At 42.4% G+C, this 144,179-nt stretch overlaps 3 protein-coding genes across 4 annotated transcripts in view; 2 read left to right on the top strand and 1 right to left on the bottom strand.

Moving 5' to 3' along the window:
• RBBP5 (RB binding protein 5, histone lysine methyltransferase complex subunit) overlaps positions 1-47,112 on the top strand; it is a 58,867-nt gene extending 11,755 nt beyond the window's left edge. The window contains exons 3-14 of one of the 2 annotated variants that reach the window (XM_073587194.1): positions 10,990-11,162; positions 13,947-14,087; positions 19,587-19,749; positions 19,833-19,942; positions 20,025-20,144; positions 20,411-20,564; positions 20,681-20,752; positions 22,434-22,551; positions 26,338-26,407; positions 39,086-39,315; positions 40,230-40,421; positions 46,332-47,112. In XM_073587194.1, the coding sequence (XP_073443295.1) occupies positions 10,990-11,162; positions 13,947-14,087; positions 19,587-19,749; positions 19,833-19,942; positions 20,025-20,144; positions 20,411-20,564; positions 20,681-20,752; positions 22,434-22,551; positions 26,338-26,407; positions 39,086-39,315; positions 40,230-40,421; positions 46,332-46,360 (1,572 nt within the window). In that variant the 3' untranslated portion in view covers positions 46,361-47,112. The remainder of the gene's footprint in view (positions 1-10,989; positions 11,163-13,946; positions 14,088-19,586; positions 19,750-19,832; positions 19,943-20,024; positions 20,145-20,410; positions 20,565-20,680; positions 20,753-22,433; positions 22,552-26,337; positions 26,408-39,085; positions 39,316-40,229; positions 40,422-46,331) is intronic. The other variant, XM_073587195.1, reaches the window with a different exon arrangement.
• Positions 47,113-64,653: 17,541 nt separating this feature from the next.
• TMEM81 (transmembrane protein 81) lies at positions 64,654-65,439 on the top strand. Its single transcript, XM_073587301.1, has one exon. The coding sequence runs from the start codon at positions 64,654-64,656 to the stop codon at positions 65,437-65,439; it is 786 nt and encodes a 261-aa protein (XP_073443402.1).
• A 1,834-nt stretch (positions 65,440-67,273) lies between these two features.
• On the bottom strand, positions 67,274-140,713 carry CNTN2 (contactin 2). The gene is made up of 23 exons (XM_073587193.1): positions 140,539-140,713; positions 112,018-112,079; positions 108,592-108,733; positions 108,291-108,466; positions 107,688-107,783; positions 103,584-103,793; positions 101,508-101,610; positions 98,805-98,980; positions 92,808-92,944; positions 86,857-86,986; positions 84,602-84,752; positions 84,347-84,474; positions 82,716-82,891; positions 82,391-82,511; positions 81,470-81,628; positions 80,296-80,445; positions 79,070-79,140; positions 77,226-77,460; positions 76,857-76,966; positions 70,906-71,092; positions 70,663-70,775; positions 70,418-70,586; positions 67,274-67,686 (listed from the first exon to the last, which is right to left on the bottom strand). The coding sequence occupies exons 2-23, from the start codon at positions 112,070-112,072 to the stop codon at positions 67,595-67,597; spliced, it is 3,087 nt and encodes a 1,028-aa protein (XP_073443294.1). The 5' UTR covers positions 112,073-112,079; positions 140,539-140,713; the 3' UTR covers positions 67,274-67,594.
• Positions 140,714-144,179: the final 3,466 nt, after the last annotated feature.

Below are 144,179 nucleotides of genomic sequence, written 5' to 3'. Positions count from 1 at the left end.
CGAGGAAGTCCGTGTTACTGTTCAGGTTCAGCCCCCTTGAGCACTGGGTCTTTGTCGCCTGTCACTGCGTCTGATCGGCGGTAAAATGAACTGCTGCGAGCATAGTGTCAGTGACTAGCGGTGACGTCATCGAGGTTACTGCCGGTCACTGAGGCTGCGTTCCCAGCTGCGTCAAACTGCGATGACCTCGGTGAGATCCCCACCATCACCATAAGAAAGTTTTACAGTGCAGAGGAGAGTTCACCACAGTTCCAATTCACTGCAGTGAAATTCTCCCTGTGAACTGTCCTCTGCACAGTTATACTTTCTAACGGTGCAAGCAGGGATCTCACCAAGATCACCGCAGTTCAGCCCGGCTGGAAACGCAGCGTCAGCAACCGGCAGTAACCTCGATGATGTCTCCGAAGTGCATTGAGCAGCAGGGTCGTGTGCTGGTAAAAGGGGGGAAAAAAAAATGTCTTTTAAATCATCTGCCTGAGCAAGTGTGAACGAGCTGATTGTGACCTGAGCGTAAGTGCGAACTGTGGTAAGTGTGTGACTTGTGATTCAGTGACTTTGGATTCAGGGAGTTTCCAAGGAAGGTATTACTGAATTGCTGTTATATTTTATTAATTTTTTATTTTTTTTTTGCTTATCTTTTCTGTCTGGTGCAATCCCCATTAGGATGTGCTCCACTATTGCCAATCCCATCCAGTGCACATCTTGCCACATGTATGAAATCCTTGAACAGCCGGTCGAGGGTGCATACTGCTGTGCGAGATGTGAGCACGTTGTGCATTTGGAAGCCCAGATGCTGGATCTAAATGTGCAGCTGGCAACACTGAGATCCATAGACAATATAGAAAGGAGTCTTCTGCTCACTGAGCAGATGCTCAATGGGATAGATGGGGGGGGGGGGGGGGAATGCTAGGTTGGAGCTGCAGGACAGTGAAGCAGCTAGCTGGGTGACAGAAGGCGGGGTAGAGGGAAGAGCACCAGGGAGGCTAGTCCTGATATGGCACACCCCAATAAGTTTGCTAGGTTGGCAGATGCGGGGAGTGTTAGTGCAGGAGTAGCACTGCTGCAGCAAGGCATGTCCTTTGAAAGCCGGAGGAGTGTCTGCTCCAGTAAGGGGGAAAATAGGAGAGTAGGGCAGGCCAGACAGGTGTTGGTAGTGGGGGACTCAATTATTAGCGGAATAGATAGGGCAATCTGTCACAAAGACAAGGATCGTCGAACGGTGTGCTGCCTACCTGGCGCTCGAGTCCGACACATCGCTGATCGAGTTGACAGATTGCTGGGAGGGGCTGGTGAGGATCCAGCGGTCATGGTGCACATTGGCACAAATGACAAAGATAGAGGTAGGTGGAAGGTCCTTAAAGATGATTTCAGGGAATTAGGCTGCAAGCTTAAAGCAAGGACCTCCAAGGTGGTATTTTCGGAAATACTTCCTGTGCCACGCCAGAGAGGCAACGGGAGGTTAGGGAGGTTAATAAGTGGCTCAGGAATTGGTGTAGGAAGGAGGGGCTTGGGTTCCTGCAGAACTGGGCCGACTTGTCAGTTGGCTACAGGTTCTACGCTAGGGACGGGCTGCACCTCAATGGGGAGGGTGCAGCTGTGCTGGGGGAGAAAATGGCTAGAAGGTTGGAGGAGTGTTTACACTAGGGACGGGGGGAAGGTATTCCTTTTATAGGAGGGGAAGACAGTGCAGATAGAGACCTGGGCACAAATAATGAAATTGGGGGTGGCATGGGGGGTGGGGTTAGAACAGTTAATAATTTAAGAAAGAATAGAGGTAAAGAGAGATACACAAAGTGCATGTATACTAATGCCAGAAGCCTCGCCAACAAAATGGAGGAATTGGAGTTAATGTTGTTGGAACATAATTATGACATGGTGGGGATATCTGAGACATGGCTGGACGAGAGCCATGACTGTGCTGTTAATTTACAGGGCTATAGTCTGTTCAGAAATGACCTAACAAATAAGCGAGGGGGAGGCGTGTGTTTATATGTAAAATCATCCTTAAAACCCATCCTGCGTGATAATATATGAATCTAATGAAAATGTAGAGTCCCTGTGGGTGGAGATAAAGGGGAGGGGGGAAAATAATAAATTACTGATAGGGGTTTGTTATTAGTCCCCAAAAATAATGGAAGCAACAGAGAATATCCTCATAAAGAAAATAAATGAAGCTGCGACTCGAGGAGAAGTCATTATTATGGGGGACTTCAACTACCCTGAAATACATTGGGGAACCGAAACCTGCAGTTCCAGCAAAGGTAATAGGTTTCTGACAACTATGAGAGACAATTACCTTTCACAACTGGTTCAGGACCCAACAAGAGGGGGGGCACTGCTAGACCTAATATTAACCAACAGGCCAGACCGCATATCAAATATAAGGGTTGGGGGTCACTTGGGTAACAGTGATCACAAAATAATAATTTTTCATGTGTCCTTTAATAAGATGTGTAGTAGAGGGGTTACAAGGACACTACAGGAATTTCCAACGGATGAGAGATGATCTTGGTGCAATTAACTGGGACGATATCCTGAGACCTAAAAATACACAAAGAAAATGGGAGACGTTTATTAGCATCCTGAATAGGACCTGTGCACAATATATACCGTATGGGAATAAGTGCACAATATATACCGTATGGGAATAAACATGCTAGAAATAGGAGGAGACCACTATGGTTAAATAGAGCTGTAAGGAGCTCAATAAATAGTAAGAAGCTAAAAAATGATAGTGTTGGTCCCCTTAAAAATAGTCTGGGTGAAATGGTGGATGAGGAAAAAGCCAATATGCTAAATGACTTTTTTTAAACAGTATTTACACAAGAAAATCCCATGATGGATAACATGATCAGGGATAAAAAATTCTCCATTAAATGTCACCTGCTTAACCCAGCAGGAAGTATGACAGCGTCTAAAAATCACTAAAATTGACATGCCCAGGCCCGGATGGGATACACCCCCGAGTACTGCAGGAATTAAGCACAGTCATAGACTATTATTTTTAATCTTTAAAGATTCCATAATAACAGGGTCTGTACCACAGGACTGGCGTATAGCAAATGTGGTGCCAATATTCATAAAGGGGACAAAAACTGAACTTGGAAATTATAGGCCAGTAAGTTTAACCTCAACTGTGGGTAAAATCCTGGAGGGTTTTCTAAGAGATACTATACTGGAGTATCTGAAGAATAACTTCATGACCCAATATCAACATGGGTTTACGAGGGACAGTTCCTGTCAGATTAATCTGATAAGCTTTTATGAAGAGGTAAGTTCCGAACTGGACCAAGGGAATGCAGTGGACGTGGTGTACATGGACTTTTCAAAAGCTTTTGATACGGTGCCACACAAAAGGTTGATACATAAAATGAGAACAATGGGGATAGGGGAAAATATGTATTATTAATCTAGCACACTCGGACTGGGTCACGGTTAGCAGTGGGGTACCACAGGGGTCAGTATTGGGCCCGATTCTTTTTAACATATTTATTAATAACCTTGTAGGGGGCATACAGAGTAGAATTTCAATATTTGCAGATGACACTAAACTCTGCCGGCTAATCAATACAGAGGAGGACAATTTTATATTACAGGAGGATTTATGTAAACTAGAAGCTTGGGCTGATAAATGGCAAATGAGCTTTAATGGGGATAAATGTAAGGTCATGCACTTGGGTAGAACGAACAAGATGTATAATTTTGTGCTTAATTGTAAAACACTGGGCAAAACTGTCACTGAAAAAGACCTGGGTGTATGGGTGGATGACAAACTCGCATTTAGTGGCCAGTGTCAGTCAGTTGCTAAGGCAAATAAAATAATGGGATGCATTAAAAGAGGCATAGATGCTCATGAGGAGAACATAATTTTACCTCTATATAAGTCACTAGTGCGACCACACTTAGAATACTGCGTACAGTTCTGGTCTCCAGTGTATAAGAAAGACATAGCTGAACTGAAGCGGGTGCAGAGAAGCGCGACCAAGGTTATTAGAGAACTGGAGGGTCTGCAATACCAAGACAGGTTATTACATTTGGGGTTATTTAGTTTGGAAAAACAAAGGCTTAAGGGTGATCTTATTACAATGTATAAATATATGCGGGAACAGTAGAAAGGCCTTTCTAATCTTTTTCCTCTTAGACCTGTGACGGGGACAAGGGGGCATCCTCTACGTCTGGAGGAAAGAAGGTTTAAGCATAATCAGAGACGCGGATTCTTTACTGCAAGAGCAGTGAGACTATGGAACTCTCTGCCATATTATATTGTAATGAATCCCTACTAAAATTTAAGAAGGGACTGGATGCCTTTCTTGAAAAGTATAATGTTACAGGGTATATACACTAGTTTCCTTAACCCCTTCACGACCCATGACGCCTACGTAGGCGTCATGCTATAAATCGCCCTCCTGCGGGTCGGGTGACCGGGGACACTGAAAGAGGTCACCCGACCCACACACAGAGGACACTCTATGGTTAATCCCAGGGGGCGTGGCTTAGCCCCCACGTGCCTACGATAGCTCTGATTGGCTGTTAAAAGTGAAACAGCCAATCAGAGCGATTTGTAATATTTCACCAATGAAATTTGGTGAAATATTACAATCCAGCCATGGCCGATGGCTGGACACCGACACACGACCACCCCCCCAACACCGATGGACGGCAGCGATCGGTCGCCGCCGTCATCATCTGCTCCCCCTTCCTATCGCTCCCCCCCCCCCGGTACCTCCAATGGCTCCCGGTGTCCCGACGTCCAGATGATGGGCACCGCCATCTTGCAAAATGCCGGGCGTATGCGCAGTGCACCTGCCATTGTCCAAGATGGCGGCGCCCATGAATTTGCCGGCTGCCCGTTCATTTCTCATTTTGATCACTGAGATACACTCTCACAGTGATCAAAATGAAAAAAAAAAAGTAAATACACCCCCCGTTTATCACCCCCATAGACAGGCACAAGTAATAAAATTAAAAAAAATATTTTTTTTCTTCCATTTAGGGTTAGGATTGAAGTTAGGGTTAGAATTAGGGTTGGGATTGAAGTTGGGGGTTGGGATTGAAGTTGGGGGTTGGGATTGAAGTTGGGGGTTGGGATTGAAGTTGGGGGTTGGGATTGAAGTTGGGGGTTGGGATTGAAGTTGGGGGTTGGGATTGAAGTTGGGGGTTGGGATTGAAGTTGGGGGTTGGGATTGAAGTTGGGGGTTGGGATTGAAGTTGGGGGTTGGGCTTGTGGTTAGGGTTATGATTAGGGTTGGGTTAGAGTTAGGGATGTATTGGGGTTAGAGTTAGGGATGTATTGGGGTTAGAGTTGGAATTGAGGGGTTTCGACTGTTTAGGCACATCACAGGGTCTCCGAACGCGACATGGCGCCACGATTTGTTCCAGCCAATTTTGCGTTCAAAATGTCAAACAGCACTCCCTCCATTCCGAGCCCCGATGTATGCCCAAACAGTGGTTTACCCCCACATATGGGGTATCAGCGTACTCAGGAAAAATTGCACAACAACTTTGGGGGTCTAATTTCTCCTGTTACCCTTGGGAAAATAAAAAATTGGGAGCTAAAAAATCATTTTTTGATTTTCATGGCTCTGCGTTATAAACTTCTGTGAAGCACTTGGGGTTTCAAAGTGCTCACCACACATCTAGATAAGTTCTTTGGGTGGTCTAATTTCCAAAATGGGGTCACTTGTGGGGGGTTTCCACTGTTTAGGCACATCAGAGGCTCTGCAAACGTAACATGACGCCCGCAGACCATTCCATCAAGTCAGTATTTCAAAACGTCACTACTTCCCTTCCGAGCCCTGGCGTGTGCCCAAACAGTGGTTTCCCCCCCCCCCCACATATGGGGTACCAGCGTACTCAGGACAAACTGGACAACAACTTTTGGGGTACAATTTCTCCTGTTACCATTGTGAAAATAAAAAATAGCGGGCTAAAAAATCATTTTTTGAGGAAAAAAAGATTATTTTTATTTTCACGGCTCTGTGTTATACACTTCTGTAAAGCACCTGGGGGTTCAAAGTGCTCACTATGCATATAGAGAAGTTTCTTAGGGGGTCTAGTTTCTAAAATGGGGTCACTTGTGGAGGAGCTCCAAAGTGTATGCAGACAGGGCCTCTCCAAACATGACATGGTGTCCGCTAACGATTGGAGCTAATTTTCCATTCAAAGAGTCAAATGGCGCTCCTCCCCTTCTGAGCCCTGCCGTGCGCCCAAACAGTGGTCCCCCCCCCCCCCCCCCCCATACGGGGTACCAGCGTACTCAGGATAAACTGAACAACAACTTTAGGGGTCCAATTTATCCTGTTACTCTTGTGAAAATAAAAAATAGCGGGCTAAAAAATCATTTTTGAGGAAAAAAAATTATTTTTTTATTTTCATGGCTCTGGGTTTATAAATTTCTGTGAAGCACTTGGCGGTTCAAAGTGCTCACTACACATCTAGATAAGCTCCTTGGCAGGTCTAGTTTCCAAAAATGGGGTCACTTGTGGGGGGTTTCTACTGTTTAGGCACATCAGGGACTCTGCAAACGCAACATGATGCCCGCAGAACATTCCATCAGTCTGCATTTCTAAATCGCGCTCATTCCCTTCTGAGCTCTCCCATGCGCCCAAACAGTGATTCCCCCCCACATATGGGGTACCAGTGTACTCAGGACAAATTGCATAGCAACTTTTGTGGTCCAATTTCTCCTGTTAGCCTTGTGAAAATAAAAAATAGCGGGCTAAAATATCATTTTTGAGGAAAAAAAATGATTTTTTATTTTCACTGCTCTGCGTTATAAACTTCTGTGAAGCACTTGTGGGTTCAAAGTGGTCACCACACATCTAGATAAGTTCCTTGTGGGGTCTAGTTTCCAAAATGGGGTCACTTGTGGGGGAGCTCCAATGTTTAGGCACTCAGGGACTCTCCAAGCTCATCTAGAGAATGCTAAGAGTGTGCAAAGCAGTAATCAAGCAAAAGGTGGCTACTTTGAAGAACCTAGAATATAAGACATATTTTCAGTTTTCACACTTTTTTGTTAATTATATAATTCCACATGTGCTAATTCATAGTTTTGATGACTTCAGACTGAATCTACAATTTTCATAGAAATTAAAATAAAGAAAACTCTTTGAATGAGGTGTGTCCAAACTTTTGGTCTGTACTGTGTGTGTGTGTGTGTATATGTATGTGTATATAAAATATATATAACACTATGACTTATCTCAGCTAAGACGAATCCTAGATCCTCAGGCTACATTCACACCATGGGCGTAGCCAGGATCAAACCTGGGGGGGGGGGCAGAACCTCATACTGTTCCGCAGAATCTCATATTGCACACCTCAGCTGCTACAGAACCTCATACTGCACACCCGTACACTTGAAAATCAAGCCTGCACCTTAAGAAGATGTGGTGGTGATGAATGCAGTCTATTTATTCCAACTATCAATTGATGTTGATGTGTTAACTGAAAATGAGCAATGCCTGTCCTGGGCGTCCTTTTGGGCAGCTATGAGGTGTACTTGACTGGTGCTAAAAAAAAGGAGTGTTAGTCTGTGTACTACCCGGTTTTCATTCTTTTTCGTACAGATACGATATGGATAGAGAGATATGGATAAATGGATATATAGATAGAGCAGATTTCCAATCTGCTTTTGCTATTGAAAACATTATCTATGAGCTCAAAAACCTTTCAGGTGATGCGGTTTTTTAAAAAGCTGATCTGTTTTTGCAACTGAAAAACGTATCCTCAAAAAACGCAGGAAAAACGCTGTGTGTGAATGTAGCCTTAGATCAGGAATATAACAGCCATTTATAGGACATTTCATAACTTTCCCAAATTCCTATGAAAAAATATTCAGCACATTCTGCATTGAACTACTGTACCCAATTTATTATGTATTTTCGGTGTCGGTCCATTTTATACTGACTCCGACTCCACAGCCCTTGTTTTTAGAATGGTGTCACTTTTGGGTATTTTCTGCCATATAGACCCCTCAAAGTGACTTCAAATGTGAGGTGGTCCCTAAAAAAAAAAAAAAAAAAAAAAAAAAAATGGATTTGTAAATTTTGTTGTAAAAATGAGAAATCGCTGGTCAACAAAATTGTGCTGATGTAAAGTAGACATGTGGGAATTGTTATTTATTAACTATTTTGTGTCCCATAACTCTGGTTTAACGGAATAAAAATTCAAAATGTGAAAATTGCGAAATTTTCGCCAAATTTCTGTTTTTTTCACATAAATGCAAACATCGACCTAAATTTACCACTAACATGAAGCCCAATATGTCACAAGAAAAAATCAAGAATCGCTAGGATACATTGAAGCGTTCCTGAGTTATTACCTCATAAAGGGACACTGGTCAGAATTGCCAAAATGGCCAGGTCATTAAGGTCAAAGTAGGCTGGGTCATGAAGGGGTTAATATTGCGTTGATCCAGGGAACTAGTTTGATGTCACCTGACAATACAAAGGTGACATCAACCCCACAAATATGAACCCCACTTGTCACCGCTACAGGGCAAGTGGGAAGAGCTGGGCAAAGCGCCAGAATTGATGCATCTAATGGTTGTCTTTTCTGGGCAGCTGCAGGCTGCTCTTTTTAGGCTGGGAACCCAGTATCCATGGCCCCTTACCAGCCCCCATCTGACTGCTTTAGCTTGGCTGGTTGTTCAAAATGGGGTGGCACCCCACACCATTTTTTTAACCCCTTAACTCCCGGGCGCTCATCGTTTTTCGCTGCCCTTTTTTCTAAAGCCATAACTTTTTTATTTTTCAGTCAATATGGCCATGTCAGGGGTTATTTTTTTTTGCGGGGCGAGTTGTACTTTTAAACGACATCATTGGTGTTAGCATGTCATGTTCTTAAAAACGGGAAAAAAATTCCAAGTGTGGTGAAATTGCAAAAAAAAGTTCTATCCCGCACTTTTGTTTGGCTTTTTTTGCTAGGTTCACTAAATGCTAAAACTTACCTGCCATTATGATTCTCCAGGTCATTACGAGTTCATAAACACCAAACATGTCTAGGTGCTTTTTTTTTTATCTAAGTGATGAAAAAAAAATTCCAAAGTTTGCATTAAAAAAAATAAATAAATTTTGCAATTTTCCGAGTCCCATGGCGTCTCCATTTTTCGTGATCCTGGGTTGGGTGAAGGATTATTTTTTTGTGCTTCCAGCGAACATTTTTAATGATACCACTTTTGTGCAGATACAATCTTTTGATCGTCTGTTATTGCATTTTAATGCAATGTCGCGGTGACCAAAAAAGCGTAATTCGGGCATTTTTATTTATTTATTTTTTCTCACTATGCCCTTTAGCGATCAAGTTAAACCATTTTTTTTTATTGATCGGCTGATTCTGAACACGGCGATACCAAATATGTGTATGTTTTTGATTTTTATTTATTTCTTTTAATTTTGAATGGGGCGAAAGGGAGGTGATTTTATATTTTTATAATTTTATTTATTTTTTTTAAATATTTTTTTAAAACTTTTTTTTCTTTCACTTTTGGCATGCTTCAATAGCCTCCATGAGAGGCTAGACGTTTCCATAGCTTGAACAGCTCTGCTACATAGAGGCGATGCTCAGATCGCCTCTAAGTAGCAAAATTACTGCATTGCTATGAGCGCCGACCACAGGGTGGCGCTCAGAGCAATCTGACAAGGAGACCTCTAGTTGTTATGCAGACGAACCGATCACGTGACTGGGTCAGCGGTGCGCGTATTTCCAGCCCGATGTCAGTTTGACAACGGCATTTAACTAAATAGGTGTGGGTGGATCGCGATTCCACCCGCGCCTATTGCGGGCACATGTCAGCTGTTCAAAACAGCTGACATGTCCCGGCTTCGATGCAGGCTCACCGCCGGAGCCCACATCAAAGCGGGGGTACTGCCATTGGACATACTATTCCGTCCAATGGCAGTAGGGGGTTAAATTAGTTATTTAAATATTTAAAAAATACGACGGCGTGGGACCCCTCTGTTCTTGATAATCAGCATTGCTGATGTTGACAGCTGAGTGTTGCAGGCTCCAGCTGTGAGTTTTTTGCCTGGTTATCAAAAATACATGCGAACCCACGCTGTCGTTTTTTTTTTTTTTAATTATTTGCAGCGCAGGTGCTGGCTGATGAATACTCCCATCCGCCGCTCATGCTCTCACTGCTACTAACGGCAGCAGGTGTCGGCTCATGGGAGCAGTAGTCCCATCAGCTGACACCGTGCGCGCACACATGCTGGCTTTTAAGTGTGGAAACCGCGGCTCTCTCACTGATGGCGGTGATTTTACCGCCGATCAGAAGCAGTGTTTGCCGCGCTGTCATGCACATGACAGCGTGGCAAACACTGGATGTTCGGGCTCCCCATTCAAGTGAATGGGGTCCGGATTCAGGTACTGTTCTGGTACCTGAACCTAAACTTTTTGTAACTGTTCAGTCGAACCCGAACATCTAGGTGTCCGCCCATCTCCAGTGATAACAGATGATTGGGTGTTGGCGGGGGGTAGTGGCTTTTGGTGACCCCCTACTGATGACCTTTCCTGAAGACATCAAATATTACATGTCCAGACAGCCTCTTTGCTTTGTTTGCTTTGTGTCAAACTTTACTATTCTGCACAATCTTCTAGTCCATGTTCTTAAAGGGGTGTCCACCGCTGAGATTTTTTTTGCTGAAATCCTCCCAACAGTAAAAAATAAAACTTTGAACGTATACTCCCCTTCTCATTTCCCTTGCTTACCTTTACCGATGATGCCCACGCTCCCCACTGGTTTTGCTTGTTCTGCCTACCTTACTGCTGCAGTCAGTCACTGCTGTGATTGGCTACAGTGGTCACATCTGTAATGTTGAAACAGGATTTATTCCAGTCGTATGTTCCTGGATGAAACAAAATTCAGGGGTAGACCACCCTGTTTAAACAAGTTTGAGGGGTTTAACCAGTGCTTTTGGACATCTTCTGGTACTTAGAATGACTTTGCCTTGCATGTATACATGTAGTGATTGTGCTTTTGTGTTGTAGGAAGCAGATGGCACGTTGGATTGCATCAGTATGGCCCTCACCTGTACGTTTAACAGGTGGGGAACGCTGCTTGCTGTGGGCTGCAATGATGGCCGTATTGTCATCTGGGACTTTCTAACAAGGGGCATTGCTAAGATTTTAAGTGCACATATTCATCCAGTGTGCTCTCTTTGGTGAGTGTGTTTTTTTTTGTTTTTTTTTGTTTTTGTTTTTTTATGAAAGGGCAGAAAATATGATGGTGTAAATCATGTAAATTATCTCATGTAATTTTTTTTTTTTTTTTTTTCCCTGTCTGTGCTGACAGGGTGGGCAGTAGTGAAGTACTGTCTACTGTTATAACAGGATGTTAGCATCTATTGCATGCATTGAAATAAGAGCCAAAATATATACTAACAGTTAGTCATATGTTAAAGTTTGGGCACCCCTATTAATGTTAACCTTTTTTCTTTATAACAATTTTGTTTTTTGCAACAGCTATTTCAGTTTCATATATCTAATAACTGATGAACTCAGTTATATTTCTGGATTCAAATGAGGTTTATTGTACTAACAGAAAATGTGCAATCTGCATATAAACAAAATTTGACCGGTGCAAAAGTATGGGCACAACATAAGTGACATTAATATTTCGTAGATCCTACTTTCGTAAAAATAACAGCCTCTAGTCGCTTCCTGTAGCTATTAATGAGTTCCTGGATCCTGGATGAAGGTATTTGTGACCATTCCTGTTTAGGCCGGTTTCACATTTGCGCTTCAGGGCGCAGAGACGGCCTGCGCACAGCCGCCGCTAAGCCCCGCCCCCTGCCGCGCCTCCGGCGGTAGCTCCGCCTCCGGGCGCATGACGCTGCATGCACAACCAAATTGCAACAGGTTGCGTTTGGCGCTGGTCGGCGCACCATCAAAAGGACGCAGGCTCCGCCAAACGCATACTGCGCACGGCCTGCGTCCTCAGTGATAAAGATAGGGGACACATGCAGCGTCATGCGCCCGGAGGCGGAGCTACCGCCAGAGGCGGGGCTTAGCGGCGGCCGTGCGCAGGCCGTCGCTGCGCCCTGAAGCGCAAATGTGAAACCGGCCTTACAAAACAAGTCCAGTTCAGTTAAGTTTGATGGTCGCCGAGCATGGACAGCCCGCTTCAAATCATCATTCCAGAACATTGTAATTGTTCCTCTGCATGAATGCCTGAGTAGATTTGGAGCGGTGTTTTGGATCATTGTCTTGCTGAAATATCCATCCCCTGCGTAACTTCAACTTCCTCACTGATTCTTGCACATTATTGTCAAGAATCTGCTGATACTGAGTTGAATCCATGCGACCCTCAGCTTTAACAAGATTCCCGATGCCGGCATTGGCCACACAGCCCCAAAGCATGATGGAACCTCCACCAAATTTTACTGTGGGTAGCAAGTGTTTTTCTTGGAATGCTGTGTTTTTTAGCCTCCATGCATAACGCTTTTTTGTATGACCAAACAACTCAATCTTTGTTTCATCAGTCCACAGGACCTTCTTCCAAAATGTAACTGGCTTGTCCAAATGTGCTTTTGCATACCTCAGGCGACTCTGTTTGTGGCGTGCTTGCAGAAACGGCTTCTTTCGCATCACTCTCCCATACAGCTTCTCCTTGTGCAAAGTGCGCTGTATTGTTGACTGATGCACAGTGACACCATCTGCAGCAAGATGATGCTGCAGGTCTTTGGAGGTGGTCTGTGGATTGTCCTTGACTGTTCTCACCATTCTTCTCCTCTGCCTTTCTGATATTTTTCTTGGCCTGCCACTTCTGAGCTTAACAAGAACTGTACCTGTGTTCTTCCATTTCCTTACTATGTTCCTCACAGTGGAAACTGACAGGTTAAATCTCTGAGACAACTTTTTGTATCCTTCCCCCGAAAAGCTATGTTGAATAATCTTTTTTTTCAGATCATTTGAGAGTTGTTTTGAGGAGCCCATGATGCCACTCTTCATAGGAGAATCAAATAGGAGAACTACTTGCAAGTGGCCACCTTAAATACCTTTTCTCATGATTTGATACACCTGGCTATGAGGTTACAAAACCAATTTAGTGCTTCAGGAAGTCAGTAAAAAGTAGTTAGGAGTGTTCAAATCAAGAAAATGCTAAGGGTGCCCATACTTTTGCACCGGTCAAATTTTGTTTAAATGCAGATTGCACGTTTTCTGTTAGTACAATAAACCTCATTTGAATCCAGAAATATAACTGAGTCCATCAGTTATTAGATATATGAAACTGAAATAGCTGTTGCAAAAACCAAACTTGTTATAAAGAAAAAAGGTTAACATTAATAGGGGTGCCCAAACTTAAACATATGACTGTATATTAAAGGGAATTCCCACTACTTGTCAACCGCTTGTCATATACTAGCAGTTATATAAAGGGGATTCCCACTACTGTTCATCTCCTTATCAATGTCCCTTATGTGCCTAGAAAATGGGGAAGAAAAGAAAAAAAAGGCATACTTGCCTCGCAGACCGGCTCTGCTCCTCCGTTACGAGCACTTTGTCCACCGGCAATGTAATGGGCTGCAGCCTTCCGGTCAATATAAGTACTAGAAAACCTCTTAAAATACACATCCATTGCAATGATTTTTCATATGCTAGCCTTGCACATGAAGCAAGGATTTGTTTGAATGCGCAGTGATGAGTAATTGCCTGTAATCTTAAAAGCAGTAAGATTCTTATTTTATTTTTTTTATTTTTTTATTTTTTTTTTTTTTTTTTATACACAAACTGAGATTTTCTCTAATCCCAGGAAACCTCTTTAAGTATCAGCAACAAAGTTTGTAGTGCAAAGTAAGCTGAAAATATAGAAGTCCTACCATGGGGCCGGGCAGCTGGGATCCTGAACAGTTCATAAGGCTTGTGTCCACCATTCTTCTCTATAATAGAGGATGGGCGTTTGAGAAACCTATGTAAGTGCATCCATGTCTGCTTTCTCCTTTCAGCTGGAGTAGAGATGGCCATAAGCTTGTGAGTGCTTCCACTGATAACATCGTATCCTTGTGGGATGTCCTCTCTGGAGACTGTGACCAGCGGTTTAGATTCCCTTCCCCTATTCTCAAAGTTCAGTTTCACCCACGGGATCAGTAAGTAACATGCTTTTCTTAAAAGGAATCTATCACCAGGTTTTTGCTATGTGATCTAGGGGTGATCTCATTTCCAGGAAAGTCACTTAACTTAAGCCCCCATTACACACTGCGATATCGCTAGCAATATCGCTGTAAAGTCACCGATTTTGTGACGTAGCAGCGATATTGCTAGCGATATCGCTACGTGTGATACTTACCTCCGACCGGCTCCCCCGCTGGTTATCGCTGGTCTCGCGAGAAGGTCCTGGACCATTTCTCGTCGTCAGCTTCCTGCGGCGCTTCCTGCTGTGACGACGAGCGACGCGTGGACGCGGGCGGGAGGACGTTAGGATCGCCGCGTCTGACAGGTAAGTAGCGACCCCTGCGATGTCGCTGGTGAGATCTGCCTGTGTGGCAGCTCACTAGCGACCACTTAGCGATGCACCAGCGATCCATATCGTTGTCGGGATCGCTGGTGCATCGCTATGTGTAACGGTACCCTTACTCTGCTGCTTGTTGTAATTTCACTTAAATCAACACTTTATCAGCAGGAGATTGTCACTAGAGGACTAGTTGTCACATGTCATGTAGTAGTCTTGCTCGGTGTAACACCTTCCCCAGCGCTGATTGGGAACTTTCTGTGCATTTACAGAAAGCTGCTAATCAGTGATGTGAGAGGGGGGCGGGGTTATACAGAGCTCAGCATTCTGAGCACAGCTAGATCTGCAGCAGACAAAGCAATGATTTTATCAAAATAACAGCATATAGTGATACATTGCTGGAATCAGGGTCTCACCCCCTACATCATGCTACTCTCAGGTTACAAAGCAAAAGTCTGGTGACCGATTCCCTTTGAAAGACATACATTTTTTTTCCCTTTTATGGTTATGAATGGGTAATGGGGTTGGTTTGGAAAGCACCTAATTAGCATGGGTTTGTCATATTTGTTAACTGATTAACTCAGATCTCCTTTAGATACAATTTTGTTACGGATGTCGCTGCAAAATCTAAGAGATTCCTCCTCAAAATCCGCATGTTACACATGGTTTTTGCTATGGGTTCTCCAGAGATTCTAATAAAGTAGGGAAATGTTAGTAAAATCTCATCTAATTGCCTTGTAATGTACTTTATGTTGGATTGTACCTGTCCAAAAAACACAGAAAATTCTTTACATGTGAGCCCAGCATTCTGCTTAGTGTCGTGATTGCACAATTTAACACACATTCCATTTTGTTTGTAGTGTTTTATACTTTGAACCAGTCAGTCATGTTTGCAACATGTTTATTCAATCTACAGCTGACACACACTTCTAATGGAGCAGGTTCAGCTTCCGATCCCCTCTGCCATCTTTGTTCTCCAGTGCATTTTGGCCTCAGTGCTGTAAGTGTATGCCACAGGGCAGTAAGGGGTTAAGGCCACGGTAACCATTGGATTTGATCTAGCAAACCATACAATTATAGGATGTTAAGGTTGGAAGAAACTTCTGGGGTCATCGTGTCCATTAGGGTGACCGGATCTCATATGGGGGGGAAAAAATGTCAGAATCTTGTTCGTCTGGACCCCACAAAACGATTCCCCTTTCCAGATATTGAGAGAGACAAAATTTGAGCTCGATCAAACGACGTTAACCCGTGCCGCTCGTCGCTCAAAGTTTGAAAAAATCCAAATTGAGGTATTTTAAGATTTAGGTATTTTGCATAGTCTGTTAGACTATAAAGAATGTGACAACAACATTGCAGAAATAGCCCTGACCAAATTTTCGAACTATTTGTTGTATTTGAATGCAGAGTTGGTGGGATTATCGTTTTTTGATCCCACCATTACAGACAATGAAAAGTTGTTAATGGCTAATAAATTGCTCAGTAGCACAGATGAACCATCAGAGCACGCTAACCTACATGAGTTGATAATTTTACAAAGTTATCTAATCTATTCTAGAGCTTTTGTTAAAGTAGTTTTTGAAACGTCAGAATATAATGCTCGGCATTTGCTTACAACTTGCAGGACATATTGCTTTTGTTCTTCATCTTTTGTCAGAAGGTCGTTAAAGTCTGTTACTTCCTACCTCTTTTAATTTTTCTTTCCTAACTTTTGGATTTACAACCCTAGCGTGCTCTGATGGTTCATTTGTTAACAACTTTTCATTGTCTGTAATGGTGGGATCAAAAAACGATAATCCCACCAACTCTGCATTCAAATACCACAAATGGTTCGAAAATTTGGTCAGGGCTATTTCTGCAATGTTGTTGTCACATTCTTTATAGTCTAACAGACTATGCAAAATACCTAAATCTTAAAATACCTCAATTTGGATTTTTTCAAACTTTGAGCGACGAGCGGCACGGGTTAACGTCGTTTGATCGAGCTCAAATTTTGGCTCTCTCAATATCTGGAAAGGGGAATCGTTTTGTGGGGTCCAGACGGACAAAATTCCGACATCGATTTTTTGCGGTCACCCTAGTGTCCATCCCCCTGCTCCATGCAGGATTCACTATACCATCTCAAACAGATGTCTGTCCAGCCTCTGTTTGAAGAAGACTTCCATTGAAGGAGAAACCACCTCTCGTTGCAGCCTGTTCCAATAATTGATCATTCTCGCTGTCAAAAAGTTTTTTTCTAACATCTAAGGCTGGTTTCACATTTGCGTTTTTTAGCGCTGGAAAAAAACGCATATGTGCGCATGCGTTTTTCCCCTATATTTAACATGGGTGCGCATACCTGCGCGCTTGTAAGCGCATGTATGCGATTTTCATGCGCTGCGTTTTTTTGGGGTGTGCGTTGGTATTTTCCAGACGCAGCATGTTGCATTTTTTGGCCCTGCAAAAAAGCGCATGCGCACATATGCGCACGTTTTGCGCTAAAAATGGCCATTATAGCCTATGGATGCGCATATGTGCGCACTGGCATGCTCATGTATGCGTTTTTTTGCATATGCGTTTTTTTTTTTTAACCATGGAATTTAGGGGTTTGGGTTAGAGTTAGGGTTAGTTAAGGGGGTTTAGGGTTAGGGTCAGGGTCAGGGTTAGGGTTGGGGTTTGGGTCAGGGTTAGGGTTAAGTATGGTTTGGTTAAGGGTTAGGGTCAGGGTTAGGGTCAGGATTAGGGTTAAGTATGGTTTGGTTAAGGGTTAGGGTCAGGGTTAGGGTTAGGGTCAGGGTTAGGGTTAAGTATGGTTTTGTTAAGGGTTAGGGTCAGGGTTAGGGTCAGGATTAGGGTTAAGTATGGTTTGGTTAAGGGTCAGGGTTAGGGTCAGGGTTAGGGTCAGGGTTAGGGTTAAGTATGGTTTGGTTAAGGGTCAGGGTTAGGGTTGGTCAGGGTTAGGGTTAGGGTCAAGTATGGTTAGGGTCAGGGTCAGGGTTAGGGTTAGGGTCAGGGTCAAGTATGGTTTTGTTAAGGGTTAGGGTCAGGGTTAGGGTCAGGATTAGGGTTAAGTATGGTTTGGTTAAGGGTCAGGGTTAGGGTTAGGGTCAGGGTTAGGGTTAGTTAGGGTTTGGGTTAGGGTTAAGTATGATTTGGTTAAGGTTTAGGGTTAGGGTTAGGGTCAGGGTTAGGGTTAGTAAAGTCATGGTTTGGGTAAGTGTGAGGGGACATCCAATGTTGGAAAAAAACGCAAACGCGGTAAAAACGCACTAAAAACGCATACAAACGCATAAAAACGCTGCGTTTTTTTCATGCATGCTCATAAAAATGCTTGAAAAAAACGCAGCAGTTGTATGCTTTTGTATGCGTTTTTTCAATGCGTTTTTTTGCGGGAAAAACGCGCTGCAAAAAAAAGCAAGTGTGAAACTAGCCTAATCTGTATCTTCTCCCTTTCAGTTTCATTTCATTACTTCTCATTTTTCCATGTGCCAATGAGGATGATTCCTCTACACTGACCATCCCTTCAGATATTTGTAGACAGCTATTAAGTCTCGACTTGGCCTTCTTTTTTTTTTTTCAAGCTAAATATTCCAAGATCTTTTAACCGTTCCTCGCAGGACATACTTTGCAGTCCGCTCACCATCCTGGTAGCTCTTCTCTGAACTTGCTCCAGATTTTCAATGTCGTCTTTTTTTTTTTTTTTTTTTTTTTTTTAAATGTGCTGCCCAGAAATGGACACAGTATTCCAGATGAGGTCTGACCAAGGAGGAGTAGAGGGGGATGATTACTTCACATGATCTAGACTGTATGCTTCTCTTAATATATCCCAGAACTGTTTGTCTTTTTTACTGTTGCATCACAGTGTTGACTCATGTGCAGTCTGTGATCGGTTAGTATTTCCAAGTCTTTTTCACATGTGCTGTTGCTTAGTTATATTCCTCCCATTCTGTAGATGTCATTTTCATTTTTCTTGTCCAGTTGTAGAAACTTTTATTTCTCCCTGTTAAATACCATTCAATTAGTTGCTGCCCCTTGTTGAAGCTTATTCTAGATCCTTCTGAATCCTTTCTCTGTCTTCTCTAGTGTTAGCTATCCCTCCTAGCTATGCATTGTCTGCAAATTTGATTAGGTTACCTTCAGTTCTCTTATCTAGTTCAGTTATAAAAAATATTGAACATCACTGGTGCCAGGACAGAGCCTAGGGGTACCCCACTTGAAACATCTTCCAATTGAATGTGCAATCATTTATCACCTCTCTTTGAGTACAATCACAGAGCCAGTTATGAATCCAGCTAACCGTAGCCTTGTCAATCCCATACTTGGTAATTTTTTTTCAATAACGATAGTATAAGATACTATATCAAATGCTTTGCTGAGGTCGAGATACATTGTATCTGCAACATTTCCCTGATCCACCCAGTCAGTGATTACCATGATATAGGACTTGTCTTAAAATGTAGAACTTTATCCTGTGGAGGATGTGCTAGCCAACACACATTTTTGTTCTGTAGCATAAAAGCAAAAAAGTGAATATCTGATGTGAAGATGGATTTCTTGAACATCACCACCACACTAGATTTGTAATTACAAGGGATTAAACGATGTATGCTAATCCTATCAAAAGCACTACATGAATAGTTCTCTATGGCTATTGTATAGTCACAGTCCTTCAACCTACAGAATAAAACTATTAGTCTGTCACAGGAGGTCTGAGATGGCAGTGAGAGGGGCCTCCTTCTTCATGCTCCGGCTGCAATGGCAAGTCATCAGTCCCTTGCGATTGCATAGTGGCGAGGGGAGGTGACGATGGGAGCCAGTGCACACGAGAATTGGCAACTGTGCCATTTAAACTTTCATCAGAGAATGACAGCTGCATACAAATGCTTGACATCAGCGATTAGTGCTCAGCTGCTAACAGTCCGATGTCGGCTTTATAACCTAGCCGGCATCTACCACATGTGGCGAGAGAGCAGCTCTTGAGCCCCCTCCATACACAGTCACCTTTGCAATAATGCATATTCCTCTTACGACTTAAAGAGCATGTTTTTAGGATATGTTTTGCTACATCATAAATTATATCTGCAAATGGTGGATGAGTGTACAATGGATTTTTAGAAATGCTACTGCTTTCTTTATATACATGTGTGTTTCTCTCCAGAGACAAAGTCCTGGTGTGCCCCATGAAGTCTGCACCTGTCATGCTAACACTGTCAGACTCCAGTCACGTAGTGTTACCAGTGGATGATGACTCCGACCTTAATGTAGTTGCATCGTTTGATCGGCGAGGGGACTATATCTATACAGGCAATGCCAAGGGAAAAGTAAGAGCTAGTATATGTTTTATGCTAGGAGAAAAACAGAAGCAGCACAGCTCCCCAGACCTGTTTTGCTTTATTCTTCCCAGATCTTAGTGTTGAAAACAATCACTCAGGCGCTGGTAGCATCTTTCCGGGTTACAACTGGGACCAGTAATACAACTGCAATCAAATCCATAGAATTTGCTCGCAAGGGCAGGTGAGTGGAACTGCCTGAGTCCTTTATGAACTCATGTGTCATTTTGGGTGACAGTACATTAGTCTTTTTTTCTTTCTTTTAGCTGTTTTTTGATAAACACGGCCGACAGAATCATTAGGGTATATGATGGACGGGAGATATTGACATGTGGCAGGGATGGGGAGCCTGAACCCATGCAGAAACTTCAAGATTTAGTGAACAGGTATTTATCTGAAACATGCAAGGGCTGAAAACCCCTACTCTCTCTATATGTTTCACAGAAACTCCCTCTTCAACACTAGGACTCATTGGATGACCCATGAAAGGCTTTATCCACATCTGCTTATCATATCATTCTGTAGTTCTGCTCCGAAAAATACGACAGGCTCCAAACACAAATGTAGAATTCTGAAGAGACTTGTGGTGCTAATGACTTGGTGACTTAGTATCATTGTAGCTAAGTGATGTTTTTTGTTTGTTCTCTCTTAGGACTCCCTGGAAGAAGTGTTGCTTTTCTGGGGATGGCGAGTACATTGTGGCAGGTTCTGCAAGGCAACATGCGCTCTATATTTGGGAGAAGAGCATTGGAAACCTGGTGAAAATTCTGCATGGGACGCGTGGTGAACTGTTACTCGATGTTGCTGTAAGTTTCTATTTGTAGAATTGCCTGTGAATAAATGTCGTCACCTCAGATAATTTGTCACTACGTCTGGTCAATCTTCTTTCTTTTTTTTTTTTTTTTATTTCTCCCTCCCCCAGTGGCATCCGGTCCGACCAATCATTGCATCAATTTCAAGTGGTGTAGTTTCCATATGGGCACAAAACCAAGTGGTATGTGTTGTAATACCAGCTGAGAATTAATAGAAACATTAAGGTGCCTCTATTTTGCCGTCTGTTCAAATAATGACAAAATGTAATTGGTTAATGGGGTTGTCCACCTTTGGGGACACTATTTATTTTCTTTCTTAAATGCATGCAGTTGAGATTGAAAGTAATTTTTGCAATTGTCTTTCATTAAAAATTTTGTGCTGTTTGCCTCCTATAGTCTCTGTATTAACTGGTCTCTATGATTACAAAATGAGTTATGGACCATAAAATAAAGATTTGGCCGACCCCGTTAACCCATTCTGCAATAGACCGTGTAATACCGCGGCTGTAGGAGGCAAACTGTGCAAAGTGTTAATGAAAACCAATAGGAAAAAATGCTTTTGAGCCCCTATTGCATGCATTTAAAGAAGAAGAACAATTGTCCCAAAAGGTGGGCAACCCTTGAAAGTGGTGGTTGGTCCAGGTTTGTCACAAACTTATGGTCTATCTGAGTGACTGCAGACTTTTAAATCCTCTTATTGTGCGCGGCACGCACTGTGAGAGTTCTCTGGTGCAGACGCGAGACCGAGCAACTTGTGACTACAAGGATGTGATATGCATGCTACTAGCCACCTTCTGACTGGTTATATGTGGCCTCTCTCAGTACTAGTGAATTGAACTCGCATCTGGTCTTAATGTGGCCGGGAGTATGCACATCGCATTCTTGAGGTCACGTGACTGCTCAGTCTCATCAATAGAGTATTCACCAATCTGCAGTCACACAGAGTGGCTGCAGACATTCCTGGAAAACCGCATTAAATATACTGTATTACTTAAATTAGACCCTTCTGCCCAAAGTTTTTTCTGTAAGATTTCACTGTTTTGTGCTAAGATATTAATGTAACTGAGATAAAACGGTGTGGTGTGCAGGACAGAGGAGACTTCTTTGCTGTTGTGTTTTTCACAGATAACTACGGTACCTATAGTCATACAGTGTAACAAACCCTCAGCTCTGAGCATATATCAATGTAGATTTTCAGGTCCCTGGCTGTTTGTGGGGCCTGAGGCTGAACAAGGGTGTAGGCCTCATTATCCCGATGGCCTATGTTGTATTTTCAAATTTATTTATTCCCCCCCCCCCCCTAACTTTTGGTGCAGTGGATATTTTTTTTTTTTTTTTTTTATGGGCCACCGCAAAATGTAAATGGGCGATTTATGACATTGTTCGTAGTATTCATCAAGGGATTACTTTCATTGTGTACTTCCTTTGTAGGACTCTGACAAAATGTGAACAAAGCATTAGAAAATTGCACACATCATTTTATAGCATAATGATGTGGTTTTATTCATGGTTGAACCTTCCCATTAAGGAAAGTGACCGCATTAGTGGTGTGACTCTAATGGCGAAGCTTTAAGATCCTGAGCTCATGGTATGCAGTTATTAGACATGCAGACACAGGTGAGCTTCATCAGAAGAGAGTCAGGAGTCTCAGGACAAAGGCTATGGGAATAATGTCCTGCCATGCATTGTGTATAGACTGTCAGTCTGTTTCAATGTATCTGTCCAGTGGATTCCGCCTTTTTCTCACTAGCATCGGTTAGGGGATTGGTTCTCTGCATTTTCAGCTAGGCGATGATTGTGTAGGTAGATGTGCTCAGTATTTGTGTTTCTTGACCTTTATTTCCCTGCTGTTTTTTTCTGTAGGAGAACTGGAGCGCTTTTGCTCCAGACTTCAAGGAGTTAGATGAGAATGTGGAGTATGAGGAGCGGGAATCCGAGTTTGATATTGAAGACGAAGATAAGAGTGAACCTGAACAAACTGGTAATGGGTGACAATGACTAAAGGGGTTGTCCAGGTTTGGGAGAAAAGTCAGCAGCCACTCCATGTGACAGCGTGCTTACCACATGCTATCATGATTTCCAGGTATTCCTGGTGTGAGCAGCTTGTCACGTGACTGCATGTACGCCAACTAGACTCCTGGCTTTTGTCAAATGTCTCCCATTGAGAGAAGCTGGACACGTCTTGTCACCATAAGTATGCAAATCGCCTACATGTGATTACATGACCACACACTTACACTGGGGAGTCGCGTTCATGCTGTCACGATTCAGCGGTCTGATGAGCTAGGTGGTGCACGGAATGGAGGAGACGGCTGATCCCAAAGAAAGTAGAAAAGGATGTATCCAGTGCTCAACCCAGGGTTCAATTAAAAAAAAAAAAAAAAAATCGCCATTTAATAGATTAATTAAAGCTAATGGTACAGCAATATAAATGAATGCATGTGTGTAAACTGTTATGTTTAACAACCCATGGACCAGTGTTTGAAAAGGATAACTGACAAAACATCTGACCTGCTAAGCTAAAACAGGATTTCCTCCTGCCGTGAGGGTATGGTGATCCTGAGCTATATGCTCTCCTCCATCTGCAGTTTCATTTTAGCCCAGTGTTTGTAGGAGACATACACAGCCTGTATCGTGTCTGCTGCACATCTCCCACCTTAGCGTAACCCTCCCGGTAGGATGCACTGTGTACTTCCCAGTAGTGTAAATCTCCCCAGATGACATTTTGCTGCTGGTCACTCGTCTGCCACTACTGATGGCTGCAGTGATGTTTTGGTTTCCTCACGATCCATGCTAGGCGACAGAAGGGGTGAGTCTACTGGTGTCAGACTTTCACATGTGAGCATAATTCTGCAATTATATGGTCCCTGTTCTCCCTCTTACACTTTCATATAAGCTTGAGTTACGATTGTGCACAAGGGGTTTCCCTCCATTTTATTCCCCCTGGGCCATCTTTCTCCACCATGCTGTTGGTTCATAAGCTGCACTGTGTCACAGTTTACCACTGTCTCTAAAGGTTCTACTTTTGCTGTTGTGAACACAGGGACTTCCATCCCATTGCTTTCTCCATTTCTAGGATTCGTTCTTTCCTTTAGTCTGATCCAGATGTAGGCCTTAGCTTCACCTCCCAGAAGGTACAGATATCTGCCCCTTCCATAGTCATTTAGCTTATGCAGGCTTTCATGTCGCGTTATTACCTTCTTCAGGGCGTGGCTCATTAAGCTCTTCCTTAGTCATTCCATGGGTTCTTGAGACCTCCAATATTGTTTTGTCTGCTCTTCAGGGATCTTCTTTGAGCCTCTCCAGAGCATTTACCCATTGTTCCTTTCATGGAAGGTGACATTTCTGGTGGCTATCACTTGCATTTGCAGAGTGTCTGAGCCCTTTCTCGAAAGGCTTCCTTCTTTAATCCCTATCGGAACAATGATTTACGTCCCATTCCATCCTTCATTTCTGAGGTGGTCTGTGCCTTCTAAATCAATGATTACCTCATCATCCTCTCCTTTTGCCCATTTCCCCTTCATCGTCAGGAGTGTTCCCTCCATCATCTGGACCTGGTCAGAGCCATTAGATCCCATCTTCTGTTTCGGAAGTCTTCTGTCTTTCTATCTTTTTGTGATCCCTCATGGGCCACGTATCATGGATCAGGTTAGCTATTGTGGGAGCTTACAAGACCAAGGACAGAGCTCGGCCCTTTCAGTTAACCATGCATTCTGCAAGTGCCTAAGGGGCCTCCTGGAAGGCCAGGCAAGCAGGATTGTGATTCTCAGGTCTCCATGTCAGCTACACCTTGGTCGTATGTAATTCACTCTATGGCTTCTGCCGATGCCATCTTGGGGCGGAAAGGGGTTCAGGCCACTGTCAGTTAGGCAAGCCACATGGTTAGCCATTACTTTTTTTTCCTACCCATTGGGAATGCCCTGGAATGTCTTGTGGCCCTTTGTGCCTCATTGCTATTCAGAAGCAAAACAGATTTTTGTATTTGCCGTAGGATTCTTTTCTCGTTGAATGTACTGGAGTAGTCCGCTCCCACCCTATTCCTGTTTCTTCTTTCCCGTTATCAGTTCTGGCTGCTCGTACCTAATGTTTTCTTCCATACTCTGAGTTAAGGTCATGTTGATTCCTAGCTATGTTTTTGTTCTAAAATTTTTGCCTTTTTTTTTTTTTTTATTGCACTCCTAATGCTTTTGGCTTTAACCGAAGTTCCTTAGTGTCTGGGAAGAGAATATAGCCCATCAGGTGGATGCAACACTTCTTTTCACCTAGTATTGAGCCTCCGAGTGGAAAGGCGTATCCACAAATCCATGTCTTTTAATATATTCAATGAGAAAGGGATTTTGCTAAGTAATGCTTTTTTTTTATCTGAATGGAAAAGGAAGCCGCTAAAATGGAGCTGATCTCATTGTGTATACTGCATGTAGGGTTCTGGCAGGGCTTAAGTGGAGCATACTGAGCAAAGTCAGAGCCCATAATCCTACCTCCATTTTTGCGTTTGATCACTTGTAGTCTTCATAGTTCCCTGAATATGTTTGAGGTGCATGAGTTAACCACTTTGGTTTAAAGGATGTACCATTTTTCCCACAAACGATGTCACAGTATGCCTTAAAGATTGGACAGGAGCTGAGTCCATTGCAGAAGGTGGCAGTAATCAACAGCATAACCCTTGCTACAATGCCCAGGATCAAAGATTACTTTGATCCCAATTATTTATTTTCAAATCTAACTATTCCCAATGAAAATTGATCCCTCATATGGCTACAGACTGGTATAAGCGCGTGATTGAAAGAAAACTAATGCAACACCCAGTAACGAAGATGGCTTTGATCCTAGTCCTTTCTTTAATCTCGCATTTGTTCGTAACTGCTGCATCTAAATGAATGACAATGGAAGGGGTTTTTCTCCTTACTAAGCCCCTGAAATGTCATCACAAGTTGTAACAAGGCACCTATGCTTTGGAACTCTGAATGCTTGCCAGGTCTGCCATGTTAGTGGGCGACAGAGTCTAAGCCTAAGAGCTCATACTCACATTCGAGAAACTTGGACGAGTCTCACGCGTCCATACCCGGCACTGCCGCCGGCACTCGGGAGCCAAGCGTGTGGCTGCATGTATTTCTATGCAGCTGAAACCTCCGATCCGAGTGCCGGGTATTGACGTGCAAGACTCAAGCGAGTTTCTCAAATGTGAGTATAAGCCCTAATAGGATGTTTGTCAGCATCACTTACAGGCATAATCCAGCTTTTACATGTGTGTAAGCATGCAGTGCTGAAGTATTGCAGAGTGATGAAGTGATTGCATGTTACAGTACTTTAGTGGAACTAAGCTGGAAAAAAAAAGTGGGGAAAACATCAACCTGATTTTGACTTTATAAAATTATGTAAAAAAAGATACAGTATAAGAAAAGTATGTATAATTGGCATTTCCTAGCCCATAATGAACTGTATTCTAAAGTTGGAAACAATAATCTTCAAGAAAAAACAAACAAAAGTTCTTGCACTAAAAATATGGTGATTTTAAAGCAACACTTTTTTTTTTTTTTTTTTTTTTTTTTTTAAATTAAATGAAGGGATTAAAAAATACAACTATTCCCAAGCTACAGGGGGTATAACACAAAGTGATAGAAACAATATAAATAATTGCTGTGTCCCCAATAGCTTCATCTTTAAAGGTTACAGAAATAACTATCCTGGTATGAATGGTAAATGACACTGTAAATATGTGTACGAAGTCGATTCCAAATTGTGATAATATCCGCTTCCTAACATCCAGGTGGAGATGCAGCGGAAGATGAAGAAGTGGATGTGACTAGCGTGGACCGTATTGCAGCTTTCTGCAGCAGGTACATAACTTTTTGGAGAGAATCATGTGAATAAGCATATGTATTCATGTACGTGTGTGTATATATGCATATACAGTGGCATGTGGAAGTATTTACCCCCCCCCTGGCATGTCTAATGTTTTGCTACCTCACAACCTACAATTTTATTTTTATCTTTTTTTGAAGGTTTGCATCAGTTCATGTAAAGAATATGCCAACAACTGTGAACATTTGGATTATTTTTAATGTGACGCAAACAACAAATATGCAAACTGACTTACTCAGTTATTTTGTCTGAACTATTCACCCCCCTAAAGTCAGTACATTGGAGAGCCTCCTTTTGCAGCAATTGCAGCTGCCAAAGTCTCTTTGGAAAAGTTTCTTAGCTTTCCACATCTTGCCACTGGGATTTTTACCCAGTCCTCAAGGCAAAACAGCTCCAGCTCCTTTCCAAATTAGGCCCTCCGTTTTTGTGTCCATATGCGGTCCATTTTTTTAAGGACTGCAAATGCAGACAGGCACACCTGTTGTATTCAGTGGTGGTTGCCACATGTCAATTTTTTTTTTTCTAACACTGATCATGTGTCTGTGTGAAAAACCTGCAGACATGTCAGTTTTTATTTTTTTTGCCTAGCATGGACAAAATGCATACTGCACATGTGCACTCTGATGACACAAGGATGACATTGGTGTGTCATCAGAGTGACGGGTGCCAGCACCTGAGTAGGAGCAGTACAGTTCCCTCTGTTCCCACTCCTGGCCGGCTCCTGAACACAGCTCCCATCATTGCTTCCTGCTCGTGCTGAGGTCGGCGCAACCAGGAGATAATGATGGGAGTTGTATTCAGCAGTATCTGTGTAACTCATTTGTAAAATAAAACATAAAATAAATAACCAGCAAAAAGAAAGCCAATGGTTTGGGGCTCAAGTTAACCCCTATACCCCCCAAGGGTGGTTTGCACGTTAATGACCAGGCCAATTTTTACAATTCTGACCACTGTCCCTTTATGAGGTAATAACTCTGGAACGCTTCCATGGATCCCAGTGATTCTGACCTTGTCTTTTCGTGACATATTGTACTTCATGTTAGTGGTAATATTTCTTTGATATGACTTCTGTTTATTTGTGAAAAAAACAGAAATTTGGTGAAAATTTTTGCAGTTTTCCCAACTTTGAATTTTTATGCGCTTAAATCACAGAGATATTTCACACAAATTTCTTAAGTAACATTTCCCACATGTCTACTGTACATCAGCACAATTTTGGGGAAAAAAAATTTTTTTTGTTAGAAAGTTATAAGGGTTAAAATTTAAACAGCAATTTCTCATTTTTAGAACACTTTTTTTTATTTTTTTAGGGACCGCATCACATTTGAAGCCACTTTGACAGGGGTCTATATGATAGAAAATACCCAAAAGTTGCACCATTCTAAAAACTGCACCCCTGATGGTACTCAAAACCACATTCAAGAAGTTTCTTAACCTTTCAGGTGCTTCACAGGAATTTTTGGAATGAACATTTTAACTTTTTTTCCCAAAAAAATTATTTCCGATCCAATTTTTTTTTTTTTTTTTTTTTACCAAGGATAACAGGAGAAATTGCACCCCAAAAGTTGTTGTGCAATTTGTCCTGAGTACGCTGATAGCCCATATGTGCAGGTAAACCACTGTTTGGGCGCACGGCAGAGCTCGGAAGGGAAGAAGCGCCGTTTGAGTTTTTCAACACAAAATTGGCTGGAATTGAGATCGGACGCCATGTCATGCTTGGAGAGCCCCTGATGTGCCTAAACAGTGAAAACCCCCCACAAATGACCCCATTTTGGAAACTAGACTTCCCCAAGGAACTTATTTAGATGTTTGGTGAGCACTTTGAACCCCCCAAGTGCTTCACAGAAGTTTATAACGTAGAACCGTGAAAATAAAAAATCATATTTTTTTTCAACAAAAATTATCCTTTCGCCCCAAATTTATTTTTACCAAGAGTAAAAGAAGAAATTGGAACCCAGAAGTTGTTGTGTAATTTCTCTTGAGTACGTCGATACCCCATATGTAGGGGAAGAGGCGCCATATTGGAGTTCATATTTTGCTGGAATGGTTTGTAGGTGCCATGTCACATTGGTAGAGCCCCTGAGGTGCCAGAACAACAGAATCCCCCTATATTTGAACTAATTTAACAAACTACGCTCCCCAATGAATTCGTCTAGGGGGGTGCAGTGATTATATTAACAAAACATGTGCCTCAAAGAATTTTATACCACTGAGCGGTGAAGAAAGAATAAATTAAATTCTTACCATTAAAATGTTGTTTTAGCCCCATGTTTTTAATTTTTCTATGGGCTAATAGGAATTTTTTTTTACAACAAACTGAGGTCCATTTCTTCCTGAGTGTGCCAATACCCTACATGTAATCGGGAAATATTTTTCAGGCACAGTGTAAAGCTCAGAAGGCAAGGAACGGCAGATTTTACTCTTATGGTTTGCAGATGCTTTAACCCACTTGGAGAGCCCCTGAGGTGCCAGAAGAGCAGAACTACCCCCCTATAAGTGACCCCATTTAGGAACTACACCTCTCAATGAATTCATTTAGGGGTGCAGTGATCACATTGAAACCATGCGTGTCACAGAATTTTATAACTCATTACTTGGTCAGGGCTCCTTTTGCATCAATTACTGCATCAGTGTGGCGTGGCATGCTGAGGTGTTGATGGCAGCCTTCAGCTCGCCTGCATTGTTGGGACTGGTGTCTCTCAAGTGCATTTACTGAACATACATTTCAGCTGGCCAACATTTGATTTTAAAATCAATTTTTCAAGCTGGTGTTATAAAGTATTCTAATATACTGAGATAATGTCTTTTGGGTTTTCATTGGCTGTAAGCCATAATCATCAACATTAACAGAAATAAACACTTGAAATAGATCACTCTGTAATGACTCTGTATAATATGAGTTTCACTTTTTTTATTGAAGAACTGAAATTAACTTTTTTTTTTTTAATCAAAACCATTTTTATTGTGACAATCACAATTTGCCAGCAATACATATTACATTCTTGTATTACATAGCACTGTAAATCCATCCATTTTCAAGACATTGTTACAATCATACCTGTATTGTATCATGGTATAACCTTAAAATTGTATTGTAAACCAATCAACAAAACTTTCCCTCCCCCCCAATTAAACTCTTCCCCCAAAACACCCTAAATTAATATATATATATATATATATATATATATATATATATATATATATATATACACACATATACAGTGCCTACAAGTAGTATTCAACCCCCTGCAGATTTAGCAGGTTTACACATTCGGAATTAACTTGGCATTGTGACATTTGGACTGTAGATCAGCCTGGAAGTGTGAAATGCACTGCAGCAAAAAAGAATGTTATTTCTTTGTTTAATTATTTTTTAAATTGTGAAAAGTTTATTCAGAGGGTCATTTATTATTCAACCCCTCAAACCACCAGAATTCTGTTTGGTTCCCCTAAAGTATTAAGAAGTATTTCAGGCACAAAGAACAATGAGCTTCACATGTTTGGATTAATTATCTCTTTTTCCAGCCTTTTCTGACTATTTAAGACCCTCCCCAAACTTGTGAGCAGCACTCATACATGGTCAACATGGGAAAGACAAAGGAGCATTCCAAGGCCATCAGAGACAAGATCGTGGAGGGTCACAAGGCTGGCAAGGGGTACAAAACCCTTTCCAAGGAGTTGGGCCTACCTGTCTCCACTGTTGGGAGCATCATCCGGAAGTGGAAGGCTTATGGAACTACTGTTAGCCTTCCACGGCCTGGACAGCCTTTGAAAGTTTCCTCCCGTGCCGAGGCCAGGCTTGTCCGAAGAGTCAAGGCTAACCCAAGGACAACAAGGAAGGAGCTCCGGGAAGATCTCATGGCAGTGGGGACATTGGTTTCAGTCAATACCATAAGTAACGTACTCCACCGCAATGGTCTCCGTTCCAGACGAGCCCGTAAGGTACCTTTACTTTCAAAGCGTCATGTCAAGGCTCGTCTACAGTTTGCTCATGATCACTTGGAGGACTCTGAGACAGACTGGTTCAAGGTTCTCTGGTCTGATGAGACCAAGATCGAGATCTTTGGTGCCAACCACACACATGACGTTTGGAGACTGGATGGCACTGCATACGACCCCAAGAATACCATCCCTACAGTCAAGCATGGTGGTGGCAGCATCATGCTGTGGGGCTGTTTCTCAGCCAAGGGGCCTGGCCATCTGGTCCGCATCCATTGGAAGATGGATAGCACGGCCTACCTGGAGATTTTGGCCAAGAACCTCCGCTCCTCCATCAAGGATCTTAAGATGGGTCGTCATTTCATCTTCCAACAAGACAACGACCCAAAGCACACAGCCAACAAAACCAAGGCCTGGTTCAAGAGGCAAAAAATCAAGGTGTTGGAGTGGCCTAGTCAGTCTCCTGACCTTAACCCAATTGAAAACTTGTGGAAGGAGCTCAAGATTAAAGTCCACATGAGACACCCAAAGAACCTAGATAACTTGGAGAAGATCTGCATGGAGGAGTGGGCCAAGATAACTCCAGAGACCTGTGCCGGCCTGATCAGGTCTTATAAAAGACGATTATTAGCTGTAATTGCAAACAAGGGTTATTCCACAAAATATTAAACCTAGGGGTTGAATAATAATTGACCCACACTTGTATGTTTAAAATTTATTAAAATTTAACTGAGCAACATAACTTTTTGGTTTGTAAGATTTATGCATCTGTTAATAAATCCTGCTCTTGTGTGAAGTTTGAAGGCTCTAACTTATTTGCATCTTATCAAACCTGCTAAATCTGCAGGGGGTTGAATACTACTTGTAGGCACTGTATATACACTCACTGGCCACTTTATTAGGTACACCATGCTAGTAAGGGGTTGGACCCCCTTTTGCCTTCAGAACTGCCTCAATTCTTCGTGGCAGAGATTCAACAAGGTGCTGGAAGCATTCCTCAGAGATTTTGGACCATATTGACATGATGGCATCACACAGTTGGCGCAGATTTGTCGGCTGCACATCCCTGATGCGAATCTCCCGTTCCACCACATCCCAAAGATGCTCTATTGGATTGAGATCTGGTGACTGAGGAGGCCATTTGAGTACAGTGAACTCATTGTCATGTTCAAGAAACCAATCTGAGATGATTCGAGCTTTATGACATGGCGCATTATCCTGCTGAAAGTAGCCATCAGATGTTGGGTACATTGTGGTCATAAAGGGATGGACATGGTCAGCAACAATACTCAGGTAGGCTGTGGCGTTGCAACGATGCTCAATTGGTACCAAGGGGCCCAAAGAGTGCCCAGAAAAAATTCCCCACACCATGACACCACCACCACCAGCCTGAACCGTTGATACAAGGCAGGATGGATCCATGCTTTCATGTTGTTTACGCCAAATTCTGACCCTACCATCCGAATGTCGCAGCAGAAATCGAGACTCATCAGACCAGGCAACGTTTTTCCAATCTTCTACTGTCCAATTTCGATGAGCTTGTGCAAATTGTAGCCTCAGTTTCCTGTTCTTAGCTGAGAGGAGTGGTACCCAGTGTGGTCTTCTGCTGCTGTAGCCCATCTGCCTCAAAGTTCGACGCACTGTGCGTTCAGAGATGCTCTTCTGCCTACCTTGGTTGTAACGGGTGGCAATTTGAGTCACTGTTGCCTTTCTATCAGCTCGAACCAGTCTGCCCATTCTCCTCTGACCTCTGGCATCAACATGGCATTTCCGGCCACAGAACTGCCGCTCACTGGATTTTTTTTCTTTTTCGGACCATTCTCTGTAAACCCTAGAGATGGTTGTGCGTGAAAATCCCAGTAGATCAGCAGTTTCTGAAATTCTCAGACCAGCCCTTCTGGCACCAACAATCATGCCACGTTCAAAGGCACTCAAATCACCTTTCTTCCCCATACTGATGCTCGGTTTGAACTGCAGGAGATTGTCTTGACCATGTCTACATGCCTAAATGCACTGAGTTGCCGCCATGTGATTGGCTGATTAGAAATTAAGTCTTAACACACAGTTGGACAGGTGTACCTAATAAAGTGGCCAGTGAGTGTGTGTATATATATATATATATATATATATATATTTTGTAGGGATGTGACTCGCTCAGGTGCAGCGGGAGACAATCATGAGGCAGGTTCTTCCCAAAGTTCATAAGGTTTATTTGCTCCATAAACCATAGACAGCATAACACTGAAATGTAACCTTCACTTCAGGCAAAGGAACAGAAATGTCCGTGGCTTCAGACTCGGACTGAGAGTCTCAGCACATGCTGGGAGCTGTAGTCCTCCCCATATACACTCTCTGTAGTGTCCCACCTGGACACATGGAAGTCTGTCCACACTCAGACAGACTCCCTCCACACTCTCTCACATGTGCCAAACACCTCAATTACATAGCCCTGTAACCACACCCACAGGTGATCACATGGCTATGACATCACTAAAGGTTGTATAGACACACACAGGTTTCCCTGACACAGTGTAACAGAAAGATCAGCAGTACCTCTGCTGATCAATACACCCTGGAGCCTGCATCCCAAGGCCACCCACCTTGAGACCCATAATGGTCATTTAGGACCCTGCTCCTGTTACCACACTGAATGTGCCTGTACACCCGTCCTGGGACACCCACACAGCGCCCCCTAGCTGACATAGTGGTAACTACACCACATACCTCCCCCTCTGTTCAAACTTGTGGGGTTGAACACATGACATCACCCAGGGATCTTGAGACCGGGCACTCATGTCACCTTGCCCTACCAATCGAGAGGACCGTCTCCATCTGTTTCGGCAGTCATACTGCATCATATTTACGTTAGGCCTCCCCCGCCCCCAGCGGTCAGTATCTCGGCCTTGGGCTTTGGCCTTCCCGTCAAAGTCCGTCAGGGTGACCAGGCACTCTTTAGTCTCCATCTGTCTGCAGTGCGCTCCATCACCCGACCTTTCTCTCACTAGCTGACTCTCCCGGTTCATACGGTCATGAGTCCCACGTCCAGTTGGGCTAACTGGCTGGTATGAGTCTGACCCTCTGTCGCTACGTCCACCACCGGGTCTCGTGCCTATGCTACTAAGATTAGAACTGCCACTTGCGGACTCTCGACGTTCTTGTCTTCGACTACCTGTCCTTTCATTCTTTGGAGGATCCCTTCGGGTCTTTACAACTTGGGTTGGAGGTGGACGCCACCTGACGTTCTGTATCTGCTTATTCATCTGCAGCCGATCCTGTCTTAGCTGCTCAATCTCCTTCAGGTACGCTACCCGATATTCCAGGAGCAAGCGAAGCTTCCCAATGCTTTCCACCGAACCAACCACAATGACAGGAACCATGTCATCTTCAATAACGACTTGGATTTCACCAGCAGGTGGGATCCTCACTCTCTTCACACAGGATCGATTCACCATCTCCTGCATCACCTTTCCAAGTCTGCCAACGACTTTCCCCACCAGATTTCTGGGTACCGGAATTATGTCTTCCACAAAGCCCAGCCGACTTTGTGCTTCCCTTGCAAGCTCCAGACGTCGAGCGGCTTTCCTATTACGCTCCACGAGCATCTGTTTCGTGCGGAGACATTGTAGGTGCATCTCCTTCAGGACAGCCACCCTTCTCTCTGTGTCTTCCGTTTCTGCCAGTATCACCAACTGGTCTGTTTCTGGTGCCCAGCTCACACTATAGGCCTTTACTGCCTTTTTAAAGGTCTCATGCACACCTTCGCTGGTACACGCTTCTCGCACGTCTTCGGGTACCTCCATCACGCACTTGAAGGTCATGGACTTGCTCTCATCCTGGACAGATGGCTCTGGGTTCCCCACGGACACTTCCCTCAAGGTATCTGCCAAGACCGGGTGACTGTCTTGTGCAGCTCTTGGTTCACCATCTTCCTGAGATTTACAGTCTTCAGGACCCTTTTCCAAGATGGGCTTTGGCAGTTCTGCCTTGCTATCAGTCGGGCACGGCCGCTGTACGTCTTCACCCATCCACTTCTTCTGCAGAAGACCTTTTACTACTCCACTGAGTTCTTGCAGAACTTTATCTCGCTCCTCTGCCAGGTAGCGACGCTGATCCTCTCTCCTGAGAATCTCCTGTTGATGCTTCTCTTGGGCCTCTCTGAGCACCTCCATATCTTCCAACAGGGTCTTGTTCATGGTTTTACATGCTGACAGGTGACCTCTGAGCTCAGAGACTTCCTTCTCCAGCTCATCCACTCTGTGCTCAGCTGCTTGCCTTAGGACTCTTTCCCGTTCGACATGTTCTGTTACAGTCTCCTTTATCAGCTGTATCTCACGATCTTGTTCTCTTTTGTCCATCACGTGTCGCACCACTACCTCTTTAATTATATCGTTAAAGGGTACCACTGGGTCAGTCACCCCAGTCGAGTGAACCCTCCAGTTACCGTCCAGCACCAATGTGTCTAGTCCAGTAGTCTCATCTCCCAGCCCACCATCTGTCTTATCACGAGACGTCAGGTCCGTCAGTTGGGCAGATGTACTTCTTCCTCTGGTCAGTTCTACCTCTGACCTGTCCATGTCAGGAGCCGTCACTGTCTCAGTGTCCGCTGGCCCCACAGTCGAAGCATCTCCATCATCCGACCAAACGTCATCAAACAAAAGAAAGTCCCGGCCCCTCTCCCAGGCATAGACTAAGTCCCGTGGTATCCCGCTACCTTGGCACTCACCACCTTTGGTCCCCTCAAACACTACTGTGTCTACTGCGTAGTTCACCGTGACCCCGTGTTTACAGTGAACCCTGACGTTTTTCTCGGTCAGAGAGAAAACGAGAGGAGTTCCTGTCAGAGTCACCTGACTCTCTGAGTCCAGCCGACCAAAGGCTCCTTCCCGGTGCAGCATCACTGTACACATCTGTGGCCCGTCATTACTACCTGGAAAGGATATTCCACATTCTGAAAAAGACCTGCACATACACTGCGGTACTCCAGACGTACCTACTGAGTCACCTAGTGCTGTCACTTCTTCAAACTTGGCCCCTTTCTGGACCACCACCCCGCTTTGGGTTGCCACTCCAATTTGGGTCACCGCCCCCTTTCGGGACTCCACCCCCTTTTGGGTTACCACTCCAATTTGGGTCACCTCCCCCTTTTGTGACTCCACCCCTTTTTGGGTTACCACTCTAATTTGGGTCACCGCCCCCTTTTGGGACTCCACCCCTTTTTTGGTTACCACTCCCTTTTGGGTCACCGCCCCCTTTTGGGATTTCCCCATGTCCGTTCTGCAGAACTTCTTATGCCACAGTTCACACAGTACAGTTTGTCTCTCACGATACCACACAAGTCTTTGCTGGCACCACCACAGCTCCTGCTGTCACTGATCACCGGCACCTCCGGCTGCTGTTCACACACATACACAGCGGCTGGTGTCACTGCAGCTCCTGCTGCGCCATCTTCGTGGACCCGCCGATCCACCGGAAGCCGCTTGTCACCCTCAAAGATAAAAAAGCCACAAAAGTGCGCCCATAGGGCCTTACCAGTGCAGGTATAATGGGTTATGCAGCAATAATACAGGGTACTCACCCTTAATAGTTGTGTAAAGCCACAACTACTGTATCCGCTTAGTCACATGCAATAAAGCTGCAGCAGGATGGTGTAGACAGACAGCATCTGCTACCAATGCTCCCAGGGCAGATCCCTTAAAGAAAACACCAGGTCCCTGTGCTGCGAGACCTTCGTGACCCCACTGAGCCACAGCAAGCACCTTCAGGTTTTGCAGAGGAAAAGAAAAAAAAAAGAAAAAAAAACACATGCACAGTCTCTCACATGTCCTGTTCGTGTGCCACTCAGGACGTACCGTCTCCACCTGAGACCGTCCAACACACAGGGCACACCGGGTGCTATTCAGGGAGCCGACCCTCCTCCCAGGGTCTCCCAACACACCAGCCTCACCAGGTCCAAGGTCATAGCACGTGTTCCAGGGATCCGATTCCTCTCCCAGAACCTCCCAACACTGACCCTCCAGGACCTTGCTCACTGACCCCTCCAGGAACACAGTCTCTCACTGACCCCAGTGCAACACAGACTCCTGTCTGTTACCTGTGTCGGCCACACAGGTTCCTGGACGCCTCTTCTCCTCAGAGGTATCCCACAAATTTTAATACAGTCACTTTCTCTGACCTCAGTCAGTATTACTCACGGTTGTCAGACCGTCTGCTCTCCTGGCTCAGAATCGCCAGCGCTGCCACACGTGCTTCTGGGAGTCGCTGCCCGCAGTCTGTCACCAATTGTAGGGATGTGACTCGCTCAGGTGCAGCGGGAGACAATCATGAGGCAGGTTCTTCCCAAAGTTCATAAGGTTTATTTGCTCCATAAACCATAGACAGCATAACACTGAAATGTAACCTTCACTTCAGGCAAAGGAACAGAAATGTCCGTGGCTTCAGACTCGGACTGAGAGTCTCAGCACATGCTGGGAGCTGTAGTCCTCCCCATATACACTCTCTGTAGTGTCCCACCTGGACACATGGAAGTCTGTCCACACTCAGACAGACTCCCTCCACACTCTCTCACATGTGCCAAACACCTCAATTACATAGCCCTGTAACCACACCCACAGGTGATCACATGGCTATGACATCACTAAAGGTTGTATAGACACACACAGGGTTCCCTGACACAGTGTAACAGAAAGATCAGCAGTACCTCTGCTGATCAATACACCCTGGAGCCTGCATCCCAAGGCCACCCACCTTGAGACCCATAATGGTCATTTAGGACCCTGCTCCTGTTACCACACTGAATGTGCCTGTACACCCGTCCTGGGACACCCACACAGCGCCCCCTAGCTGACATAGTGGTAACTACACCACAATATATATATAATATATATATATATATATATATATATATTATAAAAATTTTCTTTTTGATTTTTATTTTTTAAGATTTACATTTTTTTTCTTTTTTTCCAACTGTTTTTGGACAATTTTTTGCAGGCTGATTGCTTCTATGGCATGGAGATCTAGCAGCATTGCCATGCCATACATAGATGCTGTCGGTGCTGCACTGACAGAGAGACTTGCTGATAATGCACTGTACATGATCAGCAAACTTCCTAGCTCTGGGGACTCTGATGTCGTCATGACGACATTGGGTCACCATGGCAACAATTGGGACCCCACGTCACTCCGCAGGGTCTCCGATGCAGAGGGGCTGTCAGCCCTCTGCAGGCCTCCGGAATGCTGTGATGATGTTGGATCGCAGCTTTTTGGGGATAAAGTGCTGGGGGGGTCTGTGACCGCTCCTGGCAACTAGTGCCGGGTGTCAGCTGTCAGAATCAGCTGACACCCGACGGCAATGTAATAATCCGCCCCTGGTCAAATAGGCCCAGGACACATGAGTGGAATATTATGTCCGATGTAAGAAAGTGGTTAATAATCTGGGACAAGAGTCAATGCCCATATGGTTCTCCTAAACTGTTCATAGCTGTTTGCTTAGCCTTTCCTGGTGAATTTTTGGGGGACCCCCAGAAAAAAGACGTATAAATTCAAACCCGCACAGGCTAAATAGACAGCTGTGGGTTAATATTAAAGCCTGGGAAGGGGTCAGAGATATTGCCCCAATCCCAAGCTACCAACATCAATCCTCAGCTGCCCCAGAAATGGCACATCCATAAGATACGCCAAATCTGGTGCTTAGCCTTGCTCTTCCCACTTGCCCTGTGGCGGTGGCAAGTGGGGTAATATTTGTGGGTTTGATGTCACCTGTTTATTGTCAGGTGACATCAAACTCAGGGATTAGTAATGTAGAGGCATTTGTGAGATGCCCCCATTATTAACCCCATAGTCATATTGTAAAAAATGACCCTGCCAGATTAAGTCCTTTATTTGAAATAAAAATCCACACTGTTTTACACATTTATTTGAAAATAAAAGTTATACTCACCGTACGCTTATTCCATTGAAGCCTTCTGTCTAAAGACAGAAAATAGTAAACAACCATTTCCCTCATTTGTCCGAAGTGCAGATAAGCCATACTGTCCCACGCTGTAATCCATCTCTGCGATATCCAGTTTTCATCCTGAACGGTGCCATGATGCGACCTTCCACACTGAAAACCAGAATGCGATGAACTGCTGTTATTAATGGCTGTTATTATTTTCCTCGGCCATGTTCCCCCAACGTGCGTTTTGCATCAATATCGCTACATCAGGGGCTTGATCTAGGCAGGATTGATATACAGAATGGGTAATTATTCTCCGGATTGATTGTACTTCCCAATATGTATAGTGCTCAGCATAAAAGCCACTGCTAACTTGGTAACAGACACTGGATAACTACTCCTCAATTGGATCATTTTCCTGTTACTAGTTTATACAGAGTAATGACTGAATATAGGGGTACCAGTTGACAAACATGTCTCTTAAGAATTTCCAGCACTGGATAAAACTTTCTTGTTGTTCACACTTTGCCGCTATGTCCTAACTTATTCACTGGCCTCTTTCTTCACCTATGGACCAAATCATATTGTACTCATACAAATTTAAGATTGTTCATGTATTTTTTTATTGTAATTCTTTTTGTATCAATAAACTTTTATAATTTTAGTATTTTTACTCTGTTCCTCCTTGTTCACCATGTACACAATTGTTTTGTATGTTCAGACACAATAAAGAAATGTAAAAATATTTTTCAACTTTTTTTTTTTTTTTTTTTTGCAGTGATGAAGAATTAGAAGATACAAAAGCACTTTTATACCTTCCCATTGCTCCAGAAGTAGAGGATCCTGAGGAAAATCCCTATGGACCCCCTCCAGATGCAGGTCAAATGCCACTGACCGAGGATGGGACAGGAACAGAGAAGAAGCGACAGGCCTCCTCAGATGGTGCACCGCCCCCAAAGAAGAAACCAAAGACCACAATGGTTGAGTTACAAGGAGTGCCCAGTGATGGTAAGTGCAAGGTCCAACCTCATTTCTAATATTGGATGGAAATAGACCGGTGATGCCGTGCAATACATGGAATATGGCCGGGATCACACATGCGAGGAATACGGCCGAGTCTCGCATGTTAATACCCGGCACTGCCGCCGGCACTCGTGAGTGGAGCGTGCGGCCGCATAGCTATACATGGAGCCACACGCTCCGCTCCCGAGTGCTGGGTGTTAACATGCGAGACTCAGCCGTATTCCTCGCATGTGTAATCCTGGTCTATGGCTTCTTTTCACCGGGACTTGTTACAGATTGATTAAACATAGTTTCTATTGTGACTTTAGTCTGTACCTTCCTTGACTTTGGTAAAAGTTTGTTTATTGGTATTAAGCAGTGGTGGGAAAGTGGGGACTTTCCTCCCATTTTTCATACAGCAAAGCCAAATAGATTTTTTTTTTTTTTTGTTTTTTCTAATGCCATGTAATATTACTATAATTAGAGTTTATATATATATATATATATATATATATATATATATATATATATATATATATATATATAATGTATTATATTGTGAATAATAACCCTGTCAATAATACACATTGACTTCCAGATATTTATCCTTGCTGACCTTGCAGTTTCAAGCATGTAGGTGTTAATGTTAAAGTGCCTGAGTGCTGCTTAAGTGTGTAAATTTATCTATTTCATTCCTTTGCTACTTGTTGCCTAGAACTGGCAGGTCCGCATCTGCATTCACTCTTGTAAGCCTTTGTTCTCAGTGAGCTGAACATGCCTGCTGATGGAGGGGCACGTGACGAGACACATCTACCAGGAACCTCCATTGACGAAAACGTATTTGTGGGTTGCTGATGGCCGTGTCTAGTTGTCTGTTTCACTTGCAAATCTCTAATTTCTTCACATTTATCTGATGACAGAAATTCACCCGCTGTTGGGAGTTAAAGGGGACAGTAAATCCAAGAAGAAGCAATCTGGACGACCAAAAGGAGCTAAAGGTAAAGAGAGAGATTCGCCATTTAAATCGAAAACCTTCATGGGTGACAGGGGCATGCCTCTGGATTCAGCAATGAAAGGCAAAGCTCCGAGTGAGCTGCCACAAGTGCTGACAGGTAAGCACTTTACAAATAGGTGCAGAACCCCAATACTGCTCCCTGTGGCTCTGGCTTCATGCAGCCGCCATCCTCTTGCAAACACTCGTCTTAAACCTTTCACACCAGGTGGGAACCATTTCCAACTTCAGATAGAGTACTCAAACTACAGGAGGGATGCTTGTAAGGGAAATCAAGAAGCTCAGATTTTATGTGCCAATTTTTTTTTATATATTTTCAGATATCCTCAACTAGTAACATTTTTCATTTTAGTAAGCGGCACACGTCTATAGCCAGTAAGTTTCAGCAATTCTCATCCAACACATGATCATACAGTTCCCCTGCTAATGATTGGTTTAAGACTGAAGTACCCTTGTTGTCTCCCTCTTTGTAGAAAGTAACTGAAATTACCCCCCTGTGTTCTGATAACGGTGTAGCAATATGTAATGCTTTAGGAGCAAGAATTCTGGAAAATATTAGAGATCCTACAATGACACAAAAGGGATAGTGGCCTTGTCTCAAGAGTTTACAACCTCGACAGTGTTAACACTAGCATATGCAAAATTGTCTTTTTTTTTTTTTTTTAAGAGAAAAAAAGTACACTTTTGCATACTTGTATGTGATCCGTGATTTTACTTCTTTGCCTTAAAAAAAAAAAAAAAAAAATACTCCTTGGTTGCTTTCTCAGTATGTTTTGGTTCATTGTCCATCTGCACTGTGAAGTGCCCTCCAATTAACCTTGCTGCATTCAGTTGAATCTAAGCAGAAGGTATTTACCTGTACTTTTCAGAATTCATCCGGCTGCTTCTGTCTTCAGTCACATCATCATCAATAAACACTAATGACCCAGTGCCATTGGAACCCTTGCATGTCTGTATCATCTGACTGCCTCCACCATGTTTTACAGAGGATGTGATGTTCTCTGGATCATGAGCCGTTCCCAACCTTCTCCATACTTTCTTCTTCCCATCAATCTGAAAAGAACCAAAAAGAGGAGGCCGAACATGTGGGCAAGAAGAAAATGGAACTATTATTGAAATAAAATACCTTTATTTTAACACATTTGGTAAGTGGTAACACCACAACACAAGGGTGTCCGCACACTAAAGATAAAATTGAATAATATACAATAAAAATATTAAACAGCAGAGCCACCAGGTGAGATAAATATTAATCACAACCAGGATATATAATAGTCCTGCTGCAGAGGCTGAGGATAAATGCTGTCACTAAGTAATTATTTTTCACATGCAAAAAATAGTAGTGTAAGGACCAGAACCCCCCCCCCGACGCGCGTTTAAGAGTGTGCCGCACTTGCATCCACCACCCACCTGGTAATCACATCTCCTTTCTCCCATCTTGCTGCAGTGATCATATTGCTCCCAACACAGTCTTGTTATATTGTTTCTCTTACAACACTGGTGTTTCCACCCTGCCTCCTATGCCTAACAGCCTTGTAAAAAATACCTGCATAAACATAATTTAATATTTGAATATCTCTCTTTTCTGCCTTTATAGGTTAGGTTCTGGTCCTTACACTACTATTTTTTGCACGTGAAAAATAATTACTTAGTGACAACATTTATCCTCAGCCTCTGCAGCAGAACTATTCTATATATCCTGGTTGTGATGAATATTTATCTCACCTGGTGGCTCTGCTGTTTTTAACTATTTTTATTGTTTATAATTCAATTTTATCTTTAGTGTGCGAACACCTTTTTGTTGTTACCACTTACCAATTGTTCTGTTAAAATAAAGGTATTTTATTACAATATAATTGTTCCATTTTCTTCTTGACCACTAGTTCAGCCTCCTCTTTGATTCTTATTTTTGAATTGTCTGCCATTCACCCTTTCTGCAGATATATATCAAGATTATCATATTCAATGCTATTCAGCTATTCACCAATTTGGTTCTGTGTGTATATCAATTGCAACATCCAGCACGTGTTCTATTCCCATCAATCTGGTACAGGTTCATCGTCGTTTCATCTGTCCAAAGAATTCTCCTCTAGAACTGTTTTGGCTACTTTATATGTTTTTTGGCAAAGTCTTACCTGGTCCTTCTATTTTTAAAGGAAATCTATCACCTATTTTTTTGACTAGCAGCTGCCGGCACCGCCATCAGGGGCTTATCTACAGCATTCTGTAATGCTGTAGATAAGCCCCCGATGTAACCTGAAAGAGAAGAAAAACGAGTTATATTATACTCACCCAGGGGCGGTCCGGGTCCGGTTTTGGTCCGATTGGTGTTGCTGTCCGGTCTGGCGTCTCCCATCTTCTAACAATGGCGTCCTCTTCTTTGCTTCCCGTTGTGGCTCCTGCGCAGGCGCACTGCTCTGCCCTGTTGAGGGCAGAGCAGAGTCTGCAGTGCGCAGGTGCCGGACCTCTCACCTTTCCCGGTGTCTGTTTTCTATGGGATTAAGGTCTGGAGACTGGCTATGCCACTCCATGACCTTAATGCGCTTCTTTTTCAGCCACTCTTTGTTGCCTTGGCTGTATGTTTTGGGTCATTGTCTTGCTGGAAGACGCAGCCACAACCCATTTTTAATGTCCTGGTGGAGGGAATGAGGTTGTCACTCAGGATTTCACTGTACATGGCTCCTTTCATACTCCCATTGATGTGGTGAAGTAATTCTGTGCCTTTAGCAGAGAAACACTCCCAAAACATGTTTCCACCTACATGCTTGACAGTGGGGATGATGTTCTTTGGGTCATAGGCAGCATTTCTCTTCCTCCAAACACGGTGAGTTCAGTTAATGCCAAGGAGCTCAATTTTTGTCTCATCTGGCCATTGGCAAGCTTCAGACAGGCCTGCATATGTGCCTTCTTCAGCAGGGGGACCTTGAGGGCACTGCAGGATTTTAAACCTTTACAGCGTAATGTGTTACAAATGGTTTTCTTGATGACACTGGTCTCAGCTGACTTGAGATCAATAACAAGTTCCCCTCGTGTAGTTTTAGGCTGATTTCTCACCTTCCTCATGATCAAGGATAACCCACAAGGTGAGATATTGCGTGGTGCCCCAGATCAATGTCGATTGACAGTCATTTTGTATTTCTTCCATTTTCTTACTATTGCACCAACAGTTGTCTCCTTCTCACCCAACGCCTTACCTATGGTTTTGTAGCCCATTCCAGCTTTGGGCAGGTCTATGATCTTGTCCCTGACATTTTTAGGAAGCTCCTTGGTCTTGCTCATGTTGTAGAGGTTAGAGTCTGACTGACTAATTGAGTCTGTGGACAGGAGTCTTTTATAAAGGTGACTATGTAAGACAGCTGTCTTTAATGCAGGTAATGAGTTGCTTAGGAGCTTCTAATTGTTTTATAGGCGCCAGACCTGTTAATGGTTGTAGGGGATCAAATACTTACCGTATTTTTTGGATTATAAGATGCACTTTTTTCCCCCAAAATTTGGGGGGAAATTGGGGGTGCATCTTATAATGCAGATATACCTTATCCGTGCTGCTGCTGTGAGTCTCCAGTGCTTGCCACCGCGCTCTGTCCAGGTGATTGCCGCTGCGCTCTGTCCGGTGCTGCGGAGGGGATCTGCCAACATTTTGTGAAAGACCAGAGCCCCCCGCAGTTCGGCCATGCTTTCCTTTGCAGTAGACTCTGGGAAAGTGGCCGCCGGGAGGCGGCGCATGTGCATATGGAGATCTCGGCACCGAGATGGGAAAAGTGACTTGTTCCCTGCGGAATTAATAATAAGGGAAGGGCAGTATGTAAATGGTCCACAGACTGATGCCCTTACCGTAATACAAATTTTGGAACTGTGAATGTCATCTACATGTAAAAATAAATCCTGAAAACTTTTTTTTTTTCACCCTGGCCACTATGCCTCGTAATAAGTAGACTTCTCCTGATTGGATCATGATCACTATATTACAATGAGGAGTATCGCCTGTGTATAGATGTATAGATAAGAAAGGATCCACTATTGCTCTCGCCATTCCCATTCTCTTCCTGCATTGTGACCTATGCACCGATCAGAGCATAGACCTAGAAAATTCTTCTATGGTAGTTGATTGCTATCTCCAGTGTATTGCTTCCTATGTGGCTACTGTGGAGCATCTCTGAGCTGCTGTCTGCAGAGAATGTTTTGGCAAGACCACTACCCCCATAATCACTTACTGGAAAAAAAAAAAAAGCTACAGCTAGAAAAAGAAGTATCCGTTTCGGTATCTTGTTGTGGATAGTAATTTAATGTAGGTTGATACATTCCTTTTTAGGAAATCTCTTTTGGTGTTTAGAAGACCTTATCGAACACTAGAAAATGGTTACATGTGGTGTCAAAATGAATTAAGACATAATCGGGCCTCCATTGTGGATTATCATGGAGAGGCGTAATGTAAGCTTTTTGAACGGGCACTGAGGAAATTAGTTAAAATAATTTTCAAAAGGAAAGAGACCGCACTCCATGAGCTGGTGTGAACAACGCTTGATTTATTGGCACATGCGTTACATGTCGGCTGGGGGGGTGATATCAGGAGAGGAAAAACAGCTGTCGGCTGTCGAAGCGCTTTGATAGCGCGAAACGGCCGTTGTCAGTTGTTTTTCCTCTCCTGATATCACTCCCCCGGCCGACATGTACCGCATGTGCCAATAAATCAAGCGTTGTTCACACCAGCTCATGGAGTGCGGTCTCTTTCCTTTTGGATATATTCGCATTGTGGATTTCCAGACCAGCACCCGAAGCATCAAGCTAGCATCAAGTGCTCCGGATACCGCACACCACCAGAACTTATATGGTAACAGCGGTGCCGTCTGCATTTTTCTCTTTCTTCACGTGGTAAACTAATTTTCAGTCTACTGTGTTAGGGCACCGTTACATTTAGCGATGCACCAGCGATCCCGACAACGATACGACCCAGTCAGGATCGCTGGTGCATCGCTAAATGGTCGCTAGTGAGCTGCCAAACAGGCAGATCTCACCAGCGACGTAGCAGCGGTCGTTACTTACCTGTCAGATGCGGCAATGATGACGTCCTCCCGCCCGCGTCCACGCGTCGCTCATCGGCGCCAGCAGGAAGCCGCCGCCGAGAAACGGCCCAGGGCGTTCTCGCGCGATCAGCGATGGCCAGCAGGGGGCCGGTCAGAGGTAAGTATCACATTTTACGATATCGCTAGCAATATCGCTGCTGCGTCACAAAATCGGTGACGCTTTAGCGATATCGCTATGTGTGAAGCCCCCTTTAGAGGCTTTGGCTAACAGCTCTTGACATTGGATCGAAACCTGATCGTTCAGTTTCTTACTCATACCCTGCAGTAATCCATAGAGATTGGTGCAGGGAAGTAATAGAATGGTGTGGCTGTGATTCTACCCTCTTATCATTGGGTCAGAGACTTGATAACTAATGGAAGAGTGTAGGAACTCTGCTACAACATGTCAAGCATAACACCATTCAAATCCACAGCCGTTTACTTAGAATTTGGGCAGTGACCAACAATATGTTTAGATATTCATATTAGTCCGTGATCGAAGAATCTGTCTATCAGAAGATCATGTAGAATGAAATTTGCTCAAAATAATCGATCATATTCATTTGGTAGGTCAACCGCCGGACGTACTGGATAATTGGTGAAAAGCCTTTATCAGTAGAACCATGTGCTTTGTAGCTGTGTTACCGGACTGTGTGTGAACTTAGTATTTGTGAGATCCAGAGGCTCCTGTGCTTTGCTGCTTCATCCCTCCTGCTCATGCCTTTGCTAGTATAAGCGATGCCCCACTTTTCATTTGTATTGGTTATAATAGTGTCAAGTGTAAAATCTAGCTTTTCTGGAAAAACAAACTCGAAGTATTTGAAAACAAAACTGCAATGAAAATAGAAGAAATCTAGATTTTCAATTTGATGACTTTATAGCCATTGCTATGCAAAGATGGAACATCTCCTTCAAGTGTCTCGTTTTACCTCTTTGTGGTTATCTTTTAGGTGGAGGTGCCATCTCTGAGCTGTTGTGAGAAGACGCTTTGGAGCTGGACCCTTTTCCAACTCACCATAATGGAGAATTCTACAGACTTTTCATTCATATGGTCCTGTCCAGTGAAGTCACGGGATATTTTTATTTGTACATATTGCGTCTATTTTTTTTTTGGTCCTCCGCTTATACGTTAATTTTAAATAGACGTATTTTTGTGAATCTTTCAGCAGTTTTTTTGGAATTGCCTGTACTAAATTTTTAAAAGACGGGTTCAGTATTGATGTGAAAAGTTGCTTCCTTTTTACTCTTTAGGAACAGACTACAAACTAGATGAAAGTGTTCGATTTGTAGTCTGTTACTTTGGAGATGGAAGAGAGCCAATCTCATAAGCGAGAACTTCCACTTCAGAATCCTATTTCTGCTATGTGTCACTGAGAAGAATTTGCCCTTCTCCATTTTTTACATGGCAGAGAATTTCCTATTGTACTTAACATAATTTTGGGCTGTATACGCAATTTGAGACGTTCCTGCCCTACCAACAATTGTATCACGGTTCATATTGGCCATCACTTTGTGTGAAGAATGAGAATACATGCCATTGTATCCGTTTTTAGAAAAGCCAGGATTATTGGTACTACACTGGAAAGGAAGATGTCATTTACCTTGTGCTTCTTATAGTAACATTTTTTCCAATGCTTTTTTTCATCTTTATTTTCCTATGTAGATACATTTTGATCCCATGGATTTCTGTTTTACCATAGCTGGGGAAATAAACATTTTTTTTTTTGTCTACATTTAGTATTTTGTTTTATTAACAAGTTGATCTTCAGTTTTTGTGAGTGCAGAATTTATTACTGATTTTGGTATCAAATATATAAACTTTTTAAAAAAGGGAATCGACAAGAGTTTCTCACATGTGGATCTAAATCTGTCTTTGCCTGCCAAGAGGCCTAGGTCTGGCAACCTTACGTATGTAAGGATTAGTGATGGGCTAGTAGCATTGTTGCTCGGGTTTTCCCCAAGCATGCTCGGGTGTCCTCCGAGTATTTTAGCGTGCTCGGAGATTTAGTTTTTGTTGTCTTATCTGCATGATTTGTGACTTGCTGACAGGCTGAATACATGTGGGAATTCCCTAACAAACAGGCATTCCACACATGTATTCAAGTTGTCTAGCAGTCGCAAATCGTGCAGATAAGACGAGGAAAACAATCTCCGACACCCCAGCATATTACACGGAGATGTGCTTATTGAAGTCTGCCAACTACTGTTGCTCATTGTTTGCAACCGATTTGCCACATGTGTAGTGAGAATGTACTATAAAAATAATCTTCCTATTTGGGCCATGTAAGACCATTTACAATGTGGGGAGGAATGATTAATGACACGGTACAACAAAGATAAAGATCCAACCCTCAAATGCGAGTAAATTGAGTATAATCCGTCTCATCTCTTGCTGACTGAAAGGGGGGGAAAAAAACCTGCATTAACCTGGATTCTTCTGCCGGTGGAGGATTAAACTGTAATTTGAAAAAGTGACAGTGACCAACATTTTCTATATTGGAAAATCCTGCAATCTGAGTCATTTCTGAGCTTTTTACCAGTCACAGCGTCCACTGCTAACACCAGAGAGAAGTGATTAGCAAACAAAAGGGGGTACTGGAGACAAAGAAGCCTGGAGCTGATATTAGAATGGATTAAACATCATAGGGCTAGCAAGTGTAGAGTGACGGGAGCCAATGGTTGTACCGCATTAGATACTAGTTTCTAAAAGGGATGTTTTTGCTATCCCACCTGAGAGCAGCATAATGTAGGGGCAGAAACCTTGTTTCCATTAATGAGTCACTTACTGGGCTACTTGCTGTCATTTTGATGAAATCTTTGTGTTATCTGCTGTAGATCTAGCAGTTCTCTAATGCTGAGCTCTATATCACCCCACCCACACCACTGATTGGCAGCTATCTGTGTACAGTGTATATGGACAGAAAGCTGCCATCGAGTGAGGGGGTGGAGTTTTACAGAACTCATGAATATGCTGGCAGCAATTTTACTAGTCTTCTAGTGATAATCTCCTGCTGATGATATATAAAAAAAGAAAGTGACTTTATCACAACTACACCAAGCAGATTGGTAAGTGATACATCCCTGGAATCAGGGTCTCTCTCTACATTATTCTGCTCTCAGGTGGCAAAAAGTTGGTGAAAGATACCCGTTAAGGTCCATTTACACTGTGTCATGTGCAGCATTAAACTCCTCCGATCAAAGTTTTTATCTTAACAAATTGCAATCATCATATAGCACTATGTACTTTACAATTGCTCATTTTGTACTTTTACTCCGCTAATTCTTCTCTTTGCTCTATGTAGAAACAGGAAGTATCTTGTCCCTGCTTTTATCATTCCCCTCTTCAACTCCTGACCCAGCTGCTCCCTCCTCTCCCTGCCAGGGACTTTTGCTCTGACTTATGACTCATACAGGGAAAATTGATCTCTTGTTTCTACATAGAGCTTAAGAAAGATTTGGCTAATACGTTTTTAATCACATTATGTCATAAACATATTGGAATAGATAAAATTGCTCATTTTGCCTTTTTACCCAGCTAATTAAGTACACGGTGCTATACAATATGGTGACTGCAATATATTAATAGGATAACACAATTAATGGGACTGCTTCTTTAAATGACCATTGAATGGCAACATATTTGCTGGTGGGGGCGCTGTTTAATGGCCTGTTACACAGACCGACCGGCTTTGGATGTAAACAGAACGATCAGTAACTGATAATGCGCAGTCTTCCATCGTTCTTGGTAGCACATGTCCCGTTTTAGGCTGGGATCACACTACCTTGTGGGATGTGAGAAACTCGCAGGAGTCTCTTGCATCAACACCCAGTGGCACTCGGGACCGGAGCTGCGGCTGCATAGAAATAGCCGCAGCTCCGGTGCTGAGTGCCGGCGGCAGCACCGGGTGTTGATGTGAGAGACTCCTGCGAGTTTCTGATCCTGGCCTTACACAGATAATTCGCTGCAGAGAACCAACATCTCATTTCACCTGACGAACAAGCATTTTGCCCACTTGTGTGATCGTCAGTCTGTGTAGAACGCACGCTTATCGTTAAATGAAAATGCATCTGTTATCCACATTAACGCAGATAAGGAATATTGAGAAACCAGGAGATTCTCAATTGGAACCATAAAAATGGGAGACTTGGGAAGTGTTAATAAGAGGTTCGCTATCTTACTTGCCCTAAAATATTTTATAAACTTAAGAATGGATAGACAATAACAAAATCATATTCAATTGCAAGAATACATCCTATCTAGGAAATATTTTATAAGTACCTTCTCTTAATGTCATCTTTCAAAGATTTAAACAGCCTGGGATAATTTTGAGCATGAAGACGAGCTAAGAGTTGATAGTAGAAACTCCCAGGTAAGGCCTCCTTCACATGTCCATGTTTGCAGTACGTTCAGCATCCGTTTTTTTACACGGACCATGTGCCCATGTAAACCACACGGAGACATGTCAGTTTTTTACTGGCAGCACAGATGACAAGGGGCCAATACAAGTCTATTTGTGTGTGAAAAACACGTACAGCTCACAAAGGGCGTCAGTGTGACATCTGCGTGTTGTACGTGTTTAACACTGCGAAGTATAGGAGAAGATTTGAAATTTCTTCTACTGGAAAATCTGATCCAAAACGCTGATGAGTGATACTGATTCCCCCCATACTGATTTTTATATGGACGTGTGAAGGGGGCCTAAGAGATATAAGACTTTGAACCTAAGTTTGGATTTAAAGGGCTCTTGTGTGTACAGGATTTTGACAGTACCTTACAACTTAGAAGGGTTCATTTTAAGCCCGGAAATCATTGTATGTGAATCTAGAGGCTTACGTAAGGCAAGGATATAATTACTCTTGATTTTTTACATTCTCCCAAGTACTAGTCATCTGTCCGGGATCATCACCTCGAGGGTGCATCCAGACCAGATGAACCATGGCGGCTAATTTGTGCCATCTTTTTCTAAGTATGCAGCTTATAGCAGAAAATAGCAGGTTTTGCCAAGGTCGGCTTGTTCTGTTCATCAGCATATGGAAGGAGCAAACCCACTTGTAAATATGCATCAAAATAGTTGTTCATTAAGGGGCATTGTTCACTCATCACTGTTTTAAAGTGGCAATTCGGAATAGCACCACCCGACGGGCACAGTTCCCACAGGAGTCACCTGTACATGACAGCTGACACCCTGCGGCATCGGCTCCAGTCGTTTAATTGTTTACAAGAGAGTTACAAGGCCCCCTTAGTAACCATCAGGCCCCTGCGATGAAAATCTGGGTGCCAATGGTACCCCAAGGTGACTTTCCTTTGTTTTGTTTTGTTTTTTTTATACTTTCACTTTTTTAATTGGTCCCACTGTTCGACATGTATCATTTTTATTTTGATCATTGGTCTCATACATATACTGCAGTGCTCGTGTACAGCAGTGCATGAGACTACTGATCGAAATAAAAATGATACATGTCCCACATTGGGACTAAATTAAAAAAAAAAGTGCACGCAAATCACAAAAAGCCGCTTTGCCACTCGAAACGTAGCATTTGTGACAAAGTAGAAAAGTACACAATTGATATTGCTGTGTCCGGAACAACCTGTTCATTAAAACGGCAATGTTATTTATTCCATATTGTGAACGCTGTAAAAAGAAAAATAATATGCCAAAAATGTTGCCTTTTTCATCATACTGACCCACAGAAAAGTGAATAAAAAGCGATCAAAAAGTCATATTTAAAAATAAAAACAAAAGTATGAAATGATAACGCCGAACCGTCCCACAAAAAAACAAGTCCTAATATGTTTCAGTAAAAAAATAAAGTTGCAACTCTCAGAATATGGTGATGCAAAAACATAAATTTTTATAAAATATTGTTTTTAGTCTGTGAAAGTAGCAAACATAACAAAGTATATAAATCTGGTATTGCTGTATTCGTACTAACCCGACAAACAAATCTCCTCACTTTTACTGCATGATGAACGGCGCAAAAAATAAAAACAATTTAATTCCTTGGTTTTGTTCATTGTGTCTGAATAATTTGAATAAAAAGCGATCAAACAATATTATACACCCCATAATGAAACCAAAATCATCTGCAACTCATCTCGCAAAAAATAAGCCCTCATGCAGCTCTGTTCGACAAAAAATAAAAAAGTTACAGCTCTCAAAATATGGCGATGAAAAAAAACACTTAATAAAAAAGCATCTGTGATGGCAGCAAAGCCTAAAAAAAAATATCTAGTATAGCTGTAACCGCACCAACCCGAAGAATAAATCCGCCTGATCACTTATACTGTACAGTGAACCCCACAAAAATAACAACTGTTCTTGTACTGCTGTCTTTGTTCATTCTACCTCCCAAAAATCGGAACAAGGCTCGGCTGACATTTATCCTGCGCTTTCCGCTGAGAGTTTACATCGGGGTTTCTGTTTAAATTCCCCAAAACCACAATTCAAACCCCTGATGCAACCACTCACTTATGAGGCAGATGCGGTCACTTTAGACTGGTCTGTGTTCCGACAGTATCCCATCATTTTAGGCGTCTTTTTAGAGAACAAGTGTGAGTGACCACAGATCTGTGTACGCCTAAAAACATGGATACAACTGGAGCAGACGCCAAATGGACTCCAAAGTGTCTCCATCCACCTCATTATGGTGGGTGGTTCCATTAGGGGTTTTGTCGGAATCGCATTTTTGTGGGATTTACTCGGAGACCCTGCCGTAAGTGCTCAGTGTAGAACACAAGAATGTGATCCAGCCTTAGACTGGAAGTGATCTAAAAATATTATGTACCCCAAAATGTGACCGATAAAAACCCTAATTTATCCCACACCAGCCCCCACTCAGGTCCGTCATTTGTCTCTGGAACTATAGGGGGTTCCCACGTTACTGGTAGAACAAAGACTCTGGAAAAGCGACATGCCTAAACCACGGTAAGAGGCCACATGTTTCTCATTATTGTAGTGGAGAGAGCACTTAACAATTTACAGTGCTTATTGCCATAAGCACAAGTTGAGCACAAAGTATGGGGGCTCTACACTGTATGGGGACACAACGTACGGTCACTAAACTGGCAGATTTGCAATTCTCCAGAAAAAAAGCCTGGCATGGATGTTACAAAGCAGTCATTGCAGCCGTAGATGAATTGAGAGGTGCAGTTTCTACAATAGGGTCACTTTTTTTTTTTTTTTTCTCTGCTGTGCTGGCACCTTCGGGGCTCCGCAAATGTCGCCCGCAAACTATTCTAGCAAAATCTGTGCTCCTAAAGCCAAATAGCGTTCCTTCCTTCTCAGCCCTGACGTGTGGCCTAACCGTTATTTCTGAGTCTGATAACATAAAGGACAGCACCGCATTGGGGAAAAATAAAATTTGCAGTAAACACAAAAATTACATTTTTACCACTAAAATGTCAGCTTCCACTTCTCAATGTTCTAAAATTCTGTGAGGCACCTATGCATTCAAAACACCCACTACTTTGTGCCACAAGCTGTAGATAGTGTGAAGTCAATGAGACACAGCTGAGCTCTGCTACATATGTCAAATACATCCTGATTTAGCTGTTGTGCATTATTTCTCAATATGACAAGGCTCTTCAAATGGTCGATATTGACATTTAGGATTGCGTCCAATAGGAGGCGCTAGAGTTCTGTTCCTATTCCTCTCTGAAGAGCCCATTTGCATATTTTATTTCTCAAGTCACATCAGTCATTTTGCATCAGTGAAATCGGTCCGAGTGTCATCAGTGGTTTTCATCAGAGTTTGGTCAGTGTGTCATTTTTAACACCAAAGTTTGGACAAAGTTCCATCAATTTTGCTCAGGTGACAAAAAGAAACTGATAGAGATCTCCCAATCTTCTCTTATCAAAAAGTCTGCAAAAAACGGACAGCACATGGATGGTAAAGGCCCCGTCACACTAAGCGATATCGCTAAAGCGTCACCGATTTTGTGACGCAGCAGCGATATCGCTATGTGTGATACTTCCCTCCGACCGTCTCCCCCGCTGATTATTGCTGATCATGCGAGAACGTCCTGGGCAGTTTCTCATCGGCCGCTTAATGCTGGCGCCGACGAGCGACGCGTGGACGCAGGCGGGAGGACGTCTTCATCGCCGCGTCTGACAGGTAAGTAACGACTGCTGCTGCGTCGCTGCATTGCTGGTGAGATCTGCCTGTTTGGCAGCTCACTAGCGACCATTTAGCGATGCACCAGCGATCCTGACCGGGTCATTTCGTTGTCGGGATCGCTGGTGCATTGCTTAGTGTGACGGGCCCTTAACTGAGTTTTTCGACGTGTGAACTACTGTACCTCATAGACTATCACAGGTATTGGTGCAATCTATGAAAAACAGAACTTGTACAAGAAAAACTGACACTCTATGGAGGAGCCTAAGATTACATGTCATATTATTTTAGATAAGGGGCCAGGGGAGGGAAGCATAGTGTTAGTACAAGGGAACATAATGTGGCAATTTGGTGGTTGCGAAAGGGTTCATATGGCAAGGGGTAATGGGGTGGGGGACTTGCAAAGGGACAGTTTTAGGGAGATATGGCAAGGGGCAAGTATGTGGAGGTGCATTATGGAGAAGGGTTGCTTGGGAAATATATAGAGGGGCAGTGTGTGGGGGATATTATACAAATGGGCAGAGGGGGTATTTTGGAGAAGGACCTTATGTGGGAGGTGTTTTATAGAGTGGCAGTGTGAATGGGATATTTTGGAAAGGGGCATTGTGAGGGTGAAAATTCAAAGTGTGGTGTATGTGTGGGGGGCATTTGATACAGGAGGCAATTTATTTGGGTGCAGAACTTGGGAGATATTTTTATTTATGGAGCAGTATTAATGATGCATACATGTCAGGATGCGCTGCTGAAGACAGAGAAAAGGCAAGTCTGGAGAGAGAAGCTCTGGGCATGAGATCTCATTGCGTCTGTGCTACAAAAGAGATGGGAATAACTCCAATCATAGAATGTCACTTATAAGGATGTAAATATTTTTTGTGATATTAACTATGTCTCATCAGTACTGTGGCTCTTGTATGGTCCGCAGTCTCATGAAAACAACTCCCAGCATCTCTTTACCATTGTTAAGGACTTACTGGGAATTGTAGGTTCATGCAATACAAAAGTATATGGGGCTTACCTAACATTACAGTTGATCACTGTACTAAGCTTGAGGCTGCATTCATGTACTGTTTGAGGTTCCATTCACATACTGACAGTATTTGTTTAGCTGAATTCCTGTATTAGTGGTGGTTCTGGTGCTGCATTCATGTACTGACGATGATTCTGGAGCTGAATTCATGTGTTGATGGTGTTTCTGATGCTGCGTGAATGTACTGACAATGTTTCTGGTGCTGCCTTCTTGTACTGATGGTGGTTCTGATTCTGCATTCAGGTACTGTTGGTAATTCTGATGCTGTGCTAATGTGCTGACAGTGGTTCTGTTCTGGTCTTGTATATATGTAGCATCCATACAGTGCCTTGCAAAAGTATTCCTTCATCTTCATGATGCTCTCTGTGCTTCAAACAGAACCCTGAGGCTATCACAGAGCAGGTGTATTTATACGGAGACTTGATTACACACAGGTGGATTATATTTATCATCATTAGTCATTTAGGACAACATTGGATCATTCAGAGATCCACAATGAACTTCTGGAGTGAGTTTTCTGCACTGAAAGTAAAGGGGACAAATAATATTGCACGCCCCACTTTTCAGTTTTTGAATTTCAACAAAAATTTAAAATAACCAATACATTTTGTTCAACTTCACAATTGTGTCCCACTTGTTGTTGATTCTTCACCAAAAATTTACATTTGGTATTTTTATGTTTGAAGCATGATATGTGGGAAAAGGTTGAAAAGTTCCAGGGAGCTGAATACCTTCGCAACGCACTGTAACATGTTTTCCCATCAATTGTACAATTTGTCACTAATTTAACTATAACCCACAATATTTAAACATAGGTTGTAATATAACAAAATAGCTAAAAAGACAAGGGGATGAATACTTTTGCAAGCCACTGTAGTGTATGTGTGCATCACAGAACCAGCAGTTGTGGCATCTTTTGAGGTCTGTAGAAGGGGAACACCACTCTACTATTTATAATGGATTCTGTGAACCTGTAGTGGTTTTACCTTTATAGATATTTTACCTGGAGTCATGGTTTAGCCTTCATCATTGGTTATATATAGGTTACACAAGGCGGCTGTGTGATGGTGAAATATCTTAGCACTTGGGGCCCTGCTTTTAATTTTATCCAAGACCCCACGTTGTCAAAAAAATAACCCCTGGGTGGGAGATGATGAGGGCATGCATTAACATTTTATTAGATTTTAGGTTGAGTAAAGGACGGATTCTGGAAATATTTTTGAGTTGGAGGTAGCAGGAGGTGGTAAGAGTCAAGAGTTGCTCCAAGGCAGAGAACTTCTTGTACAGGGGTGAGCATGATGTCATTTATTGTGATAGATCAGGTAGTGGAGTTAGGTGAGATGGAGGAAAGATGATTGATGAGTTCAGTTTTGTCCATATTGATCTTTATGAAGTGTGATGTGAAGGAGTATATGGCTGATAGACACTCGGATTATGGACAGCAGAGAGTTGACGTCTGGGCCATAGAGGTAGATCTGAGTGTCATCAGCCTATATGTGGTATTGAAAGCCATGGGACTCTGAGTTGTGCCAGACCATTCAGTATAGATGGAGAAGAGTAAGGGTGCCAGCACAGAGCCTTGAGGGACGACAACAGAGAGGGTAGGATGAGGAATTATAGAAGACGTTAAATGGGTGGTTAAAAAGGTATGAGGGAGATGTAAGAGGGCAAGGTTTTGATGCCAAGCAAAGAGAGAATCTGTGGTAAAACTGAGTGGTCGACTGTGTCAAAGGCAGTGGACAGGTCTAGAATGAGGAATATAGAGAATATCTGTTAGCTTTGGCAATGATTAGTAAATTTGGTTCCAATTTTCGGTCAAAGGGTGGGGACAGAAGTCAGATGGTAGGTTGTCAAAGAGTGAGTTAAAAGAGAGGTGGGAGAAATTGTCATGAGGGTGGCACGTCCCCCTGGGAGACCTGGAGTTAGACGGTCACGTCTGGTAATGAATCGCACTCTCCTTTAGAGATGGTGTGATTCATGTCATATTTTAAATGGATTGCCTTTCCTTCTCTGCTGAGCGGGTTAAAGGGAACCTGTCAGCAGGATTGTGCACTGTAACCTACAGCGCTTTTATACTGATTAAAATGATACCTTGGATGATGAAATCCGTCTTGTGGTTCTTAAATCTTTTTCAGTTTGCACGTTTCATATCGCAATAATACATAAAAATTCAATTATGCTGCAGAGCAGGTGCCACGGTTGGAACCTGTCCGCAGAAGGTTTTTTTTTTTTTTACTTTAAGTATGTACAGATATTCATTATGCAAACTATGAGGCAGGTCAGTGAGGGATCAGTGACCTGTCAGCAGTCTGCACTATGAATACCTAATCAGAACACCACATAAAGACCCCCCCCCCCCCCCACAGACCACCCTGGGGCACGGGCATATCATTATCTCAAAACTGCAAATAAAGATTAAAGAACAACCACAAGACGGGTTTCATCAACCAAGGTATCATTGTAATCAGTATAACGGCACCGACCTGACACTGTCTGTAGGTTACTGTGCACGATCCTGCTGACAGGTTTTGCTTTAAGGACTATGTACATGCTGGCTGAGACCATACTGTGGGTATGGAAAGTATTCAGACCCTTTACATTGTTCACTCTCTGTTTCATTGCAGCCATTTGGTAAATTCAAAAAAAGTTCCTTTTTTTCTCATTAATGTACACTCTGCACCCCATCTTGACTGGAAAAAATACAAATGTAGAGCTTTTTGCAAATTTATTAAAAAGAATAAAAAAATATCACATGGTCATAAGTATTCAGATCCTTTGCTCACACACTCATATTTAAGTCACATGTTGTCCATTTCCTTGTGATCCTCCTTGTGAAGGTTCTGCTCCTTCATTGGAGTCCAGCTGTGTTTTAATTAAACTGATAGGACTTGATTTGTAAAATAAAACCTGTGGCTACAAGAAAATTATTTTGAATATGCAATTTTTATTTCGTGATATTGTTGTTAGTCACACAGTGCCCCAACGTTTCGGCCTAAACAGCCTTTGTCAAGGGTATTTACCTAAATAAAACATAGTAATAATAACAACAAATTAGAGATTAATTCTGAGAACAAAGCAGGACTTAAGTAAAAGACACAAAATCACTGCCTGACATACTTTATAAATGAAAAAAATCAAAATAAAGGAAAGACATCAAATCGATATAAACAATGTATAGAAAAATATAATAGACTTAGGATTCCATCATTAGAATAAATCATCTGAATAAATCTTTCATAACGTGCTGTAAAAAGAGGAGACAACAAATTGCACAGCCCTCTTCAATAACTCACAGCCTAACGCAGCCTTAAGGTACTATAGAAAATAGTACAAAAGGTAAAACAAAGGCATAAGTACCTGAAACGGGACTGCGCCGCTGCCTGTGGAGGGTGTGTGTCTTCCTACAGGGTTGGCGTCTCATATGTGCTAATATTAATGAAAAATGCAGAACAGCTGTGAAACTAAAAGGTATCCAATGATATCGGTGCCGCACATGCGCTAACCGTCTCTCAGGACGGAAGTGGGGCAACGGCGCAGTCCCGTTTCACTGCGATTTTCCTCTTACGTTTTGGTAAATATTAAGTTTATTCTGTCTGGAATGTAATGTTTTCATATTTCTCTTTCTTGCTAGATCTTGGTGTTCATTTTACTTTTCTCTTTCCCTGGCTTTCCTCTAGAACTTTGAAATTTCAACATTTAGCCACACAGGTACTTATGCCTTTGTTTTAACTTTTGCACTATTTTCTATAGTACCTTAACCCCTTCATGACCAAGCCTATTTTAACCTTAATGCCCAGGCCATTTTTTTGCAATTCTGACCAGTGTTCCTTTATGAGGTAATAACTCAGGAACGCTTCAACGGATCCTAGCAATTCTGAGATTGTTTTTTTCCTGACATACTGGGCTTCATGTTAGTGGTAAATTTAGGTTGATAATTTTTGCGTTTATTTGTGAAAAAATCTGAAATTTGGCGAAAATTTTAGAAAATTTCGCAATTTTCAAATTTTGAATTTTTTTTTCTGTTTAAACCAGAGAGTTATGTGACACAAAATAGTTACTAAATAACATTTCACACATGTCTACTTTACATCAGCACAATTTTGGAAACAAAATATTTTTTTGTTAGGAAGTTATAAGGGTTAAAAGTTGACCAGCGATTTCTCATTTTTACAATAAAATTTACAAAGCCATTTTTTTAGGGACCACCTCACATTTGAAGTCACTTTGAGGGGTCTATATGGCAGAAAATACCCAAAAGTGACACCACTCTAAAAACTGCACCCCTCAAGCTACTCAAAACTACATTCAAGAAGATTATTAACCCTTCAGGTGTTTCACAGGAACTAAAGCAACGTGGAAAGAAAAAATGGACATTTTAATTTTTCCAACAAAACTTTTAGCATCAATTTTTTCATTTTCACATGGGCAACAGGATAAAATGGATCCTAAAAATTGTTGGGCAATTTCTCCTGAGTACAATGATACCTCATATGTGGTCATAAACCACTGTTTGGGCGCACAGCAGGGCTCAGAAGGGAAGGAGCACTATTTGACTTTTTGAATGGAAAATATGCTGGAATATTTAGCGGTTGCCATGTCACGTTTGGAGAGCCCCTGTGTGCATAAACATTGGAGCTCCTCCACAAGTGACCCCATTTTGGAAACTAGACCCCCCAAGGAACTTATCTAGATGCATAGTGATCACTTTGAACCCCCAGGTACTTCACAAATTGATCTGTAAAAAAAAAAAAAAAAATTTTTTTCACAATAATTTTAGCCTCAGTTTTTTCATTTTGACATGGGCAACAGGATAAAATGGATCCTAAAATTTGTTAAAAAATTTCTCCTGAGTACACCGATACCTCATATGTGGTCATAAACCACTGTTTGAGCGCACGGCAGGGTCCGGAAGGGAAGGAGCACCATTTGACTTTTTGAATGGAAAATTAGCTCCAATCGTTATCGGACACCATGTCGCGTTTGGAGAGCCCCTGTGTACCTAAACATTGGAGTTCCCCCACAAGTGACCCCATTTTGGAAACTAGACCCCCTAAGGAACTTACCTAGATGTGTAGTGAGCACTTTGAACCCCCAAGTGCTTCACAAAAGTTTATAACACAGAGCAGTGAAAATAAAAAATATATTTTTTTTTCCTCAAAAATGATTTTTAGCACACTATTTTTAATTTTCACAAGGCGAACAGGAGAAATTGGACCACAAAAGTTGTTGTCCAGTTTGTCCTGAGTACGCTGGTACCCCATATGTGGGGGGGAACCACTGTTTGGGCACACGGCAGGGCTCAGAATGGAAGGAGCGCCATTTGACTTATTGAAATGCAAATTACTTCTAATCGTTAGCGGACACCATATCGTGTTTGGAGAGCCCCTGTGTGCCTAAACATTGGAGCTCCCCCACAAATGACCCCATTTTGGAAACTAGACCCCCTAAGGAACTTATCTAGATGCATGGTGAGTACTTTGAACCCCCAAGTGCTTCACAAAAGTTTATAACGCAGAGCCATGAAAATAAAAAATATTTTTTTTTTCCTCATTATTTTTTAGTGCGCAATTTTTTATTTTCACAAGGTACGAGGATAAATTAGACCCCAAAAGTTGTTGTCCAGTTTGTCCTGAGTACACTGGTACCCCATATGTGGGTGGGGACCACTGTTTGGGTACACGTCAGGGCTCGGAAGGGAAGTAGTGACATTATGAAATGCTGACTTTGATGGAATGTCTGCGGGCACCATGTAACATTTGCAGAGCCCCTGATGTACCTAAACTGTGGAACCCCCCCACAAGTGACCCCATTTTGGAAACTAGACCCCCCCAAGGAACTTATCTAGATGTGTGGTGAGCACCTTGAACCCCCAAGCGCATCACAGAAGTTTATAACTCAGAGCCGTGAAAATAAAAAAAAAAATTTTCCTCAAAAAAAAGATTTTCAGCCAGCAATTTTTTATTTTCACAGGGGTAGCAGGATATATTGGACCCCAAAAGTTGTTGTACAGTTTGTCCTGAGTACGCTGGTGCCCCATATATGGGGGGAACCATTGTTTGGGCACACATAAGAGCTCGGACTGGAAGTAGTGACGTTTTGAAATGCAGACTTTGATGGAATGGTCTGCGGTCGTCGTTACGCTTGCAGAGCCCCTGATGTGCCTAAACAATAGAAACCCCCCACAAGTGACCCCATTTTGGAAACTAGACCTCCGAAGGAACCTATCTAGATGTCTGGTGAGCACTTTGAACCCCCTAGTGCTTCACAGAAGTTTATAACGCAGAGATGTGAAAATTAAAAAAAAAATTTTTCCTGAGTACACTGATACCCCATATGTTGGGGTAAACCACTGTTTGGGCACACGTCGGGGCTTGGAAGGGAGGGAGCACCGTTTAACTTCTTGAACGCAAAATTGGCTGGAATCAATGGTTGCACCATGTCGCGTTTGGAGACCCCCTGATGTGCCTAAACAGTGGAAACCCCTCAATTCTAACTTCAACCCTAACCCCAACACACCCCTAACCCTAATCCCAACCCTAATTCCAAGCCTAACCCTAATTCCAAGCCTAACCCTCTTTCCAACCCTAACCCTAATGGAAAAATAAAAATTTCTTTATTTTATCAGTTGATCCTGCCTATGGGGGTGATAAACGGGGGGTTTATTTACATTTCATTCTATTTTGATCACTGTGATAAATGAATGAATGGAAATTGGAGCCGGCGGGCGCACTGCGCATGCGCCCGCCATTTTCCAATATGGTGGCGCCCATGGTCCGGGACCGCGGGACACCGGGAGCCATAACGGCACTCGGTGAGTACCGGGAGATGGGAGGGGGGGCAATCGGAAGCTGGCGGGGGGAGCGGAGGGAAGGCGGGGGGGGAGATGATGACAGCGGCGGCACATCGCCGCTGTCATTCAGTGGCGGGGGGCAGATATCCCCCGTTAACGGGTGGGGGGGTCGGATCGCTGTCACCAGCCATGTCCGATGCTACAGCAACGTCGGACATGGCTGGATTGTAATATTTCATCAATTTTCATTGATGAAATATTACTATCGCTCTGATTGGCTGTTTCACTTTTAACAGCCAATCAGAGCGATCGTAGTCACGTGGGGGCGAAGCCACGCCCCCTATGCTGAAGAACAAAGCCCCCTGTATCTGCGGGTCGGGTGACCTTTCAGTGACCTAGGTCACCCGACCCGCAGGGGGGCTTTAAAGTCATGACGCCACATAGGCGTCACTGGTCAGATTTGTACCAGGTTTCATGATGCCTACGTGGCGTCATTGGTCGTGAAGGGGTTAAGGCTGCGTTAGGCTGTGAGTTATTGAAGAGGGCTGTGCAATTTGTCTCCTCTTTCTACAGCACGTTATGAAAGATTCATTCAGATGATTTATTCTAATGATGGAATCCCAAGTCTATTATATTTTTCAATACATTGTTTATATCGATTCAATGTCTTTTCTTTATTTTGATTTTTTTCATTTTTAAAGTATGTCAGGCAGTGATTTTGTGTCTTTTACTTAAGTCCTGCTTTTTTCTCAGAATTCATCTCTAATTTGTTATTATTACTATGTTTTAGTTAGGTAAATACCCTTGACAAAGGCTGTTTAGGCTGAAACATTGGGGCAATGTGTGACTAACAACAATATCATGAAAAAATTGCATATTCAAAATAATTTTCTTGTAGCCTTAGGTTTTATTATACTATTGACTATATTTCCTGACAGCTTGGTTGCATTTCCCCATTTTTCTATATATTTGATTTGTAAAGGCACACGTGTCTATATAAGACCTCACAGCTCACAGTGCATGTCAGACCAAATGAGAATAACGAGGCCAAAGGTACTGGCCAAGGAGCGCAGAGACAGAATTGTGGCAAGTCACAAATCTGGCCATGGTTACAAAATGATTTCTGCAGTACTCAAAGTTCCTAAGAGCACAGTGGCCTCCATAATCCTTAAATGGAAGAAGTTTGGGACCTCCAGAAGTCTTCCTAGACCTGGCTGTCCAGCCAAAATGAGAAAACTTGGGAGAAGAGCCTTGTTGAGAGAGGTAAAGAAGAACCCCAAGATCACTGTGGCTGAGCTCCACATATGCAGTATGGAGATGGGAGAAAGTTCCACAAAGTCAACTATCACGGCAGCCCTCCACCAGTCGGGCCTTTATGGCAGAGGATCCCCAAATTCAGATGTGAAAAACTTGTTGCATCATTCCCAAGAAGACTCATGACTGTAGTAGCTCAAAAGGGTGCTTCTACTCAATACTGAGCAAAGGGTCTGAATACTTATGACCATGTGATATTTCAGTTTTTCTTTTTTAATTTGCAAAAATTTCTACATTTCTGGGGTTTTTCAGTCAAGATGTGGTGCAGAGTGTACATTAATGAGAGAAAAAATGAACTTTTTTGAGTTTACCAAATGGCTGCAATTAAACAGAGTGAAAAATTTAAAAGGGTCTGAATACTTTCTGTATCCACTGTACATCCTGGTTGTTCTCAGCTGCAGCTGCTTATTATTTGCTCCCTCTATACATACTGGCTCTGTGCGTTTATTCTCTGCCAGTGAAAGATTTATATTCCTGTGCTAATGCTAGGTGGTTTGAGTGGAGTTGTTGTAGTAGTTATCTGTAGTACGTGTGTGTTTAACTTCTGGTCCCTAATTCTATTTAGCTTAATCTTCCCTGTCCCTATCCTCCTCTTTATTGCAGCTATCATTAGGGTAATAATGGTTGTCAGAGAAATGTTCTGCCTCCCTCCTTTTGCAATGGCCAACCAGTGACACCTCAGATGTGCTGGAAGAGAGACAAATCCGGAGATACTGCTGACGATGGCAGGACCTTTTAGGTTATGCTCACAGTAGCACGTGTAACATGCGGCCAGACTGTTGAAAAACGATTCCTGGGACACTTTGCAAAAATGGCTTTACAACTGGTTCTACGGTCAATTCAATGTAATTCTGAGCTGATAGAGTACCAGAAATGAAGACTAGAGGAGTCCAGCTACTGTATACAATACCACCCCACACCATTATCTCAGGAGTAGAACCAGTGTGACACTCTCTCATGGTCTCTTTTTTTTGTCTCAGCGATGACGCGGGCACAGGAGTTGTGCCTTTGCCATCCGCAACATGAGCCACTGCTGGGACCAGAATTAGCAGCATAGCTCTTGTAGTGCAAGAATGCATTTGAAGGGGAGGGGAGATGATTGCTTCAGTGGATTGTTATTGCATTATAGCTCACCATGCAAAAAAAAAGGCAGAAATTTTAAAAAGGTTATGAGTCTCGGAAAATAGGGAAGGAAACAAATTTTTAACCACTAAACTAATAAGCAAACTATACAGTTTTGTAATAATCAGAATCTTAATGACTTAATAAATCATATTGTCAGGTCATTTTTACCACATAATGAAAAATATAAATACTAAGCCCCCAAAAAATGGCAGAATTCCTTTTTTTTTTTCCAGCATTCCATCACACTTGTGGATGTAGCTGGGGAAGTAAAAAAATGTATAACTCTTGGAAGAAGCAGATTAAAAATGTTAATAACAATAGCCAGTCCTGAAGAGGTTAACGCTTCAGCATACAAAGACACTTAGACAATTGTATGCCACCAACTTTGTGGGAACAGTTTGGTGAAAGCCCTTTCTGTTGCAGCCTGACTGTGTCTCTGAGCACCAAGTAAGGTCCATGAAGACACGGTTGGGTGAAGATGGTGTAAAAAAATTTGACTCTCCAGTAAAAAGCCTAACCTCAACACCTTTAGGATAAACTACAAGAGATTGTGATCCAGGTCCTCTCATTTATCATCAGTGTCTGACATCACAAATGCTTTTCTTGATTAATACGTGAAGATTATCTTTAAAAAACAAACACTGTAAAGCTCCAGTTTAATCCACTGGAGCACATATGATAGGGTGATGTTTCTGTAGGTGACATGTTCTCTTTAAAAAGTTTATGTACGTAAAATCATATATATATATATTTTAAACTAGAAACTGTCATTCTTGTTCATGGACTGTGTGCAGTCACTATTCTCATACAACCCCTTTACGTTTTGTATGACTGCATCTTATTCTTATCGATTATGATGTCAGAATGTAGAATTCTTTAAGAACAACTGAGAAGACTCATCATGGAACGTTTAAGAAGACAAGACATGGTGATACTGTCCTCCTTGTTTCTGATCCTATTTGAGATCACAATTTCTGACACTACAGAGTTCTTTACTGTTGCGATACCACAGGAATGGGAAGGTGTCTCTATGAGGGCCGTTGTAGAAACCACAGAATGTAGCGTGACATGTGGAACAGGCACCAAGAGAGAAAAACGGTGCCTTGTGGACAGATCCGGCGTCCATACAAACTGTGAGGTGGTGATGGTGGAATGTCTGAGTAATTGGCTGTGTGGTACAGAAGTGTACACTTTGAGGGATGGTGAACGTCTCACTATGGACTGTCGGATTCCAACATCTTCCAACTTTGTGGGTGACCTCAAACTTTACTACTGGAAAAAAGCAGCCGCTATTGTGAGCGTTAATGATAACTACTTCCGAACACTGAAAGTGAGGAATTCCTCCATCACATTTCAATCCATAAAGGAAAAAGATGCTGGAACGTATCGCTGTGATGTGCAAAGAAACGGGGATATGAAAATAGTCAAACGCATTTACTTTGCAGTTAGGGTCATTACCCCTGGCATTATTGATATCAACTTCGACAAGAATGTCATCAGCAAAACCAAATTGGAAGCTTTGGCACAAGAGCATAATCCACTGGATGCAAAGAAATTAATTGAAAAGTATGGCGGAACATCCACCTATGTAGTAATTGGGAGTGCTATAGGAATACTAATAGGGGTTGTTGTTTTAGTGTTCTGCCGATGCTACTTTAGATCCAAAAAGGAGGACTCTAACTACTGAATTTTACGATCGGCAAAGAGTCATCATACATACAACATATGTACTTGGTGAGCAACTACTTGACCCATCCCATTCTCTAAATCATCACTCCTTACCGAGAAGACATGAATTTGCAACATTGGAGCAACTTTACCAGTGCCAGAGGATATTCTATAGTAGTACATCAATAAAATGCAGATATAAAATTAGTTTCCCTCATGAGTAATGGGTTTTAAATTAGTTTAATATTTGAGGATGTGGCGTGGAAGTTTTATCAGACATGGAAGCCTGTTCTTACACTTTCTAATAATACATACTTTTAATATCAGTCATATTTTTTTATATTGATAAAATTGGCGCAAACAAAATCTTGTGTATTATTTATGTTCTTAACTGTGCGCTTAAAATTTTGATAGCCATCTGTAAATTTGGGTTGCTCCATGGGTGTGCAATTAAATGGGGTCGAGAAATTTGCGCAGTGATTTTGACCCATCACATAGTGCTACATGAAAAGACAAGTTGTTCTCTTATGTCACACTCAGAAGCTATAGGTACCCAATGAATGTATTTGAAGTATGTTAGTTACAAGGCATAAAACACCACTCATGGCTGACCAATGAGTTAAAGAATTGCCAATTAGCTGATAAATAGTACAGTTGATAAAAACTCCCAAATGATTGATCGTGATGTGAATAGTTGCAGGAATACTGAGCCTTCAACTGTGCAATGGATTTACTTTGTCCTCAGTTCTGCAACATTCAGGAGGTCTCATGGCTAAATGGATGACTTTTGTAGCTCTGATGAAGGCCAGGTTCAAAATGTTAAGCCAGTTGCATGAGAAAAAGTCTTGGGGGTCTGTGCACACAATGTCTTTTTCAAATGGATTACGCCTGGCACCTGCCTGAAAAATCACAAAAAAAATGGCCAAATAAATACATATGCGTGGCAATTTCGAATCACTTGCTGCGCATATGTTCCGTCCTTTGTAACTTCTTTTATCCACTTCCAACTTCGAAATCTGTGAAGTGGTTAAAAGAAGTGACCGATTCATTCTTCTGGCGGCTTCTACTTGGAAGTCACGACTATCTTCTATATGAAATAAAATATTTAAAATAAAGTGGTGGAAATGCATTTGCAAAGGTGACAAAGGAAATGGTTCAGGATAAACAGTTTGGGCGTTTTCCGGAAGCATCTTCTACTTCAAAACCAATGCTGGTACGCCGAGTGTAAAATATGTTGTGTGCACATACCCTTAGGCCCCATTTCGATTAAGACTAACATTTTGCACGCCATGCTTGATAACAGGTGTGCTGGAGTAAGATACGCCAAAGTCATTAAGATGCGTGCACCGCTTAATGAATTAGGTGCATCTTTTAGCTGGTGTGCGCCATTTACTTTGAAATTTACTTTGACTAAAGTCATCTGTCTAAATGTATGCCACTTTTATGGGGTTCATTTTGATTAATTGGACACAGTCAGAATAATTTTGTCTATACTCGACCCAATTTTCATAAAAATGGCGTAAAAACCTGCAAAAGTCAAACATTTTTTTACCCAGCTACGACTTTTTGTAACACTTCTAGCAGTTTTACACCAGAAAACTGACAAACTGCTTGATGAATTGGGTCCCTAGTTTTTACCTTGAAACAGCTACTATAGTCCCTTGTCCACAGACCAGAAATATGGGGTTTTGGGACTTTTCACTAACAAACATTCCATTGTTTCTTTTTCCAAATTCAACACAACTTGACGCCATATCTTATAAACACATTTGGCTCAATTCTTCAAAGCTATCACACCAGAATTTCCCTTGTGATCATTTCAGCAAAAGATAAAAGAAAGAAAGCAAAGGCAATTGTAGAAAAAAAAATGCTATTTATAAAGCACGTACACATGGCTTCATAAGACAAAATCCCCAAATGTGTCCCATCAAAAAGTGCTTGCACCCGCCCCACCTTCTAAAAGTAAATCCCACTTCAGTGTTAGAACGCATCTGGCACTAAGCCCTTTTGCTTTTATAGGGCATGTACACTCTGCCAGCAAGTTTGTTTTTTTTTTCCCCTTAAACTGCTTTCTACAGAAAAATGCCGTCTTTTGCTGTTTGGGATAGCTGTTTTTCATCTTCCGGGAAGTGTGAGGCCAAATCTTCCATCTTCAGGGTAATAGTTGTGATGCCTCAAACTGCAAGATACCTTATCAGGACCAAGACTGCCACTGTTTTAGTCATGCAATGCTGAGGAGCAGAGTTTTCGACCATCATGCTGGTTCCTGTGGAAGAAAACAAACTAATATAACCAGGAACAAAAATAATTGATAATAAGCAAAGGCTATAGTATGTGAAGTTAAGGAGGTCGTCCACTTTTGGGAACAAATTATTTTTTTTACTTAAATACATATTATTACGGTTTAAAGTTTGCTGTTGGGTTTCATTATACATTTTGCACAGTTTGCCTTCTATGACCTGTGTGTTGCTATCTGCAGGATGAATTAATTTAAAATCTGTTAATCAGTCCGCTTTGATGGAATGGTGGGTTGTAACTCTTATATTTGTCTTTTCTGAGCGCCTCTCAACTGAAGTATGAGTTCTGACTACATCAACTTTGAATGTACAGACAAACAAAGATCCCAATTATTTTTAGCATTAAAGGAAAAAACGTGTTCATAAAGGTCGACAACCCCTTTACGGTGGATAGATTGATAATTTAGCCAATATGATAAAAGTAAACATCTGGAAATCTTCTTGAAATAACTGTCTGATTTTCCATTGTTTTTTCTGGTCCATGGTCTTACAGTGATGCACATTAGATGTCCGTCGGCCGAATGACACTTCGGGTGATCATTCGATCATTGGCCATCTTGGCCGACTCTCCTATATACAGGAGCGCACATTTAGCCAAGGGCTTCTGTGCTTTCTAAGAGAAAGCAGTGGACTGACATGTTGGCTGGTGGCTTATCTCAGGGAGAACAAAGTGATCGGCAGTTGGAAATTAGTCATGCCGATCGATCTCTCCTGACCATCAGTTGGCCGGTGCTCCCATACAAACTAGATCGTTGACAGAACCTGTCGATTTTGGCTGGTTCAGCCGAAATTAGTCTAATGTGTATGGGGGACCTTCATAATATCACGCCTGAAATTGCCATACTTAATGCTACCATAAAAACTTCTGACTCCCTATCAGAGCCCCACTAACAGGAGGCACAGATAGCTTATCAGTGAAGCTGAGAGGAGCAGCTGTCAGTAGGATGAGGGTGTGTTTACATGGACAGTTAGGCGGCATGATGTGACTGCCGATCGGTAAAATGTTACCGATTTAGCGGTCGTTTAAATGGGCCAAAGAAAGCTATGCATGCTGAATGACCTATAGTGGATTGTTAAGAGCGCATAGGGAGCCATAGCTTTCAGCAGTGTGAGTCCTGTTTACACAGGACAATTCACCGCCAAGAAATCTTTTGCCCTGCACAAATAACCATTTCACCCAATGAATGAGCATTTTGTTTGTTTATCGGATGATCGTCAGCCTGTTTACAAGTCGAGATAATCGTGAAACAAGCATTTTTAACAAAATTAATTCATGATTATATTACTGTGTAAATGCAGCTTAAATATTCAAAGAAGAAATATATGTACCGTAATAAGTATGGCCAGCCTGACAAAATGGCAATGATAGTCGCTTGCTCTGGAACAAGCAGAGCATCCATATTTCTGACCACAGTCATTATTCTCAAATATTTAATGTGTTTAGCCTTACACTAAACATTGTTTTTGCATAATACAGGGAAGACTGAGACCGTAATTATTTATTTTAATTACTTATGTAGCGCCATTAATTTCCACATTGCTTTACAGACATTATCATCACTGTGCACTTTGGGGCTCAAAATCTAAATGATGTTTTAGTATGATTTTGGAGTGTGGGAAGATACTGGAATACCAGGAGGAAATCCACGAAAATTCCTCACAGATGTTGTCCTTGGTGGGGTTTGAAACCAGGACCCCAGTGCTGCAAGGTTACAGTGCTAGCCACTTGGCCACCATGCTGCATGAATGCACATTCTTCAGTGACAAATCATATTTCTAAGCCTAACTAGAAAAATTGTGTAAGTCATCAATCTCATCCCTACATTAAATCCTTCCCTGTACCCATTAACTTCTCTCCTCTCCTTTTTACTTTCCCATATTCTTGTGTCTTTTCGCTACTATAGAAATTTCTACCTCTTAAAGGGATTGTCCACTACTCGGACAACCTCTGACTCACCATGTTCATGTTCCCTCCGTATAAAATAACAACACCTATCCTTACCTCTTATGCCATTCGAATACCGATTGAATGGCGCCAGCACTAGAGGTGAGTATAGGTGTTATTATTTTATAAGAGGTGATCATGGATTGAAAAGGGGTTGTCCTATAGTGGACCACCCCTTTAAGTAAATTGAAGGAGGGCCTGAAGCTTTTCTTGAAAAATACAGTGTTACAGGGTAGTTTTACTAGATTTCTGAACATGAGAATTTGATCCAGGGATTTTGGATTATGTTTGAAGCTGGGAAATAATTTTTCCTTCAATATTGAGCACTTAGCATCCACCAGTCAGCACAGTAGGATTATAGATTGGACCTCAAGGACCCTTGTTTTTTTTTTTTACTTTATCACTTATATAATTATGCCATCTGCCTCTTTCCAAACCTTTTTGACAGATCTCCGCCTAGCATAAGGGCACCATCACAACTCCTAACTCAATGCTTGATGGAGAAACAATACTGCATTCATAAGACACTGTGTAAAAATAATAACTATGTGACAGGTGATTAAAGTTGACAATGAAGTCACGCCAGGATTGCTAATCAAAAGAAGGGCTGCAGATGCCATCAGGTAAGGCGGTTATCAGATATCCGGGGTAGCAGCCACAGATTATTGACGTGGTTGATAAGACTGGGTCTTGCGAATCTGTTCCTGGTCCTGCTTTAATTTATTATGGCACTATTAATATAGAGAAACCGGTACCTGAGTTTGTGGGAATATGCACCTCTGCTGACGCCCCATCTCCTCCTAATCCAGTGGCACGTAGCTGAATAGTCACATGATCGGCACCTTCGGAGAGTGGCAGCTCTGCTTGTGTCTTGCTTGTTACATATAGGACAGGAGTTGAATGGGAATCAACTATATAAAGTATCTACACAGAGAAAGTGAATTGTAACTAAGGAGAAAATACAAAGTGAGAATTCTTAACTGCTCTTTACAATGGATACCTTGTATTCAGTTACAGAAGATTCATTCTTCATTGATGTCACCGGGTCCCACTTAATTTTGACACTGGAACGGGAAAGTTTCCACGAAATATTGCCGGGGGGTCTATTTGGAGCTGAAGAGTGACAATTGGTTAGTTTCTCCTAGGCACAGTCTAAATCCTGTATGATCTAATGATAACACTGGTCATAAGATTTACACAAAATGAATGATTATTTATATGACTCGATTGGTGATATACGTACGTGATTTGGGGGTAGTCACATTGGCAATAGGGCTCGGTGGTCCAGTGCCAGCTCTGTTGTAAGCACGAACTGTCACATGGTAAAGAGTATTTGGCTTCAGTCCACTCACTCTGGCACTTGTGTCCAGGCTCTCTGACCTCACCCGATCAGCAGCACCTTCTTTATCACCCACTTTCCAGTATCTGATCTGTTTGAAATGAAACAGTTAATGCACATCTCCCACCCATATACCTGATACTGACAATTGTTGCAGATTTGACCTGCAACAACTTTTTAAATATTTTTATTAATTTTATATTTAAACTAGGGTAGGGAGAACAATGGAGAGGGAGGGTACGAAAAATATACCTTAGTTAGGTAAAGGGAACAATAAAATTAGAGAACCCTTAGACAATCCCTGAGAATAAACAGAAATTAGAAACAATAAAAAAACAATAAAAACAAAACAGTAGTAATATCGTACTTGCTTATTAAAGGCTCTACTGAATGAGATACGACACGAAAAATCCAAGTCAGCCAGAACTGAAGATAACAAAATGACCAGTGTCAGCAGGCCTGCTGAGAATGAAACATACTATTCCAGAACTTCCATTTTTTTGTCATATCTGTGTATGTTATTGTTGGCAACCGCAAATCTCCTTTCCAAGTCGCTATGTTTACTTATCCTATCCAAAATATCAGGAAACTTGGGTACCTCACGTTTTCCCACCATTGCGCCAAAGTAACCTTTACCACTAGGAAGATATGTATAATGATAAATCTTCTCGAACAATCAAATTTGCTCCATGCCCAGAGACAAGAGCCCTCTCCTAGGTGAAATTTAAAAATCTTTAGAGAAAAGATTAAAGGGAACCTGTCATCCCCCCCCTGGGCGTTTTTAACTAAAAGAGCCACCTTCAGCAGCACTAAGGCTGCATTCTGTGAAGGTGGCTCTTCCATTTCTGACCCCCAGTAATCCCGAAATATTTTATAACTAGGTCCCCATACCTGTAATGCGTCCCATAGGTATGGTGTGTCCCCCTGAAGCAGCCACCTCCCCGCCGTCAATCATGTCTCTGTAGCGTCTGGGCCCCGCTTCCCATAGCCGTCCATCATGCCCCTGTGCTGTTGTCTGTGCCCTGCCTCCCATAGCCGTCTATCATGCCCCTGCTCTGCCGTCTGTGCCCCACCTTCCATAGCCATCCATCACGCCCCTGCTCTGCCGTCTGTGCCCCGCCTCCTTCTGTCTCCTATGCTGGCACCTGCTCTGTGAAAACAGTTCTCGGGCATGTGCAGTGCGCGCTGCCCATGAACTGACATCAGGCGATCACGCCTGCGTGTTGTGGAGGCCCCAGATCCTGCCCCGCAGTGTGAATACATCATAACACACACACTGCGGGGCTGGATCTGGGGCCTCCACAACACGCAGGCATGATCGGGAGCATAGAGGCGTATGCGCCGGCGAGTAGCTGTAAGCTACTCGGAGCATGATTGCTCCCGATTCTGTTCAGCTCCCCGTGTATTCCGGGCTTGGCTCAACAACCGTTCAGACAAAAGAAAGTGGGGAAGCTTAAGAAAGGAAAATGAAGGGGGCGAGATTGTTGAGGACGACAATGGTAACAGGAAGGGAGTATATAGGGAAGTGGACTGACCTATGGACCTGTATGAAGCAGGAAAGTGAATGTAAGATGTGCAGCAAATATACTTGACGTGAACGGGTATATACATGCGGGGAGACAGCTAGAAATACTGACAGATGGTGAGGTACTGGGTTTTGACCACTAGGGGGAGACCAAGAACAACAGGAAAAGGAGACGGTGCAGTACTAAGGTTTGGCCACAAGATGGAGGCAGAGAGCAGTAAGGCAGTAAGAAAAGGGCTTAACAGCAGCTTAAGGCTAGGAAACCGCATTATCATGGTGGGCGGAGTTACGGGGACTCGAGAGGGGAATTCCCAGGGAGGGGAATAAAAAGGCAGAGAGAGTTCCAGAAGGAAGCCAGTCCAGGAGGAGGAGTTCAGTGGAGGGGAAGACTGAAGGAGAAAGAGACTGAAAGAGGAAGAACTCCGGGAAGGACTGGAAGGAGAAACAGTCAGGGAGGTGGCCCTGACAGGAGAGCCACAGGACAGAGGAAGCCCCGGGGTACCAGATGGACGGACTCGGACAGGCGAAGTGCTGTGGTGGTAGGCCTTGGGCAGCCACAGCGATAGAACCGCGAGGGACATCAATTTAAGGAAAGAGAAAAAGGTGAAAGGTACCCGGGCCTGTGTGTACGGAAGCTGTCCTGCTGCTGTCATTGGGAGAACGGCCAATAAAGAGGACCTGTTGAACGTGCATTGGTTTCTGTTTCCAGTCTGTTCGAGGCGAAAAAGGGACCACCCCCCCAGTCAGCACACGTACCTACACTGCCCTGGTCCGGCATCCAGTCTTGTCCTCTGTGACAGGCTCTTGCAAGGCGGTAATACTGGGGGCACTCTGGCCTGATGCTCGAAATTCGAGGCTCCAGGAGGCCCATTGCTAGATTACCCTCTGTATATGTGGCATGCAGGGAGCGATCTGTGCAGCTCTGCCGCCCACAGGACAAAAATGGCAGCAGAGCTGCAGGAATCCATCCTCTGCTTTCAACCTGGCGCTTTCTCTCTGACACAGGCGCTCACTGTTTGAAGACATCAGCAAGCAGCGCACCTGTGTCAGAGAGAAAGTTGCGACGAAGAAAGAAGCAGTGATGTCTCAGGGGAACGGGTGGAGAGGTGAGTAGTTTTTTTTTTTAATCCACTTAGGAGAGGACAACGAGGGGTGTGGGAGAGGACAACTATGGGATGTGTGTAAGCGAACAATGATAGGATGTAGAGGAGAGGACAATGATGGATGTGTGGTAGAGAGTCATGATGAGATATGGAGGAAAAAACAATGATGGGATGTGGAGGACAGGACAATGATGGATGTGTGAGCAGGTTGCAAGATGCAGTAACGGGTTGGAGGCAGAGCAAGGGTTAACGTGGGGTTTAGTTTAACAGGTATACTCCTCGCAGGGAGAAAACAGGGAAAACAGTATAAAGGAATACAGGGTACGTAACTCAGGGGAAACGGGTGTGAAGAATATGGTAGGAAGTTCAAGAATAGCAAACTTATACATCCAACGACTTCAGAATGCGGTTAGTTCAGGATGTGGATGTTAGCATCAAAGCAGTGACGCGTAAGGAGTCCGGTATGGTCCTGGAAAAGATGGCGTCCTGGATCCTGGTGGCGGTGGTGATTCCTTGTGGTCCGGTCGGTGATCGGTGTGTCAGGAAACCACGAGCCGAACAGAGCACAGGTTTCCCCCTGTCAGCGTATAGGGACAACGAGCGACTCAACTCAGGTACAAAGGGAAACCCATCACAGTGGGTGTCCCAATTCTCCCATCGGTGCGTGCGCACGCTTATGTCCTGACTGGGCATCCTGTCACTCACAGTCAGCGGGGACCAGGTACGTTGTTGTCAGCAGTCTCTGTTAACAGCTTTTAGCCTCTGCTGCTTTAGGCCTGCTCTGGCAGTTAGCTTTTCCGCAGAAGCCCTGACACTGTCCTCCTGCGCGCTGCACATTGCCGAGGCAACTAACTGATTTCCCGTGCGCTGTGGCCCTTTTATCTTAGCCACGCCCCCTACTCCTAGGTGTAGAGGTTGGTCTGGGGCCTTAAGCTTTCCCCCGTGAAACCTGGGTGACAGTCCCGACAGTTCTGGATCCGTCACAAAGTAGGTAGGCCTGGTCCGGGACTTCTCCTTACAGATGTGTGGGAGAGGACAATGATGGGATGTGGATGAGAGGATAATGATAGATGTGTAGGAGAGGACAATGATGGGATGTTTAGGAGAGTGGGGAAGGAGAGGGTGAGGTGCATAGGACACTCTGTAATGAATTGTAATGTGGGAGAAGACACTGTCAGGGACTTGCAATGAATTGTGAGGAGGCGGAGGACATTAAGTACCTGATAATATCTTCTCCCATCCCCAAATTTATTATTATGCTATCATCAAGTACGTATAATGAATGGGGGGGGGGGGGGGGACACAGGACAGGGGCTAAGGCTGTAAACTCACGTTCAGGATTTGCAGCAGAAAATTCTACTGCATATCCTAATGTGTTGGCAGGATGAAAGATGTGTAAAAGTGATTTTTTTCCCACGTTTTTTGCATGCTTTTGTTGCACATTTTCCCCACTCAGTAGTATGGGTGAAATACGCTGCAAAAATTAACATTATGCCAATTTTAATCTGCCTCAAATCTGCAAGGAAAAAAATAACGTGTGCATGAGACTTCAGAGATCTCATTCATTTTGCTTGTACTGTAAAATTGTGCATATTTTCTGCATAAAAAATATAGCATGTGCACATAGCCTTACAGTTAATTGGTGAGAGCCACAGAGACTGAATAATTTATATTTATTGGGTGGTGGAAATTATAGTTAATTGGGGGCACAGTGCCCTTTATCACTATACATTTTGATTGGTGTGTGGCTAATAGCTTATTAATGATGTGGTACATATCTGTAGTCAGGGGCACAATATATATGACCTTATTTTATTTTCAGGGCTGTGGTGATCATCATGAGGAGTCAAGACTGGGAGATTTCAACATGAGAGTTTGACCAGATGGAGAAGAATCAGCAGAAAATGACTCTAGTCAGATGAGACATCAGCGGTAAGTTCCTGGATGTAAATATTATTCTGTATCTGTTCTGTTTTTTTTTTTTATCGGGTGGCACCCATACCCATAGAGTTTTATGGATCCATTCTCACATCCTTAAAAATTACGGCTCTGAGAATGAGATTGGTGAGGGTCAGAGAATGTTTTGTTCTGATCCCATTTTGATGATCAGAATAGGACATGCTCAATGCGTCTCTAAAAACTTGCAGCACACCGACACTGCACACAGATACAAGAATGTAGCCTGCTTATGTATAGCATGGTCCCTTAGTATATAGTGTACTCACGTATTATGCATAGCACAGTCCCTTGGTATAGAGTGTATTCACTTATTATGTATAGCATAGTCCCTTAGTATATAGTGTACCCACTTATGTATAGCACAGATCCTTAGCATATAGTGTACTCACTTATTATGTATAGCACTGTCTCTTAGTATAAAGTGTACTCACTTATTATATATAACACAGTCTCTTAGTAGTATATAATGTACTCACTTATTATGTATAGCACAGTCCCTTAGCATATAGTGTGCTTACTTCTGGTGTATAGTGCCATCCTTAGTTACATAGTTTCCTCTTTTATTATGTATAACACGTCCCTTATTACATACCATCCTCTCTAGTTATGCATAGGGCAGTCCCTTATTATAAAATGTCCTCTCTTGTTATGTACAGTTTTGTCCCTTATATAGTATATTTTTGTTATTCACAGCGCCCTCCACATAGTCCCATCTCATTAGATGTAAAATGACTACTGGTGGAGCAGCATCTCACCAGCAGATCGGTCCATCAGCTCCTCCATCAGAAAAAAAAAAAGCTTTCCCACAGCAGTCATTGCATTTTATAGCTAACAAGAGAGGACGGTATGTAATAAAGAACAGGGTGCTATATAATCCTATGTAAGTGATGGTGCTGTACATAAGAGAGGGCACTGTGTAATAAGGGACGACAAGATACATAACAAAGGAGACTATGTAAGATATACAATATACAGTATGTGTGTGTGGCTATATATCTGTAGCTTTGTCGCCATAAAAGGAGGAGAGCCCAGACACATTTCTTGCACAGGTGCCCCAGGCTGTCAGTGTCCGTCCCTGGTTTTCACGGACTTAGGTCATCATTAAATTGTGGGGACTAGTACATGCCATAGCAACCAGGAGTGAACACTGCAATGGTCCAGCTGCCAAAAAGGACAGGAATAAATGCTATAGCAGGGCAATGTCAATCTGTCTGCTCATGTCTAATAGTTACACAATAGCAGTTGGGTGCCTATTACGCATACTTTACCTCATATCCCAATAAAACCCCCCTGACAGTGGCCACAGACTTCCATTCCACCTTAATCTCAGAAGATGATAGAGCTGTTGCTTTAACATCAGATGGTGAGACACTCGGCTCTAGGAACCAGAAAATGACATATCATATAATTAGCTCATGAAATGGTAAAAAAGGAAAAGAAAAAGTAAACACCCCCCCAAAAAACATAGCATATATTTTTATGTATACCTTAAAATGTAAATTCTTGAATTTATTATAAAAAAATATTTTTGAGCAGTTGTAAATCTAAAAATCAGACCTGCATGAAGGCCTGCTAGCATACAGTTATAGCTTGGTTTCCAGAAACCTAAATACTCAATAAACTCCTGAATATCATACCCTCCTCCGCGGAGTACACAATGGTTTTCAGGCTTTCAGGTCCTTCTCCTTTCTGATTAAATGCCTTTACTGTGACATTGAAGGGTGTGTAAGCTGCTATGCTCTCATTTCTATAGACAAAGCGTTCTGACTGCGCCCCAAGAATTTTTACTGTCTGCCAGGACTCCTCAGTCGTTCTCTTGAAGGCAATAATGTATCCAAAGCCATCTCCATGTTGGTACTGTCTCTCCAATGGCTGTTATACCAAAAATACAAAAACTATGATAATTCATTCATGCGTACATGTGCTTGACAATTACGAAAGCTGTGGATAATGCTGTAAACCCAGTCATATTAAGTAATTTTGTAAAATTTACCTAGGGCAGATTTACTGTTACATTTTTAGACAGTGTAAGCTTAGACTTAGACTCTCACGCTGCTAGCGGGGATCTCACTGAGGTCACCGCAGTTCAGCCCGGCAGGGGACAGAGCCTCAGTGACCGGACGCAACCTCTATGACGTCACCACCGGTCACCGACGCTGCGCTCACAGCCGCTCAGACACCAGTGGTTCTTAGTCTGGACAGTCGCATCTTGGCACCGTCCAGGTTAAAAATGGTTTATCCCCCAGACATGGATTATGGAATGGGACAGAACAACGGACAGGTATGGTATATTGTTGTTTATTTATTTTAGTTTTATTACAGGAGATGGAGGGCTTTGGTGAAATTAGGCGTTTAAATAAAAATGGAAAGCTGTGTTTAGTTTTATTTCAAATAAAGGACTTTATTCTGGCTGTGTCCTTATTTACCATACAACTATAGGATTAGTAATGGATAGGTGTCTTATAGACGCCGCTCCATTACTAAGCCGTGGGCTTGATATCACCTGACAATACAAAGGTGACACCAATCCCACAAATATGAACCCCACTTGCCACCGCTACAGGGCAAGTGGGAAGAACTGGGCAAAGCGCCAGAATTGGCGCATCAAATAGATGTGCCTTTTCTTGGCAGCTGCGAGCTGCTATGTTTAGGCTGGGGGGTCCAATATCCATGGCCCCTTACCAGCCTGAGAATAACAGCCCCCAGCTGTCTGCTTTAGCAAGGTTGGGTGTCAAAAATGGGGTGGACCCCATGGCGTTTTTTTAAAAATTATTTATTTAAATAATTAAAAAAAAAACTGTGGGGACCCCTCTATTCTTGATAACTAGCCTTGCTGAAGCTGACAGCTGAGGGCTGCAGCCCCAGCTGTGAGTTTTGCCTGGCTGGTTAGCAAAAATGCAGGGAGACCCATGCCGTTTTGCTTTTTTCAATTATTTATTTACAGCGCAGAAGTGGCTGATAAATACTCCCATCCGCCGCTCCTTCAGTAGTTCCATCAGCTGACACCAGTGACCAGAGGTGAGCTTTATACCTCCGATCACAGCTGAGCGCTCACGCTGTCTTTTGACAACGTGGGAACCACAGCTCTCTGACCGGCAGCGATAATTTCACCGCCAATCAGAAGCGGTGTTTGCCATGCTGTCAGCACATGACAGCATGGCAAACACTGGATGTTCGGGCCCCCCATTCTAGTTAATGGGGTCCGGGTTCAGGTTTGGGTACTATTCTGGTATCCGAACCCAAACTTTTTGTAACTGTTCAGCCAAACCCGCCAGACCCGAACATCCGGACGCCCATCTCTAATCACAATGGCTCATGTTGGATGATGAATATGTGACATCTTTAGACACTTCACACAACCTAGCTGTGGGCTTAGCTGATGCCAATGTTTTGGCTATCATTGGCACTTCTTAGGTCACACCTCTTTTCTGCTAACACCTCTTTCTTAGTAAATGTGTTGTTTCGCTATACATTGACTCACCTTCCAGGTAATTGTGAGCTCATTTGGAGCCCCTCCTCCACCATTAAGACCTGATGGGGCCACAATAGGTTCTAAAGGAAATCATAGGATATATTAGGTACTACATTTCTCAATGACAAGTTATGTTGATAAGGTATTTGCTAAAATTATCTTAGAATGAGTATGAATCTTAAATAAAAAAAGTGAAATAGTACTATATTCCTTGATTACATTCACATTATTCACAGGCATAACCAGGCTTGAACTGGCCCACAGGGGAACAGCTGAATTCCCAGTTGGCCCCTGTGCAGGAGTGGAGCCTCCCACACTTCTACAATAGCAGTAGTTGGCACAATACACTTCACTATATACAGGCAAACGCAGCATTGTATCATTTATATACAAACCTACCCAGCTTATTATATAGCATAGGTACATTTTTAAATGAAGGTAATGTATAATTTGCATGTAGCTCAACAGTGGGTCCCCAGAGTCATTGTTACTTGTGGACCCTTGGCACCCCGCTCTGACACTAGGCATAGCCATAGGGGGAAGAGGTTATAGTTGTACCTTGGCTGTAAAGTCTGGAGGGTCCAAAAACCACACCGCCATAGTTCTGATTACTGTGATACTGTGATATCACCGCTTATTATTTCCATTATGCTGTGACTTATGTATCCTTACTTTGACATGACTATGTTAAGAGGCATTTACTCTGCAAGGCAATTGTAGACTGGGGATGTTAAAAACGCTCATATTACTTTTATCTTGCCCGTTAAACAAGCTGCCGATCACTTGATGAATGAACAAAATGCTCATTAATTGGGTGAAATGATCTTTTATGCAGCAAATAAGATAATCGTTCTTGGTGGCACATTGTTCTGTGTAAAAAGGACTGTAAATGCTGAGAACAATGCAACCTATGCGCAATGAGCAATTCAGCATATGTAGCTCAGTGCAGATTGTTTACTTCTGCCTGTGTAAACAGGAATTTAAACGGCCGCCAATCGGTAAAAGTTCAGATCAGTGGTCGATTCATGCAGCCAGTCTTTCCGTGTAAACGGAAACTTGGTTATCCATATACTGTGGCATTACTGTAAGCATTGTTTTTGATTTCTATTACCCTTTTGGTTAATGTGGTTAGTGAATTCTTAAGCCATTAGCATATTTTCATTACTTATGTTATCCAATTGTAGCCAAAAGTATAACATTGAAGATCACAGAAGTGATCACATTCATTTACTCACCAGCTTCTTTTGTTCTTATTATGGCTGATGGAAAACTGGGTTCTCCAGCTCCTAAAATATTGCTAGCCACCACTCGGAATAGATAATCCGTCCATGGTGTAAGTCCCACTACCAAAGTAGTTTCTGCATTTCCCTCCACGGTGGCAGGGTCTATAAAGTAAAGAGTTTAGGTAATATACATAATACAAAAAAAAAAGTTAAATATATATAGCAGAATGACACTCTTCTTCATGAAAACATATGCATTTAGAGGCCTTTAATAGTTTGTACAAAGCATCATTCATGGAAAGCAACGGAGCTGCAGACTGACTAGCCACTATTGGGAAACAAGCATAATAAAATGGCCTGGAGACCTGAAATTAATTGATCTGGAACCAAAACTAGTTCAAATAGCATCCCTGGAAGTCCACAGAATTCCTGATCCATCTCAACAGCATAATATGACCTCAGAGCACATTTTCTAGACTCTTTTTCCAACACTCAGAAGCATATAAGCTTATTGTCTACTGATGTGGAAGAAAACAGTTAACTCCACATTAAATGATGAACCAACAAAAAATGCGTCATCATCATGTCCAAGAAATGACAACACTCATGGTCAGCAATAAGTGTCTCAGATTTCTTAGAAGAAAAATTATACCCTTAATGTGAGGGCGGATTAATTGGATGATGAAACTCAAGAGTCAGGAAGATTGACCACAGCTGAGAGAGAATATTTTTTTAGCAAGAGCTAGAGGTAAAAGGGTTGATAAACACAGAAGACTGTTCGATGTTTCCATGTTGGATATTCTTTGATTAGTATTGAAACCTCATGAAGTCACACCAGCAGATGGCACAGAGGGGATTCTAATTCCTCCATACATTGGATGAAGGAAACAATCAAAGCACCAAGGTTTATAAACATTCCTGGACGCTTGGAGAAGATGCAGGATGCACAAGGTCAGAAATACGTAAATGATATTCAGGCATCAGTGAAATGCATACTGCTGTTCAAAATTAAATCTGATGTATCATTCTATTAAAATCACAGCAGAAACAACCTGAAATAATGATGAATTTTTCACTTCACTTCATCTCTCTTGGGACTAGATCTGCAGTGCATTTGATATTCATGTTTGTGAATTTGCTACATAGCTCAAGCTTTCCACTTCTGAAATCATCCATTAACACTGACCTGTCCGTGCGTTTTTCCACTCTTCCTTTTCTGGTTCTCTGAGTTCCACTGTATAGCGACTGATTGGATTATGGTTATCAAAGCCTCGACTCCAGCTCAGTTCAATGCTTGTTTCCTTTGCATTTCTCGCTACTAGACCTCCTGGTGGTCCAGGTTGTCCTACATGAAGCAAACACATGAATATTTTGTTCATAATGGCACCAATTAACCTACTGACATTTACAGGTCAAAATAACCAAGCCAAGATTTGTGTAACTCAAAATCAAAAGTTTGCTTTAGCAGTAGCATCTAAATTCATTCTTCATAGAAAACCGCAAGGACTTGATGCAGAAAGTACATAGTATATAAAGATCTAAAGTATGCTAATCTAGTACTCAAGAGACCAGATGCAAGCACCAGGGTTACCTCGCTAGTTGCAAGCACCAGGGTTACCTCACTAGATGCAAGCACCAGGGTTACCTTGCTGGATGCAAGCACCAGGGTTACCTCACTAGATGCAAAGCACCAGGGTTACCTCGCTAGATGCAAGCACCAGGGTTGCCTTGCTGGATGCAAGCACCAGGGTTACCTTGCTAGATGCAAGCACCAGGGTTACCTCGCTAGATGCAAGCACCAGGGTTACCTCGCTAGATGCAAGCACCAGGGTTACCTTGCTAGATGCAAGCACCAGGGTTACCTTGCTGGATGCAAGCACCAGGGTTACCTCGCTAGATGCAAGCACCAGGGTTACCTCGCTGGATGCAAGCACCAGGGTTACCTTGCTAGATGCAAGCACCAGGGTTACCTCGCTAGATGCAAGCACCAGGGTTACCTTGCTAGATGCAAGCACCAGGGTTACCTTGCTAGATGCAAGCACCAGGGTTACCTTCGCTAGATGCAAGCACCAGGGTTACCTTCGCTAGATGCAAGCACCAGGGTTACCTCGCACAAGGAGAGAAGCTGAAGCAGAGGTTCGGTCCACCACAGTCTGAGCCGTACATGTGTATTTTCCAGCATGCCTCAATTTAGTATTAATAATGTGAAGGTCACCGACAGATTCATCCTGCAAAAAAGGGGCTTTGTCTTAGACACAGCTGCTATCAATGTATTACTATGAATGTCATTCACACACAGGAGTTTATAATCACTCCAGCCGCATTAGTAGTCATCCAAACTGGAAGAAATTTGTTTTACTGATCAACCTTTTAGATAAGGTATTATGGTGTAGTAATATTATACATAAATAATGCGATTTAATATACAGTACCCGTGAAACTTTTTGATAATGTTCTTCCGCCTTCTCAAAGTTAATGGGCATTCCATCCAGTTCCCATGTGAATGTGAGATCCATGGTAGGATCATGTGACGCGTGGCACTGTAGTGTAACACTGTCCCCCTCATTGATGTCTGCTCCTGAAGGGGCCAACGTAATTCTTGTTGCTTCTGTAAGATAAAAATAGTTGGATTTCTCAGCTGACTGTGACAGAAGACATTTTCTGGCGTTAATACCTAAAATATGGCATTTATACCGAACATCATATTTCTATGGTCCCTATGGGAATGGTACTGTCTCACATATGTGTCAAATACAGACGTTAGGGCTTCGGCATTGCATCGAGTTCCATTAATTCATCTGGATATTTAGGCTGCTATCTAAATAGATAATCACAGTTTCAATATTTCGTAATTTCTTATCACTGTCAGTAGGAAGTGTGGTAGTACGTGATAATCTGCTCAATGAAGCATTTGTGTTAGGAACGGCGGAACGCACTAAATAAATAATAAAGTGCGTTCGCCGCTCAGGGTCCACCGTGCAGTAGGTGTTAAACCGCTGCTACATAATGGCAGACGCGCTATGTGGCGGTATATAGCACATGGGTTAGACGTCACCCTGTATGCGCTGGGCGTACTCTGTTAGCTTCACAGAGACGCCTATAACATAAATGTTGAGCCTGTTGGACTCACAGGTCTCATAGAAGTGCACGCACGGTATATGGTCACAGGAGCTGGGCCCTAAGCAGAGGGTCAGAGTCCGTCTAGACCTACCGTATGTGCAGCTTCGCAACTGTGGACGCCAAGAGGAGCTGCAGACTGCAGCGCGGCGATAGACACTGCCACTAATCAACAATGCCTGATAGCAGGCGCACTGTCGGATGCTAGCAGTATGGAGTACTGTTGGACGCTAGCAGTGGAGTATGCTGATGTGGCTTGTAGCTTGCCACTGACTGGCGCAGACTCTAAACCTAACTCCCTATACACAATCGTAATATCAGAGGAAGGGGATCTTAATGAGTCATTCGCAGGTTCATGCATCCATCATCATTCACACAGTAGCAACTAGAGACTATACTAGCGCATGGCCGAGCGGCCATGCGGACCTTTTATAGCCGTGCGCCTCCGGGACCTTCCAGATCTCTGAGATGGACCAATCAGATCAGGAGAAGGACCTGAACACGTGACTCACGATCTCCAAAGGGAGATCTTCTCGTGAGCATGCCCAGTAGAGCGACGGAGGGACTTAGCCTCTGGAGCGATTGCTGACCCAAAGGTGGCAGTAACAACCAGACCCGCAGAGTGTCTGGGACCCTGAGACTGCTGAGCAATCTCCTCTGCAGTCGATAGACAATGGGAGACCGCAGAATGTGAGGCTCTGGATCCCTGCTGAGCTGCTGCAGGAACCCGACGCCTAACAATTTGGATGTATTGGTACAGATTTTTTTTTTCCCAAAGATTCCTCTAGATCAACATTGCAGGATAACAGGATGAAATAATTCGATCTGTTGTCACTCTTATTATGTATATTTGAAAAAATGTGTAAAATTCTCAATTATTTAGTTTAATATCCTCATAAAGATTGGACTATGTAGTAATGTATTGTTATATCTGTAGCCATCTCACCCCTCACACTAAGGATGCCAGTACTATTGGACTTCCCCATGAGATTTTCTGCAAAACACGTATAGTTCCCTTCATCTACTCGGGATATATTCTTCAAGATTAGTGTTCCATTAGTAGTGACTGTAATCCTGTTAATGATCAAAGAGACGGAATTATCATTAGAATAACATTCATGAATATGGATATAGCTCTAGAACAAAAACTGTTTGACATCAGGAATTAATTTTTGCGTTTGCCACATGCTTCACCCCATACCTGCTACTGTTGCGTAAAATTTCAGTCCCTTTACTCCATAAGATGACTGGGGTTGGGGCAGCCCTCGGATTACAATGTATCTTGATTTCTCCACCTCGAGCTGCAGGAATCAGGGGTTTTACAGGTGAAAGACGGAAATCAGGGGCCATAGCTTGATGGAAAAAGAAGAAAAAAAAGAAAAACAAAGTATTGCATTGATTAGACATAAAATACATATTGTGGATACATCTATTGCTATGTTCTGCCTTTTTTCAAATCTTAAAGGGTGATTAAAGAGAACCTGTCACCAGAAAAAAAACACTATTAACCTGCACATATGGGGTTAATCTGCGTGTTTAGGCCATGCTCACATATTCAGTATTTGGTCAGTCTTTTACCTCAGTGTTTTACCTCAGGATTTCTAAGCCAAAACCAGAAGTGTGTGATACATACAGAAGTGGTGACATGTTTCTATCATACTTTTCCCATGATTGCTCTGTATTTTACCTCAGTATTTGTAAACCAAAAGCAGGAGTGAAACAAATACTGAACGTGTGCACAGGGCCTAATAGCGTTCCTAACCTGCCTTGCACCCGCACTTTCATGAACGCTGCGGTGAGAAAATTAACTTTATTCCCTCGTCAGCATTTGGATTTCAGTCATAGGAGCGGCGCCGGTGCTGGTTCAGTCACCACTCTGTGTATAGAGAGCGGCAGCTGTAACCGCAAACCCGGCACTGACTGACACTGGTTCTGCATTGGGGCCAACTGTTAGCCAGGCCAAGAAGTGCGATTACAGCCACCTCTTTGTATTTTCAGAGCTGTGATTGAACCAGCGCCAGTGTCATTCCCATGACTAAAACCCGAACACAATGGGGGAAAATAAAGTTAATTTTCTCCCTGAGAAGTTCGGTTAAGTGCAGGTTAGTATCGCTATTAACCTGCAGATTAACCCCATATCTGCAGGTTAATAGGTTTTTTCTTATGACAGGTTCACTTTAAGGTGCAGACCAACATAGGAGACAACAGAAGGAGAAGCAGTATTGTAGTAGTGCTCGGCCAAATTTGTTGGTGTATCTGACAGTTTCAATGGGATCCACCAGCAATCCTATATGGAAACAGCTGCATAGTCTTGTGAAGTTCCTTACTAGAGGAAACCGGGACTGGGAATTTCAGAAATTAAGGCCACATGCACATGTTAAATATTTTGTGAGGTTTTTTTTTACATCATTATGTGCTGTAAACTAAAGCCAGGAGTGGAACAGTCAAAGGAAATGAAACATCACCACTTCAGTATTTCTTACCCACTCCTGGTTTTGGTTTACAAATACTGAGGTAAAAAAAATGTACCAAATACTCAACTGGTGTACGTGGCCTAAGGTAACAAATCCATTGTTTGCTTCATTTTCCCCCATCAAATTAACAAATGCTTTGGCACTCTTAGGGGGTTTAAGCTGGCCATACAAATGCAACAGGTTTGGCAGACTCCTAACTTTTTCAAGCAATCATGGGTTTTCAATGGAGAGGGAGGAGAAAGCTTCTGGCAGACTTGTCTGGGCAGTGGCTTATCTGCCATGAAAACAAACAGATCAGGTGTTAAACTCCAGTTGCTCAATCCTTCCCACTCCCAACAGCATCTGTTTGGGAAAAGTTGGGAGGTCTCCATAGGCAATCAGCAAGTTCAGATGACTTTCATCTAATGTGTATGGGGGCCTTTAGAGAACAAAACTTCAGTTGGTGGGCGAAAGCTACCAAATGTGCATGGGCAGCTTCTCAGTGGATTAAATTGTGAATTGTAAGTTTAACCCCTTCACGACTGATGACGTATATTTATGTCATCAACCGTGCCCCTGCCTTTGGCGCAGGATCTGACGCTGAGCCTGCATCTTTCCCTGCGTTTGATGGCTGATTTAATCAGCCATCATATGCCTCTAACAGCCGCTGGTAGATCCGAGATATACCCGCGGTTGTTAACCAGTTATATGCCGCTGTGAATCACTAACAGCAGGATTTAACACGAGCCGGTCGCAAGCACGTCACAAGACCTGCGCATCGGCACCCCGTTAAGACATACAATGTACATTTTCATTTTCTAAATATACTAAATACTAAGTATTGACATTAGTCTTACACTAAGATGTTTTGCATACTCTCACTTTTAGTAATTAGGTCCATGAAGCGATCAGTAAGAAATTGATCATATGGGGTAAACTTTTTTTGGCGATGTTCGGAGGTGCCAAGACAGCATTATATTATTTTCTCTCCTCTATTGCTTACCTTGGACAGTGAGCTCTGCACTTGTGTAAATGGTGCCATGCTTGTTTCCTGCCACACACTGGTACATGCCAGAATCTTTTCGATTTAAATTGGTGATTTTCAGCTGTCCATTGTTGACTTCTATTCGTGCCTGTTCCAGAGTAGATACATATTTCTCATAGGCTGGATATTATTTTATTGCTTTGCACTATGTGTATTCATTAATTTTTCAACAGCCCAATTCTCTCATTCCAGGACTAACTAATCTTCAGTTAAGACAAGGGAAATAGGGATTTTTGTGTACTCACTGTAAAATCCTTTTCTCCGAGCCATTCATTGGGGGACACAGAGACAGTGGGTGTTATGCTGCTGGCCACTAGGAGGAAACTAAGTAAACCAGAAAAAAAGTTAGCTCCTCCCCTGCAGTATACACCCTCTCGCTGGCTGAGATTTCTCCAGTTCGGTGAAAAAAGCAGTAGGAGCATAAACAGTCAACAATAACCATAACTATGTCAAAACCTAAGAATGCTACAGTGAGCCAATAAGCTAAACAGGGTGGGTGCTGTGTCCCCCAATGAATGGCTCGGAGAAAAGGATTTTACGGCGAGTACACAAAAATCCCTATTTCTCCTACGCCTCATTGGGGGACACAGACAGCAGTGGGATGTCCTAAAGCAGTCCCTTGGTGGGGAGCATACATCTGCTAATACCTCATGTACCACTGAGTTAACACTGAGGTACTGCCGATTGCAGTATGCGTCTGCCGAGAGCTGCATCCGCAGAGGCCTGAGAATGAATTTGGTAATGTTTTGTAAAAGTATGCAGACTGGACCAAGTGGCAGCCTTGCAGACCTGTTCTGCCGAGACCTGGTGCCGAATGGCCCAAGAGGCGCCCACTGACTGGGTAGAGTGCGCCTTAATCCCCACTGGGACAGGCGCGTTCCTGACACGGTAGGATTCCTGAATCGCCAAGCGGATCCACCTGGCTAGCGTTGCATTTGACTTGGCTAGACCCTTCCTATGCCCCTCTGGAAGTATGAACAGGGCATCTGACTTGCGGAAGGGAGCCGTCCGCGAGATGAACCGTCAATGCGATGGACTGGTGCCGGACAAAAGGAAGGCAAAACAATTTCCTCGTTGAGATGGAAAGAGGAGACGACCTTGGGCAGGAAGGACGGGGACGTCCTGAGAACTACCTTGTCCTGATGAAAATTCAGGAACGGAGAACGGCAGGACAGGGCTGCCAATTCCGAAACTCATCTGATTGACATAATTGCCACTAGAAAGACCACCTTCCAAGAGAGGACGGTCAGTGACACGTCCTGCAGCGGTTTGAAAGGAGCCTCCTGTAAGGTCCCTAGAACCAGGTTAAGGTCCCATGATTCCAATGGCCTTCTATAAGGAGGCGCCACATGGGAAACTCCCTGAATGAACGTCTTGACCTGAAGTTTGGTGGCAATTTTGCGTTGGAAAAGCACTGACAAGGCCGAAATTTGGCCCTTGAGCAAGCTAAGCGCGAGGCCTGATTTTAATCCGGATTGAAGGAATTCCAATATGGCTGGAATGGAAAACACCAGAGGGGATCAACCATGATCCCTGCACCATGAAAAGAAGGTTTTCCAGGTCCGGTGAGAGATGCGCATGGACACAGGCTTCTTGCACTAATCATGGTGGAAATCACATCGTGAGAGAACCCAGCCTGGGCTAAAATACAGGATTCAACGGCCATGCCCTCAAAGACAGGGCCCCGGAGTTCTGGTGGTAAATCGGGCCCTGTGAGAGTAGATCCATGCGATCTGGAAGTCGCCAGGGAACGTCGGCGACTAGTTGTATTAGTTCTGCATACCATGTTCGGCACGGCCAATCTGGCGCGACTAGGATCACTGGTACTCCCTCCGCTCTGATCTTCTTGATGACCCTCGGAAGCAAGGGAAGAGGGGGGAAGATGTACGGGAGCCGGAACCGGTGCCATGGCAGAACTAGGGCGTCCGCTCCGATGGCGCATGAATCGTGTGATCGGGCAATGAACCGAGGAATCTTGTTTAGTCTTGAGGCCATGAGATCCACATCCGTAGTCCCCCAACGATGACAAATCTGCTGAAAGACTTCCGGATGAAGAGACCACTCTCCCGAGGCAATGCCTTGGCGAATGAGAAAATCTGCCGCCCAATTTTCTACGCCCGAGATGTAGATTGCTGAGATGGGCAAATGGTTGGTCTCGGCCCAATGGAGGATGTGGCTCACTTCGTGCATGGCCATCCTGCTCCGGGTACCTCCCTGGCGGTTGATACACGCTACAGCTGTGGCGTTGTCGGATTGGATCCTGATGGGGTAACCTGCGAGGAGATGGTGGAAGCTCCGCAGAGCTAATCTGATTGCATATCTCCAAAATGTTGATGGGGAGACGTGACTCTTGGGTCAACCAACGACCCTGTGCCGTGTGGTGACGAGAGACCGCACCCCAGCCGAGAAGACTTGCGTCAGTGGTTACTACCAACCATCTTACTGGGAGAAAAGACCTCCCTTCATTCAGGGAGGAGCTCAGTGTCCACCACCTGAGGGCTTGCCTGACCCACAGGGACAGAAGGATCCGACAGTCTAGGGAGAACGTGTTCTTGTCCCAAGCTAACAGCAACGCATGTTATAAGGGACAGAGATGGAAATGTGCAAATGGAACTGCTTCCATCGCAGCCACCATCTTTCCGAGAACTCTCATGCAGAAACGAATGGAGTGAGAAACTGGTCGGGAAAGAGTCCACGCTGCCTGTTGTAAGGCTTGGATCTTTTCTGGAGGGAGAAAGGAAATCTGCTGAGCCGGTTTTGGAAAAGACTTTTCGACGTTTATCTTCCACCCCAGGTGAGAGAGTGTATCTACTGTTATATCCACAGATTCCTCGCAGGCTGGAAGGGACGGACCCTTGATGAGCAGGTCGTCCAGATACGGTAACACCACTACTCCCCGAGAGTGGAGAATGGCCATGACAGCCGCCATGACCTTGGTAAAGACCCTGGGGGTGGTGACGAGTCCGAAGGGCAAGGCAACGAACTGGAAGTGTTCCTCGTGAATTGCAAAATGCAGGAACTGCTGGTGGGACGGACAGATCGGAATGTGAAGGTAAGCGTCCTTGATGTTGATGGATGCTAGGAACTCTCCTTTTTCCATGGAAGCGACAACTGATTGGAGAGATTTCATTCGGAATCGCCGTACCTTGACAAACTGATTTAACAGTTTGAGATCCAGAATGGGTCGCATCGTCCCGTCCTTTTTTGGAACCACAAAAAGGTTTGAATAAAATCCCCTGAACCTTTCGTGATGAGGGACCGGAATGATGACTCTGTCCCTTAGCAGAGCCTGAACAGCCCGAAGGAAGGCTCTTGTCTTGTTCTTGGGGGGAGAGGAAAGGAAAAACCGAGTTGGAGGGGGAGAAGAAAATTCTATTTTGTATCCAGAGGACACCAGCTCCCTGACCCACTTGTCGTGGATGACCGCGAGCCAGGTGTGGCTGAAGGAAAGTAGGCGACCGCCTACTTTCTCGGTGTCTGCCGGATACCGCAACAAGTTATTGGGTAGATCTATGAGATCTGTTTCCCCTAGATCCAGAAGCCCTAGGCCTGGGTTTCCAAGAGCGGTTAGGTCTGTATGAGACCTGGGAGCCTTTGTCTCCGCGCGGGGACCGACCTGATCCGGAAGAGAAGGTAGAGGAGAACCAACCTGAATTGTTGCGAAAAGATCGAAAACGCGTCGGCTGTTGGTTGCAAAACGGCCAAACAGCCTTTTGCTGAGGAAGGAATTTACTTTTTCCCTCGGTAGTATCAGAAATGAGCTGGTCCAGTTTCTCTCCAAAATGATGACCCGTTTGAAAGGGGAGAGAAGTCAACGATCTTTTAGATGTGGCATCCGCCCGCCAGTCGCGGAGCCATAGGGCTCTTCTAATGGAGATCGCATTAGCGGCAGTTTGAGCAGCGCAATTGGCAGCATCAAAAGAAGCGTCCACTACAAAGTCCGCTGCGTGAATTATCTGCCTGGTGACAGTGGTTGCCTCCGGAGGAAGATTGGTGCCCTGGAAGGAAGTAATCAAGACTTCTGCCCAAGCAGCCATTGCCTTAGTGACCCAAATTGCTGCGAAAGATGGAAAAAGCGCTGCTCCTGAAGCTTCAAAAACTGAACGGGCAAGGAAGTCAATTTGACGATCAGAGGGGTTTCTGACTGAGGAACCCTCAGAAACGGATAGGAGCGTTTTAGAAGCAATACGCTATACGGGAGGGTCCACCGGGGGGGAACTGTAACCAATCCTTCATTAGATCTGGATCAAAAGGGTATCTAGCCTGAGTAGACTTTTGCCCTGTGAACCGCTTATGTGGACGATCCCTATGTTTCTGGACCATTTCCTTAAACTTCGGATGGCTGGTAACCTGCGCACACGCTTGGTTTTCTTAAATGAGATAGGGTGTGCAGGAGCGGGAATATTTTTCTCATCCAACTTCAGAATCCTGTTGACTGATTCTATAAGAGAATCAAGCGACTCTTGATCAGTTGGGGGATTCTGAGGGGCTGACGTGTCAGATTCGAATTCAGAGTCATGCTCGCTGTGAACCTCAGGAGAGGGAGAGCGAGAGACAGGAGTCGCCGATGCTGAGGCGCGAACGGGACTAGGGGATGCCTACTCCACACTGATGAGGGGCAATACCCCGAAACAGCTGTCTGTGGATGGATACCATGTTTTGGCATAGGTGGTTTCCTTCATTGGAGACTGCCCTTCCCGTGGTTGTTCTTTCCCGGGGAAAGACCTGGCTAGTCATTGCTTGCGTTGAGAAACATGTGATGGTGTCTCTGCGGCTTGTGTTTCGCAAGTAATGAGAGGCGCCAAGAGGAGGGGGCGGCGACGTTAGCGCGGGCGGCGCTATTCAAATTGCAGCCTAGTAGGCCGGAAAAGCCGGGGACTAAATTTTTGGCCTACCCGAGCGCCGAGAGCGGGGGGGTCCACGATGGGGCGCCGGTGCACCGCCACTGACGCTAAGTCAGCGCTTCTCCCGGGGACCAGGACCCGACCCCATACCTCCACTCCAGTGCTCGGCAGGCCACGCTGTCCAGGGCCATCAATCTTCTCATCCTCCTGGGCTGATGTAGCAGCGCTGGAGGAGTTCTTAAAGGGGTATGCTCAATCGATCCTCCCTATGGCAGGGGGATGGAGAGCTATGGGTCTGATTCAGGGCATTCGGAATCGCTGTTCCAGTCTTCTCCATTGGACTCCATGCGCTTGCCATCGTATGCGTGGATTACCGGGACCGTAAGGAATCATCGCCATCATCGCCAGAGGAATCAGCCCCAGTCGTTGCAGGAAAGTGTACGGGGAGGTATACTCCACGTGCTTGCCTGTTGTTGGTTCGGGGGAGAGCGGGCCGTAGAAAGGAACCATCGCCTCCTTCACTCCATTAATTAAAAAATAAAAATTTACAGAAAAATAAAAAATAAGATAAAAACAGTGGGGTCTGAAACCAGACCCAAGTGCCTCCTATAGACACTAAGCAAGAACTGGAGAAACCTTAGCCAGCGAGAGGGTGTATACTGCAGGGGAGGAGCTAACTTTTTCTGGTTTACTTCCTTCTAGTGGACAGCAGCATAACACCCACTGTCTCTGTGTCCCCTAATGAGGCGTAGGAGAAAGAAATATTATCATTACAATATTAACGCTTGTGCTAAATTGTGATTGGCCTTTGGAGATTTATGCAGCAGAATGTGACCCTCCACATGCTTACTGCAGGGATCATGGAGCGTACACAAACTGAAGAGGGCCCCTGTGGAGGAACAATAGCTCAACATAATGGAAAATTCTGCCTGCTTCTAAGTTATTAGGGGACCCCAGACTTTTAGGGCAGCTTGCACCAATGGTATGTCTGCTCTTCATGTACCTACCACATATGATATATTTATACACGCATACTACACATGCATTTGATTAATACTTCATCACCTGTGACATTAATGGTTTTCCATCTCTTAACCACCGTATCGTGGGACGAGGTTTTCCAGATGCTGCACAGTTCCATTGAAGGTCTGAATCAATTTTGGCTTCAGTGTCAGAGATAATTTGGAGCCACTCTGGCTGTGCTATCAAGTAAAAAGAAAATGATCCATGTAACCACACACAATGGAAAGTATGTACACTGGAACCGATGTTATATACAGTTGTGCTCAAAAGTTTACTTACCCCGGCAGAATTTTTGCTTTCTTGGCCTTTTTTCAGAGAATATGGATGATAACATCAAAACTTTTTTTCCACTCAGGGTTAGTTGTTAGTTGAAGCCATTTATTGTTAAACTACTGTGTTTCCTCTTTTTAAATCATAATGACAATCCAACACATCCAACTGACCCTGTATTTATGGTTGCTAATATAGTGCCAACGTTCTCCGTAGTGATATATAGAAATTATCACCATTTACATCAGTCTCTTTCTCCAATGGGACTCACAATCTATTTTTTTCTATTTTGACACATTCTGTGGTCAATTTAATAGGAACCCTCCTAACCTCTTAGTATGTTTATGGAGGGTGGGAGGAAACCCACGCAAACATAAGAAGATACAAACTCCATGCAGATGTTGCACTAGGTTAGATTCGAACCCAGGACTATAGTTCTACAGGGCTACACTGCTAACCACTAAGCTGCAAGTATCTACATTTTTTGTGAACTGCTGATCTATTGTAAGGCTTCACAGGGATTTCAACTTTGTGTGTGATTTATCATTAGTTTTATATACATGGAATTTTTTTTTTTTTGCACAAGATTATCCCCATTTATGCACTTAGCACTTTATAATAATTTTTTAACAGTATTGTTTGAACATTTCTTGTGGGGTTTGTTATATACATTTATGACCTCTTATTTTTGCAGAAATTTTGGTATAGCAATTATTGTTGTAGGTCATAATATAATATATATGTATATATTTTTTTGTGTGAAAATAACCTTGGCATTTACTACATGTCCCTTGATCCGTGTGCTTTGATTTGTGCTTTTCACTTCTTGATATGATTCTTGTGGATATATAAAAAAAAATTTTTACAATAAAAATATTTTTGTATTATTTTTTGCTTCAGTCATCCTTTTTTCTCCATTCATTTTTGGAGTTGTGTGCATTATTCTTGTATTTTGGATGTTTTCAATTTTCATTTCATTATACTGTGTTAATTGGCTACAATACTTTTCTAAAAAGGCTAGTGGGGTTTAGAAAAAGAGTGCATGGCCAACCATTGCATCTCTGATTTACTATAGTATATGGCAGAAAACCTGAAAAAATATATAGCTGATGTAGATGTGATTTGGTAGTGCAAGACGTCTTAAAGATATTTTAACAAGTCCAAACTCTTTCCGGTGTATAATATGTTCAGGGATACTTATGCTTTGTAATTTCCCATGCATAGTTTTTTGGAGGATGGAGAGTAGAAGCAGAGACACAACAGCCAGTACCCATTCCCTGTAATCTTTTCCTACTGCTAGAGTTGGATTACAATTGATAACAGGCTTTGAAAAGCAAATTACCAGTAGGCAGAAGCGGTCTTCCCTGGTGCATTGTACTTTGGAGGGATTTTTCAGGTGTAAGATAACATCATTTTTAAAATGCAATTTTAGATTCTATTTCGCGCAATAGCCATAAAATGACATCAAGTTGTCTGAACGTATAGAGGTCATTTAAAGTTATACTTTAATCAAATAAAAAGTGATTTGAATGTTTAGAACTGAAATGATTGGAAATTACTCAAATACTTTATTCTTGAAACTTCTATTCATGGCCCGATTTTACTGCTGGTTCTGATCCCCAAAAAGTCCACTTCTGTTTTGGCTCTCAATACAGGAAAAAGCAAAGCCAAGTCCCTAAATCGGCACACAAATTGTGTATCAAAGCGCTAGCAGTCCGTCTAAGTTCAGTCGCCAAGCCAACCCTCAGGGACTACTTAGCTATTGAACTCATGCAGACAACCAGTTGCCTTCATACATATGACTGGAAGGGGAAGCTCTCACCTGTGACTGGACCAAAGCAAAGTGAAACAGTGAGATCAGACTATTGGTAGAGCTTTCACTAATAAGATATATTAGTAAGATCAGTTTGAAACACTTCCAAACCATTATTTATTTGGTCAATTTTGGACAACTCTTTAACTTTTCTATCTATGATGAGACTTTGGAGAAAAATAAACTTATGGCCGAAAAAGCCCAAACAAAGATCTATAACAAAAATTACCTTATATAAAAATAGAAACACATCTAAAGAGAGACAACATGGAGTAATAAAGGAACCACCCATCCCATAAATAACTAGATATAATTTTATTGAAATATAGTTAAAAATCCTATGTAAATTTGTGAGAGTAACTGGCCCTAGTAATCAGATAAGTATAATCTTCATGTCCCTAAAGTAAAATACAGTGCTTACCCATAGCAGCGGTGGTTGCCATATTCCTGTCCCGACCTGACACTTTTCGAATCTAGCTTTTTCAAGGGCTGGTTCTGTTGTATAACATGCCCTGCATTCATAAGTCCAGTGGGACGCCAGCTGATTTTCACATGGAAACTGTTTTACGCCCCCGTATCTCTGCATCCATTTCTAGCACACCTTTGTCTACTGGATTGTGGTATTTATTACCCCTATTACTGTTTAACCTAACAAAAAAGATCCTGTTAACATTGATCATTGTACTTATGTTAATCATGTGATCAATATAAATGACTGTGCTGTTACATTATTTTTTCAGGAATTTCCATCTAATATATGTGAGATGTACTGTATCCCAACATTGCTAATTGTTTCCCTCCCCTTTCTTCTGTTTCTCCTTGCCGCTCTCTTATAAATTTACATAGGATTTTTAATTATATTTCAATAAAATTATATTTAGTTATTTATGGGTGTTTCCTTTATTGCTCCATGTTGTCGCTGTCTGTACAGTGGGGAAAATAAGTATTTGATACACTGCCAATTTTGCAAAGTTTTCCCACCTACAAAGAATGGAGAGGTCTGTAATTTTTATTGTAGGTACACTTCAACTGTGAGAGACAGAATCTACAAAAAAAAACAAAAAAAAAAACAGAAAATCATATTGTATGATTTTTACATAATTAATTTGCATTTTATTGCATGAAAAAAGTATTTAATCACCTACCACCCAGCATGAATTCTCTATTTCACAGACCTGTTAGTTTTTCTTTAAGAAGCCCTCCTACTCTACGCTCATTACCCGCATAAATTGCACCTGTTTGAGCTTGTTACCTGTATTAAAGACATCTGTCCACCAAATCAATGACACTCCAACCTCTCTATCATGGCCTAGACTAAAGACCTTTCTAAGGACATCAGGAACAAAATTTTAGCCCTGCACAAGGCTGGGATGGGCTAGAGGACGATAGGCAAACAGCTTGGTGTGAAGTCAACAAGATCAGGGGTGGACACAACACATGTGCAACCGGTGCGGCTACACTGGGGCCTGGAGGTGGAGGGGGGCCCCTGCAGGGTCGGCTAATAATTAGGGCAATCTGGACTGTTTATCTGGCCACGAGGCTCCAGGAAGGAACCTGGCCAGATTGCCCTCATGTGCGGCCGGCAGGGAGAGATACCTGCAGCTCCGCTGCCTGCAAGAGAAAATGGCAGCAGAGCGGAGCTGCAGCTATCTGTCTTGCTTCCTGCCCAAGCTTCCTGTCTCACACAGCAGTCAGCAGCGCGGCTGAATGACATAATTCAGCGCTGCGGCTGTGCCAGTGAGAGGAAGCTGACGATGATGCTGCGGCTGCAGGAGAGCGTGTGAAGAGTTGAGAGGTGCTGTGTGTGTGTGAGCGAGCGCGCGTGTGTGTGTCAGTGGCATAACTACAAAGTTATGGGCCCTGATGCGAACTTTCAAATTTGGCCCCCCCATGCCAAAATATTTTCCACCCAAATTCACATTTTCCCTATTCATTTGGCACACTATAGCTTTGTTGCAATGTTGTACAGTCTGACCTCAGTGGAGTAACTATCCGGTGCCCCATCTTGATATATATTTGTCCCCCGTACTGCCATTGTTCTCCAATGTATAAAATAAAATAAACCATTATACTCATCAGGGGCTTACATAGAAGTCATGGGGATCCATATAAGAAGTATAATGGATCCCCATAGTCCTCCATATAATATAATGCACTCCCATAGTCCTCTATATAATGTACTGCAAAGTTCATAGTCATCCATGTAGTATAATCAAATGCACCTCCACAGTCATCCATAAAGTATAATGCACAGCCCATAGTCCTCGATAAAGTATAATGCACCCCATAGTACACATTAATCTATAATGCACTTCATAGTAGTAAGATCCACCCCATAGTCATATATAGTATAATGATCTGACTTCACATTCTGCCCCATCTACCCCTCTTCATCATGTGCAGTCCCATACAATGCTGCACGTCCAAAACACTGAGGAGCTGCAGTCACATGAAGCAAGGGCCTCCACAGGAACAGCTCTGATCTCACCCCACACTCTCCTCTCACAGATTTACCACAAGCACCAAAAAAAAAAACTCCACCAATCCCCCTGTAATCTCACTGGAACGGCAGGAACTGGAAATCTGCTGCTGGTGATACCAAAGAACATGAGCTGCACACAACCAGGATGGAGCTGCTGCTCTGAGAGCTGAAGGACCTGTGGTGACATCATCGTCATGTGATCAGGAGGCGGAGCTGATAAATGGTGAAGGACCTTTGATAATGAGGACGTTACCATAGGTCCTTCAGCTCTTCCTCAGGGCCCCGTCACACATAGCGACTCACCAGTGATCCCGTCAACGATATGAACTTGTCAGGATCGCTGGTGTGTCACTACATGATCGCTGGTGACCAAATCCCAATTTACCGAAGGACCCATAGACCAGGAAAGACCAAACAAGATATAATTGATCAATAATTTTTATTATATTGGTAGTAAAAAAAATTAATAAAAAAACAATTGAAAAACAATGTGTACATATAGGGATGACTTTACCACAATTGTAAAGAAATAATATGGACCCAATTATATATACCATATTCACATATGTATTCCTCAAATAATAAAAAAATAATAAAAAAAACTTTAGTGCAACCAAAAATAAAATAAAACAATTTTTTTTGTATTTTATAAACAGATATGAGCTTGTCAGGATCGCTGGTGTGTCGCTACATGATCGCTGGTGAGCTGTCAAACAGGCAGCTTCACCAGCGATCAGCATCAGCGACGATGAGCGCGCACGTCGCTGTGTACCTTAGATACCAGCGCGCTGGTGCAGGGAGATGGTAACCAAGGTAAACCGCGGGTTTCTAAGTGCTGCGCGGCGCTTAGAAACCCGCTGTTTACCTTGGTTACCAGCTCCCTGCATCAGCGCGCTGGTAACTAAGGTATACAGAGGGTTTCTAAGTGCCGCGCGGCGCTTAGAAACCTGCTGTTTACCTTGGTTACCAGCTCTCTGATCGCTGGTCTCCCACCAGCCACACGCGGCGATGCGTGCTGGCCAGCGGGAGACCAACGATCAGAAAAATGTCCAGGGCTTTCCACAACGATCAGCGATACCAGGCGGGGGGGCCGGTCGCTGATAGGTGTCACACACAGCGATCTCGCTGTTGCGTCACAAAACTTGTGACTCAGCAGTGATCTCGCTAGCGAGATCGCTGTGTGGAGCGAGATCGCTGTGTGTGACGGGGGCTTTATTGGCAGTGTCTCAAATACTTATTTTCCTCACTGTAGATTATATTGACATGGTTCTACCCAGTTATTTTTGGGTATATATTCATGGGGGAACTTGTTCAATACAGGTATGTTCCTGTGGTCACCTAATAGTGAAATGAAGTTCATCTCCCAAGAGTTTGGATTTCTGCCCAGCAAATTATCTAAGAAGCTTAATTCCGTTCAATCAAGATTTATGCAAGCATTTCAAAAAGAAGGATGCAGTGTATAATGATATCTTACCTTGCACTATCACACGACCTTGATAGGTATCTCTGCCTTTAGAGTTTTCAGCTTCACACTCATAGGTTCCATCATCGTCAAAACTGACGCTTTCAATATGCAGAATGGGGTCTGAGGCGAACCACTGAGGGGGCTGTGATGTATCCACCTTCCTCCATCGAATGCGAGGCACTGGGCTATAAATATTATTTCATGATGTAAATGAATTCTAATCTAGTCCAAACTAGTAGGAGTTTAATTGTCTACCTATCACAATGCATCATTATCCACTCTGATATAAATCTCTTATATGGAGATTCTTTTTTAGGCACTATTTCTGGGAAACTGCTAGGTGGAATGGTACAAACTGAGGCATCTTGACATAAGAGTAGTGACATATAGTAAGTGGTTATGGAAGTGTGTTTCCCACATTCCACCTTGTCTTATACCCCTAAACTCCTTCACGAAATGCGCCATACATATACAGCACATATCGTGTCTCCCCCTTTGATGTGGACTACGGAGGTGAGCCCACATCTTTACTGGCACATGTCAGCTGTTTTGAACAGCTGACATGTGCCCAGAACAGCCGAGGGTGGAATTGCGATCCACCTGCTGCTAGTAACCAGTTAAATGCCGCTGTCAAACTCTGACAGCGGCATTTAACGTGTGTTTTCGGAAATCCGCCCATCGGTGACCCCCGCCACATGATCGCGGGTCACCGATGGATCGGCATGACAACCAGAGGTCTCCAGGAGACCTCTATGGTTGTCAATGCCAGATTGCTATGAGAGCCGCCTGGTGGTCGGTGCTCATAGCAAGTCAGCAATTCTGCTACATACAGGTGATCTGATCATTGTGTGAATGTAGCAGAGTTGATCGGGTCATGGCAGCTTCTAGTCAAAATAAAACAATGAAAAAACAAAACATACACATATTTGGTATCGCTGCTTTCAGAATCACCCGATCTATCAATATAAAAAAAGAATTAACCTGATGGCTAAACGGCATAACGAGAAGAAAATTCAAAACGCCAGGATTATTTTTTTGGGCACCGCAACATTGCATTAAAATGCAATAACGGACAATCAAAAGGTCGTATCTCCATAACTATGGTATCATTAAAAATGCCAGCTCGGCACGCAAAAAAGTAAGCCCTCACCCAACCCCAGATCACGAGAAATGGAGATGCTACGGGTCTCGGAAGATGACGCAATTTTTTCTTTTTTTTTTTTTTTTTTTTTTAACAAACTTTGGATTTTTTTCCACCACTTAAGCAAAAAAGAACCTAGACATTTGGTGTTTATGAACATATAATGACCTGGAGAATCATAATGGCAGGTCAGTTTTTGCATTTCATGAACATTGTAAGAAAAAAATCCAAAAAAAAACTAAAAACTGTTGTAGAATTACACTTTTTTTTTGGCAATTTCACCGCATTTGCAATTGCTAAAACCAATGGTGTCATTCAAAAGTACAACTTGTCCTGCAAACACAAACCCTCATATGGCCATATTGATGGAAAAATAGAAAAGTTATGGATCTGGGAATAAGGGGAGTGAAAATCATAAGCGCAAAAATGAAAAAGGTCTCCGTCATGAAGGGGTTAAAGGAAATGTGACATCTGAGATGACCTATTGTTTAAATTAGGTTTTTAAGTTAAAGGGAATCTATCATTAGGTTTTGATACCATTTTTTTTGCCAACTAACCTAGGCAGCACGATGTAGGGGCAGAGCCCCTGATTCCAGCAATGTGTCACTTATTAGGCAGCATTCTGTAGTTTTGATATAATCATTGTTTTATCTGCCTCAGATCCACTAGTCCTCGGAATGCTGAGCTCTGTATAATTCCACCCACACCACTGATTGTCAGCTTTCTGTGTACACTGTGCATAGGCAGAAATCTGCCAATCAGTGGTGGGGTTGGGTTATACAGAGCTATGAATATGGAGGGCTACATAGCAGCAGCTTTAATAGTCCTCTAGTGATAATATCATGCTGATAAAATAGTGATTTTATCAAAACTACAGCAAGCAGCCCAGTAAGTGATACATTTCTGGAATGAGGATCTCTGTTTCTACATTATGCTGCCTAGATTAGGTGGCAAAAAATACCCTCCTATCACACCGCCCCAGCCAGCCATCTGGTGCTCCATGACTCCTTTCACATTTTCCATGATGTTCTGGCACTGGGTATGACATCTACTGTGAATGGTAGCTCCTGTATTATTTATTTTATAGAGAGGTGTTACCATTCATCGTTAGGCCACGTTCACACGTTCAGTATTTGACCTCAGTATTTGTAAGCCAAAACCAGGAGTGGGTGATATATCCAGAAGTGGTGACGTGTTTCTGTTATCCTTTTCCTCTAATTTTTCCACTCATGGTTTTGGCTTAGAGATACTGAGGCAAAATACTGATCAAATACTGAACGTGTGCACGTGTCTGTACTGGTAACGAGACTGCTGAAAAGTCATCTGTACACAACAGAAAGCATGGACCTAGTATAAGGCCAGTGTAAAAAGTGTAAGATTTCAGAATTTTGTTTAAGACAGATATGAAAATTAAAAATACAAACAGAAAAATGTAAAAAAATACATATAACATTAAATCTTGATTTAATTTTTTTTTTAATTTTCTCCTGTCCTGACACATTCACTTTAAATCAGTGTCTTAGAGCAGACATTTCCATGTTTTGTGCACATAAAAAATTGGCGCTACTTACTTTCCAAAGGCAAAACACTCCAATGTCACTGAGTGTCTGGACAGAGTATATGTCTCCGCCGGGAAGCGCACTTTAATACTGGGGGCGTATAACCGTGGCTCCGCTGTAAGAGCAAGTAGATAAAATGAACCACATTATTTAACGAACACGATAGTGATTGCACTATTATTTTACTGACGATGTTTATAGAGCTAATGTCTGCTTTGCAATATGTATATTACAAGGTATGGTGGAAAATAGACGTGTGTCAATCCAGTCCAACTGACAGATGGGAGAGAATATATAGAATATATATATATATAGAATATATAGAATTATTAGGCAAGTTGTATTCGAGAGGATTCTTTTTATTATTGAATTATTGAACAGCAATTATGTTCTCAATCAACCCAAAAGACTCAGAAATATCAAAGCATAATATTTTTGGAAGTTGGAGTGGTTTTTTTTTAGATTTGGCTATCTTAGGAGGATATCTGTTTTTTCAGGTATCTATTACAGTGCAGAATTATTAGGCAACTTAATAAAAAACAAATATATTCCCATCTCACTTGTTTATTTTCACCAGGTAAACCAATATAACAACACAAAATTTAGAAATAAACATTTCTGACATTCAAAAAAAAAAAAAAAATGTGACCAATATAGCCACCTTTCTTTACGATGACACTCAAAAGCCTTTCATCCATAGATTCTGTCAGTTGCTTGATCTGCTTATGATCAACATTGCGTGCAGCAACCACCACAGCCTCCCAGACACTGTTCCGAGAGGTGTACTGTTTTCCCTCCCTGTAGATCTCACATTTTATGAGGGACCACAGGTTCTCTATGGGGTTCAGATCAGGTGAACAAGGGGTCCATGTCATTATTTTTTCTTCTTTTAAACCTTTACTGGCCAGCCGCGCTGTGGAGTATTTGGAACATGTGATGGAGCATTGTCCTGCATGAAAATCATGCTTTTCTTGAACGATACCGACTTCTTCCTGTACCACTGCTTAAAGAAGGTGTCTTCCAGAAACTGCAAGTAGGTCTGGGAGTTGAGCTTCACTCCATCCTCAACCCGAAAAGGTCCCACAAGTTCATCTTTGATGATACCAGCCCATACCACTACCCCACCTCCAGCTTGCTGGCGTCTGAGTCGGAGTGGAGCTCTCTGCCCTTTACTGATCCAGCCTCGGGCCCATCCATCTGGCCCTTCAAGAGTCACTCTCATTTCATCAGTGCATAAAACCTTAGAAAAATCAGTCTTAAGATATTTCTTGGCCCAGTCTTGACGTTTTATCTTATGTTTCTTGTTGAAAGGTGGTCTTTTTCCAGCCTTCCTTACCTTGGCCATGTCCCTGAGTATGGCACACCTTGTGCTTTTTGATACTCCAGTAACGTTGCAGCTCTGAAATATGGCAAAACTGGTGGCAAATGGCATCTTGGCAGCTTCACGCTTGATTTTCCTCAATTTATGGACAGTTTTTTTGCGCCTTTTTTATCAACACCCTTCTTGCGACCCTGTTGGATATTACCCATGAAACGCTTGATTTTTCAGTGATCACGCTTCAAAAGTTTGGCAAGTTCAAGACTGCTGCATCCCTCTGCAAGACATCTCACAATTTTTGACTTTTCAGAGTCCGTCAAATCTTTCTTCTGAACCATTTTGTCAATGGAAAGGAAGTTGCCTAATAATTAAGCACACCTTATATAGGGTGTTGATGTCATTAGACCACACCCCTCCGCATTACAGAGATGCAAATCACCTGATTTACATAATTGGCAGTTGGCTTTCAAGCCTATACAGCTTGCAGTAGGACAACATGTATAAAAAGGATGATGTGATCAAAATACTCATTTGCCTAATAATTATGCACACAGTGTATGGAGATAGATATAAGATATAGCATATATACACTTAAATTGGGGACATGGTTATCATATGGCGTCATTCAGTCAACACTGAATAGATTCTTTAGTGGTTTCAGAGATAAACCATGAAATAGCCACACGGACTAATACAAATATCAAACATGTAGGGTATGTACCAGCGGAGTTATACAGCAACACTGGTAAGGACTGTGACACATAACTGACCTTCTGGAGTGACACTAAGCTGAGTAAAGCTACTATAAACGCTCTTAGTTGTAAAAGCCACGTGGCTAGTGGTCAGACAGGAGTACCCCCCTTCGTCCTGGGTGTCTGTCCTCGCAATGTACAAGTTTCCAGTTACTTGAGAAACAAATTGCCTGCTATCAGTCGACAAAAACACTGGGAACTCATTCAGTAGCCATTTGTAGGACAAGCCTGTAAGATATTGCAACAAAGGTAACATTACTATAATTTCATGTTCAACCTATTTTTTTTGTTAATAAAAATCCTAAAATCAAATCTGCATTTTTTTCACAATAACAATTATTTTGATCTATGAAATCCGCTAGTTAAGATCACTGTGTGAGGGGGAGAACTTTATGTATGACTAGCTGAAGAGCCCGGCGTTGTCTGGGCATAGTAACTAACTGTGGTTAGTTATAACAGATTATAATGATTATCCTCCATCCCATAGTCCAGTGCCCATATACCCATCATACATATCCTCCTTCCCATAGTCCAGTGCCCATATACCCATCATACATATCCTCCTTCCCATAGTCCAGTGCCCATATACCCATCATACACATCCTGCATCCCATAGTCCTGTGCCCATATACCCATCACACATCCTCCATCCCATAGTCCCGTGCCCACATACCCATCACACATATCCTCCATCCCATAGTCCCGTGCCCATATACCCATCTTACATATCCTCCTTCCCATAGGTCCATGCCCATATACCATCACACATCCTCTATACCATAGTCCAGTGCCCATGTACCATCACACTTCCTCTATCCCATAGTCCAGTGCCCATGTACCATCACACATCCTCTATCCCATAGTCCCATGCCCATATAACCATCATATCTATCCTCCATCCCGTAGTCCCATGCCCATACACCCATCATACATATCCTCCATCCCATAGTCCCATTCCCATATACCCATCACACATCCTCCATCCCATAGTCCAGGTGGCGCTGAGCAGGAAGTTCCTGGAGTCTGGAGATGTACTGTTATGTAACCTGGCAGTGTGGCTCTGTGTGCGACGCTCTGTGCAGCTCTGTGTGCGGCCACTGATGTTACCGGCATAGAAAATTGCATCAATACAACCTGGCAGTAATAGAGGAGGGGGTGATTCATTTCTGTCATGTGCTCTCTGCTCCTTTCTGGGGGGCAGACAATGGCTGGGAGCTTATGTTCTCAGGGATGCTAGATTTCTCCCACCCGGTCAGTGTCTGCTGTTGTGTTGTGGGGCGGGAAAACTGTTGCTCATAGCAACCAATCACAGTTCAGCTTTCATCTTTTAAACAGCTCTGATGAAATGGAAGATGCTTAGTGATTGGCTGCTATGGACAACACAGGCAGTATAATCTGTTGTGGTCAAGAAGATGCCTATGAAATGGATATATTAGATATTTATATATATATATATATATATATATATACACTCACTGGCCACTTTATTAGGTACACCTGTCCAACTGTGTGTTAAGACTTAATTTCTAATCAGCCAATCACATGGCGGCAACTCAGTGCATTTAGGCATGTAGACATGGTCAAGACAATCTCCTGCAGTTCAAACCGAGCATCAGTATGGGGAAGAAAGGTGATTTGAGTGCCTTTGAACGTGGCATGATTGTTGGTGCCAGAAGGGCTGGTCTGAGTATTTCAGAAACTGCTGATCTACTGGGATTTTCACGCACAACCATCTCTAGGGTTTACAGAGAATGGTCCGAAAAAGAAAAAAAATCCAGTGAGCGGCAGTTCTGTGGCCGGAAATGCCTTGTTGATGCCAGAGGTCAGAGGAGAATGGGCAGACTGGTTCGAGCTGATAGAAAGGCAACAGTGACTCAAATTGCCACCCGTTACAACCAAGGTAGGCAGAAGAGCATCTCTGAACGCACAGTGCGTCGAACTTTGAGGCAGATGGGCTACAGCAGCAGAAGACCACACTGGGTACCACTCCTCTCAGCTAAGAACAGGCATCTGATGGCTACTTTCAGCAGGATAATGCGCCATGTCATAAAGCTCGAATCATCTCAGATTGGTTTCTTGAACATGACAATGAGTTCACTGTACTCAAATGGCCTCCTCAGTCACCAGATCTCAATCCAATAGAGCATCTTTGGGATGTGGTGGAACGGGAGATTCGCATCAGGGATGTGCAGCCGACAAATCTGCGCCAACTGTGTGATGCCATCATGTCAATATGGTCCAAAATCTCTGAGGAATGCTTCCAGCACCTTGTTGAATCTCTGCCACGAAGAATTGAGGCAGTTCTGAAGGCAAAAGGGGGTCCAACCCCTTACTAGCATGGTGTACCTAATAAAGTGGCCAGTGAGTGTATATATATATATGTATATATTAGATATTTATTATACTGGGCTTTGCGTGTGGAGTGAGTGTGGCTATGTGGAGTGGGTGGGGCTATGTGGAGTGGTCGTGGCTTTATACACACACACATACATACATACACTCATTTTTATATATGCGGTATATAGATGGCAGGCACTTGATTTTTTATGTTGTTCATTTTTTTTTAACTTTACTTTATTTTTAATGTAATGTTCTCCTAAATGTCGGAAAAGTCGTCAGGAGGCTTTTTTTTTAATCTATTCCTTTTCTCTTCTACATTTAGGATCGCCATGAAAGCCCTAGAAACAATGTGACACTGTCCTAATGAATAGTAACTGTCACTGTCATGGCGGTGCTAGGCCTCCACGGGCACAGCATTCACAGGATCACTAGGCTCAGCCTCTTACAAATTCTGGGGATAAATCTGACAAATACAGAATGTGTGAACGTGGTCTAATATGTAAACTAAATAAGGACAACTGTGTATTGATACGTTAAAACAATATTACAAAGCACAACCATATGTGGATAATAATCAACCTAATGTGTGATCATTATTCCAGATTTAGTTCCAGCTGATTAGAACCAAAATATCATCTAAAACATCAGATATAAAAAAAGATATGTAAAAAAAAAATAAAAATTGAATTGCCCCCCCCACGTCTCATTTTCTCAGTTAAAAAAGAAGACCAAAAAAACACAAAACATATTTGGTATCGCTGCATCTGTAAAACTTCGATCTTTCAAAATATAAAATTATTTAATCTATATGATAAACGCCGTAAAAAGAAAGAAAAAGAAGTGAACATAACATCATAGTGGTTTTCCGATCCCCACACCTAAAGTTAAATGAATGGTGTCATTCAAAACTACAACTAATCCTGTAAAAAAAATAATAAAATATATGACTCTTGGAACAAGGGGAGTAAAAAAATAAATAAATTGCAAAAGCGGAAATGATCCCACTCAGAATAGGGTTAATGACTGGCAGTTAATCTGTACCAGCCATACTCTTGATATCGCCGTCATTTTACCTGATATTTATCTTTTTCTAAATTCTAAATTATTCTTTATGTCTGAGATTTATTACATATTCCCTATTTTGTATTTTTAACATAAAGCATAAAATGTTGAGTACATTTAGTCTCGGCAGTGTATTTCTACCTTTTAATAATTATTTTGCTTTCTTTTACAGGGCAGAACAGACCTCCTCGTGCCACCGGTGAATTGATTTACCCATTGGCATATTCCAGTGATAGGACTCCAGGGTCAGCAGATGTTCAGGGATGTTCCTCGCAGCACGAGATGTGACACCCGCTATGTGGCTGCAAGGATTAGCCGGTGACGAGGGCTTTCTCCTCGCTTTGCTCTTTGTTCTAACACTTTACTTGTTTCCCTAAGCTCCTGCCATCTCCATTTGTTTCATATCATTTTTGAAGGGCATAGCAAGAGGGCTGCAACCAAAAGGACAATATGACGTGACATGTCTGGGAGAATATCAGAAGATCAGGACGCATTCAGATGGTTAATACACAAGGGTACGGGGTGGGTAACTTCTGCCACTCTCATCTCTGGGCTGTGACCCTCAACCATATAACATATGCCATAATGGCTGTAGTTATGTAAAGAGATAAAAATTCACTGAATAATAAAATGAATGCATCACGTTTTACCAAACACGATATGATGAATTGGTGCCAATACACACAGAGCGGTAGGAGAACGATTCTGGAAGATTATTACCAGGGTAGTGCTGTGGAGGATTACAAGGCAACATTACTCCCCATCCTTCTGTTATTTTAACGGCATCTCTCTCCTCTGGTGGGAATTCCTGCAAATCTGAGATATAAGACAAAAAAAACCCAAAATATTATTAATTTTTTTGCTAATAATTATTTAGAAGTAAACAAAGCATTTAAGGGAATCTGTCACCAAATTTTTGCATGATGTAGGTGCAGAGATCCCGATTCCAGCGATGTGTCACTTACTAGGCTGCATGCTGACATTTTCATAAAATCATTGTTTTCTTTGCTGAAGATCTAGCAGTTGTCTGAATATTGAACTCTCAACACCACGCAGAAAATTGCCAATCAATTGATGGGGCAGGGTTATATAAAGCTCATGAATATGGAATATGAAGGACTACATAGCAGCAGGTTTACTAGTCCTCTAGTGATAATCTCCTCCTGATAAAACTGTGATTTTATTAAAATTACAGCCAGCAGCCCAGTAAGTGACACATCGCTGGAATCAGGGTCTTTGTCTCCACATTATGCTGCTCTCAATTTAGGTGTCAAAAAACTGGTGACAGATTCCCTAGTAAAAAGATTACTATAGGACACTCACATCCAAAGCGCAGCGAGACTTCATTGCTAAGCACGGCACCCCTTGGATTGGAAGCTACACATTGATAGGTTCCTGTGTGCTTAGACTGTGTCGGGTTCGAGATTGCCAGGTTTCCTCCTACTAGTTGGTAATTGGAATTTGCCATAATGTTGAGCTCTGTACCATTCAGTCTCCACCTGCAGGTAATCCAGAAATAAATATATCTAACTTCTAGTAATTGTAAGAAAACTGAACTTGGGGACAATGTTCATGATGTATCATCTCCATTGGCTAAATCTGTGATGCCATCATTCGTTAATACCTGTAAGTGGCAGAAGGGGTGGCCCGGGCACGGCAAGCCAGGGTGAGTTGTTCTTCTGACCCCTCTGGAAACAAAGTGTTCTGTGGCTGCTCCTCAAACACCGGTCCATATTCTCCATTTGATCCTTTGATGGGGTTAAAAGCTAATTGGAAAAATAAGTAATTGTCAAGGAACAATAACACTTGTTTTTTGCATGGTTAGTACTAGAAATCCGCAACGTGTTAATTTCTCTTGAGGGTATGCTGAGTTCTATGTGCCCATTCTTCCCATAAAATTGCATTAGGTGCAGAAAATACGCAGATTAAAAAAATGCCTCCAATAAAGTTTGGTCAAATACCAGAAAGTATCAAAAATAAAGCAGCTTTATTAAAAACATGGCATAACAAAAAGAGATACAATTGCGATAAAAATTAAAAAACACAATGGCAAAATATGCAAGTAAAAATTCAAATTTACCCATTAGGTACAAAAATACCACAGAAAATTGGCAACATCAAAGATTTACCAAAAGCTCATTGTAGGAACTCAGCCTCAAAGCAAGAGCGAGCATAACCTTGGTGTAGCTGTAGAGGGGCACAGGAGCTGCGGGGTCTCCTTGTACCCCCAAAGCAGGGGGAATTGTGATGAGCTATTGGACTGCAGAGGGCCCATTTATTGTGCTTGCACAGGAGGGGCCCTCTCTTCTGTCTGTGTATACCAGCACCTCAAAGGGAAGATAATCAGACCTTATATGTGTTGGAATCCATTGTCTTCAAAGTTCTCATATTGATCTATATCCCTTAGTTCTGTTATTCCCGTGATGACAATTTACAATAACCTCATTAACCTCTGTCATTATGCTCTGTTTATACAGCGGCAGAAAGCATACAGAGCTAGAATCTACAAGGGACTCAATTAATGGAGGTTCCAATTAGAAATATTCTACACTGAAGGGGTTCAGACTCTTGTAACAGATCTCTGCCATCGCTACGAGGGTTGCAGTAGTCAGATCACAAATGCTTCTTCCATCTCTCCATTATGAATGATGAAGTCTCTACGATCACTATTCATAATTATGGATCCTATATTTCTTCAGTGGGAGCACGAGCATAGTGCACGCAACAACTATGGAAGTAACATACATTGTGGAATATCCTCCCTATAGTTTAAGTGTTTTAAGGTGGCTGTCAGACACCAAGTGGTTGGGAGATAAACTTGAATTAATGCTTTTGTACATATAGGAAAATGCTCCAGCACACTAAGTGCAGAGAGGGGTTAATCGGCCATGACAGATTGATTGTGAGCAGTTGATGAGTTGGGAAAGACCACTGCTCATCATATCTCCAGTGGTTCACTTGTTAAATTGAAAGCTGTTTCTTTCACACAGGCCTGTGTATGGAGGTGTGCAGATCTCCTGGATTGAATGCCTTTGATAAAAGGGCAAAGAAGCTGGACTCTAAGGGTCCCGTTTCACTTAGCGACGCACCAGCGATCCCGACAACGATACCACCTGGTAGGGATCGCTGGTGCGTCGCTAAATGATCGCTAGTAAGCTGCCAAACAGGCAGATCTCTTCAGCGACGCAGCAACGATCCAGCGATCAAACACAGCGATGCAAGCTGGCCAGCGGGACGCCGACGAAAAAATGGCCCAGGACATTCCTGCATGATCATCGATATCCAGCAGGGGGGCCGGTCGCTGCTGCGTGTCACGTGTAGCAACATCGCTGTTGTGTCACAAAATCTGTGACGCATTAGCGATCTCGCTATGTGAGACGGGACCTTAAGTCGGGTGGGCAAACCAGCACTATAGTATGGACTTAATAGAAACGGTTCCTGTGTCTACTTCTTTAAGAAACCAAGTGAGTCGACCTATCACAGTCTTTATAAATAGAATATAGAAGGTATGCAATATATAGTGAGCTATAAGTTATATTTTATTTGTTAGCATGGCTGTAAATTTTGGTAACGCAGCTAATTTGATTCATGGTTATCAGTGGAAGTAATTTTTCCCATCAGTTCGAAAATCAATTGAACCTACCGTACTTAAAAATTAATGTAACCCAAAATTGGTAAAACTAGGTTTATACAGAGATATTGGCTTTTTGTGTTGGTGCTGTGGACAGTTTTGTAAGGGCGCAGTCAAACGTCCGTATAACACGGATGACGATCGCATCAGTGAATGGACTGGCCAGCAGCTCTCATGACCCGAGTGTGACAGCTGCATAGAAATACATGCTGTCACGCTTGGGTAAGAAGAGTCACCGGCCAATCCGAGCATTGTGATGCAGTCATTGTTCGTGTTATAAGACTGTCTGACTGCGTTCTTAAAGTGACACCAGTAGTGCAGACTAAGGCCCAGTTTCACCATAGTGTTATGCCAGAGTTCTGGCATAAAACACCTTAAAATTTACTCATCACAAAATTTTTTATGACTTTTGGTATTTTCACGACAGTTTTGGACCTCAAAAAGGGCGGAGCTATTGAGAAGCTGGGCTGGGTTGAGACATGGCAACACCCGCCTGACAAGTTAATTGAAAGTGGCAGTATTCGTTAAGCCAGAAATGTTACTCTATTCCTGGTGATGCGAAAGAGACGCACGACACTGATATGACGCACCTATTTCATTAAGTAGTGTGCACCTGTTAATAAATTTGGCTCCTCTTATGTCTCATTAGGGCCCGATTTATTAGCTACATTTTTTTCTAATCACTTTTCTTTTCTTATCTTGTGGTATTCACTGATGAGTTTTTATAAAGATGGTGCACACAGTTCATGAATTTTCCAAAAAATAAAAAAAGGTCTATTTTGTGTTTAACAATTTTTGTGACATTTTAGAACAAAAAGTTGCATATTTTGCAAAATGACACAAACAGTTTTCAAAAAAATTTTGGTGAACATAAAATCACTCCAGGGAAAGAATAGAGTACATTAAAACTGTTCTAACTTTTTGAAAACAATGGGAAACCCTTAAGCAGGCCGCCCCCAGTGGCTTTATGGGGATGTACAGCTCTACATAGCTCTTCCATGTGCAAGGAACCTTAAAAGGGTTATCCCATGTTCTCAAACAGGTGCCCTCATGATTGATTGACAGTTTGGGCCAGGAGCATGGTTTCTCCTGCTGTACACTATCAAATATTGCAAGCAGTACAAGAAGAGCGCAATGACACTAAAACTGATCGACTGGGATTTGGCAGCGCTTACAAGTTCTATAGCAAATAGTTGTAAGCACTACGCAGGTTCGGTTGGACTGCTAGACTGTAACAGTGGTCAGTAACTTAAACAATGACCAATAAGCAATTAAAAACCTACACTCTTGAAAACACAAAGGATTTTTTCCACCAGCACTTTACAATTTTACCTATTTGATAAGATTAACCCGTTAAGATAAAAAAAATTAGAAAACGAAAAAAAGACATCTTGAAGGTGAACAAGCAACTGAACTTACCTGAACAGCAGAGAAGAACAGAGGACAGGAAAAGGGCAGAGGAAGGAGGCAGCATGGTGCTTCTGCACAGGGAGAAATAGACTTGTAAATGGAGGGAACAGAAGCAACAGTTGTAGAAGTATCCTGCATCCATTAATGACTACTTATTTAGGAATAAAGTGATAGGTCTCCAAAACACTATCTCTTTGAGAAGACCACCGCTGATCGAGAACACATTTAAATATATCTTATTTATATTGGTCCTTATCTCTGAGAGGATCCCTCCTTTAGTAGACAGTAGACCATTTTGTCACTGCAAATTTCGGTGATCATTTCAAAGAAGTTTTCCTTTATTCCCATGAACAGTATGTAGAGAAATCTGAGGACCGAAGCAGAAGATACAACATTCAGGTTCATGTGATCTGCATTATATCTCATCTACTCATAGGCAATTAAATAAGGAGAAAAAGTGAACATGAAGGGGAAAGCAATAAATTGGTTCAGATGGACCTTCCTTCTCCAGAAGACACAAAATCGCACATTTGGTGTTCTCATTCTTGCCTGAATTGGTTTCATTGAACACTAAGTTCATATAATATTCACATCATATTCAAAATATAAAAATACACTGCTCAAAAAAATAAAGGGAACACTTAAACAACAGAATATAACTCCAAGTGAATCAAACTTCTGTGAAATCAAACTGTCCACTTAGGGTACCGTTACACCTAGCGATGCACCAGCGATCCTGACCAGCGATATGACGCGGTCAGGATCGCTGGTGCATCGCTAGGTGGTCGCTAGTGAGCTGCCACACAGGCAGATCTCACTAGCGACATCGCTGGGGACGGGGATCGCTACTTACCTGTCAGACGGGGCGATCCTGCGTCCTCCCACCCGGCTCCACGCGTCGCTCGTCGGTGCCACGGGAAGCCCAGCAGGAAGTGGCCGACGAGGAATGGTCCAGGAGCTTCTCGCGCGATCAGCGATAACCAGCGGGGGGCCGGTCGGAGGTAAGTATCACATGCAGCGATATCGCTAGCAATATCGCTGCAACGTCACAAAATCGGTGACTTTACAGCGATATTGCTAGCGATATCGCAGTGTGTAACGGGGGGCTTTAGGAAGCAACACATTGATAATCAATTTCACATGCTGTTGTGCAAATGGAGTATACAACAGATGGAAATTAATGGCAATTATCAAGACACCCTCAATAACGGAGTGGTTCTGCAGGTGGGGATCACATCTCAGTACCAATGCTTTCTGGTTGATGTTTTGGTCACTTTTGAATGTTGGATGTGCTTTCACACTCGTGGTAGCATGAGATGGACTCTACAACCCACACAAGTGGCTCAGGTAGTGCAGTTCATCCAGGTTGGCACATCAATGCGAGCTGTGGCAAGAAGGTTTGCTGTGTCTGCATTATCAGACTGAAGAACATTGGGCCCACTAGAAATATGGTCATAACTCATATTAACATAACCTCAGATTCCAGTCAGTTGGACAGTTTCCTATCACTTAATCATTTTATTCCTCTCAATAATCTACTTCTGGAACCTTCAGATCCCAACTTTCCATCCTCAGTGAGTGTTCAATGTATGTCAACTTATTAGTGTTATTGCACATATCCATTATGAATATTGCAGATGGATACTACCTCAAGGGATGCCAATGAGTAATCTGTACTACCTCATATTACTTATGATCTTATATTGACCTTGACCTTGCATTGTATAATACGGGCAATTGGATGTGTCTTCGCAGAATATCCCCATGTGTAGACACAGACATAGATGATAATGCATATTATAATTTCCTTCATAATATGTTAAAGGCTTATGAGTCAGAAGTGACACAATGATAAATAATTGTAAAATATCTGTTTGGATAGACATACAAAATATCTTGTGTTCTTAGTTCTTATATCTAGTTACATATAAATTATAATGAACACTATACAACATCTGAATTTGGTACAAAAATATAGGCACCTGCTTGAACATTCTCCTATTGATCAAGTTGGATTAATGGCCAAGGGACAGACCATACAACTGTTATGGGGCCCCTGGAGAGAAGAGATCCAGCCCAGGATAATCTCGCCCTTTAACTACTAGGTTGTAAAAACCTGTTTATTATCAATTTATTTTTCTGCTGCCTAAATAGCACCAAAATATTCCTCGGCGCTTTACAGACATTGTCATCACTCACTGGTCCCATTGGGGCCCCCAATCTACGTTCCCTGTCAATATGTCTTTGGTATGTGAGGTGAAACTACCGTAGCCCCAAAAAATTCACACAAGCACAGGAAGAACATGAGGGGCTCCATTTTTATCTTTGGTATGAGGCCTCCTCTCTTTTCTGCACTCCACTGTATAGTATATAAGAGATACTCACCTTTTGCCGGTTTCACTTGACAGCAGCTTGATATAAGGTGAAGCATTTGCTTACCAACATTTACCACACAAATGCATCACTAAAATATAATAAATGCTTTAATTTCTAGTGTCATCTGTTTGAGGGCGGAGGGTGGAGCTATTCAGCTATTGAGAAGCTATTGAGAAGCTGGGCTGGGTTGAGACGTGGCAACACCCGCCTGACAAGTTAATTGAAAGTGGCGGCATTCCTTAAACCAGAAATGTTACTCTATTCCTATGTAACCCCCTTCTCATGTACAGCACCATGGAATTAATGGTGCTATATCTCATATATAAAGCTCAATGTGGGTGTGTATGTATGTCCGGGATTGGCATCCGCACCATCGCAGTTACAGCCACAATATTTTGCACAGTCACACGTCTGGACCCCAAGAGCGTCATAGGCTATGTTGTGAGGCAAAGTCTTAACCCCGCGTGTTCCAATTCACCAAACAATTTTGCCCCTATCTACATAATGGGGAAAAAGTGTATGTATTGGCATCTGCACCGTCGTAGCTACAGCCACAAAATTTTGCACAGTCACACGTTTGGACCCCGAGAGCGTCATAGGCTATGTTGTGAGGCAAAATTTTAACCCTGCGCGTTCCAATGCACCAAACAATTTTGCCCCTATCTACATAATGGGGAAAAAGTGTATGTATTGGCATCCGCACCGTCGCAGCTACAGCCACAAAATTTTGCACAGTCACACGTCTGGACCCCGAGAGCATCATAGGCTATGTTGTGAGGTGAAATTTTAACCCCGCGTGTTCCAATTCACCAAACAATTTTGCCCCTATCTACATAATGGGGGAAAAGTGTATGTATTGGCATCTGCACCGTCGTAGCTACAGCCACAAAATTTTGCACAGTCACACGTCTGGACCCCGAGAGCGTCATAGGCTATGTTGTGAGGCAAAATTTTAACCCTGCGCGTTCCAATGCACCAAACAATTTTGCCCCTATCTACATAATGGGGAAAAAGTGTATGTATTGGCATCCGCACCGTCGCAGCTACAGCCACAAAATTTTGCACAGTCACACGTCTGGACCCCGAGAGCATCATAGGCTATGTTGTGAGGTGAAATTTTAACCCCGCGCATTCCAATTCACCAAACAATTTTGCCCCTATCTACATAATGGGGAAAAAGTGAAAGGAGAAGTGTTGGAGGCAAATTGACAGCTGCCAGATGTGAACAAGGGGGACTTAAAGAATGAGAGCGATGGCGCCAAAGAGTATATACCGTACAGTTGCTAAGGTGGGGCCCTGACATGGGATACTCACCACACACGGGGATATGAACACACACAAAATGCGCCACACACTACCACGTGCTTCAACACATATACCACCCTCAGCACACATTTCACCACACATACACCAACCTCGCCACATAAAAGTCACCACTCAAAACTCACCACGCTGTCCCAGAGCTGTTTAAAAGATGAAAAATGAGCTGTGATTGGTTGCTATCAGCAACAGTTTTCTTTGTAGACAGTTGTGGTAACTGAGGCCTATTATTCTTATCATTTCTATGGTGTTATTGTCCTTCTGTAAAGCTGGAAATAACACAATTTATTACCGTGCCAACACAGACCACCCTCTGACACAGACTGCAGGGGGAGCCCAGTATCACACAGGTTAGGATTAGATGCACGGCTCAGCAGTCAGTATCACACAGGATAGGATTAGATACACAGCTCAGCAGTCAGTATCACACAGGATAGGAATAGATACACAGCTCAGCAGTAAGTATCACACAGCAGAGGATTAGACACATGGCTCAGCAGGCAGTATCACACAGGATAGGATTAGATACACAGCTCACCAGTCAGTATCACACAGGATAGGATTAGATACACGGCTCAGCAGTCAGTATCTCGCAGGAGAGGATTAGATACACGGCTCAGCAGTCAGTATCACACAGGATAGGATTAGATACACGGCTCAGCAGTCAGTATCACACAGGATAGGATTAGGTACACAGCTCAGCAGTCAGTATCACATATGATAGGGTTAGATACACGGCTCAGCAGAGGGTATTGCACAGGATAGCATTAGATACACGGCTCAGCAGACAGTATCACACAAGTTAGGAATAGATACACGGCTCAGCAGACAGTATCACACAGGATAGGATTAGATACGCAGCTCAGCACACAGTATCACACAGAATAGTACTAGCTACATGGCTCAGCAGACAGTATCACACAGAATAGGATTAGATACACTGCTCTGCAGTCAGTATCACACAGGATAGGATTAGATGCACGGTTTTTATGTGCAATATAATCATTATAATTTGCTATAACTAACCACAGTTGGTTACTATGCCCAGGCAACGCCGGGCTCTTTAGGTAGTAAATAATAATAATAGTAATAATCTGTTTTCAGTCATGCTGGAGCATGCAGCAAAATCACTAGGACTTATTTAATTACTACTGGTGTAAGAGGGAGCCAGGACGGTAGTCGTAGGCAAGGACACCAAGGCTCTGGTGTCCTGACCTCCTCCCACAGAAAAACTATCAACTTCTACTGGCATACCTGTTTGAGGTGCTGGTCCATGGACAGTGATTCCACTGCGGTGCGACTCAGCTCCTGTACACTTGGTTTCAGTGCTCAAGGTTGAAATAACGCCCTTGGCGGTACCGCAGCATTACTCCTGTAGGACCTCAAGACATAGGGGATCCCGTTCATCCGCTTCGCCCCGGATTTGCAAGCTTCAGCCCTATTTAACATCTGCCACATGGTGAATATTCTGCTCCCTGCACGACTTTTGGACCACGTATTCTTTTCCGTTCCTGCTGCTGTAATAAACTGCAATTTCCCCGGGTGCTCTGGTCTTATCCAGAACCCGTCTTACTGTGCCCGTGCTTTTCTTTTTAACAACATTGCGTAGCTGCTATGGTGTCCTGACCTTAGAGCCCTTGAGGACTTGTCGGGCGTGCTCTCCCTTCTGCCTTATTCCTATAGCCTACACTTACTTAACCCACAGAAGCTCCTCCTACAGTTAACCCCTATGTGAACTTCCTATCAGCTATACCAAACAAGGCCCACTAGTATACCCCCATCTAGTGGCCCACAACAGAACTACGCTTACCCATATCTACGAAGTCTATACTAATAGTGCCCTCCACTATGGAACCCGAAGGATGCACTGGCTTACCCTAAACTTACTAAACTTATACATCAATATGCAAGCATAAGACAATACAATCTTTTACAATGTGTACAACATGGTAACACATATAATTTGGCAGTGCCAATGAAAATGGCGGTAATACACAATAGTGTAGCAGTACCAAGCATAATCATATCTACACAACATTTACAATATATTAATATTAGAACTCCTTAAAGGGGAGGCGTCATTAAAAGGATATTCTACTTCAATCCCCTATACTGGCACCAGGGAGCAGGGTGAAGATCAGTGGTGAAACTAGAGTCTGATATGGACTCTGATGATGTAAAATGTGGAGTAACCCCCCCCACAACCATATTGGTCGGATGTATGGGCCCTTGTAACATTTTAAATCCTATAAGTACATATATGTTGCCCTCATTATGTAATAGTGTTCCCCATCTTGAGCCCCTTCCAGGTATATATGTCCCCCATCTTGGGCCCACCCTGATATATATGTCCTTGACCTGGTATATATGCCCCCTCCTGGTATATATGCTCCATTCCTGGTATGTATGTCCCCATCCTAGTATTTATGTCCCCTGTTCCGCCACTTATTCTAGTCACCATCCTCAGCACCAATGCCGCTAAGCGTCCTCTTCTATAGCCGGCAACTGACTTCAGCATGCAAGCAATGGGCAGCATATGACATCAGTGCCATGCGCAGGCAATGACTTCCATACCAACGTCCGCTGCCAGTCTCTGATTGGCCAGCTGTTGGTATTTCGCTGCAGGAACCATCAATGCATTTCAGCCGGATGTGAGTCGTCGGACGCACATCCAGCTGCAGGGCCGGCCCGAACGTATAGGCGAACTAGGCGGCCGCCTAGGGCGCCGATCCAAAGGGGGCGCCAGAGAAAAAATAGAAAAAATTATAAAAAATCTTTTCAAAAGGCAAAAAGTTTTAGGGATGGAAAGAAAAGTGTACATATTTAAGGGCAAATATGACGCAAGAGAGGTTGGTTGGGTTGGCAACAATTTCGAAAGAATCTGAAGTTGCTAAACAAATTAATCTCGGTGACTTAGTGTCATCCTTTTAAAAAAAAAGGCAAGGAAACAAAAATTTTAGTTACCTATGGTCGTTTTTGTTTTGTGTTATTGATTACTTTGTATATATTTGTCCTATACAACTTCTCAGAAGATTAAAGAGTTAGGAGAGAGTTAATTAATCATTGTTGTTGTGGTTTATTTTGCTCCTAAATTTATATCCCAAGTTTTCATCTACTGCCAGGAATAGTAGGGGTGCAACAAAATAGTTGCGCCTAGGGCGCCGTAATCTCTCGGGCCGGCCCTGTCCAGCTGAAATATTCTCTGGCATCTGTGGGCTCCATCCACCTCCAGGCCCGGTCGTAATCGCACCCTCTGCATTCGGGATCATTACGCCCAGGGACCTGCACTGCCCTGATCATGACAAGCCAGTCACAAAAAATCCAACTGAGTCTGATATGTTTAAACTTGCTTGGTGCCATTGCAGTAGTGTAGGTGTCGCAATGTGATCTCATTCAGTTCTGTAGCGCCAAGCGTGATGTAGCCCTGAGCGAACATCTACTGCGTGACAGCTGTCGTGCCCAAAGTTGTTGTGTAGCCCTATCCTTAATGGAACCTTTCCACTTCAAAAACACTATTTACCTACAGATATAGGGATAATCTTCAGGATAATAGTATTTAAAGAGGACCTTTCAACAGTTTTCGCATGGCCACCTCATGGAATAGTGGCTGCAGAGCTGAATAAACAATAGTATTATTTTTTATTTGCTCTTGTAGTCACAGGTGACTGTTAACAACTCGGTGCACCACCCTGATAACTGGATGCAAGCGGCTGCAGGGAGAATATATCTTCATTTTCTCCATTTACCCGTGCCTGCAGTAAACCAGCGAGACATCTGTTAGACATTATTTAAATGTAAATTACCTCTGTATCTGCAAGAAAATAGCGTTTTTGGAGGTGACAGATTCTTTTTAAACCAACTATTTACAATATATAATTTCATTTTCAAATAAATTTGTGTAGCAGATTTTACTCCAACATTTATAATACTGATAGTACGTCGATGTCCAACACGCTGTTCAGTAATTACAGGTTGTGATCTCTGCCTTTGTCACTAATGGTTACATTTTTACATTTTCTAGGCAGTATGCCTAATGATATTGAGTCCTTGAAAAGTAAAATGGAAAGTCAAAGAAAAGACCCTTACTTGCTATATTGATTCATTGGAATAACACAGAAGAGCCTATTAAACACATTTGTTAAATTGGTTTTGCAGTTCTGGTCACTGCCTTTAGGTAATGCCTATTTTTATTTAACTTTTGTATGATTTCAGCGGAGCAGTGGGCAGTAATTGTATTTTAGCAGCATTCTCTTAAAGAGAATCTGTCAGCAGATTTTTGCTATGTAATCTGACAGTGGCATGATGTAAGGACAGAGACGCCAATTACAGTGATGTATCACTTAACTTACTGGGTGCAGCAGTTGTGATAAAATCACAGTTTTCACTGCTACAGATTGGGCAGAGCTCAGACGTTGAGCCCTGCGTAAACCCACCAACACCCCTGATTAGCAGTTTTGGTGTACATTGTATAGCTACAGAAAGCTGCTAATCACTGCTAGGGGTGTGGTTGGACTAGGCCAGTTGTCCTTTAGTGATAATAATACATTTTATTTCTAAAGTGCTGACATATTCCGCAGCACTTTACATTTCAGAGGGGATTTGTACAGACAATAGACATTACAGCATAACAATAATCACATAGATTATAACAAATACCAAGAGGAATGAGGGCCCTGCTCGCAAGCTTACAATCTATGAGGAAAAAGGGGAGACATGAAAGGTGGGTGGATAATATATAGTGATAATATCCTGCTGATAAAAAACTGATTGTACTGAATCAAGTTAGTGACACATGCCTGGAATCAGTTGTTATGCATACGTAGTAGTAAATATGGGGTGAAAGGATCTAACTAAGAATAAACTGCACACTGCACCAAGTCCCTGTACAGACTAAAGTGTCCGGTAATGCAGACCCTAGTGCCTTCAGCACAATCCGGATACAGGGTCGGCGTTAGGGGCAGGCAGACCAGGCAGCTGCCTAGGGCCCCCCGCTTTTCCAGGGGCCCCCAGCCAGTGGCGTGCCAGACAGCCACTATGGGGCCCGTAACAAGTGCCGGAGCTGCCCCCCCACATTCAACTTATCGGCAATGATGCTGATACGGTTGAAAGCAGTAAAAGAGGAGAGCGTCAGACGACGCTCCCTCTCCCATCATTTCTCCTCTGCTTCTGACTCAGCGGGTGCGCAATGATGTCACTGATCGTGAGCCACGCTATCCCAGCAGTGAACGGAGCCGATGAGACCAGAGCAGAGCGCCGGAGCAGAGCCTGGATCAGGGCAGGGAATGAGGAGAGGTAAGGTAAGGTGTGTGCTGCATTATACTGTGAGTGGGGAAGTGTGTGTGAGCTGCACTATACTGTGTGTGGTGGAGGCTGCATTATACTGTGAGTGGGGGAAGCTGCATTATAATGGGAGTGGGGGAAGCTGCATTATAATGGGAGTGGGGGAAGCTGCATTATACTGTGAGTGGGGGAAGCTGCATTATACTGTGAGCGAGGGATGCATTATACTGTGAGTGGGGGAGGCTGCATTATACTGTGTGTGGGGCTGCAGTATACTGTGAGTGGGGGGCTGCTTTATACTGTGAGTGGGGTAGGCTGCATTACACTGTGTGTGTGGGGGATGCTGCGTTATACTGTGAGTGAGGAGGCGTCATTATACTGTGAGCGGGGGATGCATTATGCTGTGTGTGGGTAGGCTGCATTATACTGTGTGTGGGTAGGCTGCATTATACTGTGTGTGGGTTGGCTGCATTATACTGTGAGTGGAGGAGGCTGCATTACACTGTGAGTGGGGGGAGGCTGCATTATACTGTGAGTGGGGGTGAGGCTGCATTATATTGTGTGTGGGGGAGGATGCATTATACTGTGATTGGGGGAGGCTGAATTATACAGTGAGTGGGGGAGGCTGCATTATACTGTGAGTGGGAAAGGCTGCATTATACTATGAGCGGGGGGAGGTTGCATTATACTGTGTGTGGGGCTGCATTATACTGTGTGTGGGGGGCTGCATTATACACTATCAAGGACCTTGGGGAGTGCATTATACTATATGTACTATTATAAAAATGACCTTTTGAATTTTTATTAGCTCACCTTTAGTTATTCTAAGAACATTATGATAAAAACTTTCTATGCTGATTTTGGATTTTTTGTTTTCTTTTTTGTATAATTCATTACTGTGGTGGGGTTAGTTTTTTCTGTGGTTATATATTCAGCTTTGTCAGTTCATAATGATCAATTTAGAGAGATATCTTTATCCAACATGCACATGAGATGGTATGCATACACACATTTAGTGTGGTGTTAGAATGTTATTATGCGTTTTTTTCTGGGACCATACTCCATGAACATTGTAATGGTTGGTAAATAGTTAATAGGAGGTGGTCTTTTTAATTAATCACATGTGCTGTTGTGGTGGATAAGAACATAACAGGAATTGTTTATTTCATGTCTGCATGCCTTTGAGGAAGGACCGTTTTAGCAGTCCGAAACGCGTCAGCGTTGGGGGTTCCCCCTCATGTAGTGTTTTTATTGATGAAGATGTCTGAATAAAGGAAATTATCTTTTTAAGAAAAGGACTCCTGTGCTGGAAAAATGTCTTGTTTCTACATGTCCCTGAAATATAATCAGGAGATGGAAAATGACTGTGTAAAGTGCCTTAGAGTATGAATATAGCCTATATTTTTAGTAGTAGGAATCTATGTCTATACATTTAATAATACTAAAAAGCATAATATATTTCTGAATATACTCAAAGTAAAGTACTGCAATTTTCAGCGTAGCAAAGCAGCATAATAAACAATGTTCGATTTACTGATTTACTGACTAATAAAGAAGTGAACCTGCAGTTATTTCCTAAGAAAACGTTCTGTTGCATGGCACTCTTTTCCATAGTGACATTACAGTGCCTTGCGAAAGTATTCGGCCCCCTGGAACTTTTCAACCTTTTCCCACATATCATGCTTCAAACATAAATATACCAAATGTAAATTTTTGGTGAAGAATCAACAAGTGGGACACAATTGTGAAGTTGAACGAAATTTATTGGTTATTTTAAATTTTTCTGGAAAGTCAAAAACTTAAAAGTGGGGTGTGCAATATTATTCAGCCCCTTTACTTTCAGTGCAGCAAACTCACTCCAGAAGTTCATTGTGGATCTCTGAATGATCCAATGTTGTCCTAAATGACTAATGATGATAAATATAGTTCACCCGTGTGTAATCAAGTCTCTTTATAAATGTGATAGTCTCAGGGTTCTGTTTGATGCACAGAGAACATCATGAATAGCAAGGAACACAACAGGCAGGTTCGTGATACTGTTGTGGAGAAGTTTAAAGCCGGATTTGGATACAAAATGATTTCCAAAACTTTAAACATCCCAAGGAGCACTGTGCAAGCGATCATATTGAAATGGAAGGAGTATCATACCACTGCAAATCTACCAAGACCCGGCCGTCCCTCTAAACTTTCATCTCAAACAAGGAAAAGACTGATCAGAGAGGCAGCTAAGAGACCCATGATCACTCTGGATGAACTGCAGAGATCTACAGCAGAGGTGGGACAGTCTGTCCATAAGACAACAATCAGTCATACACTGCACAAATCTGGCCTTTATGGAAGAGTGGCAAGAAGAAAGCCATTTCGCATAGATATCCATAAAAAGTGTCGTTTAAAGTTTGCAACAAGCCACCTGGGAGACACAAAAACATGTGCAAGAAGGTACTCTGGTCAGATGAAACCAAAATTGAACTTTTTGGCAACAATGTCAAACGATATGTTTGGCGTAAAGGCAACACAGCTCATCTCCCTGAACACACCATCCCCACTGTCAAACATGGTGGTGGCAGCATCATGGTTTGAGGCTGCTTTTCTTCAGCAGGGACAGGGAAGATAGTTAAAATTGATGGGAAGGTGGATAGAGCCAAATACAGGACCATTCTTGAAGAAAACCTGTGGAGTCTGCAAAAGACCTGAGACTGGGATGGAGATTTGTCTTCCAACAATGATCCCAAATTTAAGGCAAAATCTACAATGGAATGGTTCACAAATAAATGTATCCAGGTGTTAGAATGGTCAAGTCAAAGTCCAGACCTGAATCCAATCAAGAATCTGTGGAAGGAGCTGAAAACTGCTGTTCACAAATGATCTCCATCAAACCTCACTGAGCTCGAGCTGTTTGCCAAGGAAGAATGGGCAAGAATTTCAGTCTTTTGCTGTAAAAAACTGATAGCGACATACCCCAAGCGACTTGCAGCTGTAATCGCAATAAAAGGTGTCGCAACAAAGTATTAAGTTAAAGGGGCCGATTAATATTGCACGCCCCACTTTTCAGCTTTTGAATTTCCACAAAAATTTAAAATAACCAATAAATTTCATTCAACTTCACAACTGTGTCCCACTTGTTGTTGATTCTTCACCAAAAATTTACATTTGGTATCTTTATGTTTGAAGCATGATATGTGGGAAAAGGTTGAAAAGTTCCAGGGGGCCGAATACTTTCGCAAGGCACTGTATATATGCACTCTAGCTGACAGTTAATAACCTTTTGATATCAAATACATCAATTAATTAAAATACTTTTTTTGTATTATTACTTTGCAAATCACAGTAAAACAATGATGCTAAACAGTCCGTGTACAAGGGACATTTGTGGTGGCAAGGCACAGCATTGATGGGCTGACTTGCTGCCTAATTTTAAAATGCCATTGTGTTTAATATTATTTTTCTGGCTTCCAAAACTATTAAAGGTTAAAAAGTAAACACTCTATCCTATAAATTTCTGTAAAATAGTGTTAATGGTCATTTTTTACCTTAAGGTCCAACACTTATGTCCAGAGTGATTTGTTTCTTTCTGAATTGTGCGCATCACTCTTCATTATATATTCTGACATTATACAAAGTACAGTATTCTGTATGGTTTTGGGATACACGTTTCTATTGCAATGTGACATAAACTCTAGCGGTTAAATTTTAATCAATTTTAAAGGTCCAGTGTTGGATAACGGCTCCAAAAATATTTGTGGAAGCATATGCTTAGCTAATAAGGAGGATTACTCTTTTGACCCGTCCTCCATTAGCAAAAGCTGATAGTCACTTAGGACCATGTAGCAGGATAATGCCTCTGCATAAAGGACCTTTAAGCTATCTAATGTGAGTCAATTAATATTACGTTTTTTTTTCCAAAGACAGATCTTTATGTCTTGTCAATCGACCATTCAATAAAAGTAAGATGAGGTGGAGTTTGGTTCCTGGTCCCCCACTATTGTTATGAATAACGGGGGCACCTTCCACCTGTTTAATACAAGGATTGCCATTTTATGCTGGTTTCTACTAACTTTTCCCTATTTACTTCAAAATTATAATCAATCAAAAAGGTCAAATTTTTCTCATAATTCTTATGAATAAATACATTCAGATCCCTCTTTAGGTCCATGTATGAGTGATCATAGTCTTTTGAAATATACTGGAGACACCATTGTAGCACCATCAGACCACTACAATGTTTAATTGAAATTTTATAACTATAATCCATTAGATTCATCAATCTAGGAATCCTATTAAAGGGAATCTGTCAGCAGGTCTGTTTCTATGTAATCTGAGGACAGCATGAGGGGTTAAAACACTGAATTCAACGATGTGTCACTTATCAGGCTGTGTGCTGTTGTTTACTTAGAATGAAAGTTTTATTCCTAGGACATTACCATTGTTGTGACTAACTGCCACGTGCTAAGTTGTCCGACTACACCCCTCCTGTGATAAGCAGCTCATTGTAAATAGACAATGTACAATGCACATAGAGAGCTTGGTGTGGGTGGAGTTAGCTTTATGAGCTCTGCTACATTCTACATTTAAGAACTCTGATTGTGTCACAACTGCTGCACCCAGTGAACTAAGTGATACATCATTGCAATCAGGGTTTCCTTTCCTATATTATGCTGCACTCAGATGAGGTAGAAAAAACCTGGTGACAGATTCCCTTTAAGAATGAATCACAAAAAAGTGCACATTTAGAGTAATAATAAGTTCCTACTCCTCTTCTCAGAACATATTTTCCCTCATAGTTGTCTTCTTTCGTGAACATTCACCAGCAGATGAAGATTTAGGACTGCTAAATACCGGACTGGGGAAAAAGCCCTATTATTTTAAAGGGAATATATCACTTTCCAAAACTATATATGTATGTAGATCTTTCAAAGAAAAGTCCAGCAATACCTTTATATGACCAGTCCATTCCTCCATTACTGAAAAATCAGCGTTTGAGTTGTTCTGCAAAGCTGTCACTCCAGCTGTTTCCCAATCAGTGCTGCCTCCTACTGGCAGCCTCTATGCTGTGTGACTTCAGGCAAAGGGGCTTTCAGTCAAGAAGGAGGAGGAGGTGTCGCTGGTTGGGGAACAGAGCTGGAGTGACAGAGGCTTCTACCATAGCTCTTCAGCCTCATTTGCATAACATTTCAAACACTGATTTCTCAGTTACAGAGAAACGGACTGGTCAGGTAAAGATATTACGGGAGTTGTCCTTGAAAGAACTGCATGTGGTTATAAATAGTTTGAGGTAAGAAATGCTGCTGACAGATTTCCTTTAAGCTTTGACTTAAGGTACTGTCACACTTAGCGATGCACCAGCGATCCCGACCAGCGATATGACGTGGTCAGGATCGCTGGTGCATCGCTAAGTGGTCGCTAGTGAGCTGCCACACAGGCAGATCTCACCAGCGACATAGCAGCGGTCGGGGGTCGCTACTTACCTGTCAGACAAGGCGATCCTGAAGTCCTCCCGCCCGAGTCCACGCGTCGCTCGTCTCCACAGCAGGAGGCACAGCAGGAAGCTGACAACGAGAAACAGTCCTGGACGTTCTCGCGCGATCAGCGATGGACAGCGGGGAGCCGGTCGGAGGTAAGTATCACACATAGCGATATCGCTAGCAATATCGCCATAACGTCACAAAAACCAGTGACGTTATAGCGATATTGCTAGCGATATCGCTTAGTGTGACAGGCCCTTTACATTATGTCTGCAGTGTTATTGAGCAACATAATAAATGTTCCATAACACAAAGAGTGATTATCACACTAATACCACCAACCTGCCACTAGCTCAATTTACAGATCAATCCCAATGACTAGACTGGCACCAGCTGGCCACCTTACATGACCGCTTGCTTTACTGTAATGTGTCTTTCCATCTTCCGAGTGTTATGTCATGTAGGTTTATGATTGCCGATTGCATATTTTATAAGACTACATGTATATCTTATAGATCACATCCTTATGTATGTTTGTAAATCAGTATAATCGTTTTATAAGAAAGCCCTTTTGTTCCATTTCAGCCCTCATAATATACCGACCAGTTTCTCAACAGGACATACCCTACCTGCCAGACTAAAAGGACTCGGCTAATAAATTTGTTTCTAATTGACTATCTCCCTGGAGTGAGATGATGGGGGCTATTGATGCTGAGAGTACGCTCCCTCCTCCTCCCTTGTTAATCCCTTGTCATTGCTCCCTTGAGGGGTCGTTGAATCCATTACAGTAGGTCACACACTTTTCCTTTTTACAACAGTAAAATCTAGACCCCCAGTCTTTCATTTCACTCACTCTCTGCCTCTCCCCCTTATACTAAAAGGACATACTCATTTTGCTAAAGGCTCCTTATGGGATAGCAGGAAGATGCAAGCTCATTTACAGGCTCTTAGCAGATGAGGGCATAGCATATCCACAATGTCATCACTTATTTATAGGACAGCAACACACTCCATAATGAAGTACAAAATGAGGGTCCATTTAATACATGGACTAACGTTACAGAGCACTTATATTTCAATACAACTAACTGTTAAAAAGTCTAGAATCTTCAAGTAAGAAAATACAAGAATTATGCTTCCAACCTCCACGTCTTGAATCATGTATCATATAAATATAATTTCTCCATGACATCACAACCTACTCCTTCACTGGGGTGACGGCTTACATTTCTAATAATACAATAATTCTATTAGATACAGATAACTCTGACATTTGATAGATGAATTGAAAAGGAAGCCATATTTTAGGAAATGAAATGTCTCCCACACCCCATCTTACTAGAAGTTCTGCTATTAATTAGATTAAAGCAAGAAAGAGCTGCCACTTCAGGAACTTGGATTTTGAATTAACAAGACAATAATAGAAACTTAATGCAAGAAGGAATATGTATGTTGAGTGCCCAAAAGAGGGTCTCGAATTTAGGAACCCGATATAGTGCTCCTTGGCAAGTAGCATGTAAATCGCTGCGGGTCATGCTGCCCTATGTCTTGCCTCTCGGTACTTGCACCTCTGTCATGAGATACGGTTTTAGTAGTGATGAGCGAGTATACTCGTTGCTCGGGTTTTCCTGAGCATGCTTGGGTGTCCTCCGAGTATTTTGGCGTGCTCGGAGATTTAGTTTTCGTTGTCTTATCTGCATGATTTGTGACTTGTAGACAGGTTGAATACATGTGGGAATTCCCTAACAAACAGGCATTCCACACATGTATTCAAGCTGTCTAGCAGCTGCAAATCATGCAGATAAGGCAACAATAACGAAATCTCCGAGCATGCCAAAATACTCGGAGGACACCCGAGCATGCTCGGGAAAACCCGAGCAATGAGTATACTCACTCATCACTAGTTTTTAGCGCTAAACATAAAGAACTAAATCAATAAAGCACAGATCAATAAAAATGTAAATGATCTAGATGTTTCTGGACGTTCTCAGATTCGGTAATATGCATGTTTATGCCTTGATCATAAGAGCACATTTTGTTCTATACGTCCTCTCACTAATCCCATTAAATAACACTACAGTCAACCACTCCTCAGCCTGAATGGCTGATAACAGATAACAACTGCTCAGCACATGGAGATATGACTTAAAGGGGTTTTCTCATCTTCTTTCTTCAAGAGCACAACACTCTCCTGCCTCATGTCTTCCTGCTTGCCAAAGTGTGGTGTGCTCCTGTAGATTGACAGTTTGGTCCAGCGGCATGGGCGCCCCAATGCTATGAACTGCACGCTATTCTATGCTTTGGATCTCCAGCATCTGAAGAGCACCTGCATGCTCTACAGCTATCAGTAGTGCTTACAAGTTCTAAAGGAAAGAGCTTGTTAGCGTGTGTTCCTTGCCTAGCAAACTACTGAGGTTTAAAATGATGGCAGAATGAGCCTAGGGTCTTAAAGTGAACCTGACGCCTGATATAGCATGTATCAAGGACTGGCTAAATGATCTCAGCCACGTATGTCTGATGCTGTTGAGTTTCAGAGAAAAACATATTTTAAAAGCTGACAACTTTTAAAAGCTACTTTTTAAGCTTCTCCCTGCCCGCTGCCCTGGTCAGACAGATCTCTCCTTCTGCGTGTGTATGGGGAGAGACCTGCAAATTGTCTCTTCAGAGAGGAAGAGGACTAGAACTCTACTGCCACTTATTAGAAGTATCAATCCTAAAAGTCAACATTGACCCTTTAACGAGTCTTGCCACATGACAGGATAAAAGCCAAAATCTCAATCTGCAGACACTGTGTTTCGTAGTACTGCCCCTCATTAGTCCAAAGTCTGAGATCTGGTTTGGCTGGGTGAGAGGCGTCTGACCAGGATCCAAGGGGTAACGTTTATTCTTGAGGAGACTGACATGTCGAGAGACCTGTCACTCCAGGACAGCAGGCAGGGAGAAGCTGTCATGGACCCGCCTGTTCATCTAGCCTCCAGGGCGGTTCAGTGCCTGGGACTTTTAAAATATATTTTCCCTTATTTCTAGTAATGATTCTTTAGGAATATAGCATAAGGTGCCATGAAAGTAAATAAAAAAGATGTGGAAAAAGAGCACTGGAAAGTTTTTCACCAGTAACTTTTCCTTTGTACATATTGCATGAATCTGCTTGGAGAAGTTTCAGACACACCGAGGAACCAATATCGTCTAAGGGAATGATACGTGTATTCTTTGTATAGAGTAATGATGTACAGATTAGATCACACGGGAGCAGGGAAATATTTTGACTACAAAGAAATGAAGGATGGCACTCACCGTTCGAATGTGAAAGGCTTTATTCAGGAATAAAAAACATTGGCACGGGACACATGTGTTGAGTACGAACTACGTCCTATCAGGACCCACCCGTTGAAGCGCAGCAGCGCAAAACGGCCATAGTCCATACTCAACACATGTCTCCCGTGCTGATGTTTTTTATTCCTGAATAAAGCCTTTCACATTCGAACGGTGAGTACCATCCTTCATTTCTTCATAGTTGGATTTTCTATTTGTTGTTTCTTGGATTGAGCACCCGTTCTAAGGGTTTTTTTTGTCGCTATAAGTGTGTGTGTGATTTGACCTCTAGGATTCAAGATTGAGGTCGAGGTGGTGCAGCAGTGCTAAGTTCTCTCTTTTCTTGTTTGGAATCTGCAGAGTTATATTTCTCCAACAATCAGACAATGATCTATAGGCAAAGTATGAAGCTCTGTAGATCAGTGATCCTCATACTTGCAAGCATTAAATGAAATATGTGTGCACAGGGCTTTTATTGATGGCGCATGAAGGTTATGCTGGACCACAAGTCACATACAATAAAAAATGTCTGTTACCCCCTGACTCATAGGAGCCATAAAAGCCAAACATAAGTACCAGGAATTAGCTGCTAATAATGTTCCACAGGAAGACACAATCTTCTATGTTCGCAAAATACAGGATGGAACATGCAGCCGAATTCTATCACATATTGCACCAAACTACGTATCCTGAAGTATTATATATGTTAGACACTTTGTATATCAAGTTATGGGAAACATTTAGACAACAGATAAACATAATGTCATTATCTGCACAAAATATACAGAGGGATACACCTTTTTTTTTTTTTTACACATTGTCCAATAATACATGAACTCCATAGATTGTAAGCTCTTGTAATGATTGATTTTGTTTCTACATGTGTTGCAAAATATGTAGATGTAAATAAAGATTGTTAATAATAATTATGAAGTAGGTTAGGAAATGCTTCTAGTTTGTCTATCAAGTTAAGACGGATGTTTAATTCTACTTGTTAAATTAAGAAAAGCTTTCACCAGCTCATGAATTCCTGCAGCATGTTATTGATAGATCTCTATGCCCGCAGTTTCATTGATACTCTAAGGAATATCATATGTCAAGCTGTGCATAGTATATAGAGAGTAGGCATGGAAAATAAGCTGAAAACCATGAAATGTCCCCATGTTTTCCTTTTATATATTTTTTTCCTTTATATTTTTTTTCAGTATTTTTTAAGGAGAGTTTGGGTAAAGTCAGTAACAATGTATGGCAATATTATTGGCTGAGCTCAACCAGAAAATTCAATCAAGAAAAATAAAGATCTGGTCATTTAGCAGAACCTGTAAGCTTCGAAAGTGTATAGCAAACCACAGTGATCAATACCTTAATAACTGCACCTTGAAGAGACTAAAATGTTAAAAAAATGACTGTACCATGTGGATCAAAAATCATCCATAAGATATACAACAGTATTAATAGATGTATGTGGTATCGACAAAAGCATAGTAAAGAAGAGACATAGAACCCCAACAAATCAGTAATACATAAAAATATACATTTTATTAATCACACATGAATATGCATTAGTACATAAAGTGTACAAAATAAAATAAAAGAAAGTGGAATTTAAAGAGACTACAAGGCAAAGATGTTAAGGTTGGGAAGCACAGTGCTGCGGTACTCGCAGGTAGAAATATACAAATACATAATGTGAAATACAGCAGCAGTGTACTCAATATGTACTAATGACACAAAACGTCATGTCACACAATGTAGCACAGATGGTGAATATGGAATATAGCCTGTAACTCGTGAGGGTGACGTACACTGTCCAGATATCATTAACAACATAAAAATAGCTAGATCAGGTCAGGGTGGTAGCCATACTGCGAGGAGAAACCACTCGAAATAAATATATGTATATGTTATGTTCTCTTTGTCGATAATGGATCAAAATGTAATGTTCCTAGTCAGAGGAATCTTATTATAGGGACTATGCCTATTATTATGATTTAAATCAAATAAATCTGGAAAGACAGTTCACAATGGTCATTGTGGTTTGGTCCTGATAAAGAAGTTTGGAAACCTTGAAACGCGTTGACACAATAAACTGCATTCATGCTTTAACCATATGTGTGACCACACCTTTGAACCTTGGGCAGCTTGGACTCTGAGCCACCATATTCCTCTTTCTCTGCATGGCAATTATGATTTTTAAGATGTGTCTATCAGTGAAGTACCGAAGACAAGGCAGTGGAGATACAAGTCAGAGTTGGAGCTGGTTTTACATGGAGTAGGTAGAAAGGTATCACATCTGACTTCAACTTAAAAAAAAAGTTACTTTGTATTAAGGTTGTATAATTATTAATTAACTTTCAGAGGAATATATTAGATTAGAAATATTAGTAGCATAAAGATATTTTATGTTCCATCAATCTAATAGCCTTATTTTTTTTTATTTAAAGACAAAAAATTCCAATGACAACCAGGGTGATAGAAAATCGGTTATCGTATCTCTTGTGTTCCCTCCTGTCCCTTATACAAGGTATCTTTATGCTACTCCAAGGCCCTTAAGTAAAAATGTTAGTGAATAACATTTGTTATTACTAATTATTGGCCATTTAGGAAAGAACTGGAGTTTAAGTCAGAGTGCGAAAAAGTAACTTTGGATTATCAACTCTACAAGGCTGAGTAAAGATCAGCAGTGGTGAGGCGCTGGGCCCTCACGACTCTCTAGGATGAGGTCCTGTTCTGGACATATACTGTATTCACTTACTTGTTATTAACTACCCTTAAAAGAATCTGGAGACACACTGAATGCCAATAGTAAGCCAAGGCTGTCAGAACATTTCCATAGCTTCTCTTCATTTTGGAGAACCATGACTGAGCAATCATGTCCAGGACCAAAAGTGTTCTGAACTCTAGGGCAATAATCAGACTTTCCAGTGTTTACTGAATTTATATGTTCTCACCATGTTTGCACGTGATCCCTCTGTATTTTCTCTCATGGTCTTAAATCATATTGATAGGTTAATTGGGGTTTCCAGACAATGAAATTGATTTTTGAAAAAGGTATTTCTGTGTTTAACCAAGTGCCTCCGAGTACTTTATCCACTGCCACTGCAGGAGTAGCAATTTTGAGCTCCTGTGTTCTATAATATCCATCATATCTAGCACTGACTTTTCAGCCAACACTATATCACCCTGACCAAGCACCCTTGAAATCTGTTAGCCTGTCTACACTTTCTTCATACTCCAAAATCCAAGCGCTGAGGAAATCTAATTACGGAGTATCCGCCTTTGTTGTGATGTCCCTTACATTTCTCAAGTTATAACAGAAGGACAAGAAAAACTTGTAGGACATAACAAAATGTCAGAAAATTGCAGAACTGGTGCATCCTGTGTGAGCGTAACAGTACTTTTTAGGGACTTTAAGTGTATAAAAAAAAACTTATTTTTGCAGGTACAGGAGAGGATTTTATTAAGAAATAGTGCTTTAATTAGCTTTCTATGAACATTGATTAAAATGTGAGAGTGTTTGAGGGAAATTATAAACTGAACCCCTTTACCAGATAAGAATAGCAAGGACACATGGTGTCTTATGAAGGGCATGCTGACAATTGTTATATATTGCATTGATTTCAATGAAAGAACTGTAATTTTAAGTTGTCTGCTTTTATGACAGCAAGATAATTTACCTTGCATAGTGTTCCTTCTAAGTTATTACATGTCTGTATAGACTTCCATGGTTTGATTTAGCATAAAAGATTTTAGCTGCCAATCTAATTGCTCTTTATAAAAGTGATAAAAAAGATTAAAATTCTTTTTTGTCATCTGGGAAAAAAAAATCAATCTGTTCTTTGCCAAATTAGGCTTGGAAAACTTTGACCCGCAGTAAAATGTATATTTCTAAATTGACATGAAATATCTTTAAGTGATTAAAAATATTAAATGGATTTGCATTAATGAACAGTATAAAAGATATCAGCCGCGGGTTAGTTGGACCTATAACTTAACCACCATACATCATCTCATTAAGGCACATCCCTAATTAATTTCTATGATCTCATCTGAGATTACGAGACGTTACTTAGAGTGTAATGAGAAAGATGAGCAGGTCTGACTTATGGTTTTCCATTAGTGTTTGTTGAAGTTATAGATGACACTCGACCCTGTATCTTCTCTATCAAACACCACAGAACGTATCCCACTACCATTATAGTCCATCTCATCTCAGGACACATTACAAAGTATCCTTTTAAAATGATTAAAATAAAGCAAAGTGAGTGCCTTTGTTACTCACTTAGGGTTTGTGACCAATCACTGACATTTATGAAAGATTTAAGATAGTCAAATATTTGTCATTCATCACAGATATTGGATCAAGTTTAGGAGGGAGCTTTAATGGTGAATTTGTGGGTAATAGTTCTTAGTTAATTCAAATATGTCCATTGTGGAGTCATTTGGAAACATGTGAGATGAGAGATGTGCTTATATTATATGTGCACTTAGGATAATTTTAGGAATTCTTTTTAGACAATTTTGTAAAATATTTTTTACTAATGAATTCAGAGACTATGATATCCTTGGGATAGCTAGGGTGCTAGATCTTGAATCGTTGGACACCTGACATAGATACATTGTGGCTCCACCAAGTGCCAGGTTGATGTGCTATTATATGGCCCATAAGCACTTTATTGTTATAAATTATTTAGACTATACTTGAAAATGGAAGATGTTTTATGTCAAAGACAATTCTATTGTCTACCGGCAGGAAGTTTTCATCCACTGTTTCAGTTGTCATTGGTGAACTATTGATTTTTTTTGTTGGACTTGCAGGTAACAGGCTGATCAATACATGTGCAGAACAAGCAATTGATTTTTTTGAACTTGAATCTGCTTTTTTTTCTTTAGTATCTACTCATCAATAAAAGACAAATCAGATGGAAAATTTGGGCTTTGACCTGAGTTATGAAATGTTTTCTTTCACTCAAGGTCTACTATTGTACCTGTCTTAGATTCACACGTGTCAGTTATACCGTATCAGAAAATCCAATATATATTACTCCATTCTAGAATCAGTTATATAGGTTGCAATATTTGTGACATGTTCTCCGCAAAATGCAGAGATTTGGGTAAAATTTTAGATTACAGAGCTGTTTAAAATAATTTTATCAAATAGAAGATTTTTTTTGACAATGGTACATTTTTTTAAATTTTTGTAGAGTTTAGCAGGAAATAAAGATTTTAACCTATCTCAACCTAGCTGATGTACCTGATATCAAAATTGTAATTTCCGAATTGAATCATGCCACTTAGCTCTTCTGCAGGGATCTCCAAGCTGTGGCTCAGGAGCCACATGTGACTTGTGGGCCCATGATGTGTGTCTTGCGGGTGTCTGCCAGTTGGGTCCATTAGCACCAGCTATAAAAAGGTTTCCCGATGGTGTCTCGTGTCAGTGGGAGGATATATATATACATATATATATATATATATAGCTGGATATATATAGCTGGATTCAATAGTGTGGTAGGAATGCTAGATGCGAGAATAATGAATGGAGGTAATGTGGGAAGGGGACTACGTATGTATGCTGCTTATAATCGAGGGAGGCACAAGATCTAGGTGTACTTTGTGTGGTGAAGCTTTGGCTGTCATTATACCAGCAATGAGGACTATGGGTATCTCTATGGTGTTGGGTGCGTTTCTGGATGTCACTTGACAGGGTGCTCTGGATGTAGCTCATGTCCATCTCTTGGGGTGAAATATGTCTCTCAAGATAAAGGTTGGGGACTACTGCTCTACTACAATAACAGAAGCTCTACAAGAATTATTGTGACCCTCTGACAATTATGGCACATTTCAGCTAACCTTAGTGAAATCAGTAGCACCCATTGGTTTGCTTAAATTTTGGTCATTGTTGAAAGCTTCCCATGTACTGTAAGGTGTATTTCCTAAAGCTATGGTCAGCGTCCAGTCCTGATTTACGAGAAAAGTGCAGTATCGCATAATAGCCTTGAATTTCTCCAAGTCATTGACATATCTGGTATTTCCAACACTTCAGATCACCATACATGGTCCATGTTTTGGCATTTATGTAATATTAAACAAATACATCATGACTTGATGTATCGGCTTAATAACAATCACACCTTTTTTTGCACAGGTTTTGAGGTCCCAGAGATGAGAAATCAATAATAGAAGCCATATGCAAATCAGGCTGGAAGTGTGCTGGGGCGTGTCTTGGGCACTTGAACTGTGTTTTTTTTTTTGCCAAGTGCATTGACACCCCCCAGAGCACTTTCCTCCTGATTTACATATGGCTTTTATGCTAAATTTCTAATCACTAGCACATTTGATGAGGTATGATAGTCATTGAAGGACAAGTGCCTATATAACCATACCACTAATTCCAAAGGACATGTGATAAGGACATGTTCCGTTAAAATCATATGTAGAAAGCAACTCTGCTGCGTACCATATTTTTCAGACTATAAGACGCACCGGACCATAAGATGCACCCCAAATTTTGGTGTGGAAAATAGCTGAAAAAAGATTTTATAAGATGGGGGTACGTCTTATTGTCCGAATTTAAGGTATCTTACCTGAGGACCGGCGGTGGTAGAGCAGGGGTTGACAGGAGCCATGGTCCCTTCCTCAGGAAGCCGTCAGCGGCAGAAGTGGGGCAATGCTGCAGTCCCGGGGTGCGATGCTGCGGGTCGTGTCGGCGGTGAGGCAGAGCATGGAGAAGGGTCTCTTCCTCAGGATGCCAGCGGCAGAAATGTGGCGATGCTTTGAGCAGAGCTGAGTGCATCACCGGTTTTTCGGCAGCCAACATACTGAGGCCACGCGTGCGCAGATTGAGATCTCGGTGTTCCTCAGCTTCAGGAAAATGGCCACCGAGATCTCAATCTGTACACGCGTGGCCTCTGGTGGCCATTTTCCTGAAGTCGAGGGCCGGTGTCCACGGCGAGCTGAGCCGAGTGCATCACCAGTTTCTCGGCGGCCATCTTCATGAGCCTACGTGTGCACAGATTGAGATCTCTGCGTCCCTCGGCTTCAGGAAAATGGCCGCCGAGATCTCAATCTGCGCACGCGCCACCTCTGGTGGCCCACAGCTTCAGGAAGATGGCCACAGGGAAACCGATGATGCACTCTGCTCTGCTCACCATGGACACCGGGCCGCGGCGTCACCACATTTCTGCTGCCGGCATCCTGAGAAAGGGACCCTGCTCAGGTGCACTCGGTCGGCACCGCCCACTGCCTCAGCATCGCCACAGCATCTCCACACCTCTGCCTCCAGTTCCGCTGCTACACCACTGCCGCAACCTGCCGGTAAGCCTGCGTTTGGACTATAAGACGCACCCCCCATTTTCCTCCCAAATTTTTTGGGTAAAAAGTGCATCTTATAGTCCGAAAAATACGGTAATTGGTGAAGCCAGGTGGTCTTCTACTATTTATTTCTACTGTTATAGTCCTGTGATCGTTGCCAGCAAAAAGAACTTAGTTTTCTCTTTAATTAAATTGAACATTTCATACCGCTTCTCTGACTTCTTCCTTTTTCATTTTACTCATGAAAAACCTGCACTTTCAGATTTTAAAATGCATTTTTTACTTGTGACTCGGGCACTTAAAATAACGAACCTAAAATTGCAAAGCATGGTTCATTACTTTTTAACATTCTGCTCCTACTACTGTGGGCTGGAGTTTCATTTGTCTGATTTTCAATAGAAGCCACGTTTGCAGCTTGCTAAATTACTAGTCAATAGGAAGAAATATAGAAGTCTCGTAAGCCACTCTGCTTTATAGCAAACACTATTGCACCTCACTGACCCCATTTCTAACCATGAATAAAATCACATAGCTTCTTTGTCTCTGCCTATATATGTAGTCTACATGTGATATAATATTATACGACACTGCAGCATTTAATTTAATACATTATTACATTTTCTGTTATTCTACACCTGGGATCCATAGATTGTATATGGATCAAGATCAGTAGTAAGATAAGGTCAATACAGATGTGTGTGGTCCGATACAGGACTCGTTCACTTGCCAGCTACACTGAGTATTTGTCCACTTCCTAAGCTGCTTCTAATACAGCATCCATCACCCCAGGCTACTTATACTCAGGGTATGCTGCAACAGATGGGTCAAAAACCATCAAGGGCCAAAAGAACAAATGAAATGAATGAATCTGCTGTGCTCAGATGAAACGTGCATTTGGGAAGCATTTAATTCCTTGAAAATGACTTTCAATTAAAAAAAATTGAAAATATGAGGGTTTGATCTAATTATAGTAGAAAACTACTTGCCTTATCGTGGCAGATGTATCAACTTACACACAAATAATAATGCATGTGTTTTACAAGCTACATCTGTTACTTTTGCTTTCTGAGCTTTTATGATACATTGCAGAACGGACATTGTGATGTATAGTGTGTATCAGAGGCAGCTTACAGTATTTCCATTTATTTCTATTGAAATGAAACATACCTTAAAAAATTATATATATTTAAATACAAACATTGTAAAAAAAAAATTAATTAGAAAGGATACAACTCCTAAAAAGCAGAGGAGACATTCGTCTATAAATGCCTATCTAATAAAAAGAAAAGTTGGAGGTGTCCAAAGCTCAGTTAGCAGTTTGTGCGCTTGAAGCAAGGCTTGTGAATCCAAGAATATATTGCAACTGACTATGTGCCAAGTTGGTGGCTTCCAAAACATCATTGATGTTCAGCTTCTAGTAGTAAATCTCATTTATGGAGCTTCCATTGAACAACGCATTTTAGGGATTTGAACCCATTTCTAGAGTTTGCAGAAAGAGGGATGCTTGTAAGATTATAAACTTGATAAAGGGAAATAAATCCTCAAAACAAGTTGTTTATGGAAATGTAGTATATTAGATTCTACTTTATTACTGGCTGTTGATGCCTTTGGTATTTTAGAACCCACAGAGATTGCATCTAAGCAATTGCCACATATTATTGTATTCATATTGTTCCCTTTGAAAGGTTGGCACCCTGAGCCCCGAGGAATCCAGACACTAGCTATCTACATCCATACATTAGTTACACTTTTCAATAGTGTTGTGCCTGTTCTTGTACAACCCTTTTAAGAGAGCACCCACCTTCAACATTTTATAATCATTTTATCTTTTTAATACGTACTAACCCAATGTAGTGCCCATTTCTGTCCTTTTTGTTTCTACATGCCATTTCTGATGTGAATTAGGGCTTATCTCTTATAGTAAAGGAATGCATTATTCTTATAAGGATGTATTACTTTACTCTTTAATATATTGTGAAGTAAGCTACATGGTAATTGGTGCAGCTTTGGGGGGCTGGGAAACCGGCTTTCTTTAAGGAAACAGCTGTGTATGGAGTCTTATAGGTAATGGTCTATTGGAAAAGAAATAATTAGCAAATACATTGTTACATTTTTATTTTATGACAAGAAGATGGTTGGGTTTTACAAGCTACAAAAACAGTAAATAACTGCAGCTAAACGTCTCTATTTCCCTTCTTCATGAGTTTTCATTCCTGGTACCTATCTATTATTTTAGAATCCCGATGTAGCTGATATTTGACTTTTCAACTATTTGGCTCTCAAAACTGCACAAAAGTTTTAGCCAATTTATAGAACAGTTGCCAACAATCAAGTAAGACTTTGGTCCTTCTCTTTAGAAATTAACAATACAAGAGTATTTAGGAACCACAAAACGGATATCATTCACAATATATTTCACCAAATTTACAAACGTTGTGTGTATCATAAGAACAAAGATACCGGCAGCAGCTCTGAGTAGGCAATTTGATGCTGAGGCCAGAGGAAGGCAATCTATGCATTTAGAGCAATCTGGTCATAAACCCATCCTCACCACATTAGCCTACATTGTGCATCTCTTAGACATTCTTATGGAGTCAAAAGTCAGGCCGTGACTTCTGTATACTACCATTTATATTACTTACTTCTTTTTCCTATATCTCTTCTATCTAAGTTTGTTTTCAACTTGTTATTGTGCTGTCTTACCTTTCTTCACTGATCCACACAGTTTCATCCACACCTTGGGCCTACTCAATACATAGCTCATATGGACGCTTTATGACAGGGATACAAACATTTATATTGTTTTTTACATATCAATGAATTGTATTTTATGTGACATTCTTAATGTAAAGACTTCCATCCCTACTGATTCTAGAAATCTGCAGATGGTAATTGCCAGTTCCTCACAGCTTTATTATAATACTTCTTATAGAGTATCTCCGCTTGAGAATAGCCTCCGAACAAGTAATTAGTAACTAGAATCACTTGAGTGTATGCAATTTTTTACAGATTTTCTGGACCTCATTGTCACACAGTTGTCATACTATGAAGTCACCCAAACTCTAGTTGTGAGTTTAGACTTCCATGCAGTACAACCAGCATCATATCCTAACCGTCCTGCCTCGCAGTCGCTGTTCTTAAGGCCATGCTGAAGAACCTAAGACTATTGTTAGCATATCTACTAAGGCTAATACATAGACTCAGCAGTCTGTGCCTTCTTGCTTCTAGGTATTTTGCCAAGACTTGGATTCCTGTACACCGCCGGACACTTAGCCTTCGGATGCAAACCTTTACATATGAATATGTATGATACTGTAAGACACAATTTCAAGACAAATTCTTCTAACAAACTAGGTGTCCCGCAATGGTATGTGCACATCACTAATAATAATAATAAAAAAAAATCTAAGTAGCCTATAAACAAATGATTAAATGGCAGCCTTATCTAGTGATGCAAAATAAACCATACCTGAATTAAAAAAGACAGGTGCCAATGCCACAGCAGCGGGTACTTCTGTCGCTCTCTTCACATCACATACAAAATCTGCAGCAAGGAGGGAGGGTGCAGGTTCAGTGCTGTGGATAAATATGTGTGTGTATCAGGATGCTGCAAGCTGACTGCATCAGTATACGCTCCTCCTCTCTCTCCTTCTCTCACTCTCTCTCTCTTCTCTCCCTCCCTTTCTCCTCAGTCTCCCTCCCTTTCCCTCTGGAGTCCTCCCTGAGAGGGCAGGGGCACAGACACATTGGCAGATGCACAGACGGTGCCAGGTTTCTTTGCACTGGTACATTATACAGTAGATAAATGTAGACATTCTCCTGTTGTGTCATCCTATTACTGGGATTGCCATATGCTCCCTAACATTGCATGACAGCCATGTATTTCATGCTGCAGTCATTAAACGGAGTAGAGCCGAGTTTCTCGGGTGCAGCGGTCATGTAGTTGGGATTTTGCAAAAGTCACTTTGATATGATAATGTGTGATTTAAAGCGCACAGTCCAGGAGTGTAGGAAATCTGCTACATTATCTTTCATGTCGTTTTCCAGATTTATGTTAATAAACTTTAATCGCTGTATAGTGAAAAGTTTTGTGACTTTTTACACACTTTATACACTTCATACTCTTATACACTTTATAAATTATAATCCTTGTTGTCTTCAAGCTACCAGCTTATTCTCAGTGAGAGGGAACCTTCTTGTTAACATTTAAAGCCTTCAAATCTTTATAGATCTAACCAGACCCTGACTGGTCCACAGGTGAACTGGTGTATCCCCCGGAGGGCCCCCATGCAGGAGTGAGCGCTCCTATATGAGCAGTATATGGTACAATACACTTTATGTACAAAGTCCACATCTCTTCCTTCATTTACCAAACTACCCAGTTTATTATCTAGAAGCACAGATAGGGCCAGACTGGCCATCTGGCAATTCTGGCAAATGCCAGAAGGGCCTGTCTGGTTGTGGGCTGCCTTGTCTGCTACATTGCTAACAGAATCGGTGTTCTCAAGACACCCATACAGTTAAGAGTTGTGACGGAGCACAAAGTCACTGACTCCATCACTTATCCCAGCAGGCCACGGGTATCATTAGAAACACTGGTATTGTAGTAAATTTTGCTTTCCTCTATCCAGGGTAATGTAGGGAAGGTGACCTGATGGATGGACTTGTCTGTAGGGAAAAGGGACGGTTTGTGCACTGTAGACGGATGGTTGTAATGACAGAAGGGAAACAGCTGGGAAAAGTGTAGAATGAGTGCAGTACCTTAGTTTGACCACAAGATGGCAGGGGGGAGCGTGAGTACAGGACTTGACAGCAGCTTATGGCTTTAGAAACCGCTTAGTCATGGGGGGCGGGGAGACAGGAACCCAGGAGGGGATTTCCCGAGCAGGGAGATAAATAGGACAGGACGGGGTTCCAGAGGGTTCCAGTCCTGGGAGGAGCTCAGGAGGAGAAGAGACAGTGAAGGAGAACGAACAGTAGCAGAGAGCTCGACCAGGGGACTGAGGAGAAAAGAAGTCAGGGGGGTGGCCCCAACACGAAGAACCGCAGAACAGACGAGGCCCCGGGGGTACCAAATTGACGACGGACTAGTGAAGCGCTGGCGGTAGATAGGCCTAGGGCAGCCCCAAGGAAAGAGCCGCGAGGAACGTCACTACGACAGAAGGAAGGTGCAGGTACCCGGGCCGGAATACGGAGAGCTGTAAAGGTGCTGCGGTGTATTGCTACGGTCGTCAGGAGGACGGCCAATAAACTCGGACCTGTTGTACCTGAAAATCTGCCTCCGTCTCGTCTCTGTGACATCTGTGCGTGGTAAGCAGTGGATCACCCCCCAATCTGGCCCTTACTAAAGTAATATTAGTAATGTATCCCATCTGGTGCTTGGGGACTGGGACAGCATGGGCCTGTGTGATTTCAAATCCCACGGCTGAATTTCAACCCCAATCCGTACCTGAGCACAGGTAATATGTAGAATCATAGAATCGTAGAGTTGGAAGGGACCTCCTGGGCCATCTGGTCCAACCCCCTGCTCAAAGCAGGATTCGCTAAATCATCCCAGTCAGATGTCTGTCCAGCCGCTGTTTAAAGACTTCCATTGAAGGAGAACTCACCACTTCTCGTGGCAGCCTGTTCCACTCATTGATCACTCTGTCAAAAAGTTTTTTCTAATATCTAATCTGTGTCTCCTCCCATTCAGTTTCATCCCATTGCTTCTAGTCTTTCCTTGTGCAAATGAGAATAAAGTTGATCCTTCTACATTATGACAGCCCTTGAGATATTTGTAGACAGCTATTAAATCTCCTCTCAGTCTTCTCTTTTGCAAACTAAACATTCCCAAATCCTGCAACCTTTCTTCATAAGACAGGGTTTGCAGACCGGTCACCATTCTGCTCGCTCTTTTCTGAACTTGCTCCAGTTTGTTGATGTCTTTTTTAAAATGTGGTGCCCAAAATTGGACACAATATTCCAGATGAGGTCTGACCAAAGAGGAGTAGAGGGAAATAATGACTTCACGTGATCTAGACTGTATGCTTCTGTTAATACATCCTAGAATTGCATTTGCCTTTTTTGCTGCTGCATCACACTGTTGACTCATATTCAGTCTGTGATCTATTAGTATACCCAAGTCTTTTTCACATGTGCTGTTGCTTAGCCCTATTCCTCCCATTCTGTATATGCTTTTTTCATTTTTATTGCCTAGATGTAGTACTTTGCATTTTTCCCTGTTAAAAACCATTCTGTTAGTTGCTGCCCACTTCTCCAGTTTATTTATATCTTTTTGAATCCTCTCTCTCTTCTCTAGTATTAGCTATCCCTCCTATCTTTGTGTCATCAGCAAATTTAATCAGTTTACCCTCAATTCCATCATCTAAATTGTTGATAAAGATGTTGAACAATACAGGGCCCAGGACAGAGCCCTGTGGTACCCCACTTGAGACATTGTTCCAACTGGATGTGCAGCCATTTACGACCACACTTTGGGTCCGATCACTAAGCCAGTTATGAATCCACCTAACAGTTGCCTTGTCCATTCCATACTTAGTCATTTTTTCACTAAGGATTGTATGAGATACTTTGTCAAATGCTTTTCTGAAGTCAAGATATACTATATCTACAGCATTTCCTTGATCCACCCAATCAATGATTCCGTCATAGAAGGAAATTAAGTTACCCTGACATGACTTACTAGTTACAAACCCATGCTGACTCTGTTTAATCACTTCATTCTTATCCAGGTATTGACATATATGTTGTTTAATAATTTGTTCAAAGATCTTTCCGGTATAGAAGTCAGACTCACCGGCCTATAGTTGCCGGGGTCCACCTTGTTCCCCTTTTTGAAGATAGGAACAACATTTGCTCTTCTCCAGTCTTCTGGGACTTCTCCTGTTCTCCAAGAATTTTCAAAGATTATGGAGAGGGGTTCAAAAATTTCTTCTGCTATCTCCTTCAGTACTCTGGGGTGTAATTCATCTGGACCTGGAGACTTGAATTCATTTAGGCTAGCTAAGTGTTTCCTCACTATCTTTCTGTTTATAGATATCCTGGATTCTTCTATTCCCTTAATAAGACAGTGAAGAACAGTTGATGTTACATTTCCTTTCTGAGAGA

This window comes from Dendrobates tinctorius, unplaced genomic scaffold, assembly GCF_039654945.1.
Source record: "Dendrobates tinctorius isolate UK_male_01 unplaced genomic scaffold, ASM3965494v1 ptg000098l, whole genome shotgun sequence".
NCBI classification, from domain to species: Eukaryota; Metazoa; Chordata; class Amphibia; order Anura; family Dendrobatidae; genus Dendrobates; species Dendrobates tinctorius.
The sequence above is the reverse complement of the archived record's forward strand: the minus strand, read 5'-3'. Positions and strand labels throughout refer to the sequence as shown.

What these genes read in the sequence shown, in the direction of transcription:
- CNTN2 (XM_073587193.1), bottom strand. Translation starts at nt 112,072, where the DNA reads ATGCTGCCTCCTTCCTCTGCCCTTTTCCTGTCCTCTGTTCTTCTCTGC. An exon ending in GAGTGTTTTGCCTTTGGAAA is followed by an intron (nt 98,981 to 101,507) that starts GTAAGTAGCGCC and finishes TAATATTTATAG; the next exon opens with CCCAGTGCCTCGCATTCGAT. An exon ending in AGCTCACAATTACCTGGAAG is followed by an intron (nt 77,461 to 79,069) that starts GTGAGTCAATGT and finishes TTGGTATAACAG; the next exon opens with CCATTGGAGAGACAGTACCA.
- TMEM81 (XM_073587301.1), top strand. Translation starts at nt 64,654, where the DNA reads ATGGAACGTTTAAGAAGACAAGACATGGTGATACTGTCCTCCTTGTTT.